A 144,179-nucleotide genomic window follows, 5' to 3' on the forward strand; every position below is an offset into this window, starting at 1 on the left:
GGTCAAAAGTGGAGTGGTGGGCGGTAACTGCCGGCCTGAGGCTCCATATTATACATGTAATAGGGAGCCGTTCAGGAGCCAGGAGAGCCGGCTCTTCTTAGTGAGCCGAGCCTAATGATCCAGCATCACTAGTGGCAGCTTAGATACAGCAGCTCATCTATATGTATGGCCAATCCCCCTGTAACGGAGGCTTAGATACAGCAGCTCATCTATATGCATGGCCAATCCCCCTGTAACGGAAGCTTAGATACAGCAGCTCACCTATATGCATGTCCAATCCCCCTGTAACGGAAGCTTAGATACAGCAGCTCACCTATATGCATGGCCAATCCCCCTGTAACAGAGGCTTAGATACAGCAGCTCATCTATATGCATGGCCAATCCCCCTGTAACGGAAGCTTAGATACAGCAGCTCACCTATATGCATGGCCAATCCCCCTGTAACGGAAGCTTAGATACAGCAGCTCACCTATATGTATGATAAATCCCCCTGTAACGGAAGCTTAGATACAGCAGCTCATCTATATGTATGATAAATCCCCCTGTAACGGAAGCTTAGATACAGCAGCTCATCTATATGCATGGCCAATCCCCCTGTAACGGAAGCTTAGATACAGCAGCTCACCTATATGCATGGCCAATCCCCCTGTAACGGAAGCTTAGATACAGCAGCTCACCTATATGTATGATAAATCCCCCTGTAACGGAAGCTTAGATACAGCAGCTCATCTATATGTATGATAAATCCCCCTGTAACGGAAGCTTAGATACAGCAGCTCATCTATATGCATGGCCAATCCCCCTGTAACGGAAGCTTAGATACAGCAGCTCATCTATATGTATGATAAATCCCCCTGTAACGGAAGCTTAGATACAGCAGCTCACCTATATGTATGATAAATCCCCCTGTAACGGAAGCTTAGATACAGCAGCTCACCTATATGCATGGCCAATCCCCCTGTAACGGAAGCTTAGATACAGCAGCTCATCTATATGTATGATAAATCCCCCTGTAACGGAAGCTTAGATACAGCAGCTCACCTATATGTATGATAAATCCCCCTGTAACAGAAGCTTAGATACAGCAGCTCATCTATATGCATGGCCAATCCCCCTGTAACGGAAGCTTAGATACAGCAGCTCACCTATATGTATGATAAATCCCCCTGTAACGGAAGCTTAGATACAGCAGCTCATCTATATGTATGATAAATCCCCCTGTAACGGAAGCTTAGATACAGCAGCTCATCTATATGTATGATAAATCCCCCTGTAACGGAAGCTTAGATACAGCAGCTCACCTATATGCATGGCCAATCCCCCTGTAACGGAGGCTTAGATACAGCAGCTCACCTATATGCATGGCCAATCCCCCTGTAACAGAAGCTTAGATACAGCAGCTCACCTATATACATGGCCAATCCCCCTGTAACGGAAGCTTAGATACAGCAGCTCACCTATATGTATGATAAATCCCCCTGTAACGGAAGCTTAGATACAGCAGCTCATCTATATGCATGGCCAATCCCCCTGTAACGGAAGCTTAGATACAGCAGCTCATCTATATGTATGATAAATCCCCCTGTAACGGAGGCTTAGATACAGCAGCTCATCTATATGCATGGCCAATCCCCCTGTAACAGAGGCTTAGATACAGCAGCTCATCTATATGTATGGCCAATCCCCCTGTAACGGAGGCTTAGATACAGCAGCTCATCTATATGCATGGCCAATCCCCCTGTAACAGAAGCTTAGATACAGCAGCTCACCTATATACATGGCCAATCCCCCTGTAACGGAAGCTTAGATACAGCAGCTCACCTATATGTATGATAAATCCCCCTGTAACGGAAGCTTAGATACAGCAGCTCATCTATATGCATGGCCAATCCCCCTGTAACGGAAGCTTAGATACAGCAGCTCATCTATATGTATGATAAATCCCCCTGTAACGGAGGCTTAGATACAGCAGCTCATCTATATGCATGGCCAATCCCCCTGTAACAGAGGCTTAGATACAGCAGCTCATCTATATGTATGGCCAATCCCCCTGTAACGGAAGCTTAGATACAGCAGCTCACCTATATGCATGGCCAATCCCCCTGTAACGGAAGCTTAGATACAGCAGCTCATCTATATGCATGGCCAATCCCCCTGTAACGGAGGCTTAGATACAGCAGCTCATCTATATGTATGTCCAATCCCCCTGTAACGGAGGCTTAGATACAGCAGCTCATCTACTTGTATGATAAATCCCCCTGTAACGGAGGCTTAGATACAGCAGCTCACCTATATGCATGGCCAATCCCCCTGTAACGGAGGCTTAGATACAGCAGCTCACCTATATGTATGATAAATCCCCCTGTAATGGAAGCTTAGATACAGCAGCTCACCTATATGTATGATAAATCCCCCTGTAATGGAAGCTTAGATACAGCAGCTCATCTATATGTATGATAAATCCCCCTGTAATGGAAGCTTAGATACAGCAGCTCATCTATATGTATGATAAATCCCCCTGTAACGGAAGCTTAGATACAGCAGCTCATCTACTTGTATGATAAATCCCCCTGTAACGGAAGCTTAGATACAGCAGCTCACCTATATGCATGGCCAATTCCCCTGTAACGGAAGCTTAGATACAGCAGCTCACCTATATGTATGATAAATCCCCCTGTAATGGAAGCTTAGATACAGCAGCTCACCTATATGTATGATAAATCCCCCTGTAATGGAAGCTTAGATACAGCAGCTCATCTATATGTATGATAAATCCCCCTGTAATGGAAGCTTAGATACAGCAGCTCATCTATATGTATGATAAATCCCCCTGTAACGGAAGCTTAGATACAGCAGCTCACCTATATGTATGATAAATCCCCCTGTAACGGAAGCTTAGATACAGCAGCTCACCTATATGTATGATAAATCCCCCTGTAACAGAGGCTTAGATACAGCAGCTCATCTATATGTATGATAAATCCCCCTGTAACGGAGGCTTAGATACAGCAGCTCACCTATATGTATGATAAATCCCCCTGTAACGGAAGCTTAGATACAGCAGCTCATCTATATGCATGGCCAATCCCCCTGTAACGGAGGCTTAGATACAGCAGCTCATCTACTTGTATGATAAATCCCCCTGTAACGGAAGCTTAGATACAGCAGCTCACCTATATGCATGGCCAATCCCCCTGTAACGGAAGCTTAGATACAGCAGCTCACCTATATGTATGATAAATCCCCCTGTAATGGAAGCTTAGATACAGCAGCTCACCTATATGTATGATAAATCCCCCTGTAATGGAAGCTTAGATACAGCAGCTCATCTATATGTATGATAAATCCCCCTGTAATGGAAGCTTAGATACAGCAGCTCATCTATATGTATGATAAATCCCCCTGTAACGGAGGCTTAGATACAGCAGCTCATCTATATGTATGGTAAATCCCCCTGTAACGGAGGCTTAGATACAGCAGCTCATCTATATGTATGATAAATCCCCCTGTAACGGAAGCTTAGATACAGCAGCTCACCTATATGCATGGCCAATCCCCCTGTAACGGAGGCTTAGATACAGCAGCTCATCTATATGCATGGCCAATCCCCCTGTAACGGAAGCTTAGATACAGCAGCTCATCTATATGTATGATAAATCCCCCTGTAACAGAGGCTTAGATACAGCAGCTCATCTATATGTATGATAAATCCCCCTGTAACAGAGGCTTAGATACAGCAGCTCATCTATATGTATGGTAAATCCCCCTGTAACGGAGGCTTAGATACAGCAGCTCATCTATATGTATGATAAATCCCCCTGTAACGGAAGCTTAGATACAGCAGCTCACCTATATGCATGGCCAATCCCCCTGTAACGGAGGCTTAGATACAGCAGCTCATCTATATGCATGGCCAATCCCCCTGTAACGGAGGCTTAGATACAGCAGCTCATCTATATGCATGGCCAATCCCCCTGTAACGGAAGCTTAGATACAGCAGACAGAAGCAGCCGCAGTGACGAGTGTAATAATATATAAGGGACATGTCCTACCCAACGCACAGGAATCCTCCGACCACCAGATCATCTACTGCTGGAAGGCTCCGACCTGCCGCTGGGGTCCAGGCAAGGTTCTGCAGCAGCTGAGGCGTGTATGATGAGGTTCTGCAGCAGCTGAGGTGTATGATGAGGTTCTGCAGCAGCTGAGGTGTATGATGAGGTTCTGCAGCAGCTGAGGTGTGTATGATGAGGTTCTGTGGCAGCTGAGGTGTGTATGATGAGGTTCTGCAGCGGCTGAGGTGTGTATGATGAGGTTCTGCAGCAGCTGAGGTGTGTATGATGAGGTTCTGCAGCAGCTGAGGTGTGTATGATGAGGTTCTGCAGCGGCTGAGGTGTGTATGATGAGGTTCTGCAGCAGCTGAGGTGTGTATGATGAGGTTCTGCAGCAGCTGAGGTGTGTATGATGAGGTTCTGCAGCAGCTGAGGTGTGTGATGAGGTTCTGTGGCAGCTGAGGTGTGTATGATGAGGTTCTGCAGCGGCTGAGGTGTGTATGATGAGGTTCTGCAGCAGCTGAGGTGTGTATGATGAGGTTCTGCAGCAGCTGAGGTGTGTATGATGAGGTTCTGCAGCGGCTGAGGTGTGTATGATGAGGTTCTGCAGCAGCTGAGGTGTGTATGATGAGGTTCTGCAGCAGCTGAGGTGTGTGATGAGGTTCTGTGGCAGCTGAGGTGTGTGATGAGGTTCTGTGGCAGCTGAGGTGTGTATGATGAGGTTCTGCAGCGGCTGAGGTGTGTATGATGAGGTTCTGCAGCAGCTGAGGTGTGTATGATGAGGTTCTGCAGCAGCTGAGGTGTGTATGATGAGGTTCTGCAGCGGCTGAGGTGTGTATGATGAGGTTCTGCAGCAGCTGAGGTGTGTATGATGAGGTTCTGCAGCAGCTGAGGTGTGTATGATGAGGTTCTGCAGCAGCTGAGGTGTGTATGATGGGGTTCTGCAGCAGCTGAGGTGTGTATGATGAGGTTCTGCAGCAGCTGAGGTGTGTATGATGAGGTCCTGCAGCAGCTGAGGTGTGTATGTAGAGGTTCTGCAGCAGCTGAGGTGTGTATGATGATGTTCTGCAGCAGCTGAGGTGTGTATGATGAGGTTCTGCAGCAGCTGAGGTGTGTATGATGAGGTTCTGCAGCGGCTGAGGTGTGTATCACGAGGTTCCGCAGCAGCTGATGAGGTTCTGCAGCAGCCGGAGGTGTGTGTATGATGAGGTGTGTGTATGATGAGGTTCTGCAGCAGCCGGAGGTGTGTATGATGAGGTCCTGCAGCAGCCGGTGGTGTGTGTATGATGATGTTCTGCAGCAGCCGGAGGTGTGTATGTAGAGGTTCTGCAGCAGCTGAGGTGTGTATGATGATGTTCTGCAGCAGCTGAGGTGTGTATGATGAGGTTCTGCAGCAGCTGAGGTGTGTATGATGAGGTTCTGCAGCGGCTGAGGTGTGTATCACGAGGTTCCGCAGCAGCTGATGAGGTTCTGCAGCAGCCGGAGGTGTGTGTATGATGAGGTGTGTGTATGATGAGGTTCTGCAGCAGCCGGAGGTGTGTATGATGAGGTCCTGCAGCAGCCGGTGGTGTGTGTATGATGATGTTCTGCAGCAGCCGGAGGTGTGTATGATGAGGTTCTGCAGCAGCTGAGGTGTGTATGATGAGGTTCTGCAGCAGCTGAGGTGTGTATGATGAGGTTCTGCAGCAGCTGAGGTGTGTATGATGAGGTTCTTCAGCAGCTGAGGTGTGTATGATGAGGTTCTGCAGCAGCTGAGGTGTGTATGATGAGGTCCTGCAGCAGCTGAGGTGTGTATGATGAGGTTCTGCAGCAGCTGAGGTGTGTATGATGAGGTTCTTCAGCAGCTGAGGTGTGTATGATGAGGTTCTGCAGCAGCTGAGGTGTGTATGATGAGGTTCTGCAGCAGCTGAGGTGTGTATGATGAGGTCCTGCAGCAGCTGAGGTGTGTATGATGAGGTTCTGCAGCAGCTGAGGTGTGTATGATGAGGTTCTTCAGCAGCTGAGGTGTGTATGATGAGGTTCTGCAGCAGCTGAGGTGGGTATGATAAGGTTCTGCAGCGGCTGAGGTGTGTATGATGAGGTTCTGCAGCAGCTGAGGTGTGTATGATGAGGTTCTGCAGCAGCTGAGGTGTGTATGATGAGGTTCTGCAGCAGCTGAGGTGTGTAGTATAAGGTTCTGCAGCAGCTGAGGTGTGTATGATGAGGTCCTGCAGCAGCTGAGGTGTGTATGATGAGGTCCTGCTGCAGCTGAGGTGTGTATGATGAGGTTCTGCAGCAGCTGAGGTGTGTATGATGAGGTCCTGCTGCAGCTGAGGTGTGTATGATGAGGTTCTGCAGCAGCTGAGGTGTGTATGATGAGGTTCTGCAGCAGCTGAGGTGTGTATGATGAGGTTCTGCAGCAGCTGAGGTGTGTATGATGAGGTTCTGCAGCAGCTGAGGTGTGTATGATGAGGTTCTGCAGCAGCTGAGGTGTGTATGATGAGGTTCTGCAGCAGCTGAGGTGTGTATGATGAGGTTCTGCAGCAGCTGCGGTGTGTATGATGAGGTTCTGCAGCAGCTGAGGTGTGTATGATGAGGTTCTGCAGCAGCTGAGGTGTGTATGATGAGGTTCTGCAGCAGCTGAGGTGTGTATGATGAGGTTCTGCAGCAGCTGAGGTGTGTATGATGAGGTTCTGCAGCAGCTGAGGTGTGTATGATGAGGTTCCGCAGCAGCTGAGGTGTGTATGATGAGGTCCTGCAGCAGCTGAGGTGTGTATGATGGGGTTCTGCAGCAGCTGAGGTGTGTATGATGAGGTCCTGCAGCAGCTGAGGTGTGTATGATGAGGTCCTGCAGCAGCTGAATGAGTATGTGACTGAGGTGTTATATACAGTATGGGGTGTAATATGCAGTGTGAGGTGTTATATATGAGGTGTAATATACAGTATGAGGTGTGAGGTGTAATACAGAGGCCGCCGTGTTATATACAGTGTGAGGTGTAATACACAGTACTATGAGGTGTTATATACAGTACTATGAGGTGTAATACACAGTACTATGAGGTGTTATATACAGTACTATGAGGTGTAATACACAGTACTATGAGGTGTAATACACAGTACTATGAGGTGTTATATACAGTACTATGAGGTGTAATATACAGTACTATGAGGTGTTATATACAGTACTATGAGGTGTAATACACAGTACTATGAGGTGTTATACAGTGGCCGCCGCGTTACATAACCTGACATCATAGAAGGTGATTGTGGATGTGAGGTGTTATATACAGTGTGAGGTGTAATACACAGTGTGAGGTGTTATATACAGTGTGAGGTGTAATATATGAGGTGTTATATACAGTGTGAGGTGTTATATACAGTGTGAGGTGTAATATATGAGGTGTTATATACAGTGTGAGGTGTAATATATACAGTGTGAGGTGTAATATATGAGGTGTTATATACAGTGTGAGGTGTTATATACAGTGTGAGGTGTTATATACAGTGTGAGGTGTAATATATGAGGTGTTATATACAGTGTGAGGTGTAATATATGAGGTGTTATATACAGTGTGAGGTGTTATATACAGTGTGAGGTGTAATATATGAGGTGTTATATACAGTGTGAGGTGTTATATACAGTGTGAGGTGTAATATATGAGGTGTTATATACAGTGTGAGGTGTTATATACAGTGTGAGGTGTTATATACAGTGTGAGGTGTAATATACAGTGTGAGGTGTAATACACAGTACTATGAGGTGTTATATACAGTACTATGAAGTGTAATACACAGTACTATGAGGTGTTATATACAGTACTATGAGGTGTAATACACAGTACTATGAGGTGTTATATACAGTACTATGAGGTGTTATACAGAGGCCGCCGTGTTATATACAGTGTGAGGTGTAATATACAGTACTATGGTGTGTTATATAGAGTACGGTGTGTTATATACAGTGTGAGGTGTAATATACAGTACTATGAGGTGTTATACAGAGGCCTCCGTGTTATATACAGTGTGAGGTGTAATATACAGTACTATGAGGTGTTATACAGAGGCCGCCGTGTTATATACAGTGTGAGGTGTAATATACAGTACTATGAGGTGTTATACAGAGGCCGCCGTGTTATATACAGTGTGAGGTGTAATATACAGTACTATGAGGTGTTATACAGAGGCCTCCGTGTTATATACAGTGTGAGGTGTAATATACAGTACTATGAGGTGTTATACAGAGGCCGCCGTGTTATATACAGTGTGAGGTGTAATATACAGTACTATGAGGTGTTATACAGAGGCCGCCGCGTTATATACAGTGTGAGGTGTAATACACAGTACTATGAGGTGTTATACAGAGGCCGCCGTGTTATATACAGTGTGAGGTGTAATATACAGTACTATGAGGTGTTATACAGAGGCCGCCGTGTTATATACAGTGTGAGGTGTAATACACAGTACTATGAGGTGTTATACAGAGGCCGCCGCGTTACATAACCTGACATCATAGAAGGTGACTGTGGATGAGACACAGGAGGCGGAGCCGTCCCCGCACAATCCTGTCAGACCACAGGCCGCGCCCCTCCGCTCCTGATTGGTGAGACCCTTAGTACACTCTTAGACTATTGGAGCTAACAGACAGTAACCCCGCCCCTGTTCCGCCATTGGAGGAAGTTTGTACTCTCCTGTTGCCCGTACTCGCACTTCTCTCTCGGCTGATGGCTGGAAAGTTTTAGCAGGAGTTGGGGCTCGGCGACAGAGAGCGGCTGTCCAGCCTCCACCCCACTCCTACCCGGGAGTGCAGACGGTAAGCGGGGGCTGCACTGGCGGGAGGGGAGGGCGGCGGGAGCACAGGCCGCGCAGCTGCAGAGTTGTCTGGTTGTCATAGTAACCAAGGAGGCACCAGCCAGAAGAGACCATCTAATGTGCTGACAGCAAGCAGAGCTCCTGACACTGGGAGGACATCTAATGTGCTGACAGCAAGCAGAGCTCCTGACACTGGGAGGACATCTAATGTACTGACAGCAAGCAGAGCTCCTGACACTGGGAGACCATCTAATGTGCTGACAGCAAGCAGAGCTCCTGACACTGGGAGACCATCTAATGTGCTGACAGCAAGCAGAGCTCCTGACACTGGGAGACCATCTAATGTGCTGACAGCAAGCAGAGCTCCTGACACTGGGAGACCATCTAATGTGCTGGCAGCAAGCAGAGCTCCTGACACTGGGAGACCATCTAATGTGCTGGCAGCAAGCAGAGCTCCTGACACTGGGAGACCATCTAATGTGCTGACAGCAAGCAGAGCTCCTGACACTGGGAGGACATCTAATGTACTGACAGCAAGCAGAGCTCCTGACACTGGGAGACCATCTAATGTACTGACAGCAAGCAGAGCTCCTGACACTGGGAGACCATCTAATGTACTGACAGCAAGCAGAGCTCCTGACACTGGGAGACCATCTAATGTGCTGACAGCAAGCAGAGCTCCTGACACTGGGAGGACATCTAATGTACTGACAGCAAGCAGAGCTCCTGACACTGGGAGACCATCTAATGTACTGACAGCAAGCAGAGCTCCTGACACTGGGAGACCATCTGATGTGCTGACAGCAAGCAGAGCTCCTGACACTGGGAGACCATCTGATGTGCTGACAGCAAGCAGAGCTCCTGACACTGGGAGACCATCTGATGTGCTGACAGCAAGCAGAGCTCCTGACACTGGGAGACCATCTAATGTGCTGACAGCAAGCAGAGCTCCTGTCACTGGGAGACCATCTAATGTACTGACAGCAAGCAGAGCTCCTGACACTGGGAGACCATCTGATGTGCTGACAGCAAGCAGAGCTCCTGACACTGGGAGACCATCTAATGTACTGACAGCAAGCAAAGCTCCTGACACTGGGAGACCATCTGATGTGCTGACAGCAAGCAGAGCTCCTGACACTGGGAGACCATCTAATGTACTAACAGCAAGCTGAGCTCCTGACACTGGGAGACCATCTGATGTACTGACAGCAAGCAGAGCTCCTGACACTGGGAGACCATCTGATGTACTGACAGTAAGCAGAGCTCCTGACACTGGGAGACCATCTGATGTACTGACAGTAAGCAGAGCTCCTGACACTGGGAGACCATCTGATGTGCTGACAGCAAGCAGAGCTCCTGACACTGGGAGACCATCTAATGTACTGACAGCAAGCAGAGCTCCTGACACTGGGAGACCATCTGATGTACTGGCAGTAAGCAGAGCTCCTGACACTGGGAGACCATCTGATGTGCTGACAGCAACTAGAGCTCCTGACACTGGGAGACCATCTAATGTACTGACAGCAAGCAGAGCTCCTGACACTGGGAGACCATCTAATGTGCTGACAGCAAGCAGAGCTCCTGACACTGGGAGACCATCTAATGTGCTGACAGCAAGCAGAGCTCCTGACACTGGGAGACCATCTAATGTGCTGACAGCAAGCAGAGCTCCTGACACTGGGAGACCATCTAATGTGCTGACAGCAAGCAGAGCTCCTGACACTGGGAGACCATCTAATGTGCTGGCAGCAAGCAGAGCTCCTGACACTGGGAGACCATCTACTGTACTGACAGCAAGCAGAGCTCCTGTCACTGGGAGACCATCTAATGTACTGACAGCAAGCAGAGCTCCTGACACTGGGAGACCATCTGATGTGCTGACAGCAAGCAGAGCTCCTGACACTGGGAGACCATCTAATGTACTGACAGCAAGCAAAGCTCCTGACACTGGGAGACCATCTGATGTGCTGACAGCAAGCAGAGCTCCTGACACTGGGAGACCATCTAATGTACTAACAGCAAGCTGAGCTCCTGACACTGGGAGACCATCTGATGTACTGACAGCAAGCAGAGCTCCTGACACTGGGAGACCATCTGATGTACTGACAGTAAGCAGAGCTCCTGACACTGGGAGACCATCTGATGTACTGACAGTAAGCAGAGCTCCTGACACTGGGAGACCATCTGATGTGCTGACAGCAAGCAGAGCTCCTGACACTGGGAGACCATCTAATGTACTGACAGCAAGCAGAGCTCCTGACACTAGGAGACCATCTGATGTGCTGACAGCAACTAGAGCTCCTGACACTGGGAGACCATCTAATGTACTGACAGCAAGCAGAGCTCCTGACACTGGGAGACCATCTGATGTGCTGACAGCAAGCAGAGCTCCTGACACTGGGAGACCATCTAATGTACTGACAGCAAGCAGAGCTCCTGACACTGGGAGACCATCAGATGTGCTGGAGCGGAGGGCACTGACTGGCACTGGGAGACCATCTAATGTACTGACAGCAAGCAGAGCTCCTGACACTGGGAGACCATCTGATGTGCTGACAGCAAGCAGAGCTCCTGACACTGGGAGACCATCTAATGTACTGACAGCAAGCAGAGCTCCTGACACTAGGAGACCATCTGATGTGCTGACAGCAACTAGAGCTCCTGACACTGGGAGACCATCTAATGTACTGACAGCAAGCAGAGCTCCTGACACTGGGAGACCATCTGATGTGCTGACAGCAAGCAGAGCTCCTGACACTGGGAGAACATCTAATGTACTGACAGCAAGCAGAGCTCCTGACACTGGGAGACCATCTGATGTGCTGACAGCAAGCAGAGCTCCTGACACTGGGAGACCATCTAATGTACTGACAGCAAGCAGAGCTCCTGACACTGGGAGACCATCTGATGTGCTGACAGCAAGCAGAGCTCCTGACACTGGGAGACCATCTAATGTACTGACAGCAAGCAGAGCTCCTGACACTGGTAGACCATCTGATGTGCTGGAGGGGGGCCTGAGGGCCCTGGATATATCAGAGGGGGCGGAGCTGTAGGGATGGGGTCAGATATAGGACTGTTTGGGTTACACAGAGGTGACGCTCGTGTCCCCCGGCCCCCCAGGTACAGGCTGTTCTCTCTGGCTGTTTTATTTGGCTGTAAGTCAGGATATCGCTCCGCTAATTACTGTTTGGCGAGAATCATCTGTCTGGCGTTCGCCATCCGTCCGTGAAGTTCTGAGGAATGTTAATTGCTGTGCCGGGTTCTGTACACAGAGATCCAGTTACTATCGTCTGATGATGAGCAAACACAACACCCGGGCTCCCTGCATCCAGGTAGACGGGTCCCACACAGCGCCAGGGGATCACTGAGGCTACACCCCGGGCTCACCACACACAACAGCTAGAATAGTGAGTGCAGCTCTGGGGTATAATACAGGATGTAACTCAGGATCAGTACAGGATAAGTAATGTCATGTATGTACACAGTGACTGCACCAGCAGCAGAATAGTGAGTGCAGCTCTGGGGTATAATACAGGATGTAACTCAGGATCAGTACAGGATAAGTAATGTCATGTATGTACACAGTGACTGCACCAGCAGCAGAATAGTGAGTGCAGCTCTGGAGTATAATACAGGATGTAACTCAGGATCAGTACAGGATAAGTAATGTCATGTATGTACACAGTGACTGCACCAGCAGCAGAATAGTGAGTGCAGCTCTGGGGTATAATACAGGATGTAACTCAGGATCAGTACAGGATAAGTAATGTCATGTATGTACACAGTGACTGCACCAGCAGCAGAATAGTGAGTGCAGCTCTGGGGTATAATACAGGATGTAACTCAGGATCAGTACAGGATAAGTAATGTCATGTATGTACACAGTGACTGCACCAGCAGCAGAATAGTGAGTGCAGCTCTGGGGTATAATACAGGATGTAACTCAGGATCAGTACAGGATAAGTAATGTCATGTATGTACACAGTGACTGCACCAGCAGCAGAATAGTGAGTGCAGCTCTGGGGTATAATACAGGATGTAACTCAGGATCAGTACAGGATAAGTAATGTCATGTATGTACACAGTGACTGCTCCAGCAGCAGAATAGTGAGTGCAGCTCTGGGGTATAATACAGGATGTAACTCAGGATCAGTACAGGATAAGTAATGTCATGTATGTACACAGTGACTGCACCAGCAGCAGAATAGTGAGTGCAGCTCTGGAGTATAATACAGGATGTAACTCAGGATCAGTACAGGATAAGTAATGTCATGTATGTACACAGTGACTGCACCAGCAGCAGAATAGTGAGTGCAGCTCTGGGGTATAATACAGGATGTAACTCAGGATCAGTACAGGATAAGTAATGTCATGTATGTACACAGTGACTGCACCAGCAGCAGAATAGTGAGTGCAGCTCTGGAGTATAATACAGGATGTAACTCAGGATCAGTACAGGATAAGTAATGTCATGTATGTACAGTGACTGCTCCAGCAGCAGAATAGTGAGTGCAGCTCTGGAGTATAATACAGGATGTAACTCAGGATCAGTACAGGATAAGTAATGTCATGTATGTACACAGTGACTGCACCAGCAGCAGAATAGTGAGTGCAGCTCTGGGGTATAATACAGGATGTAACTCAGGATCAGTACAGGATAAGTAATGTCATGTATGTACACAGTGACTGCACTAGCAGCAGAATAGTGAGTGCAGCTCTGGGGTATAATACAGGATGTAACTCAGGATCAGTACAGGATAAGTAATGTCATGTATGTACACAGTGACTGCACCAGCAGCAGAATAGTGAGTGCAGCTCTGGAGTATAATACAGGATGTAACTCAGGATCAGTACAGGATAAGTAATGTCATGTATGTACACAGTGACTGCACCAGCAGCAGAATAGTGAGTGCAGCTCTGGGGTATAATACAGGATGTAACTCAGGATCAGTACAGGATAAGTAATGTCATGTATGTACACAGTGACTGCACCAGCAGCAGAATAGTGAGTGCAGCTCTGGAGTATAATACAGGATGTAACTCAGGATCAGTACAGGATAAGTAATGTCATGTATGTACAGTGACTGCTCCAGCAGCAGAATAGTGAGTGCAGCTCTGGAGTATAATACAGGATGTAACTCAGGATCAGTACAGGATAAGTAATGTCATGTATGTACACAGTGACTGCACCAGCAGCAGAATAGTGAGTGCAGCTCTGGGGTATAATACAGGATGTAACTCAGGATCAGTACAGGATAAGTAATGTCATGTATGTACACAGTGACTGCACTAGCAGCAGAATAGTGAGTGCAGCTCTGGGGTATAATACAGGATGTAACTCAGGATCAGTACAGGATAAGTAATGTCATGTATGTACACAGTGACTGCACCAGCAGCAGAATAGTGAGTGCAGCTCTGGAGTATAATACAGGATGTAACTCAGGATCAGTACAGGATAAGTAATGTCATGTATGTACACAGTGACTGCACCAGCAGCAGAATAGTGAGTGCAGCTCTGGAGTATAATACAGGATGTAACTCAGGATCAGTACAGGATAAGTAATGTCATGTATGTACACAGTGACTGCACCAGCAGCAGAATAGTGAGTGCAGCTCTGGGGTATAATACAGGATGTAACTCAGGATCAGTACAGGATAAGTAATGTCATGTATGTACACAGTGACTGCACCAGCAGCAGAATAGTGAGTGCAGCTCTGGAGTATAATACAGGATGTAACTCAGGATCAGTACAGGATAAGTAATGTCATGTATGTACACAGTGACTGCACCAGCAGCAGAATAGTGAGTGCAGCTCTGGGGTATAATACAGGATGTAACTCAGGATCAGTACAGGATAAGTAATGTCATGTATGTACACAGTGACTGCACCAGCAGCAGAATAGTGAGTGCAGCTCTGGAGTATAATACAGGATGTAACTCAGGATCAGTACAGGATAAGTAATGTCATGTATGTACACAGTGACTGCACCAGCAGCAGAATAGTGAGTGCAGCTCTGGGGTATAATACAGGATGTAACTCAGGATCAGTACAGGATAAGTAATGTCATGTATGTACACAGTGACTGCACCAGCAGCAGAATAGTGAGTGCAGCTCTGGGGTATAATACAGGATGTAACTCAGGATCAGTACAGGATAAGTAATGTCATGTATGTACACAGTGACTGCACCAGCAGCAGAATAGTGAGTGCAGCTCTGGGGTATAATACAGGATAAGTAATGTCATATATGTACACAGTGACTGCACCAGCAGCAGAATAGTGAGTGCAGCTCTGGGGTATAATACAGGATGTAACTCAGGATCAGTACAGGATAAGTATTGTCATGTATGTACACAGTGACTGCACCAGCAGCAGAATAGTGAGTGCAGCTCTGGGGTATAATACAGGATGTAACTCAGGATCAGTACAGGATAAGTAATGTCATGTATGTACACAGTGACTGCACCAGCAGCAGAATAGTGAGTGCAGCTCTGGAGTATAATACAGGATGTAACTCAGGATCAGTACAGGATAAGTAATGTCATGTATGTACACAGTGACTGCACCAGCAGCAGAATAGTGAGTGCAGCTCTGGGGTATAATACAGGATGTAACTCAGGATCAGTACAGGATAAGTAATGTCATGTATGAACACAGTGACTGCACCAGCAGCAGATAGTGAGTGCAGCTCTGGAGTATAATACAGGATGTAACTCAGGATCAGTACAGGATAAGTAATGTCATGTATGTACACAGTGACTGCACCAGCAGCAGAATAGTGAGTGCAGCTCTGGAGTATAATACAGGATGTAACTCAGGATCAGTACAGGATAAGTAATGTCATGTATGTACACAGTGACTGCACCAGCAGCAGAATAGTGAGTGCAGCTCTGGAGTATAATACAGGATGTAACTCAGGATCAGTACAGGATAAGTAATGTCATGTATGTACACAGTGACTGCACCAGCAGCAGAATAGTGAGTGCAGCTCTGGGGTATAATACAGGATGTAACTCAGGATCAGTACAGGATAAGTAATGTCATGTATGTACACAGTGACTGCACCAGCAGCAGAATAGTGAGTGCAGCTCTGGGGGTATAATACAGGATGTAACTCAGGATCAGTACAGGATAAGTAATGTCATGTATGTACACAGTGACTGCACCAGCAGCAGAATAGTGAGTGCAGCTCTGGGGTATAATACAGGATGTAACTCAGGATCAGTACAGGATAAGTAATGTCATGTATGTACACAGTGACTGCACCAGCAGCAGAATAGTGAGTGCAGCTCTGGAGTATAATACAGGATGTAACTCAGGATCAGTACAGGATAAGTAATGTCATGTATGTACACAGTGACTGCACCAGCAGCAGAATAGTGAGTGCAGCTCTGGGGTATAATACAGGATGTAACTCAGGATCAGTACAGGATAAGTAATGTCATGTATGTACACAGTGACTGCACCAGCAGCAGAATAGTGAGTGCAGCTCTGGGGTATAATACAGGATGTAACTCAGGATCAGTACAGGATAAGTAATGTCATGTATGTACACAGTGACTGCACCAGCAGCAGAATAGTGAGTGCAGCTCTGGGGTATAATACAGGATGTAACTCAGGATCAGTACAGGATAAGTAATGTCATGTATGTACACAGTGACTGCACCAGCAGCAGAATAGTGAGTGCAGCTCTGGGGTATAATACAGGATGTAACTCAGGATCAGTACAGGATAAGTAATGTCATGTATGTACACAGTGACTGCACCAGCAGCAGAATAGTGAGTGCAGCTCTGGGGTATAATACAGGATGTAACTCAGGATCAGTACAGGATAAGTAATGTCATGTATGTACACAGTGACTGCACCAGCAGCAGAATAGTGAGTGCAGCTCTGGGGTATAATACAGGATGTAACTCAGGATCAGTACAGGATAAGTAATGTCATGTATGTACACAGTGACTGCACCAGCAGCAGAATAGTGAGTGCAGCTCTGGAGTATAATACAGGATGTAACTCAGGATCAGTACAGGATAAGTAATGTCATGTATGTACACAGTGACTGCACCAGCAGCAGAATAGTGAGTGCAGCTCTGGAGTATAATACAGGATGTAACTCAGGATCAGTACAGGATAAGTAATGTCATGTATGTACAGTGACTGCACCAGCAGCAGAATAGTGAGTGCAGCCCTGGAGTATAATACAGGATGTAACTCAGGATCAGTACAGGATAAGTAATGTCATGTATGTACACAGTGACTGCACCAGCAGCAGAATAGTGAGTGCAGCCCTGGAGTATAATACAGGATGTAACTCAGGATCAGTACAGGATAAGTAATGTCATGTATGTACACAGTGACTGCACCAGCAGCAGAATAGTGAGTGCAGCTCTGGGGTATAATACAGGATGTAACTCAGGATCAGTACAGGATAAGTAATGTCATGTATGTACACAGTGACTGCACTAGCAGCAGAATAGTGAGTGCAGCTCTGGGGTATAATACAGGATGTAACTCAGGATCAGTACAGGATAAGTAATGTCATGTATGTACACAGTGACTGCACCAGCAGCAGAATAGTGAGTGCAGCTCTGGAGTATAATACAGGATGTAACTCAGGATCAGTACAGGATAAGTAATGTCATGTATGTACACAGTGACTGCACCAGCAGCAGAATAGTGAGTGCAGCTCTGGGGTATAATACAGGATGTAACTCAGGATCAGTACAGGATAAGTAATGTCATGTATGTACACAGTGACTGCACCAGCAGCAGAATAGTGAGTGCAGCTCTGGGGTATAATACAGGATGTAACTCAGGATCAGTACAGGATAAGTAATGTCATGTATGTACACAGTGACTGCACCAGCAGCAGAATAGTGAGTGCAGCTCTGGGGTATAATACAGGATGTAACTCAGGATCAGTACAGGATAAGTAATGTCATGTATGTACACAGTGACTGCACCAGCAGCAGAATAGTGAGTGCAGCTCTGGAGTATAATACAGGATGTAACTCAGGATCAGTACAGGATAAGTAATGTCATGTATGTACACAGTGACTGCACCAGCAGCAGAATAGTGAGTGCAGCTCTGGAGTATAATACAGGATGTAACTCAGGATCAGTACAGGATAAGTAATGTCATGTATGTACACAGTGACTGCACCAGCAGCAGAATAGTGAGTGCAGCTCTGGAGTATAATACAGGATGTAACTCAGGATCAGTACAGGATAAGTAATGTCATGTATGTACACAGTGACTGCACCAGCAGCAGAATAGTGAGTGCAGCTCTGGGGTATAATACAGGATGTAACTCAGGATCAGTACAGGATAAGTAATGTCATGTATGTACACAGTGACTGCACCAGCAGCAGAATAGTGAGTGCAGCTCTAGAGTATAATACAGGATGTAACTCAGGATCAGTACAGGATAAGTAATGTCATGTATGTACACAGTGACTGCACCAGCAGCAGAATAGTGAGTGCAGCTCTGGGGTATAATACAGGATGTAACTCAGGATCAGTACAGGATAAGTAATGTCATGTATGTACACAGTGACTGCACCAGCAGCAGAATAGTGAGTGCAGCTCTGGGGTATAATACAGGATGTAACTCAGGATCAGTACAGGATAAGTAATGTCATGTATGTACACAGTGACTGCACCAGCAGCAGAATAGTGAGTGCAGCTCTGGGGTATAATACAGGATGTAACTCAGGATCAGTACAGGATAAGTAATGTCATGTATGTACACAGTGACTGCACCAGCAGCAGAATAGTGAGTGCAGCTCTGGAGTATAATACAGGATGTAACTCAGGATCAGTACAGGATAAGTAATGTCATGTATGTACACAGTGACTGCACCAGCAGCAGAATAGTGAGTGCAGCTCTGGAGTATAATACAGGATGTAACTCAGGATCAGTACAGGATAAGTAATGTCATGTATGTACACAGTGACTGCACCAGCAGCAGAATAGTGAGTGCAGCTCTGGGGTATAATACAGGATGTAACTCAGGATCAGTACAGGATAAGTAATGTCATGTATGTACACAGTGACTGCACCAGCAGCAGAATAGTGAGTGCAGCTCTGGAGTATAATACAGGATGTAACTCAGGATCAGTACAGGATAAGTAATGTCATGTATGTACACAGTGACTGCACCAGCAGCAGAATAGTGAGTGCAGCTCTGGGGTATAATACAGGATGTAACTCAGGATCAGTACAGGATAAGTAATGTCATGTATGTACACAGTGACTGCACCAGCAGCAGAATAGTGAGTGCAGCTCTGGAGTATAATACAGGATGTAACTCAGGATCAGTACAGGATAAGTAATGTCATGTATGTACACAGTGACTGCACCAGCAGCAGAATAGTGAGTGCAGCTCTGGAGTATAATACAGGATGTAACTCAGGATCAGTACAGGATAAGTAATGTCATGTATGTACAGTGACTGCACCAGCAGCAGAATAGTGAGTGCAGCTCTGGGGTATAATACAGGATGTAACTCAGGATCAGTACAGGATAAGTAATGTCATGTATGTACACAGTGACTGCACCAGCAGCAGAATAGTGAGTGCAGCTCTGGGGTATAATACAGGATGTAACTCAGGATCAGTACAGGATAACCCTGGTATGTGGTTACACGGGGAGTGCGCCCCCTAGCTGTCTGTATAGCAGTGTACACCGGATGCATTATCTCTGCCTCTAGACGTTTGCCCTAACCCGTTCCTTGATGAGTGTCAGCTCCTTGGCTCAGTCCCAGCTCTTTGTGATATTTGTAGCTTCTTGTATCTTTGTTACTTGTTGCTGAGGACAATGTGTATTGTGTTAGGTCGCCCCGAGGCATCTGCAGGCTGGATAATGACGGGGTGTATATATATATAGGGGGGTAATTACTGGGTGCACACAATGCCAGGAACTCCAGGGACCTTCCTACCGGGGTGATTGTATATAATGTCCCCACCACAGGCCTCTATGTGTATATAATGTCCCACCACAGGCCTCTATGTGTATAATGTCCCCACCACAGACCTCTATGTGTATATAATGTCCCCACCACAGGCCTCTATGTGTATATAATGTCCCCACCACAGGCCTCTATGTGTATATAATGTCCCACCACAGGCCTCTATGTGTATATAATGTCCCCACCACAGACCTCTATGTGTATATAATGTCCCCACCACAGGCCTCTATGTGTATATAATGTCCCCACCACAGGCCTCTATGTGTATATAATGTCCCACCACAGACCTCTATGTGTATATAATGTCCCACCACAGGCCTCTATGTGTATATAATGTCCCCACCACAGACCTCTATGTGTATAATGTCCCACCACAGGCCTCTGTGTGTATATAATGTCCCACCACAGGCCTCTATGTGTATATAATGTCCCCACCACAGGCCTCTATGTGTATATAATGTCCCCACCACAGGCCTCTATGTGTATATAATGTCCCCACCACAGACCTCTATGTGTATATAATGTCCCCACCACAGACCTCTATGTGTATATAATGTCCCACCACAGACCTCTATGTGTATATAATGTCCCCACCACAGGCCTCTATGTGTATATAATGTCCCACCACAGGCCTCTATGTGTATATAATGTCCCACCACAGACCTCTATGTGTATATAATGTCCCCACCACAGACCTCTATGTGTATATAATGTCCCCACCACAGGCCTCTATGTGTATATAATGTCCCCACCACAGGCCTCTATGTGTATATAATGTCCCCACCACAGACCTCTATGTGTATATAATGTCCCCACCACAGGCCTCTATGTGTATATAATGTCCCCACCACAGGCCTCTATGTGTATATAATGTCCCACCACAGACCTCTATGTGTATATAATGTCCCCACCACAGGCCTCTATGTGTATATAATGTCCCCACCACAGGCCTCTATGTGTATATAATGTCCCCACCACAGACCTCTATGTGTATATAATGTCCCCACCACAGGCCTCTATGTGTATATAATGTCCCCACCACAGGCCTCTATGTGTATATAATGTCCCCCACCACAGACCTCTATGTGTATATAATGTCCCCACCACAGGCCTCTATGTGTATATAATGTCCCCACCACAGGCCTCTATGTGTATATAATGTCCCCACCACAGACCTCTATGTGTATATAATGTCCCCACCACAGGCCTCTATGTGTATATAATGTCCCCACCACAGGCCTCTATGTGTATATAATGTCCCACCACAGACCTCTATGTGTATATAATGTCCCCACCACAGGCCTCTATGTGTATATAATGTCCCCACCACAGACCTCTATGTGTATATAATGTCCACCACAGGCCTCTATGTGTATATAATGTCCCCACCACAGGCCTCTATGTGTATATAATGTCCCCACCACAGACCTCTATGTGTATATAATGTCCCCACCACAGGCCTCTATGTGTATATAATGTCCCACCACAGGCCTCTATGTGTATATAATGTCCCACCACAGGCCTCTATGTGTATATAATGTCCCCACCACAGGCCTCTATGTGTATATAATGTCCCCACCACAGGCCTCTATGTGTATATAATGTCCCCACCACAGGCCTCTATGTGTATATAATGTCCCCACCACAGGCCTCTATGTGTATATAATGTCCCCACCACAGGCCTCTATGTGTATATAATGTCCCACCACAGACCTCTATGTGTATATAATGTCCCCACCACAGGCCTCTATGTGTATATAATGTCCCCACCACAGACCTCTATGTGTATATAATGTCCCCACCACAGGCCTCTATGTGTATATAATGTCCCCACCACAGGCCTCTATGTGTATATAATGTCCCACCACAGACCTCTATGTGTATATAATGTCCCACCACAGGCCTCTATGTGTATATAATGTCCCCACCACAGGCCTCTATGTGTATATAATGTCCCCACCACAGGCCTCTATGTGTATATAATGTCCCCACCACAGGCCTCTATGTGTATATAATGTCCCACCACAGACCTCTATGTGTATATAATGTCCCCACCACAGGCCTCTATGTGTATATAATGTCCCCACCACAGGCCTCTATGTGTATATAATGTCCCCACCACAGGCCTCTATGTGTATATAATGTCCCCACCACAGGCCTCTATGTGTATATAATGTCCCACCACAGACCTCTATGTGTATATAATGTCCCCACCACAGGCCTCTATGTGTATATAATGTCCCCACCACAGGCCTCTATGTGTATATAATGTCCCCACCACAGGCCTCTATGTGTATATAATGTCCCACCACAGACCTCTATGTGTATATAATGTCCCCACCACAGGCCTCTATGTGTATATAATGTCCCCACCACAGACCTCTATGTGTATATAATGTCCACCACAGGCCTCTATGTGTATATAATGTCCCCACCACAGGCCTCTATGTGTATATAATGTCCCACCACAGGCCTCTATGTGTATATAATGTCCTCACCACAGGCCTCTATGTGTATATAATGTCCCACCACAGGCCTCTATGTGTATATAATGTCCCACCACAGGCCTCTATGTGTATATAATGTCCCACCACAGGCCTCTATGTGTATATAATGTCCCCACCACAGGCCTCTATGTGTATATAATGTCCCACCACAGGCCTCTATGTGTATATAATGTCCCACCACAGGCCTCTATGTGTATATAATGTCCTCACCACAGGCCTCTATGTGTATATAATGTCCCACCACAGGCCTCTATGTGTATATAATGTCCCACCACAGGCCTCTATGTGTATATAATGTCCCCACCACAGGCCTCTATGTGTATATAATGTCCCACCACAGGCCTCTATGTGTATATAATGTCCCACCACAGGCCTCTATGTGTATATAATGTCCCCACCACAGACCTCTATGTGTATAATGTCCCCACCACAGACCTCTATGTGTATATAATGTCCCACCACAGACCTCTATGTGTATATAATGTCCCACCACAGGCCTCTATGTGTATATAATGTCCCCACCACAGACCTCTATGTGTATATAATGTCCCACCACAGACCTCTATGTGTATATAATGTCCCACCACAGGCCTCTATGTGTATATAATGTCCTCTATGTGTATATAATGTCCCACCACAGGTCTCTATGTGTATATAATGTCCCACCACAGACCTCTATGTGTATATAATGTCCCACCACAGACCTCTATGTGTATATAATGTCCCCACCACAGGCCTCTATGTGTATATAATGTCCCCACCACAGACCTCTATGTGTATATAATGTCCCCACCACAGGCCTCTATGTGTATATAATGTCCCCACCACAGACCTCTATGTGTATATAATGTCCCCACCACAGACCTCTATGTGTATATAATGTCCCACCACAGGCCTCTATGTGTATATAATGTCCCACCACAGGCCTCTATGTGTATATAATGTCCCACCACAGGCCTCTATGTGTATATAATGTCCCCACCACAGGCCTCTATGTGTATATAATGTCCCCACCACAGGCCTCTATGTGTATATAATGTCCTACCACAGGCCTCTATGTGTATATAATGTCCCCACCACAGGCCTCTATGTATATATAATGTCCCCACCACAGGCCTCTATGTGTATATAATGTCCCCACCACAGGCCTCTATGTGTATATAATGTCCCCACCACAGGCCTCTATGTGTATATAATGTCCCCACCACAGACCTCTATGTGTATATAATGTCCCCACCACAGACCTCTATGTGTATATAATGTCCCCACCACAGACCTCTATGTGTATATAATGTCCCCACCACAGACCTCTATGTGTATATAATGTCCCACCACAGGCCTCTATGTGTATATAATGTCCCCACCACAGGCCTCTGTGTGTATATAATGTCCCCACCACAGACCTCTATGTGTATATAATGTCCCCACCACAGACCTCTATGTGTATAATGTCCCCACCACAGGCCTCTATGTGTATATAATGTCCCCACCACAGGCCTCTATGTGTATATAATGTCCCCCACCACAGACCTCTATGTGTATATAATGTCCCCACCACAGGCCTCTATGTGTATATAATGTCCCCACCACAGGCCTCTATGTGTATATAATGTCCCCACCACAGACCTCTATGTGTATATAATGTCCCCACCACAGACCTCTATGTGTATATAATGTCCCACCACAGACCTCTATGTGTATATAATGTCCCCACCACAGACCTCTATGTGTATATAATGTCCCCACCACAGGCCTCTATGTGTATATAATGTCCACCACAGGCCTCTATGTGTATATAATGTCCCCACCACAGGCCTCTATGTGTATATAATGTCCCCACCACAGGCCTCTATGTGTATATAATGTCCCACCACAGACCTCTATGTGTATATAATGTCCCACCACAGGCCTCTATGTGTATATAATGTCCCCACCACAGACCTCTATGTGTATAATGTCCCACCACAGGCCTCTGTGTGTATATAATGTCCCCACCACAGACCTCTATGTGTATATAATGTCCCACCACAGGCCTCTATGTGTATATAATGTCCCCACCACAGACCTCTATGTGTATATAATGTCCACCACAGGCCTCTATGTGTATATAATGTCCCCACCACAGACCTCTATGTGTATATAATGTCCCACCACAGGCCTCTATGTGTATATAATGTCCCCACCACAGACCTCTATGTGTATATAATGTCCCACCACAGGCCTCTATGTGTATATAATGTCCCCACCACAGACCTCTATGTGTATATAATGTCCACCACAGGCCTCTATGTGTATATAATGTCCCCACCACAGACCTCTATGTGTATATAATGTCACACCACAGGCCTCTATGTGTATATAATGTCCACCACAGGCCTCTATGTGTATATAATGTCCCCACCACAGGCCTCTATGTGTATATAATGTCCCCACCACAGGCCTCTATGTGTATATAATGTCCCCACCACAGACCTCTATGTGTATATAATGTCCACCACAGGCCTCTATGTGTATATAATGTCCCCACCACAGGCCTCTATGTGTATATAATGTCCCCACCACAGACCTCTATGTGTATATAATGTCCCACCACAGACCTCTATGTGTATATAATGTCCCCACCACAGACCTCTATGTGTATATAATGTCCCCACCACAGGCCTCTATGTGTATATAATGTCCCACCACAGGCCTCTATGTGTATATAATGTCCCCACCACAGACCTCTATGTGTATATAATGTCCCCCACCACAGGCCTCTATGTGTATATAATGTCCCACCACAGGCCTCTATGTGTATATAATGTCCCCACCACAGGCCTCTATGTGTATATAATGTCCCCACCACAGGTCTCTATGTGTATATAATGTCTCCACCACAGACCTCTATGTGTATATAATGTCCCCACCACAGGCCTCTATGTGTATATAATGTCCCACCACAGACCTCTATGTGTATATAATGTCCCACCACAGACCTCTATGTGTATATAATGTCCCCACCACAGACCTCTATGTGTATATAATGTCCCACCACAGGCCTCTATGTGTATATAATGTCCCACCACAGGCCTCTATGTGTATATAATGTCCCCACCACAGGCCTCTATGTGTATATAATGTCCCCACCACAGACCTCTATGTGTATATAATGTCCACCACAGGCCTCTATGTGTATATAATGTCCCCACCACAGGCCTCTATGTGTATATAATGTCCCACCACAGACCTCTATGTGTATATAATGTCCCCACCACAGACCTCTATGTGTATATAATGTCCCCACCACAGGCCTCTATGTGTATATAATGTCCACCACAGGCCTCTATGTGTATATAATGTCCCCACCACAGACCTCTATGTGTATATAATGTCCCCACCACAGACCTCTATGTGTATATAATGTCCCACCACAGACCTCTATGTGTATATAATGTCCCCACCACAGACCTCTATGTGTATATAATGTCCCCACCACAGGCCTCTATGTGTATATAATGTCCCACCACAGGCCTCTATGTGTATATAATGTCCCCACCACAGACCTCTATGTGTATATAATGTCCCCCACCACAGGCCTCTATGTGTATATAATGTCCCCACCACAGACCTCTATGTGTATATAATGTCCACCACAGGCCTCTATGTGTATATAATGTCCCCACCACAGGCCTCTATGTGTATATAATGTCCCCACCACAGACCTCTATGTGTATAATGTCCCCACCACAGACCTCTATGTGTATATAATGTCCCACCACAGACCTCTATGTGTATATAATGTCCCACCACAGGCCTCTATGTGTATATAATGTCCCACCACAGGCCTCTATGTGTATATAATGTCCCACCACAGGCCTCTATGTGTATATAATGTCCCCACCACAGACCTCTATGTGTATAATGTCCCCACCACAGACCTCTATGTGTATATAATGTCCCACCACAGACCTCTATGTGTATATAATGTCCCACCACAGGCCTCTATGTGTATATAATGTCCCACCACAGGCCTCTATGTGTATATAATGTCCCACCACAGGCCTCTATGTGTATATAATGTCCCCACCACAGGCCTCTATGTGTATATAATGTCCCCACCACAGGCCTCTATGTGTATATAATGTCCCACCACAGACCTCTATGTGTATATAATGTCTCCACCACAGGCCTCTATGTGTATATAATGTCTCCACCACAGGCCTCTATGTGTATATAATGTCCCCACCACAGACCTCTATGTGTATATAATGTCCCCACCACAGGCCTCTATGTGTATATAATGTCCCACCACAGACCTCTATGTGTATATAATGTCCCACCACAGGCCTCTATGTGTATATAATGTCCCACCACAGGCCTCTATGTGTATATAATGTCCCACCACAGACCTCTATGTGTATATAATGTCCCACCACAGACCTCTATGTGTATATAATGTCCCCACCACAGACCTCTTTGTGTATATAATGTCCCACCACAGGCCTCTATGTGTATATAATGTCCCCACCACAGGCCTCTATGTGTATATAATGTCCCCACCACAGGCCTCTATGTGTATATAATGTCCCCACCACAGACCTCTATGTGTATATAATGTCCCCACCACAGGCCTCTATGTGTATATAATGTCCCACCACAGACCTCTATGTGTATATAATGTCCCACCACAGACCTCTATGTGTATATAATGTCCCCACCACAGACCTCTTTGTGTATATAATGTCCCACCACAGGCCTCTATGTGTATATAATGTCCCCACCACAGGCCTCTATGTGTATATAATGTCCCCACCACAGGCCTCTATGTGTATATAATGTCCCACCACAGGCCTCTATGTGTATATAATGTCCCCACCACAGGCCTCTATGTGTATATAATGTCCCACCACAGGCCTCTATGTGTATATAATGTCCCCACCACAGACCTCTATGTGTATATAATGTCCCCACCACAGACCTCTATGTGTATAATGTCCCACCACAGGCCTCTGTGTGTATATAATGTCCCACCACAGGCCTCTATGTGTATATAATGTCCCCACCACAGGCCTCTATGTGTATATAATGTCCCCACCACAGGCCTCTATGTGTATATAATGTCCCCACCACAGACCTCTATGTGTATATAATGTCCCACCACAGGCCTCTATGTGTATATAATGTCCCACCACAGGCCTCTATGTGTATATAATGTCCCCACCACAGGCCTCTATGTGTATATAATGTCCCCACCACAGACCTCTTTGTGTATATAATGTCCCACCACAGACCTCTGTGTGTATATAATGTCCCCACCACAGGCCTCTATGTGTATATAATGTCCCCACCACAGGCCTCTATGTGTATATAATGTCCCACCACAGACCTCTATGTGTATATAATGTCCCACCACAGACCTCTATGTGTATATAATGTCCCCACCACAGACCTCTATGTGTATATAATGTCCCACCACAGACCTCTATGTGTATATAATGTCTCCACCACAGGCCTCTATGTGTATATAATGTCCCACCACAGACCTCTATGTGTATATAATGTCTCCACCACAGGCCTCTATGTGTATATAATGTCCCACCACAGACCTCTATGTGTATATAATGTCTCCACCACAGGCCTCTATGTGTATATAATGTCCCCACCACAGGCCTCTATGTGTATATAATGTCCCACCACAGGCCTCTATGTGTATATAATGTCCCCACCACAGGCCTCTATGTGTATATAATGTCCCACCACAGACCTCTATGTGTATATAATGTCCCCACCACAGGCCTCTATGTGTATATAATGTCCCACCACAGACCTCTATGTGTATATAATGTCCCACCACAGGCCTCTATGTGTATATAATGTCCCACCACAGGCCTCTATGTGTATATAATGTCCCACCACAGACCTCTATGTGTATATAATGTCCCACCACAGACCTCTATGTGTATATAATGTCCCCACCACAGACCTCTTTGTGTATATAATGTCCCCACCACAGGCCTCTATGTGTATATAATGTCCCCACCACAGACCTCTATGTGTATATAATGTCCCCACCACAGACCTCTATGTGTATATAATGTCCCACCACAGGCCTCTATGTGTATATAATGTCCCCACCACAGACCTCTGTGTGTATATAATGTCCCACCACAGGCCTCTATGTGTATATAATGTCCCACCACAGACCTCTATGTATATTCTGCTTCTCTATTACTTGTTGTTTCGCTCTTTATTCTGATATGTATAAAGTTTCTCTCGCCCCGGCAGTGTCCTGGGGTGTGTAGTTTGGGGGCCCCCTGATCTCTTGTGATTGCACCTGTAGGATCACGTGGAGTTGCACGCTCCTCGTATGCGCTCCCCATGTGCGCTCCCCATGTGCGCTCCCCCGTGTGCGCTCCCCCGTGTGCGCTCCCCCGTGTGCGCTCCCCCGTGTACGCTCCCCATGTGCGCTCCCCTGTGTACGCTCCCCATGTGCGCTCCCCCGTGTACGCTCCCCATGTGCGGTCTCCTCTCTTGGGGACCCCTGGAGTGTCCCCCCCCTCGGGGTCGGCGTCCTTGGATATGATACATTCCTGCTTCCCGCATGACTGGGCCCTGTGCAGTGGGTGATACTTCAGCTGCTGCGGCTCATTGCCCGTCACTCCCCGGAGCTGACACGCTTTGTCCTCCACCGTCCACCATCCTCGCGTAGCAACCGGAACACAGGATTTTTTTCTGGAGTGTTTTTCTGGTTGCTTTGTTTGTTACCCCCTGCTCCGGGGCACTGCGCGCCTCCTGCCTCATTGTTGTACTGAGTGTGCGCCTCATCCCGTAACTTATTCTTCTGTTAACCCCTTAACTACTCAGACACTTGTGGACTGACAGCTATTTCTCTGTTGTCATGCTCTATGATGCCAGGTGGGGGCTTGTTTTTAGCTGGATGAGTGCTACTTTGTATTGATCACATTCTAATGTACAGACAACTTTTACCGTGACACCGTGGACATCACACGTACACGGCGTATACAGCGCAGCACTCCTATACATGCTGTACATTGGGGAATCCATAAAGGGGCAGCGTAGGACTGGAATGATGGTTTTAGGGCCGGGTCTCTTGCAATCTCCCCTCCATTGCTCTTCAGCGCAGATCTAGACTTACACAGACTGAGCAGGAGCAGCAGGTCTTTGGGAAGGGATCCCTTTAAGAGGTCCTGGTATCCGCGGTATGTGTCCCTGGAAGCTGCAGATACCGGCAGCCGCTTCTGCAAATATTGAGCAGGACACGACGCGCCCCGTGTTTTGTCTGATCCTCTCGCTGACGTCAGGAGCCGAGATACCTGAGTAATAGGGTAACGGCCCAATGTGAAGATGATAGCAACGCAAATACGGAGAGCACAGGAGGGCTGCCGCTATACACAGAGCGGGGAGGGGGGGATAGGACGCTGCACGGGCAGCTACTGGGGTGAGGTCCTGGCAGGCTGCTACATATACTGCTATACCCATATACTGCTCCCGCTATCCTCTGCTGTCATCTACCGGCCATCACCAGGAAGCTGTATCGTCTATTAGACTTTATGGTAATCTGAAATAGACCCCCGGTCTAATCACAGGAACCTCACATTTTGTTTCATCCCGGCTTTTTCCTGATATATATATTTCAATTACATAGGGCGCCGCCTGTGGCCGCCGGCTCTGCCGGGCTCCTCAAACTAGAGATTGTAATGTACTTGTTTTGTTACTTAGTTGTGCAGCGGGGCCTCCCACTTAGTGATGGTAAGTATGTCTCGTCTTACTGAGCTGGATCATTAGGCTCCGCTTATTAAGAAGAGTCTGCTCTTCTGACCCCTGAACGGCTTCCTATTAAATCTATAATAGGGAGCCTCAGGCCAGTCAGTGCCCCCCCCCAACAATCCACTTTTAGAAGGTGGTTTGTACTCTGATGTGATGCTCCAGATTCTCAACCAGCTGAAAGGAAGGTCAGTTTTATAACTTCGCTAATCAGCCAAACTGTTTGCAGCTGTGCTAGCATACAGGTACAAAGGTTTACAAGGGTTCTCTAAACATCCATTCTCCTTGTTACACAAACCCAACGTACCATACACCACTGGAGTGGGTATTGTTGGGGTCTATATACACCCATGTAGAGATTTCATATTGCCTGCCCTGCCGGGGGCCCCCTGCCGCCGCCTGCCCTGCCGGGGGCCCCCTGCTTTCGCCTGCCCTGCCGGGTCCTGACACACAGTTATTATGATCATTTACCTGTTATGTCTCGCCCTGCTGTTCTTCTGATTTTAATGTCCACCTTATCTGTCATTCCCACTGGTCGCACATGCTCTGTAGCTCTATCCTTCTACCCGGATGCTTTTACACCATTGGGGAGGGGGCAGTGATCTCTTATTACTGCTGGGACATGGTACCAGCGTCTCCTGAGGTAGGTGCTGGATGTTCTGTCCTTGGCTCGTGGCCCAGTGTGGGGGAGGTTCTTCTGGCGCTGTTCTGTATCTGGCATGGTGACCTCCGTGTGCCTCTTGTAATATACTAATACTAGGATCGTCAGACATGAGCTGCCCTGATCTGTGGTCGTGTATTCAGGATTATGGGGACAATGTCGGGCGGTGCGGATGGTGTTTGCCTTCGGTGCTGGGCGCCTGCAGGAGACAACTGTTATTTGTAAATATATTTGTGCAGCTCTCACGCCCATTGTGTGCACAGACCAAAGCAGAAATAGAGTCTGGACGTAACATCATCCCCTACCTGATGATCCGCAACATGGAGGAATCAGTCCAGGAGCAAGCGCCCATGCTGACACCTGACCACTGCTGGCTATGATAGAAAGGTGTCAGGACACACAGGACATGGCAGCTCGCTGTGTATGGGGGGTGTAGTCACAGAGGGGTCAGAGCGCCCATGCTGACACCTGACCACTGCTGGCTATGATAGAAAGGTGTCAGGACACACAGGACATGGCAGCTCGCTGTGTATGGGGGGTGTAGTCACAGAGGGGTCAGAGCGCCCATGCTGACACCTGACCACTGCTGGCTATGATAGAAAGGTGTCAGGACACACAGGACATGGCAGCTCGCTGTGTATGGGGGGTGTAGTCACAGAGAGGTCAGAGCGCCCATGCTGACCTCCGACCACTGCTGGCTATGATAGAAAGGTGTCAGGACACACAGGACATGGCAGCTCGCTGTGTATGGGGGGTGTAGTCACAGAGGGGTCAGAGCGCCCATGCTGACCACTGCTGGCTATGATAGAAAGGTGTCAGGACACACAGGACATGGCAGCTCGCTGTGTATGGGGGGTGTAGTCACAGAGAGGTCAGAGCGCTCATGCTGACCCCTGACCACTGCTGGCTATGATAGAAAGGTGTCAGGACACACAGGACATGGCAGCTCGCTGTGTATGGGGGTGTAGTCACAGAGGGGTCAGAGTGCCCATGCTGACCCCTGACCACTGCTGGCTATGATAGAAAGGTGTCAGGACACACAGAACATGGCAGCTCGCTGTGTATGGGGGGTGTAGTCACAGAGGGGTCAGAGCGCCCATGCTGACCCCTGACCACTGCTGGCTATGATAGAAAGGTGTCAGGACACACAGGACATGGCAGCTCGCTGTGTATGAGGGGTGTAGTCACAGAGGGGTCAGAGCGCCCATGCTGACCCCTGATCACTGCTGGCTATGATAGAAAGGTGTCAGGACACACAGGACATGGCAGCTCGCTGTGTATGGGGGATGTAGTCACAGAGGGGTCAGAGCGCCCATGCTGACCCCTGACCACTGCTGGCTATGATAGAAAGGTGTCAGGACACACAACATGGCAGCTCGCTGTGTATGGGGGGTGTAGTCACAGAGGGGTCAGAGCGCTCATGCTGACCCCTGACCACTGCTGGCTATGATAGAAAGGTGTCAGGACACAGGACATGGCAGCTCGCTGTGTATGGGGGAAGTAGTCACAGAGAGGTCAGAGCGCCCATGCTGACCCCTGACCACTGCTGGCTATGATAGAAAGGTGTCAGGACACACAGGACATGGCAGCTCGCTGTGTATGGGAGTGTAGACACAGAGGGGTCAGAGCGCCCATGCTGACCTCTGACCACTGCTGGCTATGATAGAAAGGTGTCAGGACACACAGGACATGGCAGCTCGCTGTGTATGGGAGGTGTAGTCACAGAGGGGTCAGAGCGCCCATGCTGACCCCTGACCACTGCTGGCTATGATAGAAAGGTGTCAGGACACACAGGACATGGCAGCTCGCTGTGTATGAGGGGTGTAGTCACAGAGGGGTCAGAGCGCCCATGCCGACCCCTGACCACTGCTGGCTATGATAGAAAGGTGTCAGGACACACAGGACATGGCAGCTCGCTGTGTATGGGGGGTGTAGTCACAGAGGGGTCAGAGCGCCCATGCTGACCCCTGACCACTGCTGGCTATGATAGAAAGGTGTCAGGACACACAGGACATGGCAGCTCGCTGTGTATGGGAGGTGTAGTCACAGAGGGGTCAGAGCACCCATGCTGACCCCTGACCACTGCTGGCTATGATAGAAAGGTGTCAGGACACACAGGACATGGCAGCTCGCTGTGTATGGGGGGTGTAGTCACAGAGGGGTCAGAGCCGCCATGCTGACCCCTGATCACTGCTGGCTATGATAGAAAGGTGTCAGGACACACAGGACATGGCAGCTCGCTGTGTATGGGGGATGTAGTCACAGAGGGGTCAGAGCGCCCATGCTGACCCCTGACCACTGCTGGCTATGATAGAAAGGTGTCAGGACACACAACATGGCAGCTCGCTGTGTATGGGGGGTGTAGTCACAGAGGGGTCAGAGCGCTCATGCTGACCCCTGACCACTGCTGGCTATGATAGAAAGGTGTCAGGACACAGGACATGGCAGCTCGCTGTGTATGGGGGAAGTAGTCACAGAGAGGTCAGAGCGCCCATGCTGACCCCTGACCACTGCTGGCTATTATAGAAAGGTGTCAGGACACAGGACATGGCAGCTCGCTGTGTATGGGGGGTGTAGTCACAGAGAGGTCAGAGCGCCCATGCTGACCCCTGACCACTGCTGGCTATGATAGAAAGGTGTCAGGACACACAGGACATGGCAGCTCGCTGTGTATGGGAGGTGTAGTCACAGAGGGGTCAGAGCGCCCATGCTGACCCCTGACCACTGCTGGCTATGATAGAAAGGTGTCAGGACACACAGGACATGGCAGCTCGCTGTGTATGGAGGGTGTAGTCACAGAGGGGTCAGAGCGCCCATGCTGACCCCTGACCACTGCTGGCTATGATAGAAAGGTGTCAGGACACACAGGACATGGCAGGTCGCTGTGTATGGGGGGTGTAGTCACAGAGGGGTCAGAGCGCCCATGCTGACCCCTGACCACTGCTGGCTATGATAGAAAGGTGTCAGGACACAGGACATGGCAGCTCGCTGTGTATGGGGGGTGTAGTCACAGAGGGGTCAGGGCGTCCATGCTGACCCCTGACCACTGCTGGCTATGATAGAAAGGTGTCAGGACACAGGACATGGCAGCTCGCTGTGTATGGGGGGTGTAGTCACAGAGGGGTCAGAGCACCCATGCTGACCCCTGACCACTGCTGGCTATGATAGAAAGGTGTCAGGACACACAGTACATGGCAGCTCGCTGTGTATGGGGGGTGTAGTCACAGAGGGGTCCGAGCGCCCATGCTGACCCCTGACCACTGCTGGCTATGATAGAAAGGTGTCAGGACACACAGGACATGGCAGCTCGCTGTGTATGGGGGGTGTAGTCACAGAGGGGTCAGAGCGCCCATGCTGACCCCTGACCACTGCTGGCTATGATAGAAAGGTGTCAGGACACACAGGACATGGCAGCTCGCTGTGTATGGGGGGTGTAGTCACATAGGAGTCAGAGCGCCCATGCTGACCCCTGACCACTGCTGGCTATGATAGAAAGGTGTCAGGACACACAGGACATGGCAGCTCGCTGTGTATGGGGGGTGTAGTCACAGAGGGGTCAGAGCATCCATGCTGATCCCTGACCACTGCTGGCTATGATAGAAAGGTGTCAGGACACACAGGACATGGCAGCTCGCTGTGTATGGGGGGTGTAGTCACAGAGGGGTCAGAGCGCCCATGCTGACCCCTGACCACTGCTGGCTATGATAGAAAGGTGTCAGGACACACAGGACATGGCAGCTCGCTGTGTATGGGGGGTGTAGTCACAGAGGGGTCAGAGCGCCCATGCTGACCCCTGACCACTGCTGGCTATGATAAAAAGGTGTCAGGACACACAGGACATGGCAGCTCGCTGTGTATGGAGGGTGTAGTCACAGAGAGGTCAGAGCGCCCATGCCGACCCCTGACCACTGCTGGCTATGATAGAAAGGTGTCAGGACACACAGGACATGGCAGCTCGCTGTGTATGGGGGATGTAGTCACAGAGGGGTCAGAGCGCCCATGCTGACCCCTGACCACTGCTGGCTATGATAGAAAGGTGTCAGGACACACAGGACATGGCAGCTCGCTGTGTATGGGGGATGTAGTCACAGAGGGGTCAGAGCGCCCATGCTGACCCCTGACCACTGCTGGCTATGATAGAAAGGTGTCAGGACACACAGGTCATGGCAGCTCGCTGTGTATGGGGGCTGTAGTCACAGAGAGGTCAGAGCACCCATGCTGACCCCTGACCACTGCTGGCTATGATAGAAAGGTGTCAGGACACACAGGACATGGCAGCTCGCTGTGTATGGGGGCTGTGGTCACAGAGAGGTCAGAGCACCCATGCTGACCCCTGACCACTGCTGGCTATGATAGAAAGGTGTCAGGACACACAGGGCATGGCAGCTCCCTGTGTATGGGGGATGTGGTCACAGAGAGGTCAGAGCACCCATGCTGACCCCTGACCACTGCTGGCTATGATAGAAAGGTGTCAGGACACACAGGACATGGCAGCTCGCTGTGTATGGGGGGTGTAGTCACAGAGAGGTCAGAGCGCCCATGCTGACCCCTGACCACTGCTGGCTATGATAGAAAGGTGTCAGGACACACAGGACATGGCAGCTTGCTGTGTATGGGGGGTGTAGTCACAGAGGGGTCAGAGCGCCCATGCTGACCCCTGACCACTGCTGGCTATGATAGAAAGGTGTCAGGACACACAGGACATGGCAGCTCGCTGTGTATGGGGAGTATAGTCACAGAGGGGTCAGAGCGCCCATGCTGACCCCTGACCACTGCTGGCTATGATAGAAAGGTGTCAGGACACACAGGACATGGCAGCTCGCTGTGTATGGAGGGTGTAGTCACAGAGGGGTCAGAGCACCCATGCTGACCCCTGACCACTGCTGGCTATGATAGAAAGGTGTAAGGACACACAGGACATGGCAGCTCGCTGTGTATGGGGGGTGTAGTCACAGAGAGGTCAGAGCGCCCATGCTGACCCCTGACCACTGCTGGCTATGATAGAAAGGTGTCAGGACACACAGGACATGGCAGCTCACTGTGTATGGAGGTGTAGTCACAGAGGGGTCAGAGCGCCCATGCTGACCCCTGACCACTGCTGGCTATGATAGAAAGGTGTCAGGACACACAGGACATGGCAGCTCGCTGTGTATGGGGGGTGTAGTCACAGAGGGGTCAGGGCGTCCATGCTGACCCCTGACCACTGCTGGCTATGATAGAAAGGTGTCAGGACACAGGACATGGCAGCTCGCTGTGTATGGGGGGTGTAGTCACAGAGGGGTCAGAGCACCCATGCTGACCCCTGACCACTGCTGGCTATGATAGAAAGGTGTCAGGACACACAGGACATGGCAGCTCGCTGTGTATGGGGGGTGTAGTCACAGAGGGGTCAGAGCGCCCATGCTGACCCCTGACCACTGCTGGCTATGATAGAAAGGTGTCAGGACACACAGGACATGGCAGCTCGCTGTGTATGGGGGTTGTAGTCACAGAGGGGTCAGAGCCCCCATGCTGACCCCTGACCACTGCTGGCTATGATAGAAAGGTGTCAGGACACACAGGACATGGCAGCTCGCTGTGTATGGGGGATGTAGTCACAGAGGGGTCAGAGCGCCCATGCTGACCCCTGACCACTGCTGGCTATGATAGAAAGGTGTCAGGACACACAGGACATGGCAGCTCGCTGTGTATGGGCGGTGTAGTCACAGAGGGGTCAGAGCGCCCATGCTGACCCCTGACCACTGCTGGCTATTATAGAAAGGTGTCAGGACACAGGACATGGCAGCTCGCTGTGTATGGGGGATGTAGTCACAGAGAGGTCAGAGCGCCCATGCTGACCCCTGACCACTGCTGGCTATGATAGAAAGGTGTCAGGACACACAGGACATGGCAGCTCGCCGTGTATGGGGGTGTAGTCACAGAGGGGTCAGAGCGCCCATGCTGACCCCTGACCACTGCTGGCTATGATAGAAAGGTGTCAGGACACAGGACATGGCAGCTCGCTGTGTATGGGGGGTGTAGTCACAGAGGGGTCAGAGCGCCCATGCTGACCCCTGACCACTGCTGGCTATGATAGAAAGGTGTCAGGACACACAGGACATGGCAGCTCGCTGTGTATGGGGGGTGTAGTCACAGAGGGGTCAGAGCGCCCATGCTGACCCCTGACCACTGCTGGCTATGATAGAAAGGTGTCAGGACACACAGTACATGGCAGCTCGCTGTGTATGGGGGTGTAGTCACAGAGAGGTCAGAGCGCCCATGCTGACCCCTGACCACTGCTGGCTATGATAGAAAGGTGTCAGGACACACAGGACATGGCAGCTCGCTGTGTATGGGGAGTATAGTCACAGAGGGGTCAGAGCACCCATGCTGACCCCTGACCACTGCTGGCTATGATAGAAAGGTGTCAGGACACACAGGACATGGCAGCTCGCTGTGTATGGGGGGTGTAGTCACAGAGGGGTCAGAGCGCCCATGCTGACCCCTGACCACTGCTGGCTATGATAGAAAGGTGTCAGGACACACAGGACATGGCAGCTCGCTGTGTATGGGGGGTGTAGTCACAGAGGGGTCAGAGCACCCATGCTGACCCCTGACCACTGCTGGCTATGATAGAAAGGTGTCAGGACACACAGGACATGGCAGCTCGCTGTGTATGGGGAGTATAGTCACAGAGGGGTCAGAGCGCCCATGCTGACCCCTGACCACTGCTGGCTATGATAGAAAGGTGTCAGGACACACAGGTCATGGCAGCTCGCTGTGTATGGGGGCTGTAGTCACAGAGAGGTCAGAGCACCCATGCTGACCCCTGACCACTGCTGGCTATGATAGAAAGGTGTCAGGACACACAGGACATGGCAGCTCGCTGTGTATGGGGGCTGTGGTCACAGAGAGGTCAGAGCAGCCATGCTGACCCCTGACCACTGCTGGCTATGATAGAAAGGTGTCAGGACACACAGGACATGGCAGCTCGCTGTGTATGGGGGGTGTAGTCACAGAGGGGTCAGAGCGCCCATGCTGACCCCTGACCACTGCTGGCTATGATAGAAAGGTGTCAGGACACACAGGACATGGCAGCTCGCTGTGTATGGGGGGTGTAGTCACAGAGGGGTCAGAGCGCCCATGCTGACCCCTGACCACTGCTGGCTATGATAGAAAGGTGTCAGGATACACAGGACATGGCAGCTCGCTGTGTATGGGGGGTGTAGTCACAGAGAGGTCAGAGCACCCATGCTGACCCCTGACCACTGCTGGCTATGATAGAAAGGTGTCAGGACACACAGGACATGGCAGCTCACTGTGTATGGGGAGTATAGTCACAGAGGGGTCAGAGCGCCCATGCTGACCCCTGACCACTGCTGGCTATGATAGAAAGGTGTCAGGACACACAGAACATGGCAGCTCGCTGTGTATGGAGGGTGTAGTCACAGAGGGGTCAGAGCCCCCATGCTGACCACTGCTGGCTATGATAGAAAGGTGTCAGGACACACAGGACATGGCAGCTCGCTGTGTATGGGGGTGTAGTCACAGAGGGGTCAGAGCACCCATGCTGACCCCTGACCACTGCTGGCTATGATAGAAAGGTGTCAGGACACACAGGACATGGCAGCTCGCTGTGTATGGGGGGTGTAGTCACAGAGAGGTCAGAGCGCCCATGCTGACCCCTGACCACTGCTGGCTATGATAGAAAGGTGTCAGGACACACAGGACATGGCAGCTCGCTGTGTATGGGGGGTGTAGTCACAGAGGGGTCAGGGCGTCCATGCTGACCCCTGACCACTGCTGGCTATGATAGAAAGGTGTCAGGACACAGGACATGGCAGCTCGCTGTGTATGGGGGTTGTAGTCACAGAGGTGTCAGAGCACCCATGCTGACCCCTGACCACTGCTGGCTATGATAGAAAGGTGTCAGGACACACAGGACATGGCAGCTCGCTGTGTATGGGGGATGTAGTCACAGAGGGGTCAGAGCGCCCATGCTGACCCCTGACCACTGCTGGCTATGATAGAAAGGTGTCAGGACACACAGTACATGGCAGCTCGCTGTGTATGGGGGGTGTAGTCACAGAGAGGTCAGAGCGCCCATGCTGACCCCTGACCACTGCTGGCTATGATAGAAAGGTGTCAGGACACACAGGACATGGCAGCTCGCTGTGTATGAGGGGTGTAGTCACAGAGGGGTCAGAGCGCCCATGCTGACCCCTGACCACTGCTGGCTATTATAGAAAGGTGTCAGGACACAGGACATGGCAGCTCGCTGTGTATGGGGGATGTAGTCACAGAGAGGTCAGAGCGCCCATGCTGACCCCTGACCACTGCTGGCTATGATAGAAAGGTGTCAGGACACACAGGACATGGCAGCTCGCCGTGTATGGGGGTGTAGTCACAGAGGGGTCAGAGCACCCATGCTGACCCCTGACCACTGCTGGCTATGATAGAAAGGTGTCAGGACACACAGGACATGGCAGCTCGCTGTGTATGGGAGGTGTAGTCACAGAGGGGTCAGAGCGCCCATGCTGACCCCTGACCACTGCTGGCTATGATAGAAAGGTGTCAGGACACAGGACATGGCAGCTCGCTGTGTATGGGGGGTGTAATCACAGAGGGGTCAGAGCGCCCATGCTGACCCCTGACCACTGCTGGCTATGATAGAAAGGTGTCAGGACACACAGGACATGGCAGCTTGCTGTGTATGGGGGATGTAGTCACAGAGGGGTCAGAGCACCCATGCTGACCCCTGACCACTGCTGGCTATGATAGAAAGGTGTCAGGACACACAGGACATGGCAGCTCGCTGTGTATGGAGGGTGTAGTCACAGAGGGGTCAGAGCGCCCATGCTGACCCCTGACCACTGCTGGCTATGATAGAAAGGTGTCAGGACACAGGACATGGCAGCTCGCTGTGTATGGGGGGTGTAGTCACAGAGGGGTCAGAGCGCCCATGCTGACCCCTGACCACTGCTGGCTATGATAGAAAGGTGTCAGGACACACAGTACATGGCAGCTCGCTGTGTATGGGGATGTAGTCACAGAGGGGTCAGAGCGCCCATGCTGACCCCTGACCACTGCTGGCTATGATAGAAAGGTGTCAGGACACACAGGACATGGCAGCTCGCTGTGTATGGGGGGTGTAGTCACAGAGGGGTCAGAGCGCCCATGCTGACCCCTGACCACTGCTGGCTATGATAGAAAGGTGTCAGGACACAGAACATGGCAGCTCGCTGTGTATGGGGAGTGTAGTCACAGAGGGGTCAGAGCACCCATGCTGACCCCTGACCACTGCTGGCTATGATAGAAAGGTGTCAGGACACACAGGACATGGCAGCTCGCTGTGTATGGGGGTGTAGTCACAGAGGGGTCAGAGCACCCATGCTGACCCCTGACCACTGCTGGCTATGATAGAAAGGTGTCAGGACACAGGACATGGCAGCTCGCTGTGTATGGGGGGTGTAGTCACAGAGGGGTCAGAGCGCCCATGCTGACCCCTGACCACTGCTGGCTATGATAGAAAGGTGTCAGGACACAGGACATGGCAGCTCGCTGTGTATGGGGGATGTAGTCACAGAGGGGTCAGAGCGCCCATGCTGACCCCTGACCACTGCTGGCTATGATAGAAAGGTGTCAGGACACACAGGACATGGCAGCTCGCTGTGTATGGGGGGTGTAGTCACAGAGAGGTCAGAGCGCCCATGCTGACCCCTGACCACTGCTGGCTATGATAGGAAGGTGTCAGGACACACAGGACATGGCAGCTCGCTGTGTATGGGGGGTGTAGTCACAGAGTGGTCAGAGCGCCCATGCTGACCCCTAACCACTGCTGGCTATGATAGAAAGGTGTCAGGACACACAGGACATGGCAGCTCGCTGTGTATGGGGGGTGTAGTCACAGAGAGGTCAGAGCGCCCATGCTGACCCCTGATCACTGCTGGCTATGATAGAAAGGTGTCAGGACACACAGGACATGGCAGCTCGCTGTGTATGGGGGTGTAGTCACAGAGGGGTCAGAGCACCCATGCTGACCCCTGACCACTGCTGGCTATGATAGAAAGGTGTCAGGACACACAGGACATGGCAGCTCGCTGTGTATGGGGGATGTAGTCACAGAGGGGTCAGAGCGCCCATGCTGACCCCTGACCACTGCTGGCTATGATAGAAAGGTGTCAGGACACACAGGACATGGCAGCTCGCTGTGTATGGGGGGTGTAGTCACAGAGGGGTCAGAGCGCCCATGCTGATCCCTGACCACTGCTGGCTATGATAGAAAGGTGTCAGGACACACAGGACATGGCAGCTCGCCGTGTATGGGGGTGTAGTCACAGAGGGGTCAGAGCGCCCATGCTGACCCCTGACCACTGCTGGCTATGATAGAAAGGTGTCAGGACACACAGGACATGGCAGCTCGCTGTGTATGGGGGATGTAGTCACAGAGGGGTCAGAGCGCCCATGCTGACCCCTGACCACTGCTGGCTATGATAGAAAGGTGTCAGGACACACAGGACATGGCAGCTTGCTGTGTATGGGGGGTGTAGTCACAGAGGGGTCAGAGCCCCCATGCTGACCCCTGACCACTGCTGGCTATGATAGAAAGGTGTCAGGACACACAGGACATGGCAGCTCGCTGTGTATGGGGGATGTAGTCACAGAAGGGTCAGAGCGCCCATGCTGACCCCTGACCACTGCTGGCTATGATAGAAAGGTGTCAGGACACACAGGACATGGCAGCTCGCTGTGTATGGGGGGATGTAGTCACAGAGGGGTCAGAGCGCCCATGCTGACCCCTGACCACTGCTGGCTATGATAGAAAGGTGTCAGGACACACAGGACATGGCAGCTCGCTGTGTATGGGGGTGTAGTCACAGAGGGGTCAGAGCGCCCATGCTGACCCCTGACCACTGCTGGCTATGATAGAAAGGTGTCAGGACACAGGACATGGCAGCTCGCTGTGTATGGGGGGTGTAGTCACAGAGGGGTCAGAGCGCCCATGCTGACCCCTGACCACTGCTGGCTATGATAGAAAGGTGTCAGGACACAGGACATGGCAGCTCGCTGTGTATGGGGGGTGTAGTCACAGGGGGGTCAGAGCACCCATGCTGACCCCTGACCACTGCTGGCTATGATAGAAAGGTGTCAGGACACACAGGACATGGCAGCTCGCTGTGTATGGGGGGTGTAGTCACAGAGGGGTCAGAGCGCCCATGCTGACCCCTGACCACTGCTGGCTATGATAGAAAGGTGTCAGGACACACAGGACATGGCAGCTCGCTGTGTATGGGGGATGTAGTCACAGAAGGGTCAGAGCTCCCATGCTGACCCCTGACCACTGCTGGCTATGATAGAAAGGTGTCAGGACACACAGGACATGGCAGATCGCTGTGTATGGGGGGTGTAGTCACAGAGGGGTCAGAGCGCTCATGCTGACCCCTGACCACTGCTGGCTATGATAGAAAGGTGTCAGGACACACAGGACATGGCAGCTCGCTGTGTATGGGGGGTGTAGTCACAGAGGGGTCAGAGCGCCCATGCTGACCCCTGACCACTGCTGGCTATGATAGAAAGGTGTCAGGACACAGGACATGGCAGCTCGCTGTGTGTGGGGGGTGTAGTCACAGAGAGGTCAGAGCACCCATGCTGACCCCTGACCACTGCTGGCTATGATAGAAAGGTGTCAGGACACAGGACATGGCAGCTCGCTGTGTATGGGGGGTGTAGTCACAGAGAGGTCAGAGCGCCCATGCTGACCCCTGACCACTGCTGGCTATGATAGAAAGGTGTCAGGACACAGGACATGGCAGCTCGCTGTGTATGGGGGTGTAGTCACAGAGGGGTCAGAGCACCCATGCTGACCCCTGACCACTGCTGGCTATGATAGAAAGGTGTCAGGACACACAGGACATGGAAGCTCCCTGTGTATGGGGGGTGTAGTCACATAGGGGTCAGAGCGCCCATGCTGACCCCTGCTGGCTATGATAGAAAGGTGTCAGGACACACAGGACATGGCAGCTCGCTGTGTATGGGGGGTGTAGTCACAGAGGGGTCAGAGCGCCCATGCTGACCCCTGACCACTGCTGGCTATGATAGAAAGGTGTCAGGACACACAGGTCATGGCAGCTCGCTGTGTATGGGGGATGTAGTCACAGAAGGGTCAGAGCTCCCATGCTGACCCCTGACCACTGCTGGCTATGATAGAAAGGTGTCAGGACACACAGGACATGGCAGCTCGCTGTGTATGGGGGGTGTAGTCACAGAGGGGTCAGAGCGCCCATGCTGACCCCTGACCACTGCTGGCTATGATAGAAAGGTGTCAGGACACAGGACATGGCAGCTCGCTGTGTGTGGGGGGTGTAGTCACAGAGAGGTCAGAGCACCCATGCTGACCCCTGACCACTGCTGGCTATGATAGAAAGGTGTCAGGACACACAGGACATGGCAGCTCGCTGTGTGTGGGGGGTGTAGTCACAGAGAGGTCAGAGCGCCCATGCTGACCCCTGACCACTGCTGGCTATGATAGAAAGGTGTCAGGACACACAGGACATGGCAGCTCGCTGTGTGTGGGGGGTGTAGTCACAGAGAGGTCAGAGCGCCCATGCTGACCCCTGACCACTGCTGGCTATGATAGAAAGGTGTCAGGACACACAGGACATGGCAGCTCGCTGTGTATGGGGAGTGTAGTCACAGAGGGGTCAGAGCACCCATGCTGACCCCTGACCACTGCTGGCTATGATAGAAAGGTGTCAGGACACACAGGACATGGCAGCTCGCTGTGTATTGGGGGGGGGGGGGGGGTGTAGTCACAGAGGGGTCAGAGCGCCCATGCTGACCCCTGACCACTGCTGGCTATGATAGAAAGGTGTCAGGACACACGGGACATGGCAGCTCGCTGTGTATGGGGGATGTAGTCACAGATGGGTCAGAGCGCCCATGCTGACCCCTGACCACTGCTGGCTATGATAGAAAGGTGTCAGGACACACAGGACATGGCAGCTCGCTTTGTATGGGGGGAGTAGTCACAGAGGTCAGAGCTCCCATGCTGACCCCTGACCACTGCTGGCTATGATAGAAAGGTGTCAGGACACATAGGACATGGCAGCTCGCTGTGTATGGGGGTGTAGTCACAGAGGGGTCAGAGCACCCATGCTGACCCCTGACCACTGCTGGCTGTGATAGAAAGGTGTCAGGACACACAGGACATGGCAGCTCGCTGTGTATGGGGGTGTAGTCACAGAGGGGTCAGAGCACCCATGCTGACCCCTGACCACTGCTGGCTATGATAGAAAGGTGTCAGGACACACAGGACATGGCAGCTCGCTGTGTATGGGGGGTGTAGTCACAGAGGGGTCAGAGCGCCCATGCTGACCCCTGACCACTGCTGGCTATGATAGAAAGGTGTCAGGACACACAGGACATGGCAGCTCGCTGTGTATGGGGGGTGTAGTCACAGAGGGGTCAGAGCACCCATGCTGACCCCTGACCACTGCTGGCTATGATAGAAAGGTGTCAGGACACACAGGACATGGCAGCTCGCTGTGTATGGGGGGTGTAGTCACAGAGGGGTCAGAGCGCCCATGCTGACCCCTGACCACTGCTGGCTATGATAGAAAGGTGTCAGGACACACAGGACATGGCAGCTCGCTGTGTATGGGGGGTGTAGTCACAGAGGGGTCAGAGCACCCATGCTGACCCCTGACCACTGCTGGCTATGATAGAAAGGTGTCAGGACACACAGGACATGGCAGCTCGCTGTGTATGAGGGGTGTAGTCACAGAGGGGTCAGAGCGCCCATGCTGACCCCTGACCACTGCTGGCTATGATAGAAAGGTGTCAGGACACACAGGACATGGCAGCTCGCTGTGTATGAGGGGTGTAGTCACAGAGGGGTCAGAGCGCCCATGCTGACCCCTGACCACTGCTGGCTATGATAGAAAGGTGTCAGGACACACAGGACATGGCAGCTCGCTGTGTATGGGGGGTGTAGTCACAGAGAGGTCAGAGCACCCATGCTGACCCCTGACCACTGCTGGCTATGATAGAAAGGTGTCAGGACACACAGGACATGGCAGCTCGCTGTGTATGAGGGGTGTAGTCACAGAGGGGTCAGAGCGCCCATGCTGACCCCTGACCACTGCTGGCTATGATAGAAAGGTGTCAGGACACACAGGACATGGCAGCTCGCTGTGTATGAGGGGTGTAGTCACAGAGGGGTCAGAGCGCCCATGCTGACCCCTGACCACTGCTGGCTATGATAGAAAGGTGTCAGGACACACAGGACATGGCAGCTCGCTGTGTATGGGGGGTGTAGTCACAGAGAGGTCAGAGCACCCATGCTGACCCCTGACCACTGCTGGCTATGATAGAAAGGGGTCAGGACACACAGGACATGGCAGCTCGCTGTGTATGGGGGGTGTAGTCACAGAGGGGTCAGAGCGCCCATGCTGACCCCTGACCACTGCTGGCTATGATAGAAAGGTGTCAGGACACACAGGACATGGCAGCTCGCTGTGTATGGGGGGTGTAGTCACAGAGGGGTCAGAGCGCCCATGCTGACCCCTGACCACTGCTGGCTATGATAGAAAGGTGTCAGGACACACAGGACATGGCAGCTCGCTGTGTATGGGGGGTGTAGTCACAGAGGGGTCAGAGCGCCCATGCTGACCCCTGACCACTGCTGGCTATGATAGAAAGGTGTCAGGACACACAGGACATGGCAGCTCGCTGTGTATGGGGGGTGTAGTCACAGAGGGGTCAGAGCGCCCATGCTGACCCCTGACCACTGCTGGCTATGATAGAAAGGTGTCAGGACACACAGGACATGGCAGCTCACTGTGTATGGGGGGTGTAGTCACAGAGGGGTCAGAGCACCCATGCTGACCCCTGACCACTGCTGGCTATGATAGAAAGGTGTCAGGACACAGGACATAGCAGCTCGCTGAGTATGGGGGGTGTAGTCACAGAGAGGTCAGAGCACCCATGCTGACCCCTGACCACTGCTGGCTATGATAGAAAGGTGTCAGGACACAGGACATAGCAGCTCGCTGTGTATGGGGGGTATAGTCACAGAGAACCCATGCTGACCCCTGACCACTGCTGGCTATGATAGAAAGGTGTCAGGACACAGGACATAGCAGCTCGCTGTGTATGGGGGGTGTAGTCACAGAGCACCCATGCTGACCCCTGACCACTGCTGGCTATGATAGAAAGGTGTCAGGACACAGGACATAGCAGCTCGCTGTGTATGGGGGGTATAGTCACAGAGAACCCATGCTGACCCCTGACCACTGCTGGCTATGATAGAAAGGTGTCAGGACACAGGACATGGCAGCTCGCTGTGTATGGGGGGTGTAGTCACAGAGGGGTCAGAGCGCCCATGCTGACCCCTGACCACTGCTGGCTATGATAGAAAGGTGTCAGGACACAGGACATGGCAGCACGCTGTCTACGTATAGGATGTATAATGTTTCATGGTCCTTATATTTTGTCCTTTCTCCAAGCCCCCAATCTCCATGTGACTGTAAGGGGTTAATCTATTCCGGTTGAACATAATTCCGGACCTGTGTATGTAACAGCAAAGTCTTTTAACCCTGTGAATGCTGGCTCCCTCCAGGAGGAGTTCAGTGGTACATCCGTGGTTAACTAGTTTACCCTTTAATTGCCGCACCATCAGCGGCCACCGAATCCTCTGCTAATCATTCATCAACTCCGGAGGTCGCCCCCGTTTTTAACTGAACTGGTATGTGGAGCTGGTCTGCCCCCTGCTGGGTCACAGTGGTAGAGCCCCGAGCCCTTTGCAGCAGGCTGAGAGTGTAAATTAGCGGATATGTGAGTGCAGCTCTCGCTGTGACTGGAGTATGAGACCTGGTATAGGCCACACTGTAAGGGGTGTGGGGTCCCCTATAGCGGCAGCACATGGTGCAGCTCTCGCTGTGACTGGAGTATGAGACCTGGTATAGGCCACACTGTAAGGGGTGTGGGGTCCTCTATAGCTGCAGCACATGGTGCAGCTCTCGCTGTGACTGGAGTATGAGACCTGTTATAGGCCACACTGTAAGGGGGTGCGGGGTCCTCTATAGCTGCAGCACATGGTGCAGCTCTCGCTGTGACTGGAGTATGAGACCTGGTATAGGCCACACTGTAAGGGGGTGAGGGGTCCCCTATAGCGGCAGCACATGGTGCAGCTCTCGCTGTGACTGGAGTATGAGACCTGGTATAGGCCACACTGTAAGGGGGTGAGGGGCCCCCTATAGCGGCAGCACATGGTGCAGCTCTGGCTGTGACTGGAGTATGAGAACTGGTGTAGGCCACACTGTAAGGGGGTGCGGGGTCCCTTATAGCGGCAGCACATGGTGCAGCTCTGGCTGTGACTGGAGTATGAGACCTGGTGTAGGCCACACTGTAAGGGGGTGCGGGGTCCTCTATAGCTGCAGCACATGGTGCAGCTCTGGCTGTGACTGGAGTATGAGAACTGGTGTAGGCCACACTGTAAGGGGGTGTGGGGTCCCCTATAGCGGCAGCACATGGTGCAGCTCTCGCTGTGACTGGAGTATGAGACCTGGTATAGGCCACACTGTAAGGGGGTGCGGGGTCCTCTATAGCTGCAGCACATGGTGCAGCTCTCGCTGTGACTGGAGTATGAGACCTGGTATAGGCCACACTGTAAGGGGGTGAGGGGTCCCCTATAGCGGCAGCACATGGTGCAGCTCTCGCTGTGACTGGAGTATGAGACCTGGTATAGGCCACACTGTAAGGGGGTGAGGGGTCCCCTATAGCGGCAGCACATGGTGCAGCTCTGGCTGTGACTGGAGTATGAGACCTGGTATAGGCCACACTGTAAGGGGGTGAGGGGTCCCCTATAGCGGCAGCACATGGTGCAGCTCTCGCTGTGACTGGAGTATGAGACCTGGTATAGGCCACACTGTAAGGGGGTGCGGGGTCCCCTATAGCGGCAGCACATGGTGCAGCTCTCGCTGTGACTGGAGTATGAGACCTGGTATAGGCCACACTGTAAGGGGGTGCGGGGTCCCCTATAGCGGCAGCACATGGTGCAGCTCTCGCTGTGACTGGAGTATGAGACCTGGTATAGGCCACACTGTAAGGGGGTGCGGGGTCCCCTATAGCGGCAGCACATGCAGGCGCAGTGTTGTATCCCTGAGCGGTGACTGATCACCCCCGAGCGGGTCTGACCGCACTCCCGCCCGCTTCCCTCTTCTCTAAACTGCGTTAGAACTTGTGAAGCGTCTGCAGTCCTGTCAGGTGTTGTGGCGCGGCGGCCAGATGGCGCTTATATATTACTTTTTATGAACAATCTCGCAGTTACTCATTGTCTGTTCTGTAAAGTCTGTGAGAATTCTCCAAGTGCTTCGTGACCAGAACTTTGTGCCCGGTGTCTGTTACTTCTGATCACTGATCACAATTGTATCAGCGAAGGATGATTGGGAAGGTAGAGCATTCCAGAGAGTAGGTGCAGCACAAGAGAAAAGAAAGCAAAGCAAGAGCATTCCAGAGAGTAGGTGCAGCACAAGAGAAAAGAAAGCAAAGCAAGAGCATTCCAGAGAGTAGGTGCAGCACAAGAGAAAAGAAAGCAAAGCAAGAGCATTCCAGAGTATGGCTGCAGCACAGGAGAAGCCCTGGAGCTGGACATGAGGGATTGATCAGACATGGTGGCTCGTCCTGGAGATGGCAGTGAGGGGCTAAAAGGACATGATGGCTCGTCCTGGAGATGGCAGTGAGGGGCTGAGAGGACACGATGGCTCGTCCTGGAGATGGCAGTGAGGGGCTGAGAGGACATGGTGGCTCGTCCTGGAGATGGCAGTGAGGGGCTGAGAGGACATGGTGGCTCGTCCTGGAGATGGCAGTGAGGGGCTGAGAGGACGTGATGGCTCGTCCTGGAGATGGCAGTGAGGGGCTGAGAGGAAGTGATGGCTCGTCCTGGAGATGGCAGTGAGGGGCTGAGAGGACGTGATGGCTCGTCCTGGAGATGGCAGTGAGGGGCTAAAAGGACGTGATGGCTCGTCCTGGAGATGGCAGTGAGGGGCTGAGAGGACGTGATGGCTCGTCCTGGAGATGGCAGTGAGGGGCTGAGAGGACATGATGGCTCGTCCTGGAGATGGCAGTGAGGGGCTGAGAGGACATGATGGCTCGTCCTGGAGATGGCAGTGAGGGGCTAAAAGGACGTGATGGCTCGTCCTGGAGATGGCAGTGAGGGGCTGAGAGGACGTGATGGCTCGTCCTGGAGATGGCAGTGAGGGGCTGAGAGGACATGATGGCTCGTCCTGGAGATGGCAGTGAGGGGCTGAGAGGACGTGATGGCTCGTCCTGGAGATGGCAGTGAGGGGCTGAGAGGACATGATGGCTCGTCCTGGAGATGGCAGTGAGGGGCTGAGAGGACGTGATGGCTCGTCCTGGAGATGGCAGTGAGGGGCTAAAAGGACGTGATGGCTCGTCCTGGAGATGGCAGTGAGGGGCTGAGAGGACATGATGGCTCGTCCTGGAGATGGCAGTGAGGGGCTAAAAGGACGTGATGGCTCGTCCTGGAGATGGCAGTGAGGGGCTGAGAGGACGTGATGGCTCGTCCTGGAGATGGCAGTGAGGGGCTGAGAGGACGTGATGGCTTGTCCTGGAGATGGCAGTGAGGGGCTAAAAGGACGTGATGGCTCGTCCTGGAGATGGCAGTGAGGGGCTAAAAGGACGTGATGGCTCGTCCTGGAGATGGCAGTGAGGGGCTGAGAGGACATGATGGCTCGTCCTGGAGATGGCAGTGAGGGGCTGAGAGGACATGATGGCTCGTCCTGGAGATGGAAGTGAGGGGCTGAGAGGACGTGATGGCTCGTCCTGGAGATGGCAGTGAGGGGCTGAGAGGACATGATGGCTCGTCCTGGAGATGGCAGTGAGGGGCTGAGAGGACATGATGGCTCGTCCTGGAGATGGCAGTGAGGGGCTGAGAGGACATGATGGCTCGTCCTGGAGATGGCAGTGAGGGGCTGAGAGGACATGATGGCTCGTCCTGGAGATGGCATTGAGGGGCTGAGAGGACATGATGGCTCGTCCTGGAGATGGCATTGAGGGGCTGAGAGGACATGATGGCTCGTCCTGGAGATGGCAGTGAGGGGCTGAGAGGACATGATGGCTCGTCCTGGAGATGGCAGTGAGGGGCTGAGAGGACGTGATGGCTCGTCCTGGAGATGGCAGTGAGGGGCTGAGAGGACGTGATGGCTCGTCCTGGAGATGGCAGTGAGGGGCTGAGAGGACATGATGGCTCGTCCTGGAGATGGCAGTGAGGGCTGAGAGGACATGATGGCTCGTCCTGGAGATGGCAGTGAGGGGCTGAGAGGACATGATGGCTCGTCCTGGAGATGGCAGGGAGGGGCTGAGAGGACATGATGGCTCGTCCTGGAGATGGCAGTGAGGGGCTGAGAGGACATGATGGCTCGTCCTGGAGATGGCATTGAGGGGCTGAGAGGACATGATGGCTCGTCCTGGAGATGGCAGTGAGGGGCTGAGAGGACGTGATGGCTCGTCCTTGAGATGGCAGTGAGGGGCTGAGAGGACATGATGGCTCGTCCTGGAGATGGCAGTGAGGGGCTGAGAGGACATGGTGGCTCGTCCTGGAGATGGCAGTGAGGGGCTGAGAGGACATGATGGCTCGTCCTGGAGATGGCAGTGAGGGGCTGAGAGGACATGATGGCTCGTCCTGGAGATGGCAGTGAGGGGCTGAGAGGACGTGATGGCTCGTCCTGGAGATGGCAGTGAGGGGCTGAGAGGACATGATGGCTCGTCTTGGAGATGGCAGTGAGGGGCTGAGAGGACGTGATGGCTCGTCCTGGAGATGGCAGTGAGGGGCTGAGAGGACATGATGGCTCGTCCTAGAGATGGCAGTGTGGGGCTGAGAGGACATGATGGCTCGTCCTGGAGATGGCAGTGAGGGGCTGAGAGGACATGATGGCTCGTCCTAAAGATGTCAGAGCCATCACAAGAGATTGAGGGGACGCATGGAGCACTCTGGAGTTCTGATAACTGAAGGGATTGGTAGAACGTTACATAATGTGGATGTTAGGGGGTCTGTATATGGGAGTTGCCCCCGGAGAGGAGGAGCTGCTGGATGCATGTGGCCTCCATAGTTGTGGGTTACTGATTAGACGGGTCATTGTGGTGTATCCGGGCAGGATTCTCCGTCTTATGAAGGTAATGAGGTGAGGAGCGAGGTGGGCGGAGCGGATGGGGAGATGTAACGCACTGCAGAGCATCTCACCAGGACCAGCGTGTGTGACCCAAACCCACAGAACATGCAGTCAAGTATTTCCTTCTATCTCCAGATGCTGAGCTCTGAAGGACGAGAGGCTGGAAGGAAGATGGTGGCTCCGTGGCCTCGAAGTGGCAGCGCCGAAAATAAAGTACCACACACCCGCATGGATGATGAAGCCGCAATACAGGTAGCGCTATACATCCTCCTCTGTCCTACATCTACCACCTCCTTATCCTGCCCCCCTCTTCTCCTCCTCATTCTTCTTCCTCCTTCTTCTTCTTCTTTTCCTCTCACTCCTCTTCTCCTTTTCCTCTTCCTCTCCTCCTCTTCTTCTCCTCCCCTTTCTCGCTCTGGCCTCCTCTTCTTCTCCTCTTTCTCTCTCGGGGCTCGGCCTCCACTTCTTCTCCTCCTCTCTCGCTCTGGCCCCGGCCTCCTCTTCTTCTCCTCCTCTCTCGCTCTGGCCCCGGCCTCCTCTTCTTCTCCTCCTCTCTCGCTCTGGCCTCGGCCTCCTCTTCTTCTCCTCCTATCTCTCTCGGGCCTCGGCCTCCTCTTTCTCTCTCGGGCCTCGGCCTCCTCTTTCTCTCTCGGGCCTCGGCCTCCTCTTTCTCTCTCGGGCCTCGGCCTCCTCTTTCTCTCTCGGGCCTCGGCCTCCTCTTTCTCTCTCGGGCCTCGGCCTCCTCTTTCTCTCTCGGGCCTCGGCCTCCTCTTTCTCTCTCGGGCCTCGGCCTCCTCTTTCTCTCTCGGGCCTCGGCCTCCTTCTCCTCCTCCTTCTCCTCCTTCTTCTTCTCCTTCTTCTTCTCCTTCTTCTTCTCCTCCTCTCCTCCTCCTCTTCTCCTAGTTACCGGTGTATTGTATTATTTCTATGTTTCAGCAAATCTACACGTTGGGTAAGAAGTTGGGGCAGGGAAGCTTTGGAGTTGTTGTTGAGGCCACTCACCGGGAGACAGGGAAGAAATGGGCGATCAAAAAAGTCAATCGTGAGAAGGTAAGTGTCCGTATCCCTCTGCTTAGATACCTGCTCCCAGCATGCCCTGCTCCCTCACCTTATACTGTGACCCTTACTGCAGGCCGGGAGCTCGGCTGTCAAACTCCTGGAGCGCGAGGTCTCCATCCTGAAGAGGGTCAACCACGATCACATCATCCACCTGGAGGAAGTCTACGAGACCCCCAAGGTCAGTCACTCTGGTCCTAAGCGCTGCATGTACAGGTCTGTGCTACTCCACTCACAGCCAGAGCTGCTGTGACTATTCTGTCGTTACATTATCCTATACTTCACTCACATCCAGAGCTGCTGTGTCTATTCTGTCATTCCATTATCCTATACTCCACTCACATCCAGAGCTGCTGTGACTATTCTGTCATTACATTATCCTATACTCCACTCACATCCAGAGTGCTGTGACTATTCTGTCATTACATTATCCTATACTCCACTCACATCCAAAGCTGCTGTGACAATTCTGTCATTACATTATCTCATACTCCACTCACATCCAGAGCTGCTGTGACTATTCTGTCATTCCATTATCCTATACTCCACTCACATCCAGAGCTGCTGTGACTATTCTGTCATTACATTATCCTATACTCCACTCACATCCAGAGCTGCTGTGACTATTCTGTCATTCCATTATCCTATACTCCACTCACAGCCAGAGCTGCTGTGACTATTCTGTCATTCCATTATCCTATACTGCACTCACATCCAGAGCTGCTGTGACTATTCTGTCATTCCATTATCCTATACTCCACTCACATCCAGAGCTGCTGTGACTATTCTGGTGTTACATTATCCTATACTCCACTCACACCCAGAGCTGCTGTGACTATTCTGTCATTACATTATCTCATACTCCACTCACATCCAGAGCTGCTGTGACTATTCTGTCATTACATTATCCTATACTCCACTCACACCCAGAGCTGCTGTGACTATTCTGGTGTTACATTATCCTATACTCCACTCACATCCAGAGCTGCTGTGACTATTCTGTCGTTACATTATCTCATACTCCACTCACACCCAGAGCTGCTGTGACTATTCTGTCATTACATTATCTTATACTCTACTCACATCCAGAGCTGCTGTGACTATTCTGGTGTTACATTATCCTATACTCCACTCACATCCAGAGCTGCTGTGACTATTCTGTCATTCCATTATCCTATACTCCACTCACATCCAAAGCTGCTGTGTCTATTCTGTCATTCCATTATCCTATACTCCACTCACATCCAGAGCTGCTGTGACTATTCTGGTGTTACATTATCCTATACTCCACTCACATCCAGAGCTGCTGTGACTATTCTGTCATTACATTATCCTATACTCCACTCACATCCAGAGCTGCTGTGTCTATTCTGTCATTCCATTATCCTATACTCCACTCACATCCAGAGCTGCTGTGACTATTCTGTCATTCCATTATCCTATGCTCCACTCACATCCAGAGCTGCTGTGACTATTCTGTCATTACATTATCCTATACTCCACTCACATCCAGAGCTGCTGTGACTATTCTGGTGTTACATTATCCTATACTCCACTCACATCCAGAGCTGCTGTGACTATTCTGTCGTTACATTATCCTATACTCCACTCACATCCAGAGCTGCTGTGACTATTCTGTCGTTACATTATCTCATACTCCACTCACATCCAGAGCTGCTGTGACTATTCTGTCGTTACATTATCTCATACTCCACTCACACCCAGAGCTGCTGTGACTATTCTGTCGTTACATTATCTCATACTCCACTCACACCCAGAGCTGCTGTGACTATTCTGTCGTTACATTATCTCATACTCCACTCACACCCAGAGCTGCTGTGACTATTCTGTCGTTACATTATCTCATACTCCACTCACATCCAGAGCTGCTGTGACTATTCTGTCGTTACATTATCTTATACTCCACTCACATCCAGAGCTGCATTCTTCATTCTTCTGCTTTATACTCCACTCACAACCAATCCTGCATTACAATGCACCGCTGTGCAGAGGTGAGCTGCAGCTCTGGATGTGACTAGAGGTAACTCCTTGTCTTTGTAGAGGGTGTACCTGGTCATGGAGCTGTGTGAAGGTGGAGAACTGCGAGATTTCCTGCAGCGGAGGAAGCGCTTGTCAGAGGGTGAAACCAGACGCGTCATCCACAGCTTGGCCTCCGCCATTGCTTACCTACACAAGAAAGGTACGCAGCACTGCTGCAGAGTGATGACATGCCGGAGCTGCTGTACTCTGCCTCCCCCTGCTGGCCGCTGTATGGAGTTGTCCATCTATACATGTTATACACTACACAGAATACACATGAGCAGACCCTGAACAAGCAGCGGATCACACTCACGCTTCTGTCTATCATCTTCTTCCTCCTCCAGACATCGTCCACCGGGATCTGAAACTAGAGAACATACTGGTTCATAGTGACGACGCGGCAGATGGAGAAGAGCTGATGCTGAACATCAAGGTGCGGCACGTGGCGGCCATCGCCATCCTCCTTAAAGGGGGCGATCACACAATAACCCCATAGACAACTGACCCCCACTATTAACCCTCTGGTTTCCACCCATTAGGTGACAGATTTCGGTCTGGCTGTACAGAAGGGCGGCGTGGGCAGTGAGAACATGTTGCAGTCCACATGTGGGACCCCGATATATATGGGTAAGAGCGCGGGTGCCCGGCATTAACCCTCTGTGTGCTCCCGGCAGCCCCATTACTGATGAGATTTGCAGGATCAGCAGCCGCCACATCAAACATCTCAGGCCGGATCCTATAAATCCCTCCGTGTCCCATCTGCCGGCGCAGTCACCTATCATCCTGATGTACCCAGTCATCACTTCTGTGGGGGGGGGGGGGCGTCTACATAATTCATCTCGGCATCTGCCGTCTTCCCGGGATCATGGGGGAATAAATGAGCCCCCATCAGCGAGATTGTTGTGCGAGTGTTTAAGCATTTATAAGCGATTTCTGTATTATTAATATTAGTGTTTATCCCACCAGCTCCCGAAGTCATCAACGCCCACGACTACAGCCAGCAGTGCGATATCTGGAGCATCGGAGTCATCATGTACATGCTGTAAGTGTGCACCTCCCTGCCCAAAACTATGGGGCGTCACATCAACCTCTACACTGGCTGTAAGTGTGCACCTCCCTGCCCAAACTATGGGGCGTCACATCAACCTCTGCACTGGCTGTAAGTGTGCACCTCCCTGCCCAAACTATGGGGCGTCACATCAACCACTACACTGGCTGTAAGTGTGCACCTCCCTGCCCAAACTATGGGGCGTCACATCAACCTCTACACTGGCTGTAAGTGTGCACCTCCCTGCCCAAACTATGGGGCGTCACATCAACCTCTGCACTGGCTGTAAGCGTGCACCTCCCTGCCCAAACTATGGGGCGTCACATTGACCTCTGCACTGGCTGTAAGTGTGCACCTCCCTGCCCAAACTATGGGGCGTCACATCAACCTCTACACTGGCTGTAAGTGTGCACCTCCCTGCCCAAACTATGGGGCGTCACATTACCCTCTACACTGGCTGTAAGTGTGCACCTCCCTGCCCAAACTATGGGGCGTCACATCAACCTCTACACTGGCTGTAAGTGTGCACCTCCCCGCCCAAACTATGGGGCGTCACATCAACCTCTGCACTGGCTGTAAGTGTGCACCTCCCTGCCCAAACTATGGGGCGTCACATCAACCTCTGCACTGGCTGTAAGTGTGCACCTCCCCGCCCAAACTATGGGGCGTCACATCAACCTCTGCACTGGCTGTAAGTGTGCACCTCCCTGCCCAAACTATGGGGCGTCACATCAACCTCTGCACTGGCTGTAAGTGTGCACCTCCCTGCCCAAACTATGGGGCGTCACATCAACCACTACACTGGCTGTAAGTGTGCACCTCCCTGCCCAAACTATGGGGCGTCACATCAACCTCTACACTGGCTGTAAGTGTGCACCTCCCTGCCCTAACTATGGGGCGTCACATTACCCTCTGCACTGGCTGTAAGTGTGCACCTCCCTGCCCTAACTATGGGGCGTCACATCAACCTCTACACTGGCTGTAAGTGTGCACCTCCCTGCCCAAACTATGGGGCGTCACATCAACCTCTACACTGGCTGTAAGTGTGCACCTCCCTGCCCAAACTATGGGGCGTCACATCAACCTCTGCACTGGCTGTAAGTGTGCACCTCCCTGCCCAAACTATGGGGCGTCACATCAACCTCTACACTGGCTGTAAGTGTGCACCTCCCTGCCCAAACTATGGGGCGTCACATCACCCTCTACACTGGCTGTAAGTGTGCACCTCCCTGCCCAAACTATGGGGCGTCACATCAACCTCTACACTGGCTGTAAGTGTGCACCTCCCTGCCCAAACTATGGGGCGTCACATCAACCTCTACACTGGCTGTAAGTGTGCACCTCCCTGCCCAAACTATGGGGCGTCACATCAACCTCTACACTGGCTGTAAGTGTGCACCTCCCTGCCCAAACTATGGGGCGTCACATCACCCTCTGCACTGGCTGTAAGTGTGCACCTCCCTGCCCAAACTATGGGGCGTCACATCACCCTCTGCACTGGCTGTAAGTGTGCACCTCCCTGCCCAAACTATGGGGCGTCACATCACCCTCTACACTGGCTGTAAGTGTGCACCTCCCTGCCCAAACTATGGGGCGTCACATTACCCTCTGCACTGGCTGTAAGTGTGCACCTCCCTGCCCAAACTATGGGGCGTCACATCAACCTCTACACTGGCTGTAAGTGTGCACCTCCCTGCCCAAACTATGGGGCGTCACATTACCCTCTACACTGGCTGTAAGTGTGCACCTCCCTGCCCAAACTATGGGGCGTCACATTACCCTCTGCACTGGCTGTAAGTGTGCACCTCCCTGCCCAAACTATGGGGCGTCACATTGACCTCTGCACTGGCTGTAAGTGTGCACCTCCCTGCCCAAACTATGGGGCGTCACATTACCCTCTGCACTGGCTGTAAGTGTGCACCTCCCCGCCCAAACTATGGGGCGTCACATCAACCTCTACACTGGCTGTAAGTGTGCACCTCCCTGCCCAAACTATGGGGCGTCACATCACCCTCTACACTGGCTGTAAGTGTGCACCTCCCTGCCCAAACTATGGGGCGTCACATTACCCTCTACACTGGCTGTAAGTGTGCACCTCCCTGCCCAAACTATGGGGCGTCACATTACCCTCTACACTGGCTGTAAGTGTGCACCTCCCTGCCCAAACTATGGGGCGTCACATCAACCTCTGCACTGGCTGTAAGTGTGCACCTCCCTGCCCAAACTATGGGGCGTCACATCAACCTCTACACTGGCTGTAAGTGTGCACCTCCCTGCCCAAACTATGGGGCGTCACATCAACCTCTACACTGGCTGTAAGTGTGCACCTCCCTGCCCTAACTATGGGGCGTCACATCAACCTCTACACTGGCTGTAAGTGTGCACCTCCCTGCCCAAAACTATGGGGCGTCACATCAACCTCTGCACTGGCTGTAAGTGTGCACCTCCCTGCCCAAACTATGGGGCGTCACATCAACCTCTACACTGGCTGTAAGTGTGCACCTCCCTGCCCAAAACTATGGGGCGTCACATCAACCTCTACACTGGCTGTAAGTGTGCACCTCCCTGCCCAAACTATGGGGCGTCACATCAACCTCTGCACTGGCTGTAAGTGTGCACCTCCCTGCCCAAACTATGGGGCGTCACATTACCCTCTGCACTGGCTGTAAGTGTGCACCTCCCTGCCCAAACTATGGGGCGTCACATCAACCTCTGCACTGGCTGTAAGTGTGCACCTCCCTGCCCAAACTATGGGGCGTCACATCAACCTCTGCACTGGCTGTAAGTGTGCACCTCCCTGCCCAAACTATGGGGCGTCACATTACCCTCTGCACTGGCTGTAAGTGTGCACCTCCCTGCCCAAACTATGGGGCGTCACATCAACCTCTACACTGGCTGTAAGTGTGCACCTCCCTGCCCAAACTATGGGGCGTCACATTACCCTCTACACTGGCTGTAAGTGTGCACCTCCCTGCCCAAACTATGGGGTGTCACATCACCCTCTACACTGGCTGTAAGTGTGCACCTCCCTGCCCTAACTATGGGCGTCACATCAACCTCTGCACTGGCTGTAAGTGTGCACCTCCCTGCCCAAACTATGGGGTGTCACATCAACCTCTGCACTGGCTGTAAGTGTGCACCTCCCTGCCCAAACTATGGGGCGTCACATCAACCTCTGCACTGGCTGTAAGTGTGCACCTCCCTGCCCAAACTATGGGGCGTCACATCAACCTCTACACTGGCTGTAAGTGTGCACCTCCCTGCCCAAACTATGGGGCGTCACATCAACCTCTGCACTGGCTGTAAGTGTGCACCTCCCTGCCCAAACTATGGGGAGTCACATCAACCTCTACACTGACTGTAAGTGTGCACCTCCCTGCCCAAACTATGGGGCGTCACATCAACCTCTACACTGGCTGTAAGTGTGCACCTCCCTGCCCAAACTATGGGGCGTCACATCAACCTCTACACTGGCTGTAAGTGTGCACCTCCCTGCCCAAACTATGGGGCGTCACATCAACCTCTGCACTGGCTGTAAGTGTGCACCTCCCTGCCCAAACTATGGGGCGTCACATTACCCTCTACACTGGCTGTAAGTGTGCACCTCCCTGCCCAAACTATGGGGCGTCACATCAACCTCTGCACTGGCTGTAAGTGTGCACCTCCCTGCCCAAACTATGGGGCGTCACATTACCCTCTGCACTGGCTGTAAGTGTGCACCTCCCTGCCCAAACTATGGGGTGTCACATCACCCTCTACACTGGCTGTAAGTGTGCACCTCCCTGCCCAAACTATGGGGCGTCACATCACCCTCTACACTGGCTGTAAGTGTGCACCTCCCTGCCCAAACTATGGGGCGTCACATTACCCTCTACACTGGCTGTAAGTGTGCACCTCCCTGCCCAAACTATGGGGCGTCACATCAACCTCTGCACTGGCTGTAAGTGTGCACCTCCCTGCCCTAACTATGGGGCGTCACATCAACCTCTACACTGGCTGTAAGTGTGCACCTCCCTGCCCAAACTATGGGGCGTCACATCAACCTCTACACTGGCTGTAAGTGTGCACCTCCCTGCCCAAACTATGGGGCGTCACATCAACCTCTGCACTGGCTGTAAGTGTGCACCTCCCTGCCCAAACTATGGGGCGTCACATCAACCTCTACACTGGCTGTAAGTGTGCACCTCCCTGCCCAAACTATGGGGCGTCACATCAACCTCTACACTGGCTGTAAGTGTGCACCTCCCTGCCCAAACTATGGGGCGTCACATCAACCTCTGCACTGGCTGTAAGTGTGCACCTCCCTGCCCAAACTATGGGGCGTCACATCAACCTCTACACTGGCTGTAAGTGTGCACCTCCCTGCCCAAACTATGGGGCGTCACATCAACCTCTACACTGGCTGTAAGTGTGCACCTCCCTGCCCAAACTATGGGGCGTCACATCAACCTCTACACTGGCTGTAAGTGTGCACCTCCCTGCCCAAACTATGGGGCGTCACATCAACCTCTGCACTGGCTGTAAGTGTGCACCTCCCTGCCCAAACTATGGGGCGTCACATCAACCTCTACACTGGCTGTAAGTGTGCACCTCCCTGCCCAAACTATGGGGCGTCACATCAACCTCTGCACTGGCTGTAAGTGTGCACCTCCCTGCCCAAACTATGGGGCGTCACATCAACCTCTGCACTGGCTGTAAGTGTGCACCTCCCTGCCCAAACTATGGGGCGTCACATCAACCTCTGCACTGGCTGTAAGTGTGCACCTCCCTGCCCAAACTATGGGGCGTCACATCAACCTCTACACTGGCTGTAAGTGTGCACCTCCCTGCCCAAACTATGGGGCGTCACATCAACCTCTGTACTGGCTGTAAGTGTGCACCTCCCTGCCCAAACTATGGGGCGTCACATCACCCTCTACACTGGCTGTAAGTGTGCACCTCCCTGCCCAAACTATGGGGCGTCACATACCCTCTACACTGGCTGTAAGTGTGCACCTCCCTGCCCAAACTATGGGGCGTCACATCAACCTCTGCACTGGCTGTAAGTGTGCACCTCCCTGCCCAAACTATGGGGCGTCACATCAACCTCTGCACTGGCTGTAAGTGTGCACCTCCCTGCCCAAACTATGGGGCGTCACATCAACCTCTGCACTGGCTGTAAGTGTGCACCTCCCTGCCCAAACTATGGGGCGTCACATTACCCTCTACACTGGCTGTAAGTGTGCACCTCCCTGCCCAAACTATGGGGCGTCACATCAACCTCTACACTGGCTGTAAGTGTGCACCTCCCTGCCCAAACTATGGGGCGTCACATCAACCTCTACACTGGCTGTAAGTGTGCACCTCCCTGCCCAAACTATGGGGCGTCACATCAACCTCTGCACTGGCTGTAAGTGTGCACCTCCCTGCCCAAACTATGGGGCGTCACATTACCCTCTACACTGGCTGTAAGTGTGCACCTCCCTGCCCAAACTATGGGGCGTCACATTACCCTCTACACTGGCTGTAAGTGTGCACCTCCCTGCCCAAAACTATGGGGCGTCACATCAACCTCTACACTGGCTGTAAGTGTGCACCTCCCTGCCCTAACTATGGGCGTCACATCAACCTCTGCACTGGCTGTAAGTGTGCACCTCCCTGCCCAAACTATGGGGCGTCACATCAACCTCTACACTGGCTGTAAGATGGGGCACCCTGCTGCTACTGGACCCTTCTCTATAGAGCCGTCCTCCTTCCCCTCCGCCTCCCCCTTTTCTGGCGGGTGCCGCTCTCCTCCTCCTCCTCCCTTTTCCAGCGGGTGCCGCTCTCCTCCTCCTCCCTTTTCCAGCGGGTGCCCCTCTCCTCCTCCTCCCTTTTCCAGCGGGTGCCGCTCTCCTCCTCCTCCTCCCTTTTCCAGCGGGTGCCGCCCTCCTCCTCCTCCCTTTTCCAGCGGGTGCCGCCCTCCTCCTCCTCCTCCCTTTTCCAGCGGTTGCCGCTCTCCTCCTCTTCCTCCCTTTTCCAGCGGGTGCCCTCCTCCTCCTCCTCCCTTTTCCAGCAGGTGCCGCTCTCCTCCTCCCTTTTCCAGCGGGTGCCGCTCTCCTCTTCCTCCTCCCTTTTCCAGCGGGTGCCGCTCTCCTCTTCCTCCTCCCTTTTCCAGCGGGTGCCGCTCTCCTCCTCTTCCTCCCTTTTCCAGCGGGTGCCGCTCTCCTCTTCCTCCTCCCTTTTCCAGCGGGTGCCGCTCTCCTCCTCTTCCTCCCTTTTCCAGCGGGTGCCGCTCTCCTCTTCCTCCTCCCTTTTCCAGCGGGTGCCGCTCTCCTCTTCCTCCTCCCTTTTCCAGCGGGTGCCGCTCTCCTCCTCCTCCCTTTTCCAGCGGGTGCCGCTCTCCTCCTCCTCCTCCCTTTTCCAGCGGGTGCCGCTCTCCTCCTCCTCCTCCTCCTCCTCCTCCTCCTCCCTTTTCCAGCGGGTGCCGCTCTCCTCCTCCTCCTCCCTTTTCCAGCGGGTGCCGCCCTCCTCCTCCTCCTCCCTTTTCCAGCGGGTGCCGCCCTCCTCCTCCTCCTCCCTTTTCCAGCGGGTGCCGCTCTCCTCTTCCTCCTCCCTTTTCCAGCGGTTGCCGCTCTCCTCCTCCTCCTCCCTTTTCCAGCGGGTGCCGCCCTCCTCCTCCTCCTCCTCCCTTTTCCAGCGGGTGCCGCTCTCCTCCTCCTCCTCCTTTTTCCAGCGGGTGCCGCTCTCCTCCTCCTCCTCCCTTTTCCAGCGGGTGCCGCTCTCCTCCTCCTCCTCTTTTTTCCAGCGGGTGCCGCCCTCCTCCTCCTCCTCCTCCCTTTTCCAGCGGGTGCCGCTCTCCTCCTCCTCCTCCTCCTCCTCCTCCTCCTCCTCCCTTTTCCAGCGGGTGCCGCTCTCCTCCTCCTCCTCCCTTTTCCAGCGGTTGCCGCTCTCCTCCTCTTCCTCCCTTTTCCAGCGGTTGCCGCTCTCCTCCTCTTCCTCCCTTTTCCAGCGGGTGCCGCTCTCCTCCTCCTCCTCCCTTTTCCAGCGGGTGCCGCTCTCCTCCTCCCTTTTCCAGCGGGTGCCGCCCTCCTCCTCCTCCTCCTCCTCCTCCCTTTTCCAGCGGGTGCCGCTCTCCTCCTCCTCCCTTTTCCAGCGGGTGCCGCTCTCCTCCTCCTCCTCCCTTTTCCAGCGGTTGCCGCTCTCCTCCTCTTCCTCCCTTTTCCAGCGGTTGCCGCTCTCCTCCTCTTCCTCCCTTTTCCAGCGGGTGCCCTCCTCCTCCTCCTCCCTTTTCCAGCGGGTGCCCTCCTCCTCCTCCTCCCTTTTCCAGCGGGTGCCGCCCTCCTCTTCCTCCTCCCTTTTCCAGCGGTTGCCGCTCTCCTCCTCTTCCTCCCTTTTCCAGCGGGTGCCGCTCTCCTCCTCCTCCTCCCTTTTCCAGCGGGTGCCGCTCTCCTCCTCCCTTTTCCAGCGGGTGCCGCCCTCCTCCTCCTCCTCCTCCTCCTCCCTTTTCCAGCGGGTGCCGCTCTCCTCCTCCTCCCTTTTCCAGCGGGTGCCGCTCTCCTCCTCCTCCTCCCTTTTCCAGCGGTTGCCGCTCTCCTCCTCTTCCTCCCTTTTCCAGCGGTTGCCGCTCTCCTCCTCTTCCTCCCTTTTCCAGCGGGTGCCCTCCTCCTCCTCCTCCCTTTTCCAGCGGGTGCCCTCCTCCTCCTCCTCCCTTTTCCAGCGGGTGCCGCCCTCCTCTTCCTCCTCCCTTTTCCAGCGGGTGCCGCTCTCCTCCTCTTCCTCCCTTTTCCAGCGGGTGCCGCTCTCCTCCTTCTCCTCCCTTTTCCAGCGGGTGCCGCTCTCTTCCTCCTCCTATTTTTGTTGGGTGCCTCTTCCTCTCCTTCTCCACAGGTCACTGTTCAGTCTCCCTATTGTTAGGTTGTCCCTTCTATAGGGTTTCCTGCCTCCTCTCTCTGTAATGTGCCTCACCCCCCATCACCTATAGACAAGCGCTGAGGACCCCGGTGCCTCCTCTCTCTGTAATGTGCCTCACCCCCCATCACCTATAGACAAGCACTGAGGACCCCGGTGCCTCCTCTCTCTGTAATGTGCCTCACCCCCATCACCTATAGACAAGCACTGAGGACCCCGGTGCCTCCCCTCTCTCTGTAATGTGCCTCACCCCCATCACCTATAGACAAGCGCTGAGGACCCCGGTGCCTCCCCTCTCTCTGTAATGTTCCTCACCCCCATCACCTATAGACAAGCACTGAGGACCCCGATGCCTCCCCTCTCTCTGTAATGTGCCTCACCCCCCATCACCTATAGACAAGCACTGAGGACCCCGGTGCCTCCTCTCTCTGTAATGTGCCTCACCCCCATCACCTATAGACAAGCACTGAGGACCCCGGTGCCTCCCCTCTCTCTGTAATGTGCCTCACCCCCATCACCTATAGACAAGCGCTGAGGACCCCGGTGCCTCCTCTCTCTGTAATGTGCCTCACCCCCATCACCTATAGACAAGCGCTGAGGACCCCGGTGCCTCCTCTTTCTGTAATGTGCCTCACCCCCATCACCTATAGACAAGCACTGAGGACCCCGGTGCCTCCCCTCTCCCTGTAATGTGCCTCACCCCCATCACCTATAGACAAGCGCTGAGGACCCCGGTGCCTCCCCTCTCCCTGTAATGTGCCTCACCCCCATCACCTATAGACAAGCACTGAGGACCCCGGTGCCTCCCCTCTCTCTGTAATGTGCCTCACCCCCATCACCTATAGACAAGCGCTGAGGACCCCGGTGCCTCCTCTCTCTGTAATGTGCCTCACCCCCATCACCTATAGACAAGCACTGAGGACCCCGGTGCCTCCCCTCTCTCTGTAATGTGCCTCACCCCCATCACCTATAGACAAGCACTGAGGACCCCGGTGCCTCCTCTCTCTGTAATGTGCCTCACCCCCATCACCTATAGACAAGCACTGAGGACCCCGGTGCCTCCCCTCTCTCTGTAATGTGCCTCACCCCCATCACCTATAGACAAGCGCTGAGGACCCCGGTGCCTCCTCTCTCTGTAATGTGCCTCACCCCCCCATCACCTATAGACAAGCACTGAGGACCCTGGTGCCTCCCCTCTCTTTGTAATGTGCCTCACCCCCATCACCTATAGACAAGCACTGAGGACCCCGGTGCCTCCCCTCTCTGTAATGTGCCTCACCCCCATCACCTATAGACAAGCACTGAGGGCCCCGGTGCCTCCCCTCTCTCTGTAATGTGCCTCACCCCCATCACCTATAGACAAGCGCTGAGGACCCCGATGCCTCCCCTCTCTCTGTAATGTGCCTCACCCCCCATCACCTATAGACAAGCACTGAGGACCCCGGTGCCTCCCCTCTCTGTAATGTGCCTCACCCCCATCACCTATAGACAAGCACTGAGGGCCCCGGTGCCTCCCCTCTCTCTGTAATGTGCCTCACCCCCATCACCTATAGACAAGCACTGAGGACCCCGGTGCCTCCCCTCTCTGTAATGTGCCTCACCCCCATCACCTATAGACAAGCACTGAGGACCCCGGTGCCTCCCCTCTCTCTGTAATGTGCCTCACCCCCATCACCTATAGACAAGCACTGAGGACCCCGGTGCCTCCCCTCTCTCTGTAATGTGCCTCACCCCCATCACCTATAGACAAGCACTGAGGACCCCGGTGCCTCCCCTCTCTGTAATGTGCCTCACCCCCATCACCTATAGACAAGCACTGAGGGCCCCGGTGCCTCCCCTCTCTCTGTAATGTGCCTCACCCCCATCACCTATAGACAAGCGCTGAGGACCCCGATGCCTCCCCTCTCTCTGTAATGTGCCTCACCCCCCATCACCTATAGACAAGCACTGAGGACCCCGGTGCCTCCCCTCTCTGTAATGTGCCTCACCCCCATCACCTATAGACAAGCACTGAGGGCCCCGGTGCCTCCCCTCTCTCTGTAATGTGCCTCACCCCCATCACCTATAGACAAGCACTGAGGACCCCGGTGCCTCCCCTCTCTCTGTAATGTGCCTCACCCCCATCACCTATAGACAAGCACTGAGGACCCCGGTGCCTCCCCTCTCTCTGTAATGTGCCTCACCCCCATCACCTATAGACAAGCACTGAGGACCCCGGTGCCTCCCCTCTCTCTGTAATGTGCCTCACCCCCATCACCTATAGACAAGCACTGAGGACCCCGGTGCCTCCCCTCTCCGTAATGTGCCCCACCCCATCACCTATAGACAAGCACTGAGGACCCCGGTGCCTCCCCTCTCTCTGTAATGTGCCTCACCCCCCATCACCTATAGACAAGCACTGAGGACCCCGGTGACTCCCCTCTCTCTGTAATGTGCCTCACCCCCATCACCTATAGACAAGCGCTGAGGACCCCGGTGCCTCCTCTCTCTGTAATGTGCCTCACCCCCATCACCTATAGACAAGCGCTGAGGACCCCGGTGCCTCCTCTCTCTGTAATGTGCCTCACCCCCATCACCTATAGACAAGCACTGAGGACCCCGGTGCCTCCCCTCTCTCTGTAATGTGCCTCACCCCCATCACCTATAGACAAGCACTGAGGACCCCGGTGCCTCCCCTCTCTCTGTAATGTGCCTCACCCCCATCACCTATAGACAAGCGCTGAGGACCCCGGTGCCTCCCCTCTCTCTGTAATGTGCCTCACCCCCATCACCTATAGACAAGCACTGAGGACCCCGGTGCCTCCCCTCTCCCTGTAATGTGCCTCACCCCCCATCACCTATAGACAAGCGCTGAGGACCCCGGTGCCTCCCCTCTCTCTGTAATGTGCCTCACCCCCATCACCTATAGACAAGCACTGAGGACCCCGGTGCCTCCCCTCTCTCTGTAATGTGCCTCACCCCCCATCACCTATAGACAAGCACTGAGGACCCCGGTGCCTCCCCTCTCCATGTGTTTGGGGATGGCCCCTCGCCGGCTGTAGGAATAATCTGTGTGTATTTCGGGGTCGCTGTCCTGTATTTCCATTATTCCGGATCCAGTCCGCTGTCATCGCTGATGGATATTTCTTCTTTATTTCATGTATTTTTTAATGTCGGCACAATCCTGCGCTCCCCCAAGTGACTAATTGTGATTTTCATTGTTCCGTCTATAATATCTTTATGCGTCTGCAAAACAAATCCAGGGAATTAGCATTTTGATGAGGATCATTATGTAACGGCGCTCGCTGACACTTGTGAGATTGGGTTACAGTCAGCGCCGGCCGCATAACTCACTGCCGCCCAGAGGAGCCACAGCGACACCCACAGGCCGGCCCTGTGCACTGCATGGCTGCGGGGGAGTCCTGTGCACTGCATGGCTGCGGGGGGAGGGAGTCCTGAGCACTGCATGGCTGCGGGGGGAGGGAGTCCTGAGCACTGCATGGCTGCGGGGGGAGGGAGTACTGAGCACTGCATGGCTGCGGGGGGAGGGAGTCCTGAGCACTGCATGGCTGCGGGGGGAGGGAGTTCTGAGCACTGCATGGCTGCGGGGGGAGGGAGTCCTGAGCACTGCATGGCTGCGGGGGGAGCCCTGTGCACTGCATGGCTGCGGGGGAGTCCTGTGCACTGCATGGCTGCGGGGGAGTCCTGAGCACTGCATGGCTGCGGGGGAGTCCTGAGCACTACATGGCTGCGGGGGAGTCCTGAGCACTACATGGCTGCGGGGGGAGTCCTGAGCACTGCATGGCTGCGGGGGGAGTCCTGAGCACTGCATGGCTGCGGGGGGAGTCCTGAGCACTGCATGGCTGCGGGGGGAGCCCTGTGCACTGCATGGCTGCGGGGGGAGTCCTGAGCACTGCATGGCTGCGGGGGAGCCCTGTGCACTGCATGGCTGCGGGGGGAGCCCTGTGCACTGCATGGCTGCGGGGGGAGCCCTGTGCACTGCATGGCTGCGGGGGGAGTCCTGAGCACTGCATGGCTGCGGGGGGAGTCCTGTGCACTGCATGGCTGCGGGGGGAGTCCTGTGCACTGCATGGCTGCGGGGGGAGTCCTGAGCACTGCATGGCTGCGGGGGGAGTCCTGAGCACTGCATGGCTGCGGGGGGAGTCCTGAGCACTGCATGGCTGCGGGGGGAGTCCTGAGCACTGCATGGCTGCGGGGGGAGTCCTGAGCACTGCATGGCTGCGGGGGGAGTCCTGAGCACTGCATGGCTGCGGGGGGAGTCCTGAGCACTGCATGGCTGCGGGGGGAGTCCTGAGCACTGCATGGCTGCGGGGGGAGTCCTGAGCACTGCATGGCTGCGGGGGGAGTCCTGTGCACTGCATGGCTGCAGGGGGAGTCCTGTGCACTGCATGGCTGCGGGGGGAGTCCTGTGCACTGCATGGCTGCGGGGGGAGTCCTGTGCACTGCATGGCTGCGGGGGAGTCCTGAGCACTGCATGGCTGCGGGGGGAGTCCTGTGCACTGCATGGCTGCGGGGGAGTCCTGTGCACTGCATGGCTGCGGGGGGAGTCCTGTGCACTGCATGGCTGCGGGGGAGTCCTGAGCACTGCATGGCTGCGGGGGAGTCCTGAGCACTACATGGCTGCGGGGGAGTCCTGAGCACTGCATGGCTGCGGGGGGAGTCCTGAGCACTGCATGGCTGCGGGGGGAGTCCTGAGCACTGCATGGCTGCGGGGGGAGCCCTGTGCACTGCATGGCTGCGGGGGGAGTCCTGAGCACTGCATGGCTGCGGGGGAGCCCTGTGCACTGCATGGCTGCGGGGGAGCCCTGTGCACTGCATGGCTGCGGGGGGAGCCCTGTGCACTGCATGGCTGCGGGGGGAGCCCTGTGCACTGCATGGCTGCGGGGGAGTCCTGAGCACTGCATGGCTGCGGGGGGAGTCCTGAGCACTGCATGGCTGCGGGGGGAGTCCTGAGCACTGCATGGCTGCGGGGGGAGTCCTGAGCACTGCATGGCTGCGGGGGGAGTCCTGAGCACTGCATGGCTGCGGGGGGAGTCCTGAGCACTGCATGGCTGCGGGGGGAGTCCTGAGCACTGCATGGCTGCGGGGGGAGTCCTGTGCACTGCATGGCTGCGGGGGGAGTCCTGTGCACTGCATGGCTGCGGGGGGAGTCCTGTGCACTGCATGGCTGCGGGGGAGTCCTGAGCACTGCATGGCTGCGGGGGGAGTCCTGTGCACTGCATGGCTGCGGGGGGAGTCCTGTGCACTGCATGGCTGCGGGGGGAGTCCTGTGCACTGCATGGCTGCGGGGGAGTCCTGAGCACTGCATGGCTGCGGGGGAGTCCTGAGCACTGCATGGCTGCGGGGGGAGGGAGTCCTGAGCACTGCATGGCTGCGGGGGGAGGGAGTCCTGAGCACTGCATGGCTGCGGGGGGAGGGAGTCCTGAGCACTGCATGGCTGCGGGGGGAGGGAGTCCTGAGCACTGCATGGCTGCGGGGGGAGGGAGTCCTGAGCACTGCATGGCTGCGGGGGGAGGGAGTCCTGAGCACTGCATGGCTGCGGGGGGAGGGAGTCCTGAGCACTGCATGGCTGCGGGGGGAGGGAGTCCTGAGCACTGCATGGCTGCGGGGGGAGGGAGTCCTGAGCACTGCATGGCTGCGGGGGGAGGGAGTCCTGAGCACTGCATGGCTGCGGGGGTGGGGGAGTTCTCTATCCCAGACCAGGAAACTTGCTCTTTATCCCGCCCCGGACCTGGGGGGTCACTCTCTATCCCAGTTCCAGATCAGGGGCCCACTCTGCATCCGGACACAGGGGGCCACTCAATCCTGCCAAGTCCTGCTCTCTATTCCACCCGGGAACCTCTCTCGATTCGTGCCCTGGGGCCATTCTCCCAGGCCAGGGGCCACCCTCTATCCCACCCTGGACCTAGGTTCCTGCACTCTATACAGACCCAGTAACCCGCTTTCTATCCTGCCTTGGACCTGGGGGCCGCGCTCAGGTGCAGGTTTAAGGACAACTCTGGTTACATCCTGGGGCTGCTGGTTGCTTTATGCTGTGTTCACACGTCACTCCGGGGCTTCCCTCAGCCCTATAAGGTGTGATGTCATACTGGGAGGTCGGCGATGTCATACTGGGGGATCGGCGATGTCATACTGGGGGGTCGGCGATGTCATACTGGGGGGTCGGCGATGTCATACTGGGGGGTCGGCGATGTCATACTGGGGGGTCGGCGATGTCATACTGGGAGGTCGGCTATGTCATACTGGGAGGTCGGCTATGTCATGCTGCGGGGTCGGCTATGTCATACTGGGGGGTCGGCGATGTCATACTGGGGGGTCGGCGATGTCATACTGGGGGGTCGGCGATGTCATACTGGGGGGTCGGCGATGTCATACTGGGGGGTCGGCGATGTCATACTGGGGGGTCGGCGATGTCATACTGGGGGGTCGGCGATGTCATACTGGGGGGTCGGCGATGTCATACTGGGGGGTCGGCGATGTCATACTGGGGGGTCGGCTATGTCATACTGGGAGGTCGGCGATGTCATGCTGCGGGGTCGGCGATGTCATACTGGGGGGTCGGCGATGTCATACTGGGGGGTCGGCGATGTCATACTGGGGGGGTCGGCGATGTCATACTGCGGGGTCGGCGATGTCATACTGCGGGGTCGGCGATGTCATACTGCGGGGTCGGCGATGTCATGCTGGCAGGTCGGCGATGTCATGGCCCATGACACAGGGGAGGTTCTGGCCCATCCCGCTATGTACCATTGCATGTGACCGTGTGCCTTGTCTCGCAGGTTGTCCGGGGATCCGCCGTTCATGGGCAGCTCAGAAGAGAAACTTTTTGAGCACATAAAGCGAGGGCAGCTGAAGTTTTCGTCTTCAGTGTGGCAGTCGGTGAGCGAGGCGGGTAAGTGCCCACACAGGACGGCCGCTGCTTGTTTACATGCACTTTAAGGACAGAACCAGCGTGCGTCACAGAGAAAAGGCTTTTAATAGCCCCAAGGATCCCCGAGCCGGACCACGCTCTGGAGCGGCACATAAAGAGCCTTTTAGCAGCGCTGCTGTGCCGGGGCAGAGCCGGCTATTGTTCTGCTGACATGGATGTCTACTTAGGAAAGGTTCTGCCATTGATCGCTCGCCACAGCCTATGTATTATCTAATGTCACCGAGAGGGAATAGCGCGAGCCTCGCACCGCCCCCCCCCCCCCCCCAAAATACACCACTGGGCCGAGAACAAATAGCAACAAACACTTAAAGGTAACACCAGGCGTCCGAAAAGAAAGCTTAAAGGGATAGGACGGCACAAGCAAATCATCTACACGATGAAGTTTAGTAGGAACAATCATTGTGTACAAACCTGTTCTGATCCAGTACTTCTGATTATTAGCTTTTTATCTTTACTTCCAGCTAAAGATGTTCTACAGAAACTTCTAAGAGTGGATCCCGCCGACCGGATCACCGCCAACGAGCTGCTGGACAATCCCTGGATCACGGTAGGTATCAGTCACCATAGAACATAATCTATACAGGAGAGTAGATGGGGACACGAGGCGAGGGAGCACAATCTATACAGGAGAGTAGATGGAGAGACGAGGCGAGGGAGCACAATCTATACAGGAGAGTAGATGGAGTCACGAGGCGAGGGAGCACAATCTATACAGGAGAGTAGATGGAGAGACAAGGCGAGGGAGCACAATCTATACAGGAGAGTAGATGGAGAGACAAGGCGAGGGAGCACAATCTATACAGGAGAGTAGATGGAGAGACAAGGCGAGGGAGCACAATCTATACAGGAGAGTAGATGGAGAGACAAGGCGAGGGAGCACAATCTATACAGGAGAATAGATGGAGACACGAGGCGAGGGAGCACAATCTATACGGGAGAGTAGATGGAGAGACGAGGCGAGGGAGCACAATCTATACAGGAGAGTAGATGGAGAGACAAGGCGAGGGAGCACAATCTATACAGGAGAGTAGATGGAGAGACAAGGCGAGGGAGCACAATCTATACAGGAGAGTAGATGGAGAGACAAGGCGAGGGAGCACAATCTATACAGGAGAGTAGATGGAGAGACAAGGCGAGGGAGCACAATCTATACAGGAGAATAGATGGAGAGACGAGGCGAGGGAGCACAATCTATACGGGAGAGTAGATGGAGAGACGAGGCGAGGGAGCACAATCTATACAGGAGAGTAGATGGAGAGACAAGGCGAGGGAGCACAATCTATACAGGAGAGTAGATGGAGAGACAAGGCGAGGGAGCACAATCTATACAGGAGAGTAGATGGAGAGACAAGGCGAGGGAGCACAATCTATACAGGAGAGTAGATGGAGAGACAAGGCGAGGGAGCACAATCTATACAGGAGAATAGATGGAGACACGAGGCGAGGGAGCACAATCTATACGGGAGAGTAGATGGAGAGACGAGGCGAGGGAGCACAATCTATACGGGAGAGTAGATGGAGAGACGAGGCGAGGGAGCACAATCTATACGGGAGAGTTGATGGAGAGACGAGGCGAGGGAGCACAATCTATACAGGAGAGTTGATGGAGAGACGAGGCGAGGGAGCACAATCTATACAGCAGAGTAGATGGAGAGACAAGGCGAGGGAGTACAATCTATACAGGAGAGTAGATGGGGACACGAGGCGAGGGAGCACAATCTATACAGCAGAGTAGATGGAGACACGAGGCGAGGGAGCACAATCTATACGGGAGAGTAGATGGAGAGACGAGGCGAGGGAGCACAATCTATACGGGAGAGTTGATGGAGAGACGAGGCGAGGGAGCACAATCTATACAGCAGAGTAGATGGAGAGACAAGGCGAGGGAGCACAATCTATACAGGAGAGTAGATGGAGAGACGAGGCGAGGGAGCACAATCTATACAGGAGAATAGATGGAGACACGAGGCGAGGGAGCACAATCTATACAGGAGAGTAGATGGAGACATGAGGCGAGGGAGCACAATCTATACAGGAGAGTAGATAGAGAGACAAGGCGAGGGAGCACAATCTATACAGGAGAGTAGATGGAGAGACGAGGCGAGGGAGCACAATCTATACAGGAGAGTAGATAGAGACGAGGCGAGGGAGCACAATCTATACAGGAGAGTAGATGGAGACACGAGGCAAGGGAGCACAATCTATACAGGAGAGTAGATGGAGAGGCGAGGGAGCACAATCTATACAGGAGAGTAGATGGAGAGACGAGGCGAGGGAGCACAATCTATACAGGAGAGTAGATGGAGAGACGAGGCGAGGGAGCACAATCTATACAGGAGAATAGATGGAGACACGAGGCGAGGGAGCACAATCTATACAGGAGAGTAGATGGAGAGACGAGGCGAGGGAGCACAATCTATACAGCAGAGTAGATGGAGACACGAGGCGAGGGAGCACAATCTATACAGGAGAGTAGATGGAGAGACAAGGCGAGGGAGCACAATCTATACAGGAGAGTAGATGGAGAGACAAGGCGAGGGAGCACAATCTATACAGGAGAGTAGATGGAGAGACAAGGCGAGGGAGCACAATCTATACAGGAGAGTAGATGGAGAGACAAGGCGAGGGAGCACAATCTATACAGGAGAATAGATGGAGACACGAGGCGAGGGAGCACAATCTATACGGGAGAGTAGATGGAGAGACGAGGCGAGGGAGCACAATCTATACAGGAGAGTAGATGGAGAGACAAGGCGAGGGAGCACAATCTATACAGGAGAGTAGATGGAGAGACAAGGCGAGGGAGCACAATCTATACAGGAGAGTAGATGGAGAGACAAGGCGAGGGAGCACAATCTATACAGGAGAATAGATGGAGACACGAGGCGAGGGAGCACAATCTATACGGGAGAGTAGATGGAGACACGAGGCGAGGGAGCACAATCTATACGGGAGAGTAGATGGAGACACGAGGTGAGGGAGCACAATCTATACAGGAGAGTAGATGGAGACATGAGGCGAGGGAGCACAATCTATACAGGAGAGTAGATGGAGAGACAAGGCGAGGGAGCACAATCTATACAGGAGAGTAGATAGAGACACGAGGCGAGGGAGCACAATCTATACAGGAGAGTAGATGGAGAGACAAGGCGAGGGAGCACAATCTATACAGGAGAGTAGATGGAGAGACAAGGCGAGGGAGCACAATCTATACAGGAGAGTAGATGGAGAGACAAGGCGAGGGAGCACAATCTATACAGGAGAGTAGATGGAGAGACAAGGCGAGGGAGCACAATCTATACAGGAGAGTAGATGGAGAGACAAGGCGAGGGAGCACAATCTATACAGGAGAATAGATGGAGACACGAGGCGAGGGAGCACAATCTATACGGGAGAGTAGATGGAGAGACGAGGCGAGGGAGCACAATCTATACAGGAGAGTAGATGGAGAGACAAGGCGAGGGAGCACAATCTATACAGGAGAGTAGATGGAGAGACAAGGCGAGGGAGCACAATCTATACAGGAGAGTAGATGGAGAGACAAGGCGAGGGAGCACAATCTATACAGGAGAATAGATGGAGACACGAGGCGAGGGAGCACAATCTATACGGGAGAGTAGATGGAGACACGAGGCGAGGGAGCACAATCTATACGGGAGAGTAGATGGAGAGACGAGGCGAGGGAGCACAATCTATACGGGAGAGTTGATGGAGAGACGAGGCGAGGGAGCACAATCTATACAGGAGAGTTGATGGAGAGACGAGGCGAGGGAGCACAATCTATACAGCAGAGTAGATGGAGAGACAAGGCGAGGGAGTACAATCTATACAGGAGAGTAGATGGGGACACGAGGCGAGGGAGCACAATCTATACAGCAGAGTAGATGGAGACACGAGGCGAGGGAGCACAATCTATACGGGAGAGTAGATGGAGACACGAGGCGAGGGAGCACAATCTATACAGGAGAGTAGATGGAGACACGAGGCGAGGGAGCACAATCTATACAGGAGAGTAGATGGAGACACGAGGCGAGGGAGCACAATCTATACAGGAGAGTAGATGGAGAGACAAGGCGAGGGAGCACAATCTATACAGGAGAGTAGATGGAGAGACGAGGCGAGGGAGCACAATCTATACAGGAGAGTAGATGGAGAGACGAGGCGAGGGAGCACAATCTATACAGCAGAGTAGATGGAGAGACAAGGCGAGGGAGCACAATCTATACAGGAGAGTTGATGGAGAGACAAGGCGAGGGAGCACAATCTATACAGGAGAGTAGATGGAGAGACAAGGCGAGGGAGCACAATCTATACAGGAGAGTAGATGGAGAGACGAGGCGAGGGAGCACAATCTATACGGGAGAGTAGATGGAGAGACGAGGCGAGGGAGCACAATCTATACGGGAGAGTAGATGGAGAGACAAGGCGAGGGAGCAGAGCAGTTATTGTTGCGTCTCTAGCAGTCTACGTGATGTCTCGGGGAGGTACCTCTTTTTATGCTCTTTTTGTGTCTGTCACGTATCAGGGGGACACCAGCTGCATCCAGAGGCCGTCCAATGTCCTGGAAATGATGAAGACCTGGAGGAACAGTCTGGACAATGATGACCATCTAGAAGCAGAATCCAATGGTGTGTCTGGGGCGGCTACATTGGACGTAGTGGAGGACCGGAGCAGCCCGGCCAGCAGTAACGGAACGTCCGAGACTGACAGCTGCAGCAGCAAACCGTCCACTCCAACTAAAGCGGTATAAAGACGGGGCTACACCCATGGATTGTCCTAAAGAGAGGGGGCTACACCCATGGATTGTCCTAAAGAGGGGGGGGGGGCTACACCCATGGATTGTCCTAAAGAGGGGGGGCTACACCCATGGATTGTCCTAAAGAGGGGGGGCTACACCCATGGATTGTCCTAAAGAGGGGGGGGGCTACACCCATGGATTGTCATAAATGGGGGACCCTTCCTGTCCTGATATTTGAGGCCCCTTCCCTTCACTATATAGAGGGGACAACACTTGTCTATTCCCATCTATCCCTGCCCCTGCCTGTCCTGGTCCCTGGGGCCCCCCTCCAGTATATAGAGGGGACACCACCCGTGTATTGTCACCAGTCCTGGCCCCTGCCTGTCCTGTGCTCTGGGGCCCCCTGCCTGTCCTGTGCTCTGGGGCCCCCTGCCTGTCCTGTGCTCTGGGGCCCCCCTGCCTGTCCTGTGCTCTGGGGCCCCCCTGCCTGTCCTGTGCTCTGGGGCCCCCCTGCCTGTCCTGTGCTCTGGGGCCCCCCTGCCTGTCCTGTGCTCTGGGGCCCCCCTGCCTGTCCTGTGCTCTGGGGCCCCCTGCCTCTCCTGTGCTCTGGGGCCCCCCTGCCTCTCCTGTGCTCTGGGGCCCCCCTGCCTCTCCTGTGCTCTGGGGCCCCCCTGCCTCTCCTGTGCTCTGGGGCCCCCCTGCCTCTCCTGTGCTCTGGGGCCCCCCTGCCTGTCCTGTGCTCTGGGGCCCCCTGCCTGTCCTGTGCTCTGGGGCCCCCTGCCTGTCCTGTGCTCTGGGGCCCCCCTGCCTCTCCTGTGCTCTGGGGCCCCCTGCCTGTCCTGTGCTCTGGGGCCCCCCTGCCTGTCCTGTGCTCTGGGGCCCCCCTGCCTGTCCTGTGCTCTGGGGCCCCCTGCCTGTCCTGTGCTCTGGGGCCCCCCTGCCTGTCCTGTGCTCTGGGGCCCCCCTGCCTGTCCTGTGCTCTGGGGCCCCCCTGCCTGTCCTGTGCTCTGGGGCCCCCCTGCCTCTCCTGTGCTCTGGGGCCCCCTGCCTGTCCTGTGCTCTGGGGCCCCCCTGCCTCTCCTGTGCTCTGGGGCCCCCCTGCCTCTCCTGTGCTCTGGGGCCCCCCTGCCTGTCCTGTGCTCTGGGGCCCCCTGCCTGTCCTGGGCCCCCTCTCCCCGTCCTCTCCTGTGATTTGCAGTGCCGGCGCCATCTCTCCGTCCATCTCTGACAGATATTTGAGTGTTAAATCGGCGCTGCGGTCCCATGTAACGAGCAGCCGCCGCCTTCATTGTCCCATAAAGTCCCTGTTTTATTGTTATTTGCCGTTTATTGAAGAGTTGAATATTTCTCTCGGATGTCTTGTATATCTCAGCGTTTTACTGGACACTAAATGTCAGGCGCTGACTTACAGGCGGATTCCTCACATTCATTTTATCGGGTGGGGGAGGGGGTGATAGTCGCCCTATAACACTGTATGACGGGGACTATAAAGTGTGTATATATATATATATAGACAGCGCTGCCCCTCCCTCCCCGGCGCCCCCTGCAGCCGCACTGACCAATCGCCTCCATTGCAGGTGGAGAAGAAGAAGCTTCTGACCTCTTCTCTACCCAACGGGACGGTCCTGAGGAAGAGCCCCGGCCTGCGGTCTACCAGCGTGGTAAGTGAGAGGTAGGTCACCGGCACTGGAGACCGGATCCTCAGTGTCCCGGAACCACGAGGTATCGGCACAACATTCCGGAATATCTCCATTTCTCCTCTGTTTTTGTGTCCTCAGGCAGCGGAAAGAAAAACCTCCCCAAAGTCCAAGCCCCCGCGGCCCCAGGAGGCCCAGGACCATTCTCCATCACATTCCTTAAGGGTGACCCCCGGCAGGAGCAGCCTGGTGCAGGGCGCGGCCCCCGGACCCCCCAGCACCCCCCGCGGGAAAAAGACTATGTAATACCAAAGCATAGGACCACCTTGTGCCAAAACCCGAGGGGCCGGAGACTGGGAGCGTCCTCCCCGCAGCGTCTCACCACCTCCTGCAGCAGGAAACTATAGAGAAGCCGAGGGAGACCCCCCATCCCAGATCCTGCTCCTCATCATAGGACTCTACAAGAGCGGCCCCCGGGGGCTCTGCAGGGGGGGGGGGGGGCTGCGGTTCTGAAGACGGTATCACCGGACTCCTGCTCTGACTGCAGATCATCCTTCCATTAAGCTGCAGGAGATCGCTCTGCATCACTGTGAGATGATGACTACTTCTACATTACCGGGAGATGATGACTACTTCTACATTACCGGGAGATGATGACTACTTCTACATTACCGGGAGATGATGACTACTTCTACATTACCAGGAGATGATGACTACTTCTACATTACCGGGAGAGATGATGACTACTTCTACATTACCAGGAGATGATGACTACTTCTACATTACCAGGGGACGATGACTACTTCTACATTACCGGGAGATGATGACTACTTCTACATTACCAGGGGACGATGACTACTTCTACATTACCGGGAGATGATGACTACTTCTACATTACCAGGGGACGATGACTACTTCTACATTACCAGGAGATGATGACTACTTCTACATTACCCGGATAGATGATGACTACTTCTACATTACCCGGATAGATGATGACTACTTCTACATTACCAGGAGATGATGACTACTTCTACATTACCGGGAGAGATGATGACTACTTCTACATTACCAGGAGATGATGACTACTTCTACATTACCAGGGGACGATGACTACTTCTACATTACCCAGATAGATGATGACTACTTCTACATTACCGGGAGAGATGATGACTACTTCTGCATTACCGGGAGAGATGATGACTACTTCTGCATTACCGGGAGAGATGATGACTACTTCTGCATTACCGGGAGATGATGACTACTTCTGCATTACCGGGAGAGATGATGACTACTTCTGCATTACCGGGAGATGATGACTACTTCTGCATTACCGGGAGATGATGACTACTTCTGCATTACCGGGAGAGATGATGACTACTTCTACATTTCTGTGCCTTTGATAGGGTCTGGGTATCAGGATCCGCTAGAGTCGCCGGACTGCAGAACCTTCTTCCCTCCGTGGATCGTGGCTCGGCATCGGCTATGACATCATACGTGACCTGGTACCACGAGGAGGGAGGGGCTGTGACCCCGTATTTGTGCTGCTAAAATGGTGTTCAGTGAAGTCAGTCATTAGTAGCGATGTGCGACCCCTGACCTGTCAGGGTGAGGACTGAACACACCACGTGAATGGGGGTGCACCCGGCCCCCCTTATAATCATCTCCAGATTTATGTGTTATCCCTGCAGATTTTCTCTCCCCATTAAAGATTTGCATCCTCTGACCCTGATCTCATCTCTTGGGGGGGGGGGGGGGGGGGTGCTGGACCCTCGGTTCCTCCATTTAAAGGGATGTTCTTTAGCAGAGCAGCTGCTCTGTGTCTAACCAACACTGATGGATTTTCTGCAGTATTTTTTTAGGGATTTTTTTTATTCCCCATTTATTTAAAGTTCTTGTTTGACGGCGTGTTGTAAAATCGCTCCAACCCCTGAACGGCTCCAGCTCCGCTGCCTCGTCACCCGCAGTCTGAATTTACGAGATGGCGTCGCAGGCAGATGGACGATAAATCGGGGGGGGGGGGCCTTTCTGATTTTCTGCTCTTTGTTTTCCGGACGCCGGCGATTATTAAAAAAAAAAAAACGGCTTCATATAAACTTCAAATCAATCAGGAGGGGAAAAAACGGAAACACCGATGAAGGAAGAGAGAGCGATGGGCGCGTTACATGTGGAGGCGCAACGCTCTGCGGCAGGGAATGAGACGACGTGTGTCACTAATGACTCCCTAACACTGGACTTCAATGATGCGCAGAATCCATGACCCTGCGCGTGTTGTATATACTGAGCCCCTCGTCATATAGCAAGAAAGATGGAGACTGCTCCGTCACACCAGGTGCACAGAGGTTACACTATAGCGCTGCACGGTGCACTATATGGCGGCACATGAGCCCCCAAAGCTATAACACTGCCGTGTACTGTACATGTAAGATAATAGGTGTCCTCACACTGCTGGGCACTTGGCTCTCTGCTCTGGACAGCGGCTCCTCACAACATACACAAAGGTGTCATAACACATCTGCTGACAGGTTCCCCTTTACAGCCAGCGACAGGAAGATGCCCCCCACACACAATGCTACAATGTATCCGTGTGACATTCTGCCTCTACATAATAACTGTCTATGACCTGGATGAACAGCTATAACTACTATAATACTGCTCCCTATGTACAGGAATATAACTACTATAATACTGCTCCCTATGTACAGGAATATAACTACTATAATACTCCCCCCTATGTACAGGAATATAACTACTATAATACTGCTCCCTATGTACAGGAATATAACTACTATAATACTGCCCCCTATGTACAGGAATATAACTACTATAATACTGCCCCCTATGTACAGGAATATAACTACTATAATACTGCCCCCTATGTACAGGAATATCACTACTATAATACTGCCCCCTATGTACAGGAATATAACTACTATAATACTGCCCCCTATGTACAGGAATATCACTACTATAATACTGCCCCCTATGTACAGGAATATCACTACTATAATACTGCCCCCTATGTACAGGAATATCACTACTATAATACTGCCCCCTATGTACAAGAATATAACTACTATAATACTGCCCCCTATGTATAGGAATATAACTACTATAATACTGCCCCCTATGTACAAGAATATAACTACTATACAACTGCCCCCTATGTACAGGAATATAACTACTATAATACTGCCCCCTATGTACAGGAATATAACTACTATAATACTGTCCCCCATGTACAGGAATATAACTACTATAATACTGCCCCCTATGTACAGGAATATAACTACTATAATACTGCCACCTATGTACAGGAATATAACTACTATAATACTGCCCCCTATGTACAAGAATATAACTACTATAATACTGCCCCCTATGTACAGGAATATAACTACTATAATACTGCCCCCTATGTACAGGAATATAACTACTATAATACTGCCCCCTATGTACAGGAATATAACTACTATAATACTGCCCCCTATGTACAGGAATATAACTACTATAATACTGCCCCCTATGTACAGGAATATAACTACTATAATACTGCCCCCTATGTACAGGAATATAACTACTATAATACTGCCCCCTATGTACAGGAATATAACTACTATAATACTGCCCCCTATGTACAGGAATATAACTACTATAATACTGCCCCCTATGTACAGGAATATAACTACTATAATACTGCCCCCTATGTACAGGAATATAACTACTATAATACTGCCCCCTATGTACAGGAATATAACTACTATAATACTGCCCCCTATGTACAGGAATATAACTACTATAATACTGCCCCCTATGTACAGGAATATAACTACTATAATACTGCCCCCTATGTACAGGAATATAACTACTATAATACTGCTCCCTATGTACAGGAATATAACTACTATAATACTGCCCCCTATGTACAAGAATATAACTACTATAATACTGCCCCCTATGTACAGGAATATAACTACTATAATACTGCCCCCTATGTACAGGAATATAACTACTATAATACTGCCCCCTATGTACAAGAATATAACTACTATAATACTGCCCCCTATGTACAGGAATATAACTACTATAATACTGCTCCCTATGTACAGGAATATAACTACTATAATACTGCCCCCTATGTACAAGAATATAACTACTATAATACTGCCCCCTATGTACAGGAATATAACTACTATAATACTGCCCCCTGTGTACAAGAATATAACTACTATAATACTGCCCCCTGTGTACCAGAATATAACTACTATAATACTACCCCCTATGTACCAGAATATAACTACTATAATACTACCCCCTATGTACCAGAATATAACTACTATAATACTGCCCCCTATGTACAAGAATATAACTACTATAATACTGCCCCCTATGTACAAGAATATAACTACTATAATACTGCCCCCTATGTACAAGACTATAACTACTATAATACTGCCCCCTATGTACAGGAATATAACTACTATAATACTGCCCCCTATGTACAAGAATATAACTACTATAATACTGCCCCCTATGTACAAGAATATAACTACTATAATACTGCCCCCTATGTACAAGACTATAACTACTATAATACTGCCCCCTATGTACAAGAATATAACTACTATAATACTGCCCCTATGTACAGGAATATAACTACTATAATACTGCCCCCTATGTACAAGAGTATAACTACTATAATACTGCCCCCTATGTACAGGAATATAACTACTATAATACTGCCCCCTATGTACAAGAGTATAACTACTATAATACTGCCCCCTATGTACAGGAATATAACTACTATAATACTGCCCCCTATGTACAGGATAATAACTACTATAATACCGCCCCCTATGTACAGGAATATAACTACTATAATACCGCCCCCTATGTACAAGAATATAACTATTATAATACCGCCCCCTATGTACGGGAATAGAACTACTATAATACCGGCCCCTATGTACAGGGATATAACTACTATAATACCGGCCCCTATGTACAGGGATATAACTACTATAATACCGCCCCCTATGTACAAGAATGTAACTACTATAATACCGCCCCCTATGTACAGGGATATAACTACTATAATACCGCCCCCTATGTACAAGAATGTAACTACTATAATACCGCCCCCTATGTACGGGAATGTAACTACTATAATACCGCCCCCTATGTACGGGGATGTAACTACTATAATACCGCCCCCTATGTACGGGAATGTAACTACTATAATACCGCCCCCTATGTACGGGAATGTAACTACTGTGATACCGCCCCCTATGTACGGGAATGTAACTACTGTGATACCGCCCCCTATGTACGGGAATGTAACTACTGTGATACCGCCCCCTATGTACGGGAATGTAACTACTGTGATACCGCCCCCTATGTACGGGAATGTAACTACTGTGATACCGCCCCCTATGTACGGGAATGTAACTACTGTGATACCGCCCCCTATGTACGGGAATGTAACTACTGTGATACCGCCCCCTATGTACGGGAATGTAACTACTGTGATACCGCCCCCTATGTACGGGAATGTAACTACTGTGATACCGCCCCCTATGTACGGGAATATAACTACTGTGATACCGCCCCCTATGTACGGGAATATATCTACTGTGATACCGCCCCCTATGTACGGGAATATAACTACTGTGATACCGCCCCCTATGTACGGGAATATAACTACTGTGATACCGCCCCCTATGTACGGGAATATAACTACTGTGATACCGCCCCCTATGTACGGGAATATAACTACTGTGATACCGCCCCCTATGTACGGGAATATAACTACTGTGATACCGCCCCCTATGTACGGGAATATAACTACTGTGATACCGCCCCCTATGTACGGGAATATAACTACTGTGATACCGCCCCCTATGTACGGGAATATAACTACTGTGATACCGCCCCCTATGTACGGGAATATAACTACTGTGATACCGCCCCCTATGTACGGGAATATAACTACTGTGATACCGCCCCCTATGTACGGGAATATAACTACTGTGATACCGCCCCCTATGTACGGGAATATAACTACTGTGATACCGCCCCCTATGTACGGGAATATAACTACTGTGATACCGCCCCCTATGTACAAGAATATAACTACTATAATACCGCCCCCTATGTACAGGAATATAACTACTATAATACTGCCCCCTATGTACAAGAATATAACTACTATAATACTGCCCCCTATGTACAAGAATATAACTACTATAATACTGCCCCCTATGTACAGGGATATAACTACTATAATACTGCCCCCTATGTACAGGGATATAACTACTATAATACTGCCCCCTATGTACAGGAATATAACTACTATAATACTGCCCCCTATGTACAGGAATATAACTACTATAATACTGCCCCCTATGTACAAGAATATAACTACTATAATACTGCCCCCTATGTACAAGAATATAACTACTATAATACTGCCCCCTATGTACAAGAATATAACTACTATAATACTGCCCCCTATGTACAGGGATATAACTACTATAATACTGCCCCCTATGTACAGGAATATAACTACTATAATACTGCCCCTATGTACAGGAATATAACTACTATAATACTGTCCCCTATGTACAGGAATATAACTACTATAATACTGCCCCTATGTACAGGAATATAACTACTATAATACTGCCCCCTATGTACAAGAATATAACTACTATAATACTGCCCCCTATGTACAGGAATATAACTACTATAATACTGCCCCCTATGTACAGGAATATAACTACTATAATACTGCCTCCTATGTACAAGAATATAACTACTATAATACTGCCCCCTATGTACAGGAATATAACTACTATAATACTGCCCCCTATGTACAGGAATATAACTACTATAATACTGCCCCCTATGTACAAGAATATAACTACTATAATACTGCCCCCTATGTACAAGAATATAACTACTATAATACTGCCCCCTATGTACAGGAATATAACTACTATAATACTGCCCCCTATGTACAGGAATATAACTACTATAATACTGCCCCCTATGTACAGGAATATAACTACTATAATACTGCCTCCTATGTACAAGAATATAACTACTATAATACTGCCCCCTATGTACAGGAATATAACTACTATAATACTACCCCCTATGTACAAGAATATAACTACTATAATACTGCCCCCTATGTACAGGAATATAACTACTATAATACTGCCCCTATGTATAGGAATATAACTACTATAATACTGCCTCCTATGTACAGGAATATAACTACTATAATACTGCCCCTATGTACAGGAATATAACTACTATAATACTGCCCCTATGTACAGGAATATAACTACTATAATACTACCCCCTATGTACAAGAATATAACTACTATAATACTGCCCCCTATGTACAGGAATATAACTACTATAATACTGCCCCTATGTATAGGAATATAACTACTATAATACTGCCTCCTATGTACAGGAATATAACTACTATAATACTGCCCCTATGTACAGGAATATAACTACTATAATACTGCCCCTATGTACAGGAATATAACTACTATAATACTGCCTCCTATGTACAAGAATATAACTACTATAATACTGCCCCCTATGTACAGGAATATAACTACTATAATACTACCCCCTATGTACAAGAATATAACTACTATAATACTGCCCCCTATGTACAGGAATATAACTACTATAATACTGCCCCTATGTATAGGAATATAACTACTATAATACTGCCCCCTATGTACAGGAATATAACTACTATAATACTGCCCCCTATGTATAGGAATATAACTACTATAATACTGCCCCCTATGTACAGGGATATAACTACTATAATACTGCCCCCTATGTACAGGAATATAACTACTATAATACTGCCCCCTATGTACAGGAATATAACTACTATAATACTGCCCCCTATGTACAGGAATATAACTACTATAATACTGCCTCCTATGTACAAGAATATAACTACTATAATACTGCCCCCGGTTGCTGTCTTTGTGTTTCTTGCTCTTTCCTCGTTAATCTGATCTCGTTATAAGAATTTCTCCTGTAATTGTACTTACCTTTGGAGATTTCATTCTTGCAGGTGCAGTGGGGATATATAACCTTCTTGCCGGATGGAGATTATAATTCTCCGGGGATTTGCGCTGTAGGAGGAATGTGTCGGGTTTAGCTGGAGCTGAAGGCCGTAAATGACGAGAGAGCGAGTAAACAGAAAGTTCTTAGCGCTGCCCCTCCCCCCGCGCTCTTATTACCATGATATAATAGTTGGGGGATCGGAGCTGCCAAAAGTTCATTAGAAAAAGACAAAGACTGATGTATAATCAATGCTGCGCCGTTATTATTGACGGGGAATGAAGCGCGCGGCGCGGCCCGGACTGATAGCGCAACAATAAGGGATTAGCCGTATCAGGATAATGGACCCCGAGCGCAGGACCCCCTTATCTTAAATTAATACTCCGCATTGTTACAAAGTTTATGTCTTAGAACTCCATAAAAATGACTTGAAATATTTCAAAGGTCGAAAAGAGAACAAGAAAATATCTTACACTACAGAAGCATCTGCAGCCCCGCCCCCTGCCTGTATATCCTGTGTGATGCCCCGCCCCCTGCCTGTATATCCTGTGTGATGCCCCGCCCCCTGCCTTTATATCCTGTGTGAGGGGTAGTCACAGCCCCGCCCCCTGCCTGTATATCCTGTGTGAGAGGTAGTCACAGCCCCGCCCCCTGCCTGTATATCCTGTGTGATGCCCCGCCCCCTGCCTGTATATCCTGTGTGATGCCCCGCCCCCTGCCTGTATATCCTGTGTGATGCCCCGCCCCCTGCCTGTATATCCTGTGTGATGCCCCGCCCCCTGCCTGTATATCCTGTGTGATGCCCCGCCCCCTGCCTGTATATCCTGTGTGATGCCCCGCCCCCTGCCTGTATATCCTGTGTGATGCCCCGCCCCCTGCCTGTATATCCTGTGTGAGAGGTAGTCACAGCCCCGCCCCCTGCCTGTATATCCTGTGTGAGAGGTAGTCACAGCCCCGCCCCCTGCCTGTATATCCTGTGTGAGAGGTAGTCACAGCCCCGCCCCCCTGCCTGTATATCCTGTGTGAGAGGTAGTCACAGCCCCGCCCCCTGCCTGTATATCCTGTGTGAGAGGTAGTCACAGCCCCGCCCCCTGCCTGTATATCCTGTGTGAGAGGTAGTCACAGCCCCGCCCCCTGCCTGTATATCCTTTGTGAGAGGTAGTCACAGCCCCGCCCCCTGCCTGTATATCCTGTGTGAGAGGTAGTCACAGCCCCGCCCCCTGCCTGTATATCCTGTGTGAGAGGCAGTCACAGCCTCGTCCCTGCCTGTATATCCTGTGTGAGAGGTAGTCACAGCCCCACCCCCTGCCTGTATATCCTGTGTGAGAGGTAGTCACAGCCCCACCCCCTGCCTGTATATCCTGTGTGAGAGGTAGTCACAGCCCCGCCCCCTGCCTGTATATCCTGTGTGAGGGGTAGTCACAGCCCCGCCCCCTGCCTGTATATCCTGTGTGAGAGGTAGTCACAGCCCCGCCCCCTGCCTGTATATCCTGTGTGAGAGGTAGTCACAGCCCCGCCCCTGCCTGTATATCCTGTGTGAGAGGTAGTCACTGCCCCGCCCCCTGCCTGTATATCCTGTGTGAGAGGTAGTCACAGCCCCACCCCCTGCCTGTATATCCTGTGTGAGAGGTAGTCACAGCCCCGCCCCTGCCTGTATATCCTGTGTGAGAGGTAGTCACAGCCCCACCCCCTGCCTGTATATCCTGTGTGAGAGGTAGTCACAGCCCCGCCCCCTGCCTGTATATCCTGTGTGAGAGGTAGTCACAGCCCCGCCCCCTGCCTGTATATCCTGTGTGAGAGGTAGTCACAGCCCCGCCCCCTGCCTGTATATCCTGTGTGAGAGGTAGTCACCGCCCCGCCCCCTGCCTGTATATCCTGTGTGAGAGGTAGTCACAGCCCCACCCCCTGCCTGTATATCCTGTGTGAGAGGTAGTCACAGCCCCGCCCCCTGCCTGTATATCCTGTGTGAGAGGTAGTCACAGCCCCACCCCCTGCCTGTATATCCTGTGTGAGAGGTAGTCACAGCCCCGCCCCCTGCCTGTATATCCTGTGTGAGAGGTAGTCACAGCCCCGCCCCCTGCCTGTATATCCTGTGTGAGAGGTAGTCACAGCCCCGCCCCTGCCTGTATATCCTGTGTGAGAGGTAGTCACTGCCCCGCCCCCTGCCTGTATATCCTGTGTGAGAGGTAGTCACAGCCCCACCCCCTGCCTGTATATCCTGTGTGAGAGGTAGTCAATCTTTTTATTTATAAAACACAAATACAAAATATTCACACGATACATATATACACATGATACATATTTGATACATATATGCACAAGACAATTATAAGCCCCTCATCCTATTACATCATCAATGGGGACACATGAACGTTCCTCCACAGCAAATTTTGAGGATTAACCCTTTTATCCCCCTCATACACTCTGGCCAGGGCACTAATAATGTTTCCCACCACTGTAGCCACAGATAATTCCTCGCTCCTCATGGCCAGACAACATCTGGCCCCCCAGAGATGATAGACACAGGCAGCATTGATAAGATACAACGTGCTCTTACTATAAGCCCCGAGAGCTGCAGGGAACTGAGCGTACATCACCTCTGCACACGTCTGCCCTTCTAGATGAGGGAGACGTAACAGGCGAGACAGCGCCCCCCACAGCTGCCTGGTGAAGAGACACTCACACACCAGGTGCTCCATAGTCTCTATCTCCGCTCCGCACTCCTCACGAGGACAAGACCGATCTGAAGTATTCCTGATCTTCACATTCGCCTTTACATACATTTTTCCATGAAAACCCAACCACAGAACATCCTTCATATGAAGGGGCACCCTATGGTCCACCATCAGCCGCACTGCCCCCCTAACGTCTACACTCGGGGCGTTCCGCAGCTCCACCACCGCCCTGTAGTCAGCGCTCAGTATAGACTTGTAGAGGAGCTTCCTGGGGATGTCCCTCATATCATCACATGTTATCTTCCACTTTATCACCTTCCTAATGGCGTGCACCCCGTACCAGGACACCGCGCTCCTGACATGCGCAGTCACTCTCTTAATGGGATCACCCACCGTCCAGACACTCAGGAATGGTCCTATCTGCTGCCTGAACAGACGCGCCCACTGCTTTACCTCATTACTACCTACAAAGGAAAAATTCTTATACAAGAAAAGCAAATTAAAGAAGAGCTCCGGACACAACATCCCCAGACCCCCATCCCTGCGGGGCAGGTACGTGACGTTCCTTCTCACAATGTTCATTCTATTCCCCCAAAGCAAATGGAAGAAAGCATTAGTGAGCCTCGGGAGCAAACTATCTGGAAGTGGAAACACCACGCTAATATAGACAAACAATGGCAGCAGGAACCTCTTCATGAGGACAATCCTGTGGTGGTACGAGAGCTTCCACATCAGCCATCGCTTCACCTTATCCTCACACAGGATCAACTTCTCCACCCAGTTGTCTTTTCCTTCATCATCTCCTCCAAACACAACACCCAGGATCTTAATCTTACCTAGAACTATATTAAAGGGGACCTGGAAAGCGTCGCTCTCCTCCCCGATCCACAAAGCCTCACTCTTCTCCATATTTACCGCTGAATTAGACACCTGTTCATACATTGCTATTTCCTGCTGTAACGCCTCACAACTCTGCCGAGACGGGATGAAGAGCGTAACGTCATCAGCGTAAGCACAAAGCTTCACCTCCTCCTCATGACTGCCCAGATGGACCTTCATACCTGCAACATCAGGATTCATCTGGACCCTTCTCAAGAAAGGGTCTAAACTGAAGACGTAGAGCAGAGGACTGAGGGGACAGCCCTGCCGCACTCCACACAAGACTCGAAATGGATCTGCAAAATGACCATTGACCAGCGGCCTAGTGACCGCATCCTTATACAGAATGTGCATCCACTCCACAAACACAGGCGGGATCCCATAAGCCAACAAGACCTGGTACAAGTATGTGTGATGGACCCTATCAAAGGCTTTCCTCTGATCCAACCCCACTATGTATGTGCCCACCCTCCGAGACTTACTGTACGCCATGATCTCTCTAACCAACAACAAACAATCCTCTATAGAGCGGCCTCTCACCCCGCACCTCTGATTCATCATTACAAGATCCTCTGCAACTTCACTCAACCTATAATAGAGAATTTTTGCCAAAATTTTATAATCTGTGTTTAATAAAGACAATGGGCGCCAATTTTTTAAGTCTCTTAAATCTCCCTTCTTGGCCAACAAGACCAAGATGGAACAGGACTGCGATTCTGACAACCTCCTAGAAGAGAAGATATCATTGTACACCCTCACCAGATCCGGACTCAACAGATCCTTAAACTCCTTATAGAACTCCCCTGTCAGTCCATCCAGACCTGGACTCTTCTTGGTTTTTAGAGAGTCTATGCTTCTCCTGACCTCGTCTTCTGTGATGGGCAGAGACATCCGTTCTGCCTGGGCAGGATCTAACCTCGGCAGGCTGATACCTCTCAGATAGAGGTCTATGTCCTGCTCCCTAATCTCAGACTTTTTATACAAGTTCTTATAATAGGTGGTAATGATGTCCTGCACCAAACCTTTCTCCGTCTGCTCTTCACCCTCAGCATCTATCAGACTGATCAGGAGTTTTTTACTCACTCTATTTCTACAGGCTACATAGGGGTCTGGGGTGTACAGCCCCCAACTATCAAACTCCCCCTCAGCTTTCAGAGACTTCAGGCGGTCATACTGCAGCTCCTTCATCTCTTCCTTAATACGATTGACCCTCTTACTATCAATGTCCTCCCCAGCATTTATTCTAGAATACATCTTACTCAGGGCTCGCCGCAGAGCGCAGTATCGCATGTACTTCACATTTCCCTGTCTTCTTGCTGCAGATATAAAAAACTGTTTAATATCCCCCTTCATGCACTCCCACCACCCCGCCGTATCAGGAAACATACACTCAGTCGTCCTTCTGTCCTCATAGAAGGCCATGAACTGCTCTCGAAGCCTCGTATCATGGAGGACTAAACTATTCAGCTTCCAATAACCTTTCCCGAACACCACAGCGTTACTCAGATCCAACCCAACACTGACCATACAATGATCGGAGAACTCTATAGGGGTGACCTTACAGTCCAAACTATGGACCTCCTGCTTTATATATATATATATACGATCTATCCTACTGGCCTTCCTGCCCTGATGATAGGTATAACACGTCCTACCAGGAAAATGACGCCGACAACAATCCACGAGGCCGGCCTGCTGGACAATATTATTCAGATAGGTCTCATCGTATCTCAGCCGATCCACGTTACTAGAGCGGTCACTATTACTAGACACACAATTAAAATCCCCACACAACATAAACACTTTAGCTGTGAAACAATAAGGCTTGACCTGCTGAAACATCTCCCGACGCTCTCTACGGGATTGCGGAGCATAAATATTTAAGGCACGGTAACTAATATTTTGCCATGTAAAATCCACCATTAAACATCTCCCCGCACAGATCTCTAATATCCGATCTATTCTCATCTCCCAGGACCTGAACAATATGCCAACCCCATCATATCTGTCTAGCCCAAAAGACCAGAACGAGGCCCCCAGTGTCCAGTCTCTCTTAGATAAGAAGACCTCAGAATTATTCTGTAGTCTGGTCTCCTGTATCATGTACACGTCATAGTTCTCATCTGACAATCTCTGATAAATTGCCTGACGTCTTGTTTTTGTTTTGAGACTGTTCACATTCAGGATACCGATCTTCAGCCTCATGCAGGTCACTTAGATTTCCTGGTTTTCTTCCTTCTACCACTACTGTGTCCTTTTGTTCCCCACCTCTTGGTGGACATGGACACGCCAATGTTCTCCTCAGCCGGCTCCTCCACACTGTGCTCCTCCACACTGCGCTCTTGGATGTCAGGATCACACGTATCTCCCACTTCTCCTAAGACGTGGAATTTCCCAGGAGAGATCTCCACATCCGGTGATGTTCTTGCAGATAGATGTTTCCCAGACTCCAGTCCAGATGCCACATGCTTACGTTTTACCACCTTGAAACCATCATCATCCATAGGCTGCATCTCTTCTGTGGTGGCACTGGCACTAGGACAACTGGTGGAGGCATCTTCAGGTACCTCAGAGGTCACTCCAGTAACCGATGACACCTCAGGCTGGACATCCACCATCTCTACTTGCTGCTCTCCTGGATCTGTAACTGGATCACTCAAGCCCTGACATCCAGGGACACCAGAACTCTGTACTCCAGCACCAGAGCCCACGGTGAGGTCCCTTGAGCTATGATGCTCTTGGTTGAGATCTTCTCCTGCAGGTATATCTCTTCCTTCTCCTTCCCTTGCAGTCTCCTCACCTGGCGGCTCACAGATCTTATTGTGCTGAGCGTCTGGACAATCCAGAAAAGTATGTCCATAAAGCAAGCAGAGATTGCACCTCACGTGTCCTGTACAGGCGTCTCTCCGGTGTCCCAGCTCTCCACACAGGGAACATTTGGCATGAGGGCAGGAATACGCCATGTGCCGGCCGCCACATCTGTGGCACAGTCTTGGCTGCCCGGGATAGTAACATATCCCCCTGTCAGAGCCCAAGAAGAAGACATGTGGCAGATGTCTGGTGACTCCCCGGTCCTGTATCAGCTGCACTCTGACCCTATATCCGCCATTCCAGATCCCCTCTTCATCATAGATCTTACATGGCTCATCCAGAACCAGACATTGTCTCCGCAGCCAGAGCAGCACGTCCCCCAGAGCCACCACCTCAGACTGGAGAAGGATGGTCACCACCACGGTCAGAGGTTTAGACAGCTGGATGACCTGGAGATATTTCCAGATACTGTTGTCTCTTGTGGCGTTATAGATCTCCCAGAATTGGTCGAGGCTTCGTGGCAGCTTGAAGCTGATGTCATAGATCCTTGTGGTTGGCACATGGATCAGCGCATAGACCTCAAATGCATCAAACTTCATAAATCCTTTCAGAAGATCTTTCCCAATAAACTGTCGTGTCGGGATCCCCTCCTCAGGACCGATGTATTTAATCCGCACGGCATTCCTCCTCTGGGGGGTGGGGTTCGTCACACTTGAGAATAGTCTCTGCGGTCTTCCACTATTAGAGTCTATGGTGCTCTGGGCACTTGATCTCCGTGACCATGACAATTGCGCACCAGAAACCGCTCCCCCAGCTGGATTCTCGATGCCGGGATTGGTGCCCCCTACTGGAGCCTGTGTGCCGGAACTAGTGCCCCCTACTGGCGACTTTTGAACGCTGGAGCCCTCTGCTGGCGACTTTTGCATGCTGGAGCCCTCTGCTGGCGACTTTTGCACGCTGGAGCCCTCTGCTGGCGACTTTTGCACGCTGGAGCCCTCTGCTGGCGACTTTTGCACGCTGGAGCCCTCTGCTGGCGACTTTTGCACGCTGGAGCCCTCTGCTGGCGACTTTTGCACGCTGGAGCCCTCTGCTGGCGACTTTTGCATGCTGGAGCCCTCTGCTGGCGACTTTTGCACGCTGGAGCCCTCTGCTGGCGACTTTTGCACGCTGGAGCCCTCTGCTGGCGACTTTTGCACGCTGGAGCCCTCTGCTGGTAGCCTTTGCACGCTGGAGCCCTCTGATGGTGGCTTTTGCACGCCGGGGCCCTCCGCTGGCGGCCTTTGTGCGCTGGAGCCGGTATCTTCTACCGGTGACTGTACATTGGCACTAGCGACCTCTGTTGGATCTGTGACCTCCATGTTATTCTCCTGGTCTACAGACAACTGCGAGTCCACTTGAGGTCTATTACACGTAGTCTCAGGCTCTATTATTGGGGTCACTGGTAATACTGAGGTTACTGCAGGGTTATCTCCACCTGCAGTCTCTGCTCTCTCCACAGTCACTGGGGTCAGGTGTGAACAGGTGTATACAGGAGGAGTCATTAACACTTTACCCTCTGAAGCAGACACAATCACTCCTTCACTCTGGGCCTGAACAGAACACACTGGATCTTCAGGTGCCATTGATTTTGTTTTCACCTTTAACCCTTTGATAGTCTCTGAGCCCCTCACTGGGCTGCCTTGTGATACAATATCATACACAGTATCATAGTCATTACAGCGGCTGATCACATCTTTCCTCTTTAACCCCTGGAGCCGGGTTTCCCTCCTTGTGTTAGGGGGCCAGTTCTGTACTTTATGGGGGGCTCCCATCTCCTTCATATGTCTCTCTCTCATGACATTCAGATCTCTGATACAGTTATCCAGCCGCTCGCACTTCATTAATTTCATTTTACAATCTGCTTCAGTTTTTATATCAGCGCGTAATCTGGAAATCTCCATCTCCTTCTTATAAATCACTTTATCACAGACTGGGGTACTCACAGCTGCAGCCGCCGTCACATTGTCTTCTCCAGAACCTTCACCAGCAGCAGGGTGTAGGCCCAACTCCAAACCAGGGACTCTCCTAGATGACCCAGCCCAGCTCCCCTCCCCGCCTCCTGGGTCTGAGGCCATGACTCCTCCCCACAGGGAGCTCAGCAACACACAACCTCCACCACTGCCTGTATATCCTGTGTGAGAGGTAGTCACAGCCCCGCCCCCTGCCTGTATATCCTGTGTGAGAGGTAGTCACAGCCCCGCCCCCTGCCTGTATATCCTGTGTGAGAGGTAGTCACAGCCCCGCCCCCTGCCTGTATATCCTGTGTGATGCCCCGCCCCCTGCCTGTATATCCTGTGTGAGAGGTAGTCACAGCCCCGCCCCCTGCCTGTATATCCTGTGTGATGCCCCGCCCCCTGCCTGTATATCCTGTGTGAGAGGTAGTCACAGCCCCGCCCCCTGCCTGTATATCCTGTGTGATGCCCCGCCCCCTGCCTGTATATCCTGTGTGAGAGGTAGTCACAGCCCCGCCCCCTGCTTGTATATCCTGTGTGAGAGGTAGTCACAGCCCCGCCCCCTGCCTGTATATCCTGTGTGAGAGGTAGTCACAGCCCCGCCCCCTGCCTGTATATCCTGTGTGAGAGGTAGTCACAGCCCCGCCCCCTGCCTGTATATCCTGTGTGAGAGGTAGTCACAGCCCCGCCCCCTGCCTGTATATCCTGTGTGAGAGGTAGTCACAGCCCCGCCCCCTGCCTGTATATCCTGTGTGAGAGGTAGTCACAGCCCCGCCCCCTGCCTGTATATCCTGTGTGAGAGGTAGTCACAGCCCCGCCCCCTGCCTGTATATCCTGTGTGAGAGGTAGTCACAGCCCCGCCCCCTGCCTGTATATCCTGTGTGAGAGGTAGTCACAGCCCCGCCCCCTGTCTGTATATCCTGTGTGAGGGGTAGTCACAGCCCCGCCCCCTGCCTGTATATCCTGTGTGATAGGTAGTCACAGCCCCGCCTCCTGCCTGTATATCCTGTGTGAGAGGTAGTCACAGCCCCGCCCCCTGCCTCTATATCCTGTGTGAGGGGTAGTCACAGCTCTGCCCCCTGCCTGTATATCGTGTGTGAGGGGTAGTCACAGCCCCGCCCCCTGCCTGTATATCCTGTGTGAGAGGTAGTCACAGCCCCGTCCCCTGCCTGTATATCCTGTATGAGAGGTAGTCACAGCCCCGCCCCCTGCCTGTATATCCTGTGTGAGAGGTAGTCACCGCCCCCCCCCCTGCCTGTATATCCTGTGTGAGAGGTAGTCACAGCCCCGCCCCCTGCCTGTATATCCTGTGTGAGAGGTAGTCACAGCCCCGCCCCCTGCCTGTATATCCTGTGTGAGAGGTAGTCACAGCCCCGCCCCCTGCCTGTATATCCTATGTGAGAGGTAGTCACAGCCCCGCCCCCTGCCTGTATATCCTATGTGAGAGGTAGTCACAGCCCCGCCCCCTGCCTGTATATCCTGTGTGAGAGGTAGTCACAGCCCCGCCCCCTGCCTGTATATCCTATGTGAGAGGTAGTCACAGCCCCGCCCCTGCCTGTATATCCTGTGTGAGAGGTAGTCACAGCCCCGCCCCCTGCCTGTATATCCTGTGTGAGAGGTGGTCAATCTTTATTTATAATACACAAATACAAAATATTCACACGATACACAAGACAATTATAAGACCCTACAACAATCCACAAGGCCGGCCTGCTGGACAATATTACACAGATAAGTCTCATTAAGTCTCATATCTCAGCCGATCACCAGAGCCAGGGCCGGATTAAGGTTGGTGGGGGCCCAGCTGTAACACAGCTACATACAGCCGCCTCTTCCCAGTAACACAGCTACATACAGCCGCCTCGCCCCCAGTAACACAGCTACATACAGCCGCCTCACCCCCAGTAACACAGCTACATACAGCCGCCTCATCCCCAGTAACACTGCTACATACAGCCACCTCATCCCCAGTAACACTGCTACATACAGCCGCCTCTTCCCAGTAACACAGTTACATACAGCCGCCTCGCCCCCAGTAACACAGCTACATACAGCCGCCTCACCCCCAGTAACACAGCTACATACAGCCGCCTCATCCCCAGTAACACAGCTACATACAGCCGCCTCGCCCCCAGTAACACAGCTACATACAGCCGCCTCATCCCCAGTAACACAGCTACATACAGCCGCCTCATCCCCAGTAACACAGCTACATACAGCCGCCTTTCCCCCAGTAACACAGCTACATACAGCCGCCTCGCCCCCAGTAACACAGCTACATACAGCCGCCTCGCCCCCAGTAACACAGCTACATACAGCCGCCTCGCCCCCAGTAACACAGCTACATACAGCCGCCTCATCCCCAGTAACACAGCTACATACAGCCGCCTCGCCCCCAGTAACACAGCTACATACAGCCGCCTTTCCCCCAGTAACACAGCTACATACAGCCGCCTCGCCCCCAGTAACACAGCTACATACAGCCGCCTCGCCCCCAGTAACACAGCTACATACAGCCGCCTCGCCCCCAGTAACACAGCTACATACAGCCGCCTCACCCCCAGTAACACAGCTACATACAGCCGCCTCGCCCCCAGTAACACAGCTACATACAGCCGCCTCACCCCCAGTAACACAGCTACATACAGCCGCCTCGCCCCCAGTAACACAGCTACATACAGCCGCCTCTTCCCAGTAATACAGCTACATACAGCCGCCTCATCCCCAGTAACACAGCTACATACAGCCGCCTCTTCCCAGTAACACAGTTACATACAGCCGCCTCATCCCCAGTAAGACAGCTACATACAGCCACCTCACCCCCAGTAACACTGCTACATACAGCAGCCTCACCCCAAGTAACACAACTACACATAGCCGCCTCATCCCCAGTAACACTGCTACATACAGCCGCCTCATCCCCAGTAACAACGCTACATACAGCCGCCTCGCCCCCAGTAACACAGCTACATACAGCCGCCTCGCCCCCAGTAACACAGCTACATACAGCCGCCTCGTCCCCAGTAACACAGCTACATATAGCCACCTCACCCCCAGTAACACAGCTACATACAGCCGCCTCATCCCCAGTAACACAGCTACATACAGCCGCCTCGCCCCCAGTAACACAGCTACATACAGCCGCCTCTTCCCAGTAACACAGCTACATACAGCCGCCTCGCCCCCAGTAACACAGCTACATACAGCCGCCTCGTCCCCAGTAACACAGCTACATACAGCCACCTCACCCCCAGTAACACAGCTACATACAGCCGCCTCGCCCCCAGTAACACCGCTACATACAGCCGCCTCATCCCCAGTAACACAGCTACATACAGCCGCATCACCCCCAGTAACACAGTTACATACAGCCGCCTCATCCCCAGTAACACAGCTACATACAGCCGCCTCATCCCCAGTAACACAGCTACATACAGCCGCCTCTTCCCAGTAACACAGTTACATACAGCCGCCTCGCCCCCAGTAACACAGCTACATACAGCCGCCTCATCCCCAGTAACACAGCTACATACAGCCGCCTCATCCCCAGTAACACAGCTACATACAGCCGCCTCGCCCCCAGTAACACAGCTACATACAGCCGCCTCGCCCCCAGTAACACAGCTACATACAGCCGCCTCATCCCCAGTAACACAGCTACATACAGCCGCCTCGCCCCCAGTAACACAGCTACATACAGCCACCTCACCCCCAGTAACACAGCTACATACAGCCGCCTCGCCCCCAGTAACACAGCTACATACAGCCGCCTCATCCCCAGTAACACAGCTACATACAGCCGCCTCATCCCCAGAATTACAGCTACATACAGCCGCCTCATCCCCAGTAACACAGCTACATACAGCCGCCTCATCCCCAGTAACACAGCTACATATAGCCACCTCACCCCCAGTAACACAGCTACATACAGCCGCCTCGCCCCCAGTAACACAGCTACATACAGCCGCCTCGCCCCCAGTAACACAGCTACATACAGCCGCCTCATCCCCAGTAACACAGCTACATACAGCCGCCTCATCCCCAGTAACACAGCTACATACAGCCGCCTCGCCCCCAGTAACACAGCTACATACAGCCGACTCATCCCCAGTAACACAGCTACATACAGCCGCCTCATCCCCTGTAACACAGCTACATACAGCCGCCTCATCCCCAGTAACACAGCTACATACAGCCGCCTCATCCCCAGTAACACAGCTACATACAGCCGCCTCACCCCAGTAACAAAGCTACATACAGCCGCCTCATCCCCAGTAACACAGCTACATACAGCCGCCTCACCCCAGTAACACAGCTACATACAGCCGCCTCACCCCAGTAACACAGCTACATACAGCCGCCTCATCTCCAGTAACACAGCTACATACAGCCGCCTCACCCCCAGTAACACAGCTACATACAGCCGGCTCATCCCCAGTAACACAGCTACATACAGCCGGCTCATCCCCAGTAACACAGCTACATACAGCCGCCTCATCTCCAGTAACACAGCTACATACAGCCGCCTCGTCCCCAGTAACACAGCTACATACAGCCGCCTCGTCCCCAGTAACACCGCTACATACAGCCGCCTCATCCCCAGTAACACCGCTACATACAGCCGCCTCGCCCCCAGTAACACAGCTACATACAGCCGCCTCATCCCCAGTAACACTGCTACATACAGCCGCCTCGCTCCCAGTAACACAGCTACATACAGCCGCATCACCCCCAGTAACACAGCTACATACAGCCGCCTCACCCCCAGTAACACAGCTACATACAGCCGCCTCATCCCCAGTAACACAGCTACATACAGCCGCCTCATCCCCAGTAACACAGCTACATACAGCCGCCTCATCCCCAGTAACACAGCTACATACAGCCCCCTCACCCCCAGTAACACAGCTACATACAGCCGCCTCATCCCCAGTAACACAGCTACATACAGCCGCCTCGCTCCCAGTAACACAGCTACATACAGCCGCCTCGCTCCCAGTAACACAGCTACATACAGCCGCCTCGCCCCCAGTAACACATCTTTATATCTACTTTCACCCCTACCAGATATGCAGTCCCATGTAACATACACCTCAACCCGCACAGCCACACACACACACACACATTCACTGTATAGAGCATATACATACATACCATATACACAGCATATACAAAATCACACATCATATATATACATATATTTTAAGGTGTATATGCTGATATAAATTTATGCGTGTATAAATACAGCATATACATATATACACAGTAGATTCATATATACACATATCCACAGTATATATATATATACACAACAGATGCATATATACACATTTATACACAGTATATACATATTTAGGGCTCATTTACACGGCCGTCTGGGGGGACGTACATACGGCCGCAAATTTGCGGCCGCATATATGTCCCCATAAAGGGCAATGGCGGGCCGGCAGCGGTAGGGTGCTGATCCGCGCTGTACACCGCAAAAAGATAGAGCATGCTTTATCTTCTTACGAGCGTGCGGCCATGCGCCGCTGTTTTCTATGGAGGGAGAAGGGATCTCCTCCTATCCAGCACACGGCGGTATACCTGCAAGGCGGGCATACCGCGTGTGAATGTACCCATACACAGTATATACACAGTAGATGCACATATACACAGTATATACACAGTAGATGCACATATACACAGTATATACGCAGTAGACGCACATATACACAGTATATACGCAGTAGACGCACATATACACAGTATATACGCAGTAGACGCACATATACACAGTATATACGCAGTAGACGCACATATACACAGTATATACGCAGTAGACGCACATATACAGAGTATATACGCAGTAGACGCACATATACACAGTATATACGCAGTAGACGCACATATACAGAGTATATACGCAGTAGACGCACATATACACAGTATATACGCAGTAGACGCACATATACACAGTATATACGCAGTAGACGCACATATACAGAGTATATACGCAGTAGACGCACATATACAGAGTATATACGCAGTAGACGCACATATACAGAGTATATACGCAGTAGACGCACATATACAGAGTATATACGCAGTAGACGCACATATACAGAGTATATACGCAGTAGACGCACATATACAGAGTATATACGCAGTAGACGCACATATACACAGTATATACGCAGTAGACGCACATATACACAGTATATACGCAGTAGACGCACATATACACAGTATATACGCAGTAGACGCACATATACACAGTATATACGCAGTAGACGCACATATACACAGTATATACGCAGTAGACGCACATATACACAGTATATACGCAGTAGACGCACATATACAGAGTATATACGCAGTAGACGCACATATACACAGTATATACGCAGTAGACGCACATATACAGAGTATATACGCAGTAGACGCACATATACACAGTATATACGCAGTAGACGCACATATACACAGTATATACGCAGTAGACGCACATATACACAGTATATACGCAGTAGACGCACATATACACAGTATATACGCAGTAGACGCACATATACACAGTATATACGCAGTAGACGCACATATACACAGTATATACGCAGTAGACGCACATATACACAGTATATACGCAGTAGACGCACATATACACAGTATATACGCAGTAGACGCACATATACACAGTATATACGCAGTAGACGCACATATACACAGTATATACGCAGTAGACGCACATATACACAGTATATACGCAGTAGACGCACATATACACAGTATATACGCAGTAGACGCACATATACACAGTATATACGCAGTAGACGCACATATACACAGTATATACGCAGTAGACGCACATATACACAGTATATACGCAGTAGACGCACATATACACAGTATATACGCAGTAGACGCACATATACAGAGTATATACGCAGTAGACGCACATATACACAGTATATACGCAGTAGACGCACATATACACAGTATATACGCAGTAGACGCACATATACAGAGTATATACGCAGTAGACGCACATATACAGAGTATATACGCAGTAGACGCACATATACAGAGTATATACGCAGTAGACGCACATATACAGAGTATATACGCAGTAGACGCACATATACAGAGTATATACGCAGTAGACGCACATATACAGAGTATATACGCAGTAGACGCACATATACAGAGTATATACGCAGTAGACGCACATATACAGAGTATATACGCAGTAGACGCACATATACAGAGTATATACGCAGTAGACGCACATATACAGAGTATATACGCAGTAGACGCACATATACAGAGTATATACGCAGTAGACGCACATATACAGAGTATATACGCAGTAGACGCACATATACAGAGTATATACGCAGTAGACGCACATATACAGAGTATATACGCAGTAGACGCACATATACAGAGTATATACGCAGTAGACGCACATATACAGAGTATATACGCAGTAGACGCACATATACAGAGTATATACGCAGTAGACGCACATATACAGAGTATATACGCAGTAGACGCACATATACAGAGTATATACGCAGTAGACGCACATATACAGAGTATATACGCAGTAGACGCACATATACAGAGTATATACGCAGTAGACGCACATATACAGAGTATATACGCAGTAGACGCACATATACAGAGTATATACGCAGTAGACGCACATATACAGAGTATATACGCAGTAGACGCACATATACAGAGTATATACGCAGTAGACGCACATATACAGAGTATATACGCAGTAGACGCACATATACAGAGTATATACGCAGTAGACGCACATATACAGAGTATATACGCAGTAGACGCACATATACAGAGTATATACGCAGTAGACGCACATATACAGAGTATATACGCAGTAGACGCACGTATACAGAGTATATACGCAGTAGACGCACGTATACAGAGTATATACGCAGTAGACGCACGTATACAGAGTATATACACTGTACATGCACATATACACTGTATATACACATATACACTGTATATACATATTTATATACTTACATTTGCAGGTGACTGTTCGTAGCGTCAGACGGGTGTTCCAGGGGGGGGGGGGTGCCGCGGGCCGGACTGTTGCTTGTACGGGCGGGGGGGGGGCGCGTTCTGGACTTTTGCTTGTACGGGCGCGGGGGGGGGGGGGGGGGGGTTGGATGGGCGCGGGAGGGGGCGGGGGGACCGTGTTCGGGTGGGTGGAGTGTCTGAGGGTGGGTGCTTTTTCGGACGGGGGGCGGCGGGAGTTGCTTGTTCGGCCGGGGAAGGGGAGCGGTGTTCAGCCAGGTGCTTTTTCCGGCGGGGGGAGTTGCGGAGGGCGGGGGTGGCACGAGTACTAGCGGGCTGCTTGGATGGCCGTGCGTGTGGGCGGGTGTGGAGGCGGTCAACTTTTCCGGGGGGGCGTGTGGCTCAGCGTTGCAGGGGAATAGGCGGAGGGCTGGCGTGGGGCGGTAAGCTTGAACATGCAAGCAGATGGGCGGGTGGGGAGGCTGTGACCTGTGCCGGGGGGCGGGAAGGTGGCACTGGCAATCTCCTGTGCCGGGGATGCGGCCGGGCTTCAGGGAGATGTCTGCTCAGGAGGGGAGGCGCAGGGGGTGGCATCTGGTGGGGGCCCCCTGGGGGGGGGCAAGATGGTGGGGGCCCCGGGGCTAGAGCCCCGGGAGCCCCGCCTATAATCCGGCCCTGACCAGAGCCGTCACCATCGCCAGAGCCATCACCAGAGCCGTCACTATCACCAGAGCCATCGCCAGAGCCAGAGCCGTCGCCATCACCAGAGCCGTCACCATCACCAGAGCCGATCACCAGAGCCGTCACCATCACCAGAGCCGTCACCAGAGCCATCACAGAGCCGTCGCCAGAGCCGTCGCCATCACCAGAGCCGTCACCAGAGCCGTCGCCAGAGCCGCCGCCATCACCAGAGCCGTCACCATCGCCAGAGCCGCCGCCATCACCAGAGCCGTCACCATCGCCAGAGCCGTCGCCATCACCAGAGCCAGAGCCATCGCCAGAGCCGTCGCCATCGCCAGAGCCGTCGCCATCACAGAGCCGTCGCCATCACCAGAGCCGTCGCCATCACCAGAGCCGTCGCCATCACCAGAGCCATCACCAGAGCCGTCGCCATCGCCAGAGCCGTCACCATCACCAGAGCCGTCGCCATCGCCAGAGCCGTCGCCATCACCAGAGCCATCGCCAGAGCCGTCGCCATCGCCAGAGCCGGCGCCATCACCAGAGACGTCGCCATCACCAGAGCCGTCACCATCGCCAGAGCCGTCACCTTCACCAGAGCCATCACCATCGCCAGAGCCGTCACCTTCACCAGAGCCATCACCAGAGCCATCGCCAGAGCCGTCACCATCACCAGAGCCGTCGCCATCACCAGAGCCGTCGCCATCACCAGAGCCATCACCAGAGCCGTCGCCAGAGCCGTCGCCATCGCCAGAGCCGGCGCCATCACCAGAGACGTCGCCATCACCAGAGCCGTCACCATCGCCAGAGCCGTCACCACCAGAGCCGTCGCCATCGCCAGAGCCGTCGCCATCACCAGAGCCATCGCCAGAGCCGTCGCCATCGCCAGAGCCGTCGCCATCACAGAGCCGGCGCCATCACCAGAGACGTCGCCATCACCAGAGCCGTCACCATCGCCAGAGCCGTCACCTTCACCAGAGCCATCACCATCGCCATCACCAGAGCCGTCACCATCGCCAGAGCCGTCACCTTCACCAGAGCCATCGCCAGAGCCGTCACCATCACCAGAGCCGTCGCCATCACCAGAGCCATCACCAGAGCCGTCGCCATCACCAGAGCCGTCGCCATCGCCAGAGCCGTCACCATCACCAGAGCCGTCGCCATCACCAGAGCCGTCGCCATCGCCAGAGCCGTCGCCATCACCAGAGCCGTCGCCATCGCCAGAGCCGTCGCCATCACAGAGCCGGCGCCATCACCAGAGACGTCGCCATCACCAGAGCCGTCACCATCGCCAGAGCCGTCACCTTCACCAGAGCCATCACCAGAGCCATTGCCAGAGCCGTCACCATCGCCAGAGCCGTCGCCATCACAGAGCCGTCGCCATCACCAGAGCCGTCGCCATCACCAGAGCCATCGCCATCACAGAGCCGTCGCCATCGCCAGAGCCGTCACCATCGCCAGAGCCGTCGCCATCGCCAGAGCCGTCGCCATCACCAGAGCCATCGCCAGAGCCGTCGCCATCGCCAGAGCCGTCGCCATCACCAGAGCCGTCGCCATCACCAGAGCCGTCACCATCGCCAGAGCCGTCGCCATCGCCAGAGCCGTCGCCATCACCAGAGCCGTCACCATCACCAGAGCCGTCGCCAGAGCCGTCGCCATCACCAGAGCCATCACCAGAGCCGTCGCCATCACTAGAGCCGTCGCCATCACTAGACACAATTAAAGTCCCCACACAACATAAACACCGATCTCCAGACTCCTGCAGGTCACTTAGATTTCCTGGTCTTCTTCCTTCTACCACTACTGTGTCCTTTTGTTCCCCACCTCTTGGTGGACATGGAAACGGCAATGTTCTCCTCAGCCGGCTCCTCCACACTGCGCTCCTCCACACCGCGCTCCTGGATGTCAGGATCACACGTATTTCCTACTTCTTCTCCTAAGACGTGGAATTTCCCAGGAGAGATCTCCACATCCGGTGATGCTCCTGCAGATAGATGTTTCCCAGACTCCAGTCCAGATGCCACATCCTTACGTTTTACCACCTTGAACCCATCATCATCCATAGGCTGCATCTCTTCTGTGGTGGCACTGGCACTAGGACAACTGCTGGAGGCATCTTCAGGTACCTCAGAGGTCCCTCCAGTAACTGATGACACCTCAGGCTGGACATCCACCATCTCTACTTGCTGCTCTACTGGAGCTGTAACTGGATCACTCAAGCCCTGACATCCAGGGACACCAGAACTCTGGACTCCAGCACCAGAGCCCACGGTGAGGTCCCTTGAGCTATGGTGCTCTTAGTTGAGGTCTTCTTCTGCAGGTATAGCTCCTCCTCCTCCTCCTTATCAGGCGGCTGCAGAGAAGCTTCATTGTTAATCCTGGTTCTTATGGCGAGTCAGTTGTCACAGAGACCAAAATATTTTTGTCTGTGGTTACAATTATAAAGTATAAGGTTCCAACTTACATAGAAACTCAACTTAAGAACAAACCTCCAGAACCTTGTACGTAGCCCGGTGACTCCCTGTACGTCACTTGCCGCCTCTGCAGTCACCTGACACCTCGGCCGCTTGAGTCAGGAGTTCTCTTTAATACTCGCTGATTTGCATGTATGTAAATGTATGCAGATTAGCGCTTAGTTTTATTCCTGCACATCTGGACACCCTAAAGGGAGCGGAGGACGGATGAGAAGGAAATCTCCATAAATTATGAGAGGGATTGTGGCTCGTGGCGCAGCATAATGTGAGCGATAAGGGACAGAACGTATTCTGCGCAGCACGGAATGTGACCTGCAGTCCCATGTAACACCACAGATAACACAGAGATATCTCTGAGTACAGATCATGTAGTAGATGTGTCCTGCAGTCCCATGTAACAACACAGATAACACAGTGATATCTCTGAGTACAGATCATGTAGTAGATGTGTCCTGCAGTCCTATGTAACACCACAGATAACACAGTGATGTCTCTGAGTACAGATCATGTAGTAGATGTGACCTGCAGTCCTATGTAACACCACAGATAACACAGTGATATCTCTGAGTACAGATCATGTAGTAGATGTGACCTGCAGTCCTATGTAACACCACAGATAACACAGTGATATCTCTGAGTACAGATCATGTAGTAGATGTGTCCTGCAGTCCTATGTAACACCACAGATAACACAGTGATATCTCTGAGTACAGATCATGTAGTAGATGTGTCCTGCAGTCCTATGTAACACCACAGATAACACAGTGATATCTCTGAGTACAGATCATGTAGTAGATGTGACCTGCAGTCCTATGTAACACCACAGATAACTGAGTGATATCTCTGAGTACAGATCATGTAGTAGATGTGTCCTGCAGTCCTATGTAACACCACAGATAACACAGAGATATCTCTGAGTACAGATCATGTAGTAGATGTGTCCTGCAGTCCTATGTAACAGCACAGATAACACAGTGATATCTCTGAGTACAGATCATGTAGTAGATGTGTCCTGCAGTCCTATGTAACACCACAGATAACACAGTGATATCTCTGAGTACAGATCATGTAGTAGATGTGTCCTGCAGTCCCATGTAACACCACAGATAACACAGTGATATCTCTGAGTACAGATCATGTAGTAGATGTGTCCTGCAGTCCTATGTAACACCACAGATAACACAGTGATATCTCTCTGAGTACAGATCATGTAGTAGATGTGTCCTGCAGTCCCATGTAACAGCACAGATAACACAGTGATATCTCTGAGTACAGATCATGTAGTAGATGTGTCCTGCAGTCCTATGTAACACCACAGATAACACAGTGATATCTCTGAGTACAGATCATGTAGTAGATGTGTCCTGCAGTCCTATGTAACACCACAGATAACACAGTGATATCTCTGAGTACAGATCATGTAGTAGATGTGTCCTGCAGTCCCATGTAACACCACAGATAACACAGTGATATCTCTGAGTACAGATCATGTAGTAGATGTGTCCTGCAGTCCTATGTAACACCACAGATAACACAGTGATATCTCTGAGTACAGATCATGTAGTAGATGTGTCCTGCAGTCCTATGTAACACCACAGATAACACAGTGATATCTCTGAGTACAGATCATGTAGTAGATGTGTCCTGCAGTCCTATGTAACACCACAGATAACACTGTGATATCTCTGAGTACAGATCATGTAGTAGATGTGTCCTGCAGTCCTATGTAACACCACAGATAACACAGTGATATCTCTGAGTACAGATCATGTAGTAGATGTGCCCTGCAGTCCTATGTAATACCACAGATAACACAGGGATATCTCTGAGTACAGATCACGTAGTAGATGTGTCCTGCAGTCCTATGTAACACCACAGATAACACAGTGATATCTCTGAGTACAGATCATGTAGTAGATGTGTCCTGCAGTCCTATGTAACACCACAGATAACACATTGATACCTCTGAGTACAGATCATGTAGTAGATGTGTCCTGCAGTCCTATGTAACACCACAGATAACACAGTGATATCTCTGAGTACAGATCATGTAGTAGATGTGTCCTGCAGTCCTATGTAACACCACAGATAACACAGTGATATCTCTGAGTACAGATCATGTAGTAGATGTGTCCTGCAGTCCTATGTAACACCACAGATAACACAGTGATATCTCTGAGTACAGATCATGTAGTAGATGTGTCCTGCAGTCCCATGTAACACCACAGATAACACAGTGATATCTCTGAGTACAGATCATGTAGTAGATGTGTCCTGCAGTCCTATGTAACACCACAGATAACACAGTGATATCTCTGAGTACAGATCATGTAGTAGATGTGTCCTGCAGTCCTATGTAACACCACAGATAACACAGTGATATCTCTGAGTACAGATCATGTAGTAGATGTGACCTGCAGTCCTATGTAACAGCACAGATAACACAGTGATATCTCTGAGTACAGATCATGTAGTAGATGTGTCCTGCAGTCCTATGTAACACCACACATAACACAGTGATATCTCTGAGTACAGATCATGTAGTAGATGTGTCCTGCAGTCCTATGTAACACCACAGATAACACAGTGATATCTCTCTGAGTACAGATCATGTAGTAGATGTGTCCTGCAGTCCTATGTAACAGCACAGATAACACAGTGATATCTCTGAGTACAGATCATGTAGTAGATGTGTCCTGCAGTCCTATGTAACAGCACAGATAACACAGTGATATCTCTGAGTACAGATCATGTAGTAGATGTGTCCTGCAGTCCTATGTAACACCACAGATAACACTGTGATATCTCTGAGTACAGATCATGTAGTAGATGTGTCCTGCAGTCCTATGTAACACCACAGATAACACAGTGATATCTCTGAGTACAGATCATGTAGTAGATGTATCCTGCAGTCCTATGTAACACCACAGGTAACACAGTGATATCTCTGAGTACAGATCATGTAGTAGATGTGTCCTGCAGTCCTATGTAACACCACAGGTAAAACAGTGATATCTCTGAGTACAGATCATGTAGTAGATGTGTCCTGCAGTCCTATGTAACAGCACAGATAACACAGTGATATCTCTGAGTACAGATCATGTAGTAGATGTGTCCTGCAGTCCTATGTAACACCACAGGTAACACAGTGATATCTCTGAGTACAGATCATGTAGTAGATGTATCCTGCAGTCCTATGTAACAGCACAGATAACACAGTGATATCTCTGAGTACAGATCATGTAGTAGATGTGTCCTGCAGTCCTATGTAACACCACAGATAACACAGTGATATCTCTGAGTACAGATCATGTAGTAGATGTGTCCTGCAGTCCTATGTAACAGCACAGATAACACAGTGATATCTCTCTGAGTACAGATCATGTAGTAGATGTGTCCTGCAGTCCCATGTAACACCACAGATAACACAGTGATATCTCTGAGTACAGATCATGTAGTAGATGTGTCCTGCAGTCCTATGTAACACCACAGATAACACAGTGATATCTCTGAGTACAGATCATGTAGTAGATGTGTCCTGCAGTCCTATGTAACACCACAGATAACACAGTGATATCTCTGAGTACAGATCATGTAGTAGATGTGTCCTGCAGTCCTATGTAACACCACAGATAACACAGTGATATCTCTGAGTACAGATCATGTAGTAGATGTGTCCTGCAGTCCTATGTAACACCACAGATAACACAGTGATATCTCTGAGTACAGATCATGTAGTAGATGTGTCCTGCAGTCCTATGTAACACCACAGATAACACTGTGATATCTCTGAGTACAGATCATGTAGTAGATGTGTCCTGCAGTCCCATGTAACACCACAGATAACACAGTGATATCTCTGAGTATAGATCATGTAGTAGATGTGTCCTGCAGTCCTATGTAACACCACAGATAACACAGTGATATCTCTGAGTACAGATCATGTAGTAGATGTCTCCTGCAGTCCTATGTAACACCACAGATAACACAGTGATATCTCTGAGTACAGATCATGTAGTAGATGTGTCCTGCAGTCCTATGTAACACCACAGATAACACAGTGATATCTCTGAGTACAGATCATGTAGTAGATGTGACCTGCAGTCCTATGTAACACCACAGATAACACAGTGATATCTCTGAGTACAGATCATGTAGTAGATGTGTCCTGCAGTCCTATGTAACACCACAGATAACACAGTGATATCTCTGAGTACAGATCATGTAGTAGATGTGTCCTGCAGTCCTATGTAACAGCACAGATAACACAGTGATATCTCTGAGTACAGATCATGTAGTAGATGTGTCCTGCAGTCCTATGTAACACCACAGATAACACAGTGATATCTCTCTGAGTACAGATCATGTAGTAGATGTGTCCTGCAGTCCTATGTAACACCACAGGTAACACAGTGATATCTCTGAGTACAGATCATGTAGTAGATGTGTCCTGCAGTCCCATGTAACACCACAGATAACACAGTGATATCTCTGAGTACAGATCATGTAGTAGATGTGTCCTGCAGTCCTATGTAACACCACAGGTAACACAGTGATATCTCTGAGTACAGATCATGTAGTAGATGTGTCCTGCAGTCCCATGTAACACCACAGATAACACAGTGATATCTCTGAGTACAGATCATGTATTAGATGTGACCTGCAGTCCTATGTAACACCACAGATAACACAGTGATATCTCTGAGTACAGATCATGTAGTAGATGTGTCCTGCAGTCCTATGTAACAGCACAGATAACACAGTGATATCTCTGAGTACAGATCATGTAGTAGATGTGTCCTGCAGTCCTATGTAACACCACATATAACACAGTGATATCTCTGAGTACAGATCATGTAGTAGATGTGACCTGCAGTCCTATGTAACACCACAGATAACACAGTGATATCTCTGAGTACAGATCATGTAGTAGATGTGTCCTGCAGTCCTATGTAACAGCACAGATAACACAGTGATATCTCTCTGAGTACAGATCATGTAGTAGATGTGTCCTGCAGTCCCATGTAACACCACAGATAACACAGTGATATCTCTGAGTACAGATCATGTAGTAGATGTGTCCTGCAGTCCTATGTAACACCACAGATAACACTGTGATATCTCTGAGTACAGATCATGTAGTAGATGTGTCCTGCAGTCCTATGTAACACCACAGATAACACAGTGATATCTCTGAGTACAGATCATGTAGTAGATGTATCCTGCAGTCCTATGTAACACCACAGATAACACAGTGATATCTCTGAGTACAGATCATGTAGTAGATGTATCCTGCAGTCCTATGTAACACCACAGATAACACAGTGATATCTCTGAGTACAGATCATGTAGTAGATGTATCCTGCAGTCCTATGTAACACCACAGATAACACAGTGATATCTCTGAGTACAGATCATGTAGTAGATGTGTCCTGCAGTCCCATGTAACACCACAGATAACACAGTGATATCTCTGAGTACAGATCATGTAGTAGATGTGTCCTGCAGTCCTATGTAACACCACAGATAACACAGTGATATCTCTGAGTACAGATCATGCAGTAGATGTGTCCTGCAGTCCTATGTAACAGCACAGATAACACAGTGATATCTCTGAGTACAGATCATGTAGTAGATGTGACCTGCAGTCCTATGTAACACCACAGATAACACAGTGATATCTCTGAGTACAGATCATGTAGTAGATGTCCTGCAGTCCCATGTAACACCACAGATAACACTGTGATATCTCTGAGTACAGATCATGTAGTAGATGTGTCCTGCAGTCCCATGTAACACCACAGATAACACAGTGATATCTCTGAGTACAGATCATGTAGTAGATGTGTCCTGCAGTCCTATGTAACACCACAGATAACACTGTGATATCTCTGAGTACAGATCATGTAGTAGATGTGTCCTGCAGTCCTATGTAACACCACAGATAACACTGTGATATCTCTGAGTACAGATCATGTAGTAGATGTATCCTGCAGTCCCATGTAACACCACAGATAACACAGTGATATCTCTGAGTACAGATCATGTAGTAGATGTATCCTGCAGTCCTATGTAACACCACAGATAACACAGTGATATCTCTGAGTACAGATCATGTAGTAGATGTGTCCTGCAGTCCTATGTAACATCACAGATAACACAGTGATATCTCTGAGTACAGATCATGTAGTAGATGTGTCCTGCAGTCCTATGTAACACCACAGATAACACAGTGATATCTCTGAGTACAGATCATGTAGTAGATGTGTCCTGCAGTCCTATGTAACACCACAGATAACACTGTGATATCTCTGAGTACAGATCATGTAGTAGATGTGTCCTGCAGTCCCATGTAACACCACAGATAACACAGTGATATCTCTGAGTACAGATCATGTAGTAGATGTCTCCTGCAGTCCTATGTAACACCACAGATAACACAGTGATATCTCTGAGTACAGATCATGTAGTAGATGTGTCCTGCAGTCCTATGTAACACCACAGATAACACAGTGATATCTCTGAGTACAGATCATGTAGTAGATGTGACCTGCAGTCCTATGTAACACCACAGATAACACAGTGATATCTCTGAGTACAGATCATGTAGTAGATGTGTCCTGCAGTCCTATGTAACACCACAGATAACACAGTGATATCTCTGAGTACAGATCATGTAGTAGATGTGTCCTGCAGTCCTATGTAACAGCACAGATAACACAGTGATATCTCTGAGTACAGATCATGTAGTAGATGTGTCCTGCAGTCCTATGTAACACCACAGATAACACAGTGATATCTCTCTGAGTACAGATCATGTAGTAGATGTGTCCTGCAGTCCTATGTAACACCACAGGTAACACAGTGATATCTCTGAGTACAGATCATGTAGTAGATGTGTCCTGCAGTCCCATGTAACACCACAGATAACACAGTGATATCTCTGAGTACAGATCATGTAGTAGATGTGTCCTGCAGTCCCATGTAACACCACAGATAACACAGTGATATCTCTGAGTACAGATCATGTAGTAGATGTGACCTGCAGTCCTATGTAACACCACAGATAACACAGTGATATCTCTGAGTACAGATCATGTAGTAGATGTGTCCTGCAGTCCTATGTAACAGCACAGATAACACAGTGATATCTCTGAGTACAGATCATGTAGTAGATGTATCCTGCAGTCCTATGTAACACCACAGATAACACAGTGATATCTCTGAGTACAGATCATGTAGTAGATGTGTCCTGCAGTCCCATGTAACACCACAGATAACACAGTGATATCTCTGAGTACAGATCATGTAGTAGATGTGTCCTGCAGTCCCATGTAACACCACAGATAACACTGTGATATCTCTGAGTACAGATCATGTAGTAGATGTGTCCTGCAGTCCTATGTAACACCACAGAAAACACTGTGATATCTCTGAGTACAGATCATGTAGTAGATGTATCCTGCAGTCCTATGTAACACCACAGATAACACAGTGATATCTCTGAGTACAGATCATGTAGTAGATGTATCCTGCAGTCCTATGTAACACCACAGATAACACAGTGATATCTCTGAGTACAGATCATGTAGTAGATGTATCCTGCAGTCCTATGTAACACCACAGATAACACAGTGATATCTCTGAGTACAGATCATGTAGTAGATGTGTCCTGCAGTCCCATGTAACACCACAGATAACACAGTGATATCTCTGAGTACAGATCATGTAGTAGATGTGTCCTGCAGTCCCATGTAACACCACAGATAACACAGTGATATCTCTGAGTACAGATCATGTAGTAGATGTCTCCTGCAGTCCCATGTAACACCACAGATAACACAGTGATATCTCTGAGTACAGATCATGTAGTAGATGTGTCCTGCAGTCCTATGTAACACCACAGATAACACAGTGATATCTCTGAGTACAGATCATGTAGTAGATGTGTCCTGCAGTCCTATGTAACACCACAGATAACACAGTGATATCTCTGAGTACAGATCATGTAGTAGATGTGTCCTGCAGTCCTATGTAACAGCACAGATAACACAGTGATATCTCTGAGTACAGATCATGTAGTAGATGTGTCCTGCAGTCCTATGTAACACCACAGATAACACAGTGATATCTCTGAGTACAGATCATGTAGTAGATGTGTCCTGCAGTCCTATGTAACACCACAGATAACACAGTGATATCTCTGAGTACAGATCATGTAGTAGATGTGTCCTGCAGTCCCATGTAACACCACAGATAAAACAGTGATATCTCTGAGTACAGATCATGTAGTAGATGTGTCCTGCAGTCCCATGTAACACCACAGATAACACAGTGATATCTCTGAGTACAGATCATGTAGTAGATGTGTCCTGCAGTCCCATGTAACACCACAGATAACACAGTGATATCTCTGAGTACAGATCATGTAGTAGATGTGTCCTGCAGTCCTATGTAACACCACAGATAACACAGTGATATCTCTGAGTACAGATCATGTAGTAGATGTGTCCTGCAGTCCTATGTAACACCACAGATAACACAGGGATATCTCTGAGTACAGATCATGTAGTAGATGTGTCCTGCAGTCCTATGTAACAGCACAGATAACACAGTGATATCTCTGAGTACAGATCATGTAGTAGATGTGTCCTGCAGTCCCATGTAACACCACAGATAACACAGTGATATCTCTGAGTACAGATCATGTAGTAGATGTGTCCTGCAGTCCCATGTAACACCACAGATAACACAGTGATATCTCTGAGTACAGATCATGTAGTAGATGTGTCCTGCAGTCCTATGTAACACCACAGATAACACAGTGATATCTCTGAGTACAGATCATGTAGTAGATGTGTCCTGCAGTCCTATGTAACACCACAGATAACACAGTGATATCTCTGAGTACAGATCATGTAGTAGATGTGTCCTGCAGTCCTATGTAACACCACAGATAACACAGGGATATCTCTGAGTACAGATCATGTAGTAGATGTGTCCTGCAGTCCTATGTAACACCACAGATAACACAGTGATATCTCTGAGTACAGATCATGTAGTAGATGTGTCCTGCAGTCCCATGTAACACCACAGATAACACAGTGATATCTCTGAGTACAGATCATGTAGTAGATGTGTCCTGCAGTCCCATGTAACACCACAGATAACACAGTGATATCTCTGAGTACAGATCATGTAGTAGATGTGTCCTGCAGTCCTATGTAACACCACAGATAACACAGTGATATCTCTGAGTACAGATCATGTAGTAGATGTGTCCTGCAGTCCTATGTAACACCACAGATAACACAGTGATATCTCTGAGTACAGATCATGTAGTAGATGTGTCCTGCAGTCCCATGTAACACCACAGATAACACAGTGATATCTGAGTACAGATCATGTAGTAGATGTGACCTGCAGTCCTATGTAACACCACAGATAACACAGTGATATCTCTGAGTACAGATCATGTAGTAGATGTGTCCTGCAGTCCTATGTAACACCACAGATAACACAGTGATATCTCCGAGTACAGATCATGTAGTAGATGTGTCCTGCAGTCCTATGTAACACCACAGATAACACAGTGATATCTCCGAGTACAGATCATGTAGTAGATGTGACCTGCAGTCCTATGTAACACCACAGATAACACAGTGATATCTCTGAGTACAGATCATGTAGTAGATGTGTCCTGCAGTCCTATGTAACACCACAGATAACACAGTGATATCTCCGAGTACAGATCATGTAGTAGATGTGACCTGCAGTCCTATGTAACACCACAGATAACACAGTGATATCTCTGAGTACAGATCATGTAGTAGATGTGTCCTGCAGTCCCATGTAACACCACAGATAACACAGTGATATCTCTGAGTACAGATCATGTAGTAGATGTGTCCTGCAGTCCTATGTAACACCACAGGTAACACAGTGATATCTCTGAGTACAGATCATGTAGTAGATGTGTCCTGCAGTCCTATGTAACAGCACAGATAACACAGTGATATCTCTGAGTACAGATCATGTAGTAGATGTGTCCTGCAGTCCTATGTAACAGCACAGATAACACAGTGATATCTCTGAGTACAGATCATGTAGTAGATGTGTCCTGCAGTCCCATGTAACAGCACAGATAACACAGTGATATCTCTGAGTACAGATCATGTAGTAGATGTATCCTGCAGTCCCATGTAACAGCACAGATAACACAGTGATATCTCTGAGTACAGATCATGTAGTAGATGTGTCCTGCAGTCCTATGTAACAGCACAGATAACACAGTGATATCTCTGAGTACAGATCATGTAGTAGATGTGTCCTGCAGTCCCATGTAACAGCACAGATAACACAGTGATATCTCTGAGTACAGATCATGTAGTAGATGTGTCCTGCAGTCCTATGTAACACCACAGATAACACAGTGATATCTCTGAGTACAGATCATGTAGTAGATGTGTCCTGCAGTCCTATGTAACACCACAGATAACACAGTGATATCTCTGAGTACAGATCATGTAGTAGATGTGACCTGCAGTCCTATGTAACACCACAGATAACACAGTGATATCTCTGAGTACAGATCATGTAGTAGATGTGTCCTGCAGTCCCATGTAACACCACAGATAACACAGTGATATCTGAGTACAGATCATGTAGTAGATGTGTCCTGCAGTCCTATGTAACACCACAGATAACACAGTGATATCTCTGAGTACAGATCATGTAGTAGATGTGTCCTGCAGTCCCATGTAACACCACAGATAACACAGTGATATCTCTGAGTACAGATCATGTAGTAGATGTGTCCTGCAGTCCCATGTAACACCACAGATAACACAGTGATATCTGAGTACAGATCATGTAGTAGATGTGTCCTGCAGTCCTATGTAACACCACAGATAACACAGTGATATCTCTGAGTACAGATCATGTAGTAGATGTGTCCTGCAGTCCCATGTAACACCACAGATAACACAGTGATATCTCTGAGTACAGATCATGTAGTAGATGTGTCCTGCAGTCCCATGTAACACCACAGATAACACAGTGATATCTGAGTACAGATCATGTAGTAGATGTGTCCTGCAGTCCTATGTAACACCACAGATAACACAGTGATATCTCTGAGTACAGATCATGTAGTAGATGTGTCCTGCAGTCCCATGTAACACCACAGATAACACAGTGATATCTCTGAGTACAGATCATGTAGTAGATGTGTCCTGCAGTCCTATGTAACACCACAGATAACACAGTGATATCTCTGAGTACAGATCATGTAGTAGATGTGTCCTGCAGTCCTATGTAACACCACAGATAACACAGTGATATCTCTGAGTACAGATCATGTAGTAGATGTGTCCTGCAGTCCTATGTAACAGCACAGATAACACAGTGATATCTCTCTGAGTACAGATCATGTAGTAGATGTGTCCTGCAGTCCTATGTAACACTACAGATAACACAGTGATATCTCTGTGTACAGATCATGTAGTAGATGTGTCCTGCAGTCCTATGTAACAGCACAGATAACACAGTGATATCTCTCTGAGTACAGATCATGTAGTAGATGTGTCCTGCAGTCCTATGTAACACCACAGATAACACAGTGATATCTCTGAGTACAGATCATGTAGTAGATGTGTCCTGCAGTCCTATGTAACACCACAGATAACACAGTGATATCTCCGAGTACAGATCATGTAGTAGATGTGACCTGCAGTCCTATGTAACACCACAGATAACACAGTGATATCTCTGAGTACAGATCATGTAGTAGATGTGTCCTGCAGTCCTATGTAACAGCACAGATAACACAGTGATATATCTGAGTACAGATCATGTAGTAGATGTGTCCTGCAGTCCCATGTAACAGCACAGATAACACAGTGATATCTCTGAGTACAGATCATGTAGTAGATGTATCCTGCAGTCCCATGTAACAGCACAGATAACACAGTGATATCTCTGAGTACAGATCATGTAGTAGATGTGTCCTGCAGTCCTATGTAACAGCACAGATAACACAGTGATATCTCTGAGTACAGATCATGTAGTAGATGTATCCTGCAGTCCCATGTAACAGCACAGATAACACAGTGATATCTCTGAGTACAGATCATGTAGTAGATGTGTCCTGCAGTCCTATGTAACACCACAGATAACACAGTGATATCTCTGAGTACAGATCATGTAGTAGATGTGTCCTGCAGTCCTATGTAACACCACAGATAACACAGTGATATCTCTGAGTACAGATCATGTAGTAGATGTGACCTGCAGTCCTATGTAACACCACAGATAACACAGTGATATCTCTGAGTACAGATCATGTAGTAGATGTGTCCTGCAGTCCCATGTAACACCACAGATAACACAGTGATATCTGAGTACAGATCATGTAGTAGATGTGTCCTGCAGTCCTATGTAACACCACAGATAACACAGTGATATCTCTGAGTACAGATCATGTAGTAGATGTGTCCTGCAGTCCCATGTAACACCACAGATAACACAGTGATATCTCTGAGTACAGATCATGTAGTAGATGTGTCCTGCAGTCCCATGTAACACCACAGATAACACAGTGATATCTGAGTACAGATCATGTAGTAGATGTGTCCTGCAGTCCTATGTAACACCACAGATAACACAGTGATATCTCTGAGTACAGATCATGTAGTAGATGTGTCCTGCAGTCCCATGTAACACCACAGATAACACAGTGATATCTCTGAGTACAGATCATGTAGTAGATGTGTCCTGCAGTCCCATGTAACACCACAGATAACACAGTGATATCTGAGTACAGATCATGTAGTAGATGTGTCCTGCAGTCCTATGTAACACCACAGATAACACAGTGATATCTCTGAGTACAGATCATGTAGTAGATGTGTCCTGCAGTCCCATGTAACACCACAGATAACACAGTGATATCTCTGAGTACAGATCATGTAGTAGATGTGTCCTGCAGTCCTATGTAACACCACAGATAACACAGTGATATCTCTGAGTACAGATCATGTAGTAGATGTGTCCTGCAGTCCTATGTAACACCACAGATAACACAGTGATATCTCTGAGTACAGATCATGTAGTAGATGTGTCCTGCAGTCCTATGTAACAGCACAGATAACACAGTGATATCTCTCTGAGTACAGATCATGTAGTAGATGTGTCCTGCAGTCCTATGTAACACTACAGATAACACAGTGATATCTCTGTGTACAGATCATGTAGTAGATGTGACCTGCAGTCCTATGTAACACCACAGATAACACAGTGATATCTCTCTGAGTACAGATCATGTAGTAGATGTGTCCTGCAGTCCCATGTAACACCACAGATAACACAGTGATATCTCTGAGTACAGATCATGTAGTAGATGTGTCCTGCAGTCCTATGTAACACCACAGATAACACAGTGATATCTCTGAGTACAGATCATGTAGTAGATGTGTCCTGCAGTCCTATGTAACACCACAGATAACACAGTGATATCTCTGAGTACAGATCATGTAGTAGATGTGTCCTGCAGTCCTATGTAACACCACAGATAACACAGTGATATCTCTCTGAGTACAGATCATGTAGTAGATGTGTCCTGCAGTCCCATGTAACACCACAGATAACACAGTGATATCTCTGAGTACAGATCATGTAGTAGATGTGTCCTGCAGTCCTATGTAACACCACAGATAACACAGTGATATCTCTGAGTACAGATCATGTAGTAGATGTGTCCTGCAGTCCTATGTAACACCACAGATAACACAGTGATATCTCTCTGAGTACAGATCATGTAGTAGATGTGTCCTGCAGTCCCATGTAACACCACAGATAACACAGTGATATCTCTGAGTACAGATCATGTAGTAGATGTGTCCTGCAGTCCTATGTAACACCACAGATAACACAGTGATATCTCTGAGTACAGATCATGTAGTAGATGTGTCCTGCAGTCCTATGTAACACCACAGATAACACAGTGATATCTCTGAGTACAGATCATGTAGTAGATGTGTCCTGCAGTCCCATGTAACACCACAGATAACACAGTGATATCTCTGAGTACAGATCATGTAGTAGATGTGTCCTGCAGTCCTATGTAACACCACAGATAACACAGTGATATCTCTGAGTACAGATCATGTAGTAGATGTGTCCTGCAGTCCTATGTAACAGCACAGATAACACAGTGATATCTCTGAGTACAGATCATGTAGTAGATGTGTCCTGCAGTCCTATGTAACACCACAGGTAACACAGTGATATCTCTGAGTACAGATCATGTAGTAGCTGTGTCCTGCAGTCCTATGTAACACCACAGATAACACAGTGATATATCTGAGTACAGATCATGTAGTAGATGTGTCCTGCAGTCCTATGTAACACCACAGATAACACAGTGATATCTCTGAGTACAGATCATGTAGTAGCTGTGTCCTGCAGTCCTATGTAACACCACAGATAACACAGTGATATCTCTCTGAGTACAGATCATGTAGTAGGTGTGTCCTGCAGTCCTATGTAACACCACAGATAACACAGTGATATCTCTGAGTACAGATCATGTAGTAGATGTGACCTGCAGTCCTATGTAACACCACAGATAACACAGTGATATATCTGAGTACAGATCATGTAGTAGATGTGTCCTGCAGTCCTATGTAACACCACAGATAACACAGTGATATCTCTGAGTACAGATCATGTAGTAGATGTGTCCTGCAGTCCTATGTAACAGCACAGATAACACAGTGATATCTCTGAGTATAGATCATGTAGTAGATGTCTCCTGCAGTCCTATGTAACACCACAGATAACACAGTGATATCTCTGAGTACAGATCATGTAGTAGATGTGTCCTGCAGTCCTATGTAACACCACAGATAACACAGTGTTATCTCTCTGAGTACAGATCATGTAGTAGATGTGGCCTGCAGTCCTATGTAACAGCACAGATAACACAGTGATATCTCTGAGTACAGATCATGTAGTAGATGTGTCCTGCAGTCCTATGTAACACCACAGATAACACAGTGATATCTCTGAGTACAGATCATGTAGTAGATGTGTCCTGCAGTCCTATGTAACACCACAGATAACACAGTGATATCTCTGAGTACAGATCATGTAGTAGATGTGACCTGCAGTCCTATGTAACACCACAGATAACACAGTGATATCTCTGAGTACAGATCATGTAGTAGATGTGTCCTGCAGTCCTATGTAACACCACAGATAACACAGTGATATCTCTGAGTACAGATCATGTAGTAGATGTGTCCTGCAGTCCTATGTAACACCACAGATAACACAGTGATATCTCTGAGTACAGATCATGTAGTAGTGTCCTGCAGTCCTATGTAACACCACAGATAACACAGTGATATCTCTGAGTACAGATCATGTAGTAGATGTGTCCTGCAGTCCTATGTAACACCACAGATAACACAGTGATATCTCTCTGAGTACAGATCATGTAGTAGATGTGTCCTGCAGTCCCATGTAACACCACAGATAACACAGTGATATCTCTGAGTACAGATCATGTAGTAGATGTGTCCTGCAGTCCTATGTAACACCACAGATAACACAGTGATATCTCTGAGTACAGATCATGTAGTAGATGTGTCCTGCAGTCCTATGTAACACCACAGATAACACAGTGATATCTCTGAGTACAGATCATGTAGTAGATGTGTCCTGCAGTCCTATGTAACAGCACAGATAACACAGTGATATCTCTGAGTACAGATCATGTAGTAGATGTGTCCTGCAGTCCCATGTAACACCACAGATAACACAGTGATATCTCTGAGTACAGATCATGTAGTAGATGTGTCCTGCAGTCCTATGTAACAGCACAGATAACACAGTGATATCTCTGAGTACAGATCATGTAGTAGATGTGTCCTGCAGTCCTATGTAACACCACAGATAACACAGTGATATCTCTGAGTACAGATCATGTAGTAGATGTGTCCTGCAGTCCTATGTAACACCACAGATAACACAGTGATATCTCTGAGTACAGATCATGTAGTAGATATGTCCTGCAGTCCTATGTAACACTACAGATAACACAGTGATATCTCTGAGTACAGATCATGTAGTAGATGTGTCCTGCAGTCCCATGTAACACTACAGATAACACAGTGATATCTCTGAGTACAGATCATGTAGTAGTGTCCTGCAGTCCTATGTAACACCACAGATAACACAGTGATATCTCTGAGTACAGATCATGTAGTAGATGTGACCTGCAGTCCTATGTAACACCACAGATAACACAGTGATATCTCTGAGTACAGATCATGTAGTAGATATGTCCTGCAGTCCTATGTAACACTACAGATAACACAGTGATATCTCTGAGTACAGATCATGTAGTAGATGTGTCCTGCAGTCCCATGTAACACTATAGATAACACAGTGATATCTCTGAGTACAGATCATGTAGTAGTGTCCTGCAGTCCTATGTAACACCACAGATAACACAGTGATATCTCTGAGTACAGATCATGTAGTAGATGTGACCTGCAGTCCTATGTAACACCACAGATAACACAGTGATATCTCTGAGTACAGATCATGTAGTAGATGTGTCCTGCAGTCCTATGTAACACCACAGATAACACAGTGATATCTCTGAGTACAGATCATGTAGTAGATGTGACCTGCAGTCCTATGTAACACCACAGATAACACAGTGATATCTCTGAGTACAGATCATGTAGTAGATGTGTCCTGCAGTCCTATGTAACACCACAGATAACACAGTGATATCTCTCTGAGTACAGATCATGTAGTAGATGTGTCCTGCAGTCCCATGTAACACCACAGATAACACAGTGATGACTGTAGGGATTAACAAACCCAAACCTTAAATTTGGTACTTGCCCCTGTTCCTTGATAAACCATCAAACCGTTTGGTACTTGACCTTGTACCTTGATAAACCATCCAACCGTTTGGTACTTGACCTCGTACCTTGATCAACCATCCAACCGTTTGGTACTTGACCTTGTACCTTGATCAACCATCCAACCGTTTGGTACTTGACCCTGTACCTTGATCAACCATCCAACCGTCTGGTACTTGACCGTGTACTTTGATAAATCATCCATCCGTCTGGTACTTGACCTTGTAGTTTGAGAAATCATCCAACCGTCTGGTACTTGACCGTGTACCTAGACTAACCATCCAACCGTCTGGTACTTGACCGTGTACCTAGACTAACCACCCAACCGTCTGGTACTTGACCGTGTACCTAGACTAACCACCCAACCGTCTGGTACTTGACCGTGTACCTAGACTAACCACCCAACCGTCTGGTACTTGACCGTGTACCTAGACTAACCACCCAACCGTCTGGTACTTGACCGTGTACCTAGACTAACCACCCAACCGTCTGGTACTTGACCGTGTACCTAGACTAACCACCCAACCGTCTGGTACTTGACCGTGTACCTAGACTAACCACCCATAAACAGACTGGGAAACTAAATGTTTGGGTAATGTGGGAAGGCCACAGCGTTTATTAACAACTAAGATAAATTAGTAAATAACGTTATAAATTAAAACATTTCCCAACTTGCTAGGCCCGCTTGGCATCTTCAAAATCTTGAGAACCAACTTCGCCCGAAATGGCGGCTGCGGCCCTGCAGCCGGCATGTGGGCATCTTCCAGCGCCTTAGGGCCTGTGTAACTTCCGCCTTCGCTGTGACGTCTGTAGGAAAACAGAAGGAAACAGCCAGAACCGAGGAAAGAAGAGCTGAAAAGAAATAATTCTGAGGGCAGGGTGGGAGGGTGACTTCTCGCCTCTTCGGTCCAGGGGGCAGAAGGAAAGAGGCCCCCCCCACGTGCTCTCGGACTTTATAAAACCACCGGGCGGGTCCTTACCCGCCCCCAAACACCACCTCCTGTGACCTCACACAGGAGGGGTAAAGGGGCAAGCCCCACCAGCCTACCAGAAGGCTTGAAACCACCCCCTACAGTCCTCAGCCCCTTCGCTATTTGCTTTGGGGCTTGTTAGACTGTAGGGATTAACAAACCCAAACCTTAAATTTGGTACTTGCCCCTGTTCCTTGATAAACCATCAAACCGTTTGGTACTTGACCTTGTACCTTGATAAACCATCCAACCGTTTGGTACTTGACCTCGTACCTTGATCAACCATCCAACCGTTTGGTACTTGACCCTGTACCTTGATCAACCATCCAACCGTCTGGTACTTGACCGTGTACTTTGATAAATCATCCATCCGTCTGGTACTTGACCTTGTAGTTTGAGAAATCATCCAACCGTCTGGTACTTGACCGTGTACCTAGACTAACCATCCAACCGTCTGGTACTTGACCGTGTACCTAGACTAACCACCCAACCGTCTGGTACTTGACCGTGTACCTAGACTAACCACCCAACCGTCTGGTACTTGACCGTGTACCTAGACTAACCACCCAACCGTCTGGTACTTGACCGTGTACCTAGACTAACCACCCAACCGTCTGGTACTTGACCGTGTACCTAGACTAACCACCCATAAACAGACTGGGAAACTAAATGTTTGGGTAATGTGGGAAGGCCACAGCGTTTATTAACAACTAAGATAAATTAGTAAATAACGTTATAAATTAAAACATTTCCCAACTTGCTAGGCCCGCTTGGCATCTTCAAAATCTTGAGAACCAACTTCGCCCGAAATGGCGGCTGCGGCCCTGCAGCCGGCATGTGGGCATCTTCCAGCGCCTTAGGGCCTGTGTAACTTCCGCCACGGAGCAGCCTCCTCCCTCCTACCACCGGCTGCGACCCCCCACACGGACCAAGGCCATGGACATCTCAGCCTGCCCCTGCAGGCCGGGAAGGAAAATATTCACCTCAATACAATTGAGATGGACCCCGTCGCATAATAAGAGATTGCGGTTATACCCTGCAGATTCTCATGCCTATACGCCACTCCTCCCAGGGACATCATGTATTGTGATAATCAGGACTTTCCAGGATGCCTGACCCATTAACTACCCGAAGACATGCCTGCAAAACCCACAAGACTTCCCTCAAGGGACTAGTTATCCGGGGTGAGATGTGCCTTTTTACGCAACCCAGGATTATCCTTTACCGACTTTAAGTTGCTGCATTTACCCAAAACCAGGGACCGAAACCGCAAAAGCTCGCAACTAGTTATGGAAAGCTTTGGACACTTCCATCTTTCTCTGCACTAAGATACCCGCCCTATCAAAGGAGACGTACGTAACCGCCACCACCTCCTATATAGCGTCATTGACCGATGGACCCTTGGGAAAAGACAGGTGAGCAATTAATCTGAACTTCCCGGGCTCCTTTTGGGAACTAAGCCTGGCGGTTCTATAAGGGACCGGCCATCCTACCCGGGGAAACCTCATACCCGACCTTCTCTAGTGCTAATATTGGATTGAACGAAATTAAACTACCGCATTTAACCAACATTGCGGTGGGCTGGTGGCTAACCTGATGCAGTGGATGGGGTGAGAAGTGCCTTATGTGCTGCCCAGGATTATCCTACACTGACATTAACCCCTTAACGCCGAAGCCACTTTTCACCTTCCTGACACGGGCCATTTTTTGAAATCTGCCCTGTGTCACTATAAATGGTTATAACTTCGGAAAGCGTTAAAATATCCAAGTGATTTTACAATTGTTTTCTCGTGACACTTTGTACTTCATGTTAGTTACAACATTTTGGTGTTATGTTTTGCATTTATTTAGGAGAAATTCAGATATTTGGTGAAAATTTTGAAAAATTCTCGATTACCGGACTTCAAAATGTTCTACTTCATCCCATACATAGTCATAACCGCTAAAAATGAAATAACTAACATTCACCAAATGACTAATTTATGTGGACGTGATGCTTTATGCATATTTAAATTTTTTACAGGATGTTATGGGGCTTTGAATGTTACGTGCGATTTTCCAAATTTTCATAAAAAACGCAAAAACCTGCTATTGAGGGACCTGCTCAGTTTCGGGTCAATTTGAGAGGTCTAAATAAAAGAAAACCCCATAAAATACCCCATTATAGAAAGGACACCCCTCAATGTATGTGAAACAACTTTTGTGAAGTTTGTTAACCCTTCAACTGTTTTACAGGGGTTAAAACAAAAACGGATGCAATTGACAGTACTTTTTTTTTTTTTTTTTTTTTTTTTTTTTGAGTAAATGAACGTGTTTTAGCTTATTTTTTGCGTCATGAGATGCACTTTACAAATACTTCATTTTAGTGGGTCTGTAGCTTATTGATGACATTTTATTAACTGTTGAATGTATGGGTGAAAGAAAAATTGGCAATTTTGGTTCCCTTTCTTTTCCTATTTATTGGAGGTCGTACACCGTACACTAAAAATACTATATTATCTTTATTCTATAGATCACTACGATTACGTTGATACCTCATGTATATAGTTTTTTATTTTTAAAATTTTTACTGAAAAAACTAAAATAGAGGAAATCTCATTTGTTTTTGCATCGCCATCTTTTCGGAGACGTAACTTTAATATTTTTTGTTGACAGAGCGAGTTTAGGGCTTATTTTTACGTGTTGAGTTGTTCTTTCCAATTGATACCATTTTGGCGCTCGATTTTTTTTTTTTTTTTTTTTTTTTTTTTTTTAAATAGGTTTTATGAAATGTATTACTCTTATAACTTTTACAGTTACGCCTGATCAAGCGATCCACTGATCGCTTGTTAAAGCTATTGTTCACCACACACAGTGTAATACAGATGTATTACACTGCGCATGCACGGACCCGGCTCCTGGAAGGAGGATCGCACAGCCCCGGGCACTGGCATTCCCGGGGCTGCGATCCCTAAATGGGTTGCCCTGTCCTGCGCTAGCTAAATTCCCTAATCCCACAGGTGTATCCTGACTGGCTTGTAATTGTGTGAGTAGTGATCTAATGGACGTGATGACCTCTGTGTTCTTGTGTGATGACCTCTGTGTTCTTGTGTGATGAGATAATGGACGTGATGACCTCTGTTCTTGTGTGATGACCTCTGTGTTCTCGTGTGATGAGGTAATGGATATGATGAACTCCGTGTTCTTGTGTGAGGAGGTAATGACCGACCACGAGGGGAGGCCACTGAACTCACCGGATGAAGTCTTCGCTGGTGGAGCTGACGTGTCCTGATGAGAAGACTGTGCTTCGTCCTGTTCAGATGGTTGGTGATGTTCGGAAGCTGAAGTGATGCGTTGAGGTGGTTGCTTGATGATGACTGAGCTGCGAGGTGGAGCTTGAGAGCCTTGGCTGCCATGACGGGATGACCTCTGGGACTGCGGTGGCTGTAGATGAGCTGAGGATCTGTTTTCGGATTCCTGGCGAGTTGTTGGATGCTCTGATGTCCGCCTGGAGCGCTTGGTCAGGCGGTGAGGGAAGTCTCTGTACGGGTGCGGGTGTGTGAGTGCGCCACCTCGCGGCCACTGGAACCCGGTGACGATGGGCTGTTGTAGTGTCCGCGGCGTCCTGCGTGATGATGATGATGGCGGCTGCGGTCTGGTGAGAGGAGCTCAGAGCCAGTATCGGCAGCCCGCCTGCGGTATGGCCTCTGGGAGTCCATTCTGCTGTGACGTTGCTGCTTGTAGGACGGTGATCTGTAGCTCCTGTGTCTGTGGTGCACCGTGGGCATAGAGGTCTCTACTGCATCAAGGGTATGCAGAGAGGACTCGGGAATAGGAGAGGAGGAGGGAAGGGGAGCTGCCCAGGGATCCAGGGCTGTGGTGTTGGCTGGGCCGGGGGGCATGGTGGGGAAGGGGGGAGGGAGGGCGCCAGGACCCAAGCTGGTGAGGGGGGGGGGGGGGTCTGGGGCTGCCCGGGGAGTAGGCCCTGGCCCTGGCAGGAGAGTAGGCCCGAGCCCTGGGGCTGGCATGAGAGTAGGCCCTCAGCCGGCTGTGAGTAGGCCTGAGGCCTGGTAGCAGGCCCAGGGCTGGATGGAGTGTAGGCCCTAGGCTTACCGGAAGGCCCGGGCCTGGATGGCGAGTAGGCCCGAAGCCTGCCGCGCGGCGGGGGAGGGTCCCTGGGGGAGCCGGAAGGACTGTGGGAGGCCGGACCGAGAGAGAGGGGATGGGGAGGAGGATCGCTGCCGAGGAGGGCGCCTGGGCTCATCGTAGGCCCGAACCGGAGCATGGCCGATGCGTAGGCCGCAGGCTCAAATTGGCACCGGAGGAGAGGTGAGCGCGGAGGGGGGGGATGGGGGAGGGCGAGAGCCGCGAGGTGTGTGTGGGGGTCGCTATGCAGGCCGGATGCTCCAAAGGCCGCACATAGGCGCTGGGTGAAATTTCAGGCCGGGGCCTGGCCTGGGGGTGAGGAGACCGGAGCTGGAAGCAGGGGGGGAGCGGGGGAGGGAGCGCTGACGCGACATACTGGCAGGGTGGGAGGATGAGCGGGCCGCAGCGCTGGGGTGCAGGGCAGAGGAGAGGGCCGCAGCGCTGGGGTGCAGGGCAGAGGAGAGGGCCGCAGCGCTGGGGTGCAGGGCAGAGGAGAGGGCCGCAGCGCTGGGGTGCAGGGCAGAGGAGAGGGCCGCAGCGCTGGGGTGCAGGGCAGAGGAGAGGGCCGCAGCGCTGGGGTGCAGAGCAGGGGGGTGGGCAGCAGCGCTGGGATGGAGGGCAGGGGAGCAGGCAGGGGATGGAAAGCGCTTACCCCTTGTGCCCTTCACAGCAGGGATCCCACGACGATCCTCCGAGGCAGTCGGCGTCCCACGTGGTCCAGGCGATGCCATCTTCTTCTGGCCCGGGCCGCGCTTCCTGGCTGGTGCTGGAGATCCTGGGCTCAGGCGGACAGGAGGCCTGATCTTCCTCACGGGACGTCTTCTATCTTCATCCAGCTGCTCCCGTGGAGGAGGTAAGGAGCACTGGGTGGGTGGTGGTGACAGGGTGGCGGGCCGCCGGGCGGGGGTGGTGGCTGTACCCTCCAGGGTGGAAGCCACTGCAGCGGGTTTCGATCCAGGGAGATGGGTGTCCTCTTCAGGGACGTCCACTTCTTGAACCGACCCCGCAGCAAGGCGCTGCAGGAGGGTATCCAGCATGGCTGAACCATCCAGGACCACTTGCTGGATTACTTGTTCTTCTAGGGAAGCCATGCTGGGTATTTGCAGAGGTGTCTCTGACTTCTCGCCTCTTCGGTCCAGGGGGCAGAAGGAAAGAGGCCCCCCCCACGTGCTCTCGGACTTTATAAAACCACCGGGCGGGTCCTTACCCGCCCCCAAACACCACCTCCTGTGACCTCACACAGGAGGGGTAAAGGGGCAAGCCCCACCAGCCTACCAGAAGGCTTGAAACCACCCCCTACAGTCCTCAGCCCCTTCGCTATTTGCTTTGGGGCTTGTTAATCTCTGAGTACAGATCATGTAGTAGATGTGTCCTGCAGTCCTATGTAACAGCACAGATAACACAGTGATATCTCTGAGTACAGATCATGTAGTAGATGTGTCCTGCAGTCCTATGTAACACCACAGATAACACAGTGATATCTCTGAGTACAGATCATGTAGTAGATGTGTCCTGCAGTCCTATGTAACACCACAGATAACACAGTGATATCTCTGAGTACAGATCATGTAGTAGATGTGTCCTGCAGTCCTATGTAACACCACAGATAACACAGTGATATCTCTGAGTACAGATCATGTAGTAGATGTGTCCTGCAGTCCCATGTAACACCACAGATAACACAGTGATATCTCTGAGTACAGATCATGTAGTAGATGTGTCCTGCAGTCCTATGTAACACCACAGATAACACAGTGATATCTCTGAGTACAGATCATGTAGTAGATGTGTCCTGCAGTCCCATGTAACACCACAGATAACACAGTGATATCTCTGAGTACAGATCATGTAGTAGATGTGTCCTGCAGTCCTATGTAACAGCACAGATAACACAGTGATGTCTCTGAGTACAGATCATGTAGTAGATGTGTCCTGCAGTCCTATGTAACACCACAGATAACACAGTGATATCTCTGAGTACAGATCATGTAGTAGATGTGTCCTGCAGTCCTATGTAACACCACAGATAACACAGTGATATCTCTGAGTACAGATCATGTAGTAGATGTGTCCTGCAGTCCTATGTAACAGCACAGATAACACAGTGATATCTCTGAGTACAGATCATGTAGTAGATGTGTCCTGCTGTCCCATGTAACACCACAGATAACACAGTGATATCTCTGAGTACAGATCATGTAGTAGATGTGTCCTGCAGTCCTATGTAACACCACAGATAACACAGTGATATCTCTGAGTACAGATCATGTAGTAGATGTGTCCTGCAGTCCTATGTAACAGCACAGATAACACAGTGATATCTCTGAGTACAGATCATGTAGTAGATGTGTCCTGCAGTCCTATGTAACACCACAGATAACACAGTGATATCTCTGAGTACAGATCATGTAGTAGATGTGTCCTGCAGTCCTATGTAACACCACAGATAACACAGTGATATCTCTGAGTACAGATCATGTAGTAGATGTGTCCTGCAGTCCTATGTAACACCACAGATAACACAGTGATATCTCTGAGTACAGATCATGTAGTAGATGTGCCCTGCAGTCCTATGTAACACCACAGATAACACAGTGATATCTCTGAGTACAGATCATGTAGTAGATGTGTCCTGCAGTCCTATGTAACACCACAGATAACACAGTGATATCTCTGAGTACAGATCATGTAGTAGATGTGTCCTGCAGTCCTATGTAACACCACAGATAACACAGTGATATCTCTGAGTACAGATCATGTAGTAGATGTGTCCTGCAGTCCTATGTAACACCACAGATAACACAGTGATATCTCTGAGTACAGATCATGTAGTAGATGTGTCCTGCAGTCCTATGTAACACCACAGATAACACAGTGATATCTCTGAGTACAGATCATGTAGTAGTGTCCTGCAGTCCTATGTAACAGCACAGATAACACAGTGATATCTCTGAGTACAGATCATGTAGTAGATGTGTCCTGCAGTCCTATGTAACAGCACAGATAACACAGTGATATCTCTGAGTACAGATCATGTAGTAGATGTGTCCTGCAGTCCTATGTAACACCACAGATAACACAGGGATATCTCTGAGTACAGATCATGTAGTAGATGTGTCCTGCAGTCCTATGTAACACCACAGATAACACAGTGATATCTCTGAGTACAGATCATGTAGTAGATGTGTCCTGCAGTCCTATGTAACACTACAGATAACACAGTGATATCTCTGAGTACAGATCATGTAGTAGATGTGTCCTGCAGTCCCATGTAACACCACAGATAACACAGTGATATCTCTGAGTACAGATCATGTAGTAGATGTGTCCTGCAGTCCTATGTAACACTACAGATAACACAGTGATATCTCTGAGTACAGATCATGTAGTAGATGTGTCCTGCAGTCCCATGTAACACACGGGCAGGGTTACATGGGGCTCAGCACATTACCTTCTTGGAAGGGTAGAAGTTTAATTAATCTCCTATTTAATTTATGCTAATCATGAGAGTAACGAGCGGCGCGGTTTCTGCAGTAATGAGGGTGATCCTTCATTATTTAACGCTCAGGCCGTGAGGTGTCTGCAGATAATTAGCTGCTTGTTTGGGATTATTCCATATAAAGGGAAAAAACCTGGAGACCGTCATCTAATCACCATAAACTAATAGAGATCATTAAGAGCCGCATACAGCAAGCGCTTCATTATCTGTACTATTATATATACATGTGACACAAGCAGGTGATGTGTACTAATACAGCTACAAACCCCACGGCTGAGAATGATGTACAGAAACCACCCCAGCAGACTAGTGAGTGCAGCTCTGGGGTATAATACAGGATGTAACTCAGGATCAGTACAGGATAAGTAATGTCATGTATGTACACAGTGACTGCACCAGCAGCAGAATAGTGAGTGCAGCTCTGGGGTATAATACAGGATGTAACTCAGGATCAGTACAGGATAAGTAATGACATGTATGTACACAGTGACTGCACCAGCAGCAGAATAGTGAGTGCAGCTCTGGAGTATAATACAGGATGTAACTCAGGATCAGTACAGGATAAGTAATGTCATGTATGTACACAGTGACTGCACCAGCAGCAGAATAGTGAGTGCAGCTCTGGGGTATAATACAGGATGTAACTCAGGATCAGTACAGGATAAGTAATGACATGTATGTACACAGTGACTGCACCAGCAGCAGAATAGTGAGTGCAGCTCTGGGGTATAATACAGGATGTAACTCAGGATCAGTACAGGATAAGTAATGTCATGTATGTACACAGTGACTGCACCAGCAGCAGAATAGTGAGTGCAGCTCTGGGGTATAATACAGGATGTAACTCAGGATCAGTACAGGATAAGTAATGTCATGTATGTACACAGTGACTGCACCAGCAGCAGAATAGTGAGTGCAGCTCTGGGGTATAATACAGGATGTAACTCAGGATCAGTACAGGATAAGTAATGTCATGTATGTACACAGTGACTGCACCAGCAGCAGAATAGTGAGTGCAGCTCTGGAGTATAATACAGGATGTAACTCAGGATCAGTACAGGATAAGTAATGTCATGTATGTACACAGTGACTGCACCAGCAGCAGAATAGTGAGTGCAGCTCTGGGGTATAATACAGGATGTAACTCAGGATCAGTACAGGATAAGTAATGTCATGTATGTACACAGTGACTGCACCAGCAGCAGAATAGTGAGTGCAGCTCTGGGGTATAATACAGGATGTAACTCAGGATCAGTACAGGATAAGTAATGTCATGTATGTACAGTGACTGCACCAGCAGCAGAATAGTGAGTGCAGCTCTGGGGTATAATACAGGATGTAACTCAGGATCAGTACAGGATAAGTAATGTCATGTATGTACACAGTGACTGCACCAGCAGCAGAATAGTGAGTGCAGCTCTGGAGTATAATACAGGATGTAACTCAGGATCAGTACAGGATAAGTAATGTCATGTATGTACACAGTGACTGCACCAGCAGCAGAATAGTGAGTGCAGCTCTGGAGTATAATACAGGATGTAACTCAGGATCAGTACAGGATAAGTAATGTCATGTATGTACACAGTGACTGCACCAGCAGCAGAATAGTGAGTGCAGCTCTGGAGTATAATACAGGATGTAACTCAGGATCAGTACAGGATAAGTAATGTCATGTATGTATACAGTGACTGCACCAGCAGCAGAATAGTGAGTGCAGCTCTGGGGTATAATACAGGATGTAACTCAGGATCAGTACAGGATAAGTAATGTCATGTATGTACACAGTGACTGCACCAGCAGCAGAATAGTGAGTGCAGCTCTGGAGTATAATACAGGATGTAACTCAGGATCAGTACAGGATAAGTAATGTCATGTATGTACACAGTGACTGCACCAGCAGCAGAATAGTGAGTGCAGCTCTGGGGTATAATACAGGATGTAACTCAGGATCAGTACAGGATAAGTAATGTCATGTATGTACACAGTGACTGCACCAGCAGCAGAATAGTGAGTGCAGCTCTGGGGTATAATACAGGATGTAACTCAGGATCAGTACAGGATAAGTAATGTCATGTATGTACACAGTGACTGCACCAGCAGCAGAATAGTGAGTGCAGCTCTGGGGTATAATACAGGATGTAACTCAGGATCAGTACAGGATAAGTAATGTCATGTATGTACACAGTGACTGCACCAGCAGCAGAATAGTGAGTGCAGCTCTGCAGTATAATACAGGATGTAACTCAGGATCAGTACAGGATAAGTAATGTCATGTATGTACACAGTGACTGCACCAGCAGCAGAATAGTGAGTGCAGCTCTGCAGTATAATACAGGATGTAACTCAGGATCAGTACAGGATAAGTAATGTCATGTATGTACACAGTGACTGCACCAGCAGCAGAATAGTGAGTGCAGCTCTGCAGTATAATACAGGATGTAACTCAGGATCAGTACAGGATAAGTAATGTCATGTATGTACACAGTGACTGCACCAGCAGCAGAATAGTGAGTGCAGCTCTGGGGGATAATACAGGATGTAACTCAGGATCAGTACAGGATAAGTAATGTCATGTATGTACACAGTGACTGCACCAGCAGCAGAATAGTGAGTGCAGCTCTGGAGTATAATACAGGATGTAACTCAGGATCAGTACAGGATAAGTAATGTCATGTATGTACACAGTGACTGCACCAGCAGCAGAATAGTGAGTGCAGCTCTGGAGTATAATACAGGATGTAACTCAGGATCAGTACAGGATAAGTAATGTCATGTATGTACACAGTGACTGCACCAGCAGCAGAATAGTGAGTGCAGCTCTGGAGTATAATACAGGATGTAACTCAGGATCAGTACAGGATAAGTAATGTCATGTATGTACACAGTGACTGCACCAGCAGCAGAATAGTGAGAGCAGCTCTGGAGGCGGTTACCTCGTTAGAGGAGGGTGTGTCTGTGTGTGGAGCTGCTCTGTGTTTGTGCTCCTGAGCTCCTGGAGGATCCATCTACCACCCAGGGCCTGCTCTCTCCTCTCCCAGGGAGGGAGTTGGGTTCCTGGGGATGAGCGAGGGAGCCGACTCCCAGGCTCCTGCTTCCCGGGCCAGGCCGGCGGGAGGCAGGAGAGGAAAGCAACCGGCCAGCGCGATGGAGGACTCAGGGGTAAGACGGTCCACCAGGAGTCGCAGCAGTGTGACTCCCACCCCCCCTGAGTCTAATGTGAAGCAACACCCTAAGAACCTGGATGTCGGTGCGGGTGAGAGCGGTCCTTCCGGGGCTGGAGCCATGAAGCGGAGTGCTCACAGAGGTAAGGCTGACCATGCGGGGGGAGGCTGGGCGGTGCAGGGACCCCGGGAGTCTTTGTCCACCTATGCCTCCCGGGTCCAGAGCCACCTCTGTGAGTACGAAGAGGCGACCAAGACCATCAGGAGGCTCCGGGAGGAGCTGCGATGTGCCCGCGCCAGGGCGAACACAGCGCAAAAAAAACGGAAAACAGAAATTTATTGTGAAATTAACAAACTTAAAGCTGACATTGATAAGCTGATGAAGAGAAAGAACTTTATTTGTAATAACAGCGGTCCATTTAAAGAAAAACTTTTAAATGATGAGAGATTTTCAGAAATGGCTGATAACAGAGAGCAAAGGCTGATGGGGTTGCAGCCTGCGAGCCAGGTGGAGGAGGAGGATGATGATGATGATAACGAGCAGCAGTTCCCACCTGGCGGCCTGCAGGAAGATCAGCATGCCTCGTGCAGTGGGCCCCCTGCAGGACAGCCAGCAGTAACACCTCGCTCGGGGGAGGACAGTGACACCGGCAGCCAGGGAGGGGCGCTCATGGCGGAGATCCGGCTGCTTGAGTCCCCAGTGCGCATGGAGAACTTTTCGTTTGGTGATGAACTCCCAGAGGAAGCCGCTGGGGGGAGCAGCCGGAGGAAGAGTAAGAAGACCAGGCCAAAGCAGCAAGAAGAGGTACGTTTCATCTTTACCCCCCTCCCTGTACACCCCCCCGGGCAAAGCGCAGGGTCAGCTCACTGAGCAAGCCCTGCTACCCAAACCCCCCCGAGTTCTGCTGTGGACCCGGTGCAAAGGTGCAGGGAGATTACAGGTGTGACATCTGATGTGGCGATGGGCTCCGTCTCTGTTTGTGGTAACAGTGGGGGAGCAGGGGAGGCATCGGCCGCAAGGCCGGACAGTCAGGGCGGCTCGGCAGTGGCGATAACATCAAAATCCAGTGCTGTGGTGCGTCCCCCGCTGGGAGGGGGGGATAGCCCGGCACTGGTGGCAGCTTCCGGTGCCTCGGCGCCTCTTCATGCTGTTGCCGCTGATCACTTAGTTGAGGGGCGGCGGCAGTGTGGAGGGGTCGCTGAGGCTGAGGGCTCCGGACCTCCCAGACAAAAAGTGTTATTCTGTGTTGGTGTTGGGGATAATGTGAATTCTACGGAAATTGGAGATCAGCGGCGCCTCACACCGGCTAAAGAGCAGCGGCGAATGTTACCAAGCCCCAGGAGAAGTAAAATAACATCTGCTACCGATGATGCGGAGGGCACAGGTGTGACAAGAGTTGTGGTCCCCTCTGGGCGATGCTCTGCGGGGGGATCCCCGTCCCTTGTGCCTGAAGATGCGGAGGTGGTCATGTCCCCTGATGTTGTTGCTGGTCCAGCCAGTGTGAGTGGAGTCAGTAATGTTGTGGTGGATAATGTGAATGGTGTGAGTGGTGGAGAACCGTTACCAGTTATGGGGGTGAGTGATGGAGTGACTGGGGGTGTGAGTGGTGGAGAATCTTTTCCAGCTTTGGGGGTGGGTGATGGAGTGACTGGGGGTGTGAGTGGCGCGGCTGAGTGTAACATGCAGGTGGGTAGTGTTAATGTGGTGGGTGCAGGGGTTGGTCCGGTTGCTCCCCCAGTGGCGGCCCCCGTTAAGAGCTATGCCAGTGTCGCTGCTGGGGGAAGTAGGGTTCCATCATCCTCGTCTCTGGGCTCTGGGGACGGCTTTTTGCAACGGCGCTTCCTGCAGGCCTTACAGAAGGGAGAAAGGACGATCAATGTAGCGGGGCAGGAGGTTGATTTGTCGTTTTGGATAGAGAGGCACGGCCTGTCTGCCTTCCGAGAGCAAAGAGGCAGGGAGACACCATGGTCGCTCCCGACAACCGGGCCGGGTGCTAACCGTAGGAATGTGGTCCGTCTTCGGTGGCGTGGCAGTGATGTGTGTCCCCCTCGGGCACGGGTAGTTGAGCTGCTGCTGAAGATGGACTTCAAGGCGGCTGACATCTTTGCCTTGATCCATCCCTATGGTACATCTGAGTTTGATGTCAGCTTTGTTCGGCCGGAGGGGCTTGAGCTCTTCTGGTCCAACTATGAGCTGAGATACAACGAGCCCGAGTGGCGGGACTTTGCTGTGCAAGCAGTGTCCCGCCAGAGCGAACTCAAGAAAGTGACTGTTCTTACCCGTAACGAATCACTATCTTGCTTTGACATCATGACCTGGATGAATCGTTATGGAGAGGTACTTGGAGTACCAGAGAAAAATAGAGATGAGTATGGTATCTGGTCAGGGGCCTGGACCTTCATGGTGAAGTTGAGGCGTTCAGGTAACTCAGTCGCCCACATCCCTTCATCAGCCTTCCTGGGGAGGGATCGGATCCTGATCTTCTACCGGGGGCAGCCTAAGCTGTGTCACAGGTGCGGTGACCCCACACATTTCAGCGCAAACTGCACCGTGCAGAAGTGTGCGTTGTGTGGGGGTGTCGGCCATCTCGCTGCATCCTGTACAGGGCAGATTAGGTGTAACCTGTGTGGTGATCTCGGTCACCCGTACAGTCGTTGTCCTCTTTCCTTCGCTAATGCGGGCTCAGCCTCAGCGGATGAAAGCCATGAGGCTGAATCTGCTGGGGAGGGGACTAGCAGAGGTGGAGGAGTGGAGGGGCCAGGGAAGAAAGACAGGAAAAAGACGCCTGCCCAGCTAAGGCGTCTAGAGAAGCGTCAACAGGAGAGAGAGCGGGGGGAGTCTCGGGCTGCTGGGACAACCTCTGGCGCTGTCCTGGAGACCACACCTGTCGCTGAGGCCCCAGGGGATGATGTACTGGATGAGGAGGTCAGGAGGATCGAGAGAGGGGAAGGTGCCACGTCCTCAGACTCCTCCCATTATGAGAGTATGGACGAGGATAATAGGGCGTGGCTAGAGGAAAAGCGTAAGCGTGGCGCCAAAGAGAAGAAAAAGGGTAAAAAGAAGGGAGGTGTAAGATCTTCTCCCTCCCTGACTAAGGTACCCAAGGAAGGTGCAACCGACCCCCCGCTGGTCGAACTTTCAAATCGATTCCTGGCCCTGGATGGAGCCTCTCCTGCCGATGGAGGGGCTGAGGGTGAAGGGCCAGAGGTGGCGGAGCCTGCAGGGGGTGCCGAGTCTCTCCCTGGGGAGTCAGGGTCCTCAGGAGGGGAGACTGGCCCAGAGTCTGGAGACGAGGATGAGGGGGCAGGTCCTGGATCTGCCCCTGAAGCATCAGAAGTGCGGGAGATGGACACCACAATATGTCTAAAAAGGGGGTGTTCATTTCCCGAGGGTGGTGGTAAGATGGGTAAAAAGAAAGCCGTCTAACTCAATCACTCATGATGGCGGCACCCACTCCGTTGACGCTGGCGTCCATTAATGTCGCCAGCATTAAGTCTGATGCGGCTAGATTTGCGGCCTTTGATTTTCTTGGCCGTGTTGAAGCCGACATTTTATTTTTGCAGGAGACCAGGCTGCCAGATTTGGCGGCCGTGTTTAAAGCTAAGAGGGAATGGAGACACGGGCCTTCCTATTGGTCTCTTGCGGCCGAGCCGTATAGCGGAGTGGCGGTCCTTTTTACCGCACCGGTAGAATGCAGACGAGTTATTGAGTTAGAAATGGGGAGGTGCCTGATCCTGGATGTCCTCATGAAGGGACAAGAACTTCGCCTAATTAATATCTATGGTCCCCAGTCCAAGTGGGACAGGAAGTGTCTCTTTATGAGGATCAAGCCCTACCTTTTTACAAGTCGGCAGGTGGTCTTTGGAGGGGACTTCAATGCTGTCACGAGGTCCCAGGATAGGGGAGGTTCCAGAGACAAGCTGACTTATGATAGCGTCGCTCTTAATAGCATAGCTAGTGAGGCTCGCCTGGTGGATGTCCACATCCGGCACACCCCAGGCCACGCGGGGTTCACCTATTATAGGGGTAGCTGCAGGTCTAGAATAGACAGGTTTTATTTAAAGGAGGAAGCCATTTCTTCAGCAGTGTCCGTTGTTGAGGTGGAGTTCTCCGACCACTGTTTAATTTTGTTTTCTCTGAATGTTACAGAGACCCCCCGGATGGGAAGAGGCTACTGGAAGCTCAATTCGTCTCTCCTGGAGGAAGCGGAGATCAGACAATCCTTTGAGGACTTTCTTCAGAGCCAGGTACCATTGCTGGGCCTTTGTAGCAGTAAGTCAGAGTGGTGGGAGATGCTCAAGAAAAGGGTGGCGAGATTCTTCCGCCAGCTCTCGAGCCTCAGGAGCCTGGACAGGTACCGCCTGTATCAGGGCCTGAGGAGGAAACTCGAGCATCTCGTCTCGACTGGGGGTAGTCGTGAGGACATCTCCAGAGTGAAATCCTTGCTGAAGAGGTGTCAGTACGATAGACACGCATCTTTGGTTTTTGAGAGGGATTACGGGAAGTACCGCTCGCCCGACCCTTACAGAAACTGCAAGATGTCAGTGAATGGTAAAGTTGTCACAGGACTGGTTGACAGTACGGGATCCCTGAAAAGGTCCAGATCAGGGATTCTGGAGGTCGTCAGATCCTTCTACTCGCACCTCTTGGGCAGGAAGGATCTAGATCGGGATGTGATGTCGGCTTTCCTGGCTGAAACTGTCCCTGAGCCAGGAGTAGACCCCTCTCTTGATGTTTTGACAGAGATGATTAGGGAAGAGGAAGTCAGCCGGGGGATTGAAGGGCTCGCCCTCAAGAAATCGCCAGGTCCGGATGGCTTAACATCCGAGTTTTATAAGACCTTTAAGGACGCCTTGGTTCCCCTCTTGACTGAGGTATTCAATGAGTGTCTTTCCTCGGGCGCTCTGCCGAAGTCAATGAGGAGGTCTGCCCTGATCATCCTGTCAAAAGGTAAGGACCGATCTCGTATTGAGAACTGGCGTCCCATAGCGCTTCTCAATACGGACAGAAAGGTTTTGGCAAAGGTGCTGTTTAATCGGCTGGTGCAGTTTGCGCCCCGGCTCCTTTCGGGGACCCAGCACTGCTCTGTTCCAGGCCGCAGTACATTTAGTGCTGTGCTTTGTGTCCGGGAGGCAGTGGAGCAGGGCCGGGCTGGTAACTGGAAGGGGTACTTGCTGTCCTTGGATCAGGCAAAAGCGTTTGATCGGGTTAACCACGAGTACCTCTGGTCTGTCCTTCTGAGGTATGGCCTGCCGGGGGAGTTTGTCAATTGGCTGAAAGTTTTGTACGCAGGGGCAGAGAGTTTCCCGCTTGTGAACGGTTGGATTGGCCACTCTTTTGAGGTCGGGTCTGGTGTTCGCCAGGGTTGTCCTCTGAGCCCACTTTTATACGTGTTCTCGATTGACCCATTCCTTAGGAGGGTTGATCGTGGGCCGTTGGTGGGAGTCGGGATGGATCGGGCAGCACCGGAAGCCACTCTAAGGGTGGTAGCGTATGCCGATGATGTCACCGTTTTCGTGTCCTCGGGAGGGGAGGCGCAATGGGTGATGTCAGAGGTTGACCGCTACTCAGAGGTTTCTGGGTCCAAGATCAACCGGGATAAGTGTGAGAGTCTCTGGCTGGGAGAGGGGGATCCAGGCTTTGATCTCCCGGACACTCTTCCAGGGCCCCAGGACTCTGCCAAAGTTCTCGGCATCGAATTCGGCCAGGGGGATTACCCCATGCAAAACTGGGACGGCAGGCTTAAGATCGCCGCTCAGAAGGTGGACCAGTGGAAGGGTTGGTCTTTGACCCTCAGAGAAAGGGTTAATCTGATCAAAACTTACCTGCTCCCATTGCTGATATATCTGGGCAGTGTGTGCATGTTGCCAGAACCCCTCTGGACTCGGGTGTACAGTCTGTTCTTCCAGCTGTTATGGGGGAATAGGCTGAACCTTATCAAGAGGGAGGTTACTTACCGCACGAGGAGACAAGGAGGGTTGTGTATGGTCAACCCTGTGGTGTTCCTAGTGAATACCTTTCTTAAGATCAATGTAGCAAACCTCTGGAAAGAGAGGGCTCCTCCGTGGGTATACTCCTGCAGGGGATGGTTTCGGCCTTTCTTCCAGGAATGGGAGACAGGAGGGCAAGTGAAGGATCTCCGCACACCGCATGGGCATCTTCCGGCTTACGCTACCCCGGTTCTGAAGGTGATTCGCCGGTGGGGTCTGGGAATGTGGGAGATCAGGACCATGTCGAGGAAAATCCTTGACAAAAGGGTTCTGTTGACCCATTTCCAGAAGCCCCTGGCCCTCAGGGATTGCCCAAGTCGGGATCTGGGGGTGGGTTTGAGTTTATTGAATTCCATCAGGATCCCCTTGAAGTTTTGGGACTTGACTTGGCGCTGCTTCCATGGAAAGCTGTGTGTGAGGGACAATCTGAAGTGTAGGAGCTCTGAGGAAAGGGGTTGTCCCCGGGAGGAGTGCGGTGGCCTGCTGGAGAGCATGGACCACTTCCTGCTTCAGTGCCCCTTTAACACAGAGGTGTACAACCGGGTGGGCGCTTCCATCCATTGGCCCGGGTTGGCCGGTCTCTCCTATGCGGAGTGGGCCTATGGAGCACTCAGAGGCCTGGGTGGCCGGGACCGCTGCACGTTATTCCTAGTCAGTCTAGTGGTCAGGTACCACACGTGGAACGCACGGTGCTTAGTTTCGACGCAGCGTAAAATCCTCCCGGTGGGTGAGGTGGTTAGGAACATTCTGGGTGACCTGGTGAAGGTGCGCTCTCTGGAGGATGAGAGGCTGGGCACGGGGAGGACCTCTCTCCTTAGTGTCCCTTAGTCTGTCCTCTCCTCCTGGTGAAGGTGTGCTCTCTCTGGAGTATGAGAGGCTGGGCACGGGGAGGGCCTCTCTCCTTAGTGCCCCTCAGTCTGTCCTCCCCCCCTGGTGAAGGTGCGCTCTCTGGAGTATGAGAGGCTGGGCACGGGGAGGACCTCTCTCCTTAGTGTCCCTTAGTCTGTCCTCTCCTCCTGGTGAAGGTGCGCTCTCTGGAGTATGAGAGGCTGGGCACGGGGAGGACCTCTCTCCTTAGTGTCCCTTAGTCTGCCCTCTCCCCTCCTGGTGAAGGTGCTCTCTCTGGAGTATGAGAGGCTGGGCACGGGGAGGGCCTCTCTCCTTAGTGTCCCTTAGTCTGTCCTCTCCCCTCCTGGTGAAGGTGCGCTCTCTGGAGTATGAGAGGCTGGGCACGGGGAGGACCTCTCTCCTTAGTGTCCCTTAGTCTGTCCTCTCCCCCCTGGTGAAGGTGCGCTCTCTGGAGTATGAGAGGCTGGGCACGGGGAGGACCTCTCTCCTTAGTGTCCCTTAGTCTGTCCTCTCCCCCCTGGTGAAGGTGCACTCTCTGGAGTATGAGAGGCTGGGCACGGGGAGGGCCTCTCTCCTTAGTGTCCCTTAGTCTGTCCTCTCCCTCCTGGTGAAGGTGCGCTCTCTGGAGTATGAGAGGCTGGGCACGGGGAGGACCTCTCTCCTTAGTGTCCCTTAGTCTGTACTCTCCCTCCTGGTGAAGGTGCGCTCTCTGCAGTATGAGAGGCTGGGCACGGGGAGGACCTCTCTCCTTAGTGTCCCTTAGTCTGTACTCTCCCTCCTGGTGAAGGTGCGCTCTCTGGAGTATGAGAGGCTGGGCACGGGGAGGGCCTCTCTCCTTTGGAGGGGGTTCTCCTTTAGTGTCCCTTAGTCTGTCATCTCCTCTCCTGGTGTTGGGCTGATGCTGCACAGTAGATTTTTGTTTTGTATCTGGGCATGTGGTGATGTTGGGCTTGCAGGGGCCGAACCTGGGCTTTATGTGGTTTGGATTGATGTTGTTTAGACTTTATTTGTATTCTGTTTTCTTTATGTTATGTTGTAATTACTGTATATATTGTATATATTGTATATAGTGGGGTTTGGGGCATAGCGTTAGGTTGGGAGGGGGGTGATGGTGGTGGGACTTATGAACTGACCTGGGCACTGGTCTGGACTACTTAACGCAAACTTTGGACGTTAGACCAGTGTCTGGGGGGAAGGGGAGGGTGCGGGTGAGGGATTTAGTTTAGTGTAGTGTTATGTGTATTCTGTGTTTGTTATTATATATATTTAAAAAAAAAAAAAAAAAAAAAAAAAATAATAATAATAAATGGGTGTGGGGTGGTTTGTTATTAGAGGGTGCGGGGTGGGTTTATGTATATTTATGGTCATTTATGTTTATTTGTGGGTGTGGCTTGTGTTTTGTTATTGGTTTGGTTTAGGATATAATAATCGGTTGGGTGGGGGTTGTGGTATTTGGTGTTTATTCATTTTGGTGTATTGTAAGTTATTATTTTTGCTAGGTATGAATGGGGCTGGACCAGCAGGTAAGATATTGTATATATTTTGTATATATTGTATATTATGTTTGGTTTGTGTTATGTTTTTTACTTTTATATAAAATAAAAGATTTACAGGATGTAACTCAGGATCAGTACAGGATAAGTAATGTCATGTATGTACACAGTGACTGCACCAGCAGCAGAATAGTGAGTGCAGCTCTGGGGTATAATACAGGATGTAACTCAGGATCAGTACAGGATAAGTAATGTCATGTATGTACACAGTGACTGCACCAGCAGCAGAATAGTGAGTGCAGCTCTGGAGTATAATACAGGATGTAACTCAGGATCAGTACAGGATAAGTAATGTCATGTATGTACACAGTGACTGCACCAGCAGCAGAATAGTAAATGCAGCTCTGGGGTATAATACAGGATGTAACTCAGGATCAGTACAGGATAAGTAATGTCATGTATGTACACAGTGACTGCACCAGCAGCAGAATAGTGAGTGCAGCTCTGGGGTATAATACAGGATGTAACTCAGGATCAGTACAGGATAAGTAATGTCATGTATGTACACAGTGACTGCACCAGCAGCAGAATAGTGAGTGCTGCTCTGGGGTATAATACAGGATGTAACTCAGGATCAGTACAGGATAAGTAATGTCATGTATGTACACAGTGACTGCACCAGCAGCAGAATAGTGAGTGCAGCTCTGGAGTATAATACAGGATGTAACTCAGGATCAGTACAGGATAAGTAATGTCACGTATGTACACAGTGGCTGCACCAGCAGAATAGTGAGTGCAGCTCTGGGGTATAATACAGGATGTAACTCAGGATCAGTACAGGATAAGTAATGTCATGTATGTACACAGTGACTGCACCAGCAGCAGAATAGTGAGTGCAGCTCTGGGGTATAATACAGGATGTAACTCAGGATCAGTACAGGATAAGTAATGTCATGTATGTACACAGTGACTGCACCAGCAGCAGAATAGTGAGTGCAGCTCTGGGGTATAATACAGGATGTAACTCAGGATCAGTACAGGATAAGTAATGCCATGTATGTACACAGTGACTGCACCAGCAGCAGAATAGTGAGTGCAGCTCTGGAGTATAATACAGGATGTAACTCAGGATCAGTACATGATAAGTAATGTCATGTATGTACACAGTGACTGCACCAGCAGCAGAATAGTGAGTGCAGCTCTGGGGTATAATACAGGATGTAACTCAGGATCAGTACTGGATAAGTAATGTCATGTATGTACACAGTGACTGCACCAGCAGCAGAATAGTGAGTGCAGCTCTGGGGTACAATACAGGATGTAACTCAGGATCAGTACAGGATAAGTAATGTCATGTATGTACACAGTGACTGCACCAGCAGCAGAATAGTGAGTGCAGCTCTGGGGTATAATACAGGATGTAACTCAGGATCAGTACAGGATAAGTAATGTCATGTATGTACACAGTGACTGCACCAGCAGCAGAATAGTGAGTGCAGCTCTGGAGTATAATACAGGATGTAACTCAGGATCAGTACAGGATAAGTAATGTCATGTATGTACACAGTGACTGCACCAGCAGCAGAATAGTGAGTGCAGCTCTGGGGTATAATACAGGATGTAACTCAGGATCAGTACAGGATAAGTAATGTCATGTATGTACACAGTGACTGCACCAGCAGCAGAATAGTGAGTGCAGCTCTGGGGTATAATACAGGATGTAACTCAGGATCAGTACAGGATAAGTAATGTCATGTATGTACACAGTGACTGCACCAGCAGCAGAATAGTGAGTGCAGCTCTGGGGTATAATACAGGATGTAACTCAGGATCAGTACAGGATAAGTAATGTCATGTATGTACACAGTGACTGCACCAGCAGCAGAATAGTGAGTGCAGCTCTGGGGTATAATACAGGATGTAACTCAGGATCAGTACAGGATAAGTAATGTCATGTATGTACACAGTGACTGCACCAGCAGCAGAATAGTGAGTGCAGCTCTGGGGTATAATACAGGATGTAACTCAGGATCAGTACAGGATAAGTAATGTCATGTATGTACAGTGACTGCACCAGCAGCAGAATAGTGAGTGCAGCTCTGGGGTATAATACAGGATGTAACTCAGGATCAGTACAGGATAAGTAATGTCATGTATGTACACAGTGACTGCACCAGCAGCAGAATAGTGAGTGCAGCTCTGGAGTATAATACAGGATGTAACTCAGGATCAGTACAGGATAAGTAATGTCATGTATGTACACAGTGACTGCACCAGCAGCAGAATAGTGAGTGCAGCTCTGGGGTATAATACAGGATGTAACTCAGGATCAGTACAGGATAAGTAATGTCATGTATGTACACAGTGACTGCACCAGCAGCAGAATAGTGAGTGCAGCTCTGGGGTATAATACAGGATGTAACTCAGGATCAGTACAGGATAAGTAATGTCATGTATGTACACAGTGACTGCACCAGCAGCAGAATAGTGAGTGCAGCTCTGGGGTATAATACAGGATGTAACTCAGGATCAGTACAGGATAAGTAATGTCATGTATGTACACAGTGACTGCACCAGCAGCAGAATAGTGAGTGCAGCTCTGGAGGTGTCTTGCATGTTGTTTCCCATTAACCTTTGGTAGTGCCTGATATTTTTGGTGCGGAGCAGGACACTTTTGGTGAGTGAATTATGTGGATCTTCCATTTGTTTCTCTTCTGCTGTTTTACATCTCTCTTCCAGCTGTGACTTTGTAGGTGAATTGTGTTTCTTTACCATCTGCCTCCGCCCCCCCGCTGCCGCCAGACATTTATAAATGTCACTTCTCGGCTATAAGTGGCGGCTCCTGGGTAATTTGTGAGGATGATTTGTGCGGTGGTGACAGGCGGCCTCGCCGAGGATCATCTTTTCTTCTGGTTTTGCTCCTTTTTGTACTTTATTAATCGAGGTCTGAGGCACAAACCCCGCGCTCAGCGCCCGTCAATCTCTCTGCGGAGGTTCGGCTGCAGCACATCGCAACCAGAAATAAAGGAATAAAGTCATTTAAAAAAAAAATCTATAAAAATAGAAGAAAATAAATCAAGAATAGAAAAAAAACACAAAAATTAGTGAATTGTGTTTTGACGCAATTCGGGTCTGCCGGGAGTCACTAAGGTCGTGCACCAGATATCCTGCAGGTGTCGCTGCGGCGCTGAGGTCCGCCGGGGTTCACCTTCTTCCTCCCGGTGCATGTAAGTGCTTGATCTTGCGACACAAATCGTTTTTTTAATTCCG

General features: G+C 50.5%; 1 protein-coding gene across 2 annotated transcripts; it reads left to right on the forward strand.

Moving 5' to 3' along the window:
• Window positions 1-8,681: 8,681 nt before the first annotated feature.
• On the forward strand, window positions 8,682-77,958 carry STK33 (serine/threonine kinase 33). Of its 2 annotated transcripts, none has more exons than XM_072131997.1 (13): window positions 8,682-8,838; window positions 51,049-51,165; window positions 51,850-51,963; window positions 52,046-52,150; window positions 54,031-54,169; window positions 54,354-54,442; window positions 54,549-54,636; window positions 54,976-55,051; window positions 69,706-69,818; window positions 70,319-70,404; window positions 74,383-74,601; window positions 76,173-76,267; window positions 76,374-77,958. In XM_072131997.1, exons 2-13 carry the CDS (start codon window positions 51,049-51,051, stop codon window positions 76,453-76,455), a joined length of 1,323 nt encoding a protein of 440 aa, XP_071988098.1. In that variant the 5' UTR covers window positions 8,682-8,838; the 3' UTR covers window positions 76,456-77,958. The 2 variants fall into 2 exon arrangements, with proteins under 2 accessions (XP_071988098.1, XP_071988099.1); XM_072131998.1 differs by having other exon boundaries at window positions 8,690-8,838; window positions 76,173-76,256.
• Window positions 77,959-144,179: the final 66,221 nt, after the last annotated feature.

Source organism: Engystomops pustulosus, unplaced genomic scaffold, assembly GCF_040894005.1.
Source record: "Engystomops pustulosus unplaced genomic scaffold, aEngPut4.maternal MAT_SCAFFOLD_196, whole genome shotgun sequence".
NCBI lineage: Eukaryota > Metazoa > Chordata > Amphibia > Anura > Leptodactylidae > Engystomops > Engystomops pustulosus.

Excerpts from the sequence above, each read along its gene's own strand:
- STK33 (XM_072131998.1), top strand. The coding sequence starts at position 51,049 with ATGCTGAGCTCTGAAGGACGAGAGGCTGGAAGGAAGATGGTGGCTCCG. Across the intron at positions 55,052-69,705 it reads GGAGTCATCATGTACATGCT|GTTGTCCGGGGATCCGCCGT; the intron begins GTAAGTGTGCAC and ends CTTGTCTCGCAG. Across the intron at positions 70,405-74,382 it reads TGGACAATCCCTGGATCACG|GGGGACACCAGCTGCATCCA; the intron begins GTAGGTATCAGT and ends GTCACGTATCAG.